Source organism: Oryctolagus cuniculus, chromosome 21, assembly GCF_051225735.1.
Source record: "Oryctolagus cuniculus isolate XC-2025 breed Fujian yellow rabbit chromosome 21, ASM5122573v1, whole genome shotgun sequence".
NCBI classification, from domain to species: Eukaryota; Metazoa; Chordata; class Mammalia; order Lagomorpha; family Leporidae; genus Oryctolagus; species Oryctolagus cuniculus.
Window position 1 is genome coordinate 28332286 of NC_142887.1, and position 122864 is coordinate 28455149.

At 55.2% G+C, this 122864-nt stretch overlaps 5 protein-coding genes and 3 long non-coding RNA genes across 42 annotated transcripts; 3 read left to right on the forward strand and 5 right to left on the reverse strand.

The window, feature by feature from the left end:
- Window positions 1-2267: 2267 nt before the first annotated feature.
- Window positions 2268-3453, reverse strand: LOC127484705 (uncharacterized). Its single transcript, XR_007911874.3, has 2 exons — window positions 3324-3453; window positions 2268-2486 (listed from the first exon to the last, which is right to left on the reverse strand). It is a non-coding gene; the product is annotated as an uncharacterized LOC127484705 (long non-coding RNA).
- SMTN (smoothelin) lies at window positions 3289-25496 on the forward strand. Of its 18 annotated transcripts, none has more exons than XM_051826533.3 (22): window positions 3607-3745; window positions 5421-5551; window positions 9557-9705; window positions 11226-11319; window positions 11418-11496; window positions 11598-11698; window positions 12588-12914; window positions 13011-13083; window positions 13648-13719; window positions 13801-14328; window positions 14509-14681; window positions 16592-16684; window positions 17731-17883; window positions 17958-18033; window positions 19080-19244; window positions 19348-19410; window positions 19606-19672; window positions 20497-20670; window positions 20837-20954; window positions 21339-21490; window positions 22419-22583; window positions 25196-25496. In XM_051826533.3, exons 2-21 carry the CDS (start codon window positions 5501-5503, stop codon window positions 22561-22563), a joined length of 2853 nt encoding a protein of 950 aa, XP_051682493.3. In that variant the 5' UTR covers window positions 3607-3745; window positions 5421-5500; the 3' UTR covers window positions 22564-22583; window positions 25196-25496. The 18 variants fall into 18 exon arrangements, with proteins under 18 accessions (XP_089179520.1, XP_089179519.1, XP_051682496.3 ...); XM_070065833.2 differs by having other exon boundaries at window positions 20840-20954; XM_051826536.3 differs by lacking the exon at window positions 16592-16684 and having other exon boundaries at window positions 3605-3745.
- Window positions 25497-25641: 145 nt separating this feature from the next.
- Window positions 25642-27936, reverse strand: SELENOM (selenoprotein M). The gene is made up of 5 exons (NM_001199842.2): window positions 27733-27936; window positions 26601-26636; window positions 26383-26417; window positions 26087-26165; window positions 25642-26001 (listed from the first exon to the last, which is right to left on the reverse strand). The coding sequence occupies exons 1-5, from the start codon at window positions 27874-27876 to the stop codon at window positions 25843-25845; spliced, it is 453 nt and encodes a 150-aa protein (NP_001186771.1). The 5' UTR covers window positions 27877-27936; the 3' UTR covers window positions 25642-25842.
- An 8077-nt stretch (window positions 27937-36013) lies between these two features.
- Window positions 36014-46114, forward strand: INPP5J (inositol polyphosphate-5-phosphatase J). Of its 5 annotated transcripts, XM_051826528.3 has the most exons (13): window positions 36014-36182; window positions 37622-38706; window positions 38994-39107; window positions 39237-39345; window positions 39481-39597; window positions 39822-39997; window positions 40527-40638; window positions 40786-40895; window positions 41022-41205; window positions 44607-44744; window positions 44916-44993; window positions 45129-45233; window positions 45322-46114. In XM_051826528.3, exons 1-13 carry the CDS (start codon window positions 36078-36080, stop codon window positions 45826-45828), a joined length of 2940 nt encoding a protein of 979 aa, XP_051682488.2. In that variant the 5' UTR covers window positions 36014-36077; the 3' UTR covers window positions 45829-46114. The 5 variants fall into 5 exon arrangements, with proteins under 5 accessions (XP_051682488.2, XP_089179525.1, XP_089179526.1 ...); XM_089323399.1 differs by lacking the exon at window positions 37622-38706 and having other exon boundaries at window positions 36051-36182; XM_089323400.1 differs by lacking the exons at window positions 36014-36182; window positions 37622-38706; window positions 38994-39107; ... (1 more) ...; window positions 39481-39597; window positions 39822-39997 and adding an exon at window positions 40122-40243.
- LOC149119875 (uncharacterized) lies at window positions 41457-42747 on the reverse strand. Its single transcript, XR_016227350.1, has 2 exons — window positions 41939-42747; window positions 41457-41663 (listed from the first exon to the last, which is right to left on the reverse strand). It is a non-coding gene; the product is annotated as an uncharacterized LOC149119875 (long non-coding RNA).
- Window positions 46115-46215: 101 nt separating the features above from the next.
- Window positions 46216-52476, reverse strand: PLA2G3 (phospholipase A2 group III). Its single transcript, XM_002719711.6, has 7 exons — window positions 51693-52476; window positions 50618-50750; window positions 50245-50379; window positions 49713-50020; window positions 48615-48744; window positions 47965-48081; window positions 46216-47298 (listed from the first exon to the last, which is right to left on the reverse strand). Exons 1-7 carry the CDS (start codon window positions 52198-52200, stop codon window positions 46998-47000), a joined length of 1632 nt encoding a protein of 543 aa, XP_002719757.4. The 5' UTR covers window positions 52201-52476; the 3' UTR covers window positions 46216-46997.
- A 3645-nt stretch (window positions 52477-56121) lies between these two features.
- LOC103351710 (uncharacterized) lies at window positions 56122-70954 on the reverse strand. 14 transcript variants are annotated; one of them, XR_016227347.1, is made up of 5 exons: window positions 70766-70952; window positions 68058-68206; window positions 62688-62834; window positions 56715-56833; window positions 56122-56348 (listed from the first exon to the last, which is right to left on the reverse strand). It is a non-coding gene; the product is annotated as an uncharacterized LOC103351710 (long non-coding RNA). The 14 variants fall into 14 exon arrangements; XR_016227344.1 differs by having other exon boundaries at window positions 56122-56389; XR_016227343.1 differs by having other exon boundaries at window positions 68054-68206.
- On the forward strand, window positions 70950-117337 carry RNF185 (ring finger protein 185). Its single transcript, XM_008272146.5, has 7 exons — window positions 70950-71104; window positions 97059-97281; window positions 103256-103274; window positions 105484-105596; window positions 106818-106872; window positions 113130-113247; window positions 115003-117337. Exons 2-7 carry the CDS (start codon window positions 97106-97108, stop codon window positions 115098-115100), a joined length of 579 nt encoding a protein of 192 aa, XP_008270368.1. The 5' UTR covers window positions 70950-71104; window positions 97059-97105; the 3' UTR covers window positions 115101-117337.
- Window positions 117338-122864: the final 5527 nt, after the last annotated feature.

Genomic DNA, 122864 nt, shown 5'->3' on the forward strand with positions numbered 1-122864 from the left:
GAGGTCCAGGCTGGCCTGTCCAGAGCCCTAGCCTTTGTCTACGAGGCTGAGCTCCTCCCAAGTGCTTTGCTGCCCAGTGCGCGTCTCAGGCCCCACGCTCCTCCTCCAAGGCCGGAAGTTTTTATGGCACTGCTGCCCAGAACTCACAGCAGCTGGGTGACATCATGGGGGTGATGGCCTTGCCAAACTGGTTTGCCAAACAGGTCCTCAGTCCCACTCCCAGGGCTGCTGGCTGTGACCTTGGGGGCCTCCGATTATGCCGTGAGGAGGAGTCTCACAGTCTCTGGATCCAGCCGAGCCGGCGGGAGCTGGTTCTTCTTGAGGGACCCCAAGCTCCAGCCTCCCCTGTCTGACTTCCCTTCCTCTGCTGGTGCTGTGCCTTCCCAGGCTGCCTTCCCCCATACCTGGGCTGTGCTCTGTCAAACAGCCCAGAGGCCACCTTTCCCTCCTCCCACCCTCCTCCAGCCCTCTCCAAGCCCCCCATCCTGCTATGGTCCAGCAGCCCCTGGGTCCCCCCATGGCCCCAAGACCCCGGCTTCACAGCCCAGGATGGAAGGGGGGCTCCTCCCTGAGACACCTTGGAAATTTGTTGTCCAGGCTGGGTAGAGGGGACTTAATAAGGAGCTCAAGGCAGAATTCCCACGCTGTACAGATAAGGAAACTGTGGCTCCCAGGGGGTAGTGGTCTCGCCTGGAGTGGGGGGGCAGGGAGCTGACCCATCACCCTTTTTGCTTCCTGATCCCGGTCTGGGCTTTCTCATTGGGATCCTGACTGTTGGGGGGAGTTGGGGCAGGAAAGCCAGGGTGACTTGGGAAGCAAAACTACCAGTTTGGTAAAATAGTCCTTCTGGACCTCAGGCTCCAGAGCAAACCTTGGACCCAGAACTGCTCTCGTCACTCCCCGCTCTGCCAGGCCAGAGATGGAGCTGGAAGAATCTGGAAGCTTCCTAGTACAGTCCTTTGCCCTAGGGGGGCCTGAAGGGGCCAGTCCAAGCATCTCCCTACCTGCCTGTCCCCCAGTGTCACCAGGTACATTCACACTGCTCATCTGACCTCAGGGTCACTGCAGATGGAACCACTCTCATTTCCTGCTCCACCCACAGCCGACCCGCCTCCTTGGCCCACTCACAAGTCGCCCGGCTTTTTCTCACACCGTGCTGCCACAACATGTCCATCCGTTCCTTTCCCCCGCTTCTCCGTGGGGTGAATCTCTGCACTCCTCTCCAAGGACACACCACCTGCCCTGAGAAGCCTCCCGGCCGCAGGGAGGAGGGAAGCAGCTCCCACTGAGACTGGGATGCCTTATGTACCTTGCACACCTGTCAGACTGCAATAGTGAGAGTCCCAGGTCTGAAAGGCAACAGGTGCTCACGGGATGTTTACTCTTCCCCTGGGCTGTGCTGTAAGCGTCCCCAGCAAGTCTGTGGGCCGCCCTTTGATCCCCAGCACTCACCTCCCCCACCCCCACCATCCCTCCCTTGTAAGATGGGCAGGTGGGTCTGGGGGCGGAGTCCAGCCTTCTGGTCCCTACTGTAGAGTTGAGAGAGCCTGCACCAGAAATCTAGTCCATTCGCGCGGGCACTCACCTGCGCTGCGCCTCCCTGCCGGGGAGGGCAGAGCTGGCACGCAGCAGGCCACTCATTGGCACCCACGGCTGCCACTCGGGCAGGCCCTGCGAATCTGAGGAGGTCTAGGTATGGCGCGCTCACAGGGGCACTGCCCAAAAGCGCGGGAAACTGGAAGGCGGGCAGAAAGGACCCACGTTCTGGGGAATCAGGTTGCGTCTAGACCAGGTAAAGTGAACCCAGGGCCTCCAACCGCAGTCTTCAAACTCGATTTCTTCTTGCTACTCCTCCCTTGGCAAGTCGCTGGGTTTCCCAAGGTGTAAGATGGCACCACCTCTGAGGGAGGTGGGAATGAAAGGGGCTAATAAGGCCAAGACTCCCAGAGCGGGCTACCAGGTCTCTCCCTAGATTGGGGGAAGGGGTGGAAGGTACACAGAGGATCTGGACCTCCGGGGTGGGGTGGGGGGGTCTCTGGGGCAACAAGCTGACAGCGCCTGCCCATGGCCACAAACCCCAGCCCCACTCACTACCTATCACCTGCTGTCTTCACTTGTAAAATGGACCCCTGACCCAACCTGTTAACAGGCATGCTACGGGGACAATGAGGGGACTTCAAAAAGTTCGTGGAAAATGGAATTTTAGAAACAAGCTTGAGTGTACACATTTTTGAAATCCATGCAGTTTTTTTTAAATAATATACATGTTTCATGATTTAAAAAAATATTTATTTACTTGAAAGAGCTACAGAGAGAGCAAGCGAGGTCTTCCATCTGCTGGTTCATTCCCCAGATTGGCTGTAACAGCGGGGGCTGGGCCAAGCTGAGGCCGGGAGCCAGGATCTTCTTCTGGGTGTTCCACGCGGGTGGCAAGGGTCCAAGGACTTGGGCCATCTTCCACTCCTTCCCCAGGCCATAGCAGAGAGCTGGATGGGAAATGGAGCGGCCTGGACTTGAACCGGTGCCCATCCAGGATGCCAGAAATGCAGGCAGCTGCTTTAAACCGCTGGGCCACAATGCTTCAGGCCACGTCCCTTGTCTCCCAGAGTCCGCATTAGCCAAGAATCAGGCACCGAACCCCGAACCCGGGCACACGGGTGTGTGACTTGGGCCCTTAACCACTAGGCTAAACGTCCACCCTTTCACAAGCTTTTTTGAATATCTCTCATGTGCATGGCTTTCAGGTTTTTTTTTTTTTTTTGCACCAAAATAAACTTCTGCTTCCGTCTTCCACAAACATGTTGAAGTGTCCTCACACAAATCACAGGAACTGACATTGCATTTGACAGATGCCACGCCAGAGCGCATTCTCCCAGCCCCGTGCCCTCTGGTCCCCATAGAGATCCCCCCGGGTGGGGGTGGGGGGGTTCCAGGGCGTCCTGCTCGGGGTGGACCGGGTGGGCTCTTGTCCCCTAGCTCACTCTTCATTTAGTCTCGGGCACATCGGTTCCCTCTGGGCCTGCGTGTGGGCTCCAGCGCTTCCAAGGGGCAGACCCGGAAGGGCTTGGGAAGGGGCGCGCGCAGGACAAGGTGTGTGGTGGACCCGGGAGGAAAGGCGTGCTGTGTGCTGGCCGCTCGGTCCCCGCTCCGAGGTGGCCCAGGCCGGGTGTCCCGAGAAAGCGGCCTGGGGGCGGCGACCGACTTGGAGCCCTGACGCTGGGAGGAGGTGGAGCAAAGGGAGGGGACGTGGTCTTCCGAACAAAGAGGAGGCGGGGAGGGGCTGTCCCAAGGCTCAGGGACTCGCGCGGTCCCGGGCCACTTACCTCGGCTCGGGGGGACCCTCCTGGACTTGGGCACGGAGCCCGCGTGCCCCTGCCGGCGTCCTCCCGACCCTCGGAAGACCGCGGCGGCAGCCCCCAGACTTCAATCCCCAACCTCGCGGGACCCTCGAGGGGCGGGGGCCGCCTCCGGGGGGGGCGTGACCACTAAATTGAATTCCCCCAATGGGGCGGGAGAGTGGGCGGGACCCCAGCGCGGGTTGGCTGCTTTGCCGGCGCGGGGCGGGGCCCGCGGGGCTGCTGGCGCGGCTGGACGGGCAGCTCTCGCAGAGTCCAGGGGACGGTTGCTGAGCGGGCCTGGGCTCCCAGGTCGCGGCGCCTCCCGCCTGACCGTCTCTAATCTGCAACTGTCGCGCCCGGAGCGAACTGACCCGAGCCCGCGCCGGACGGGCGGGCTGGACTGAGAGGTGAGTGTGCGGACCTCGGGACGGCGCCAGGACCCCCGACGGGTCCAGAGGGTGGAACCCGGATATCTCTTACCCGGGTTCTGGAACTCTGAGAACTGAGAGCTGCTTCCCTCCTCGGGTGGGGATACTTAAGGTTCTGAGGCCTTGGAGAGGGATGCCCACCGGCCTCCAACAGGGGGCTTCCCCACCTCCGGGGCACTATTCTGTGGGTACAGACTTCGAGAGGGAAGCCCCCAGAGACCCCCGAGGCTAGACTCTGTGACAGGGGGCTATGGGACTGGACTGGAGGGGGGTGCCGGAGAATTTCTGAGGACGAAGAGACTTCTCACAGCCTCCTGGGTGTCCGAGCCTGGGCACGAGGGACCCCCACCCTTCAGAAGAAGCCTAGGTGGGAACACAGTGTTCAGAGAACCAGGGCTGGTGCCCACTGAGCGACACTTCCTGGGGAAGACGGTTACTCCAGATAGGTAGGTAAGGGACAAGGACCCTAACACACAGGGAGGCCGGCAGTGGGGTGGGGGACACAGGTCTGAACCCACCAGGAAGCAAGCAGTGACTTGAACAGACAAGGTCAGACAAACCCCAACTGTGTGGTTAGGAGCCCCCCCCCAAGATCCATTCCCTGGTTGGGGTGACTCGCCAGGTGACTCTGACGGGTAAAAGGATGCTTGAGAAATGAATCAGTGGAAGGGGGGAGCCTGGAGCCACCGCACATGAATGGAGCACCTCCGGTGTGCCCTTGGCTTCCAGAGAGATACCTGGGCTGCGGAGGAAGGGGAGCTGCACGGGGAGGCTGGGCTGGGAGTCCGGGATCCGTTTTGATGAGCAGTGCCGGGGGCAATGTGGAGTGTCCCGGGCGCCTGGGACTTCAGAAGGCTGCTTGAGAAACTGGAGGTGACTAAGACTTTTATTCAGTTCCTCCCTGCCCTCTGAGCCTTTGGGGTCCTTTCCGCGCCCGTGACAAATCCCTGGTCCTCTCCCACCCTCTCCGTTTGCATCAAGTCCAGGCGTTGGCCGGGGTCAGCGTCCAGTGGGCATTCCGGGAACGGAGGCATTGAATTGTGTGTGAACTGTTAGGAGGAGTTGGGTGCCCAGACACCTGGCTTCCTGAGGTCCGGGGAGTTGGCAGGGAGAAGGCAGGGACGGGAAGCGTGGTGGGGGGGTGTGCGTGGAGGGCTGGCTGCGTGGACTGGAAGACGCTGTCCATGTACCTGCAGTGCCTGGGCAGCGAGAGTGGCGGCAGCAGCAAGGACTTGCACAGGGCTCAGCCCACAGCCAGAGCCTGGGTTTGCCGAGTGGGTGGGGGGCTGGGCAGGCCTGGGGATGGATGGGTGGGTGGGGCAGGAAACTCCAGAGACTGGTGTGCACCCCCTGGTGGTGAGCACAGTGGGTGGCCCTTGCTGGGCGCGGTGGCTTTTCCATCCAGGTCTCTGCTGTCCTGTTTTGAGACTTGAACAGGATGAGGGCCCGAGGCCTCACAGCAGCAGAGTAACAGTGAAGCTGGCAAGTTGAAACCAGGGACCCTGGTTCCAGCAAACCACCCGAAGGTAGAGTTCAACTCCCAGCCAGGATAGGAGAGCAAAGATGGGGCAGTAACAGGTTGCAGAAGGAAATGAGGCGGGTGCCGCCCCGTTGCCCAACCCTGGTAGGCCTAACTCATGTCTGTCCCCTGCAGGGCCCCCTGAGCTGGTGTCAGGTGCCGTGGGCACTGAGGATCTTACCGGGAGGAGGCGGACGGAGCTAGGGGCCAGTGAAATGGCGGACGAAGCCTTAGCTGGGCTGGACGAGGGAGCCCTTCGGAAGCTGGTAAGCACCCCAGTGGGCCCACCGCAGTTAAGGACAAGCCGGGCCAGAGAGGCAGGGCCAGCCCCGGCTACCTCCCAGCTGGCAGAAAGCGGGTGATGGAGGAGGGGCCAGGCCTGTTCCGTGTGACTGATGCCAAGGCCCCTGTGGCATGTGCCGTCCACACCAGGTGCCCAAGCCTGGTGGCTCCCAGCTCCCCCCCACCCCACCCCACCCCACTGCCACCACCTGTTTAAACAGTAACTGCTGAGGACTCGCCCATGTGCAGCCACAGGTGTGGGGAGGCTGGATCCGCCTCTCCCAAGCAACAGCTCCTGGAAGCTGGCCCACGTGATAATGGTGGCAGCAATGATTAATAACGCAGGGGATGGCACAGGGCGGGCTGGGCGCACCATTGCATGCTCACAGCAGCTCCCAGAGCCAGGACACTGCAGCTCACACAGCTGGATCACCTGCCCAGTCAGGAAGGGCACCCAGCTGGGGAGCTGTGCCAAGGTCCAAGCCCCAGGGAGAGCTGTGGGGGACACCAAGAGTCGTGGCAAGGTCGAGGCCGGCAGAGAAGGACTTTATGGGACCTTCTGGGTTCCGTGACTTCTAGTCTGTCATCTTCCCATTCTGGGTCTTGGTTGCCTTGCCTGTGAAATGGCGATGGGGAGGTTCGTGTAAACACAGCCCAAGTCCTGGGGTTGGCGTATGGATGAATGAGGCACACTCGCTCCCAGACCTTGGGTCCCTTTCCCTCGGCTTCTTCCTGAGGGTCCTTTCCCCACCCCCACCCACCCCCCATGCACAGACAGGCTGTGAGGCAACCCAGCAAGGCCAGGCAGCAGCTGACCTGGGGGAGGGGCTACAGGCCCACCTTCCCAGCCCCTGACCCTTGTCCTGGAGGGGAAATTAAAGATTTACCTCCCTGCGCAGAGGACAAGTGATCTCCCCCACCCCCACCCCCTCCTACCCTGTGCCATTTCCACAGAGGCAAAGACTAACGCCAGCCCCGGACGGCCCAGATACTGGACAGTGCCCGGCTGCTGTGTCCCCAAAGCCCTGTGTCCGCCCCCGCCACTGTCTGCGGGGTGGGGTTTCCGCGGGTGCACGGCCAGCGGTCAGGAAGAGACCCAGGGCAGGCGGGAGCCGCAGAGTCGCGCACACACCGCACGCCGGGACTGCTCGCTCTCCGCGCACGCCCAACGTCCGGGGGTCCGGGGGTCCACTCTGAAGCTCGGGGGTCTACAGCCGCCACCTTCCTGGGTCTCAACGCAGGATCTGGGCCAGGGTTTCAAAGAGGCCGGAGCGGCGGCTGCAGTCGGCCCAACCCTGTCCCACGCCCCACTCCCTGGGAAAGGACGCAGAGACCCCGCCCCACGCCCCTCCCACCCTGCAGCCCCCCGGCCCGCCAGGACTGCGCCTCAGCGCCCGCCGGGGGTCCCGCCCGCCGGCCTCGTGGCAGGAACGGGGGACGTCGCCAGCCGGGCTCCTCCCCGCGGGGCCGGGCCTTATAAGGGAAAGCCGGCCCCGTGGCACCCGCCCCGCGCCCCAGCGTCGGGCCAATTCGGGGACCCCGGCCGCTGCTTCCGGCCTCGGCTCCGGCACATTCCTGCGGGCGGGCCGGGGGCGTCCGGGGACACGCACGCCGCAGGCTTCTGCGCCCCATGCCGGGAGGCCCTCCGCCTCGGTCCCGGGTTCAAGGTCGGGCTCCGACACTTCACAACTGTGCAGCCGGAGGCGGGAAGAAGGCTCAGATCTGTGAACCGCCGTTTCCTTTCGGCAGATGGGGGACATTAAAGCGGGCGGAGGCGAGGGGGGAGCTTCCTGTCCTCGGCGCCCAGAGCCGGCGGGCGGGCCGTGGGCGGGGCCCGGCGGGCGCGGACGATTCCGGAGCCGGCGGGCCTTGAGCGCCCCCTAGCGATGCCTCGCTCCACTGCTGGCGGCTCCTCCTTGGGCCACCTGGGTCAGTTTGTCCTTAGCCACCGCCTCCAGAGAGCCCCCTCTTGCGCAAAGGGGCTGACAGAGGCCCAGAGGGACGCAGCAAGGGCAGCGAGCACTGTCGGCCCGGCCCCCTCGGGAAGGAGGAAGCACCCTCTTTCCTCCCGGGAGAATTTCACTGGGCAGTTCGGAAACAGCTCCGGCCCCTTCCACTTCCTCCCGCGGGTGGACAATGGCCCTTTGTACTTTCCTCCCTCCCTCCTCGGGCCCCCTCCTCACACACTGGCAGCGCCTGAGAGGGCGGGGACCGCAGGACACAGCGGGGACTCTGTGGGCCGACCTTTGTGGAATGACTGTGGGCCACCGCCCCACCCTGGGGCCCAGCCCTGCCACTCTGGTGGGGGGATCAGAGGGAGCCGCCCGTTTTCCAAGTGGGGGCCGCTGAGGCTCCCAGAATTTGCAGAGGTGGCCAAGTTCCCACATCAGCCCTTTTTCAGGGAAAAAGACCTGCCTCGAGCCCAGCGCATTGGGAATTAGGGCGCCTGAGGGACCCCTTTACCCTCTAGATGGGCTGGACCAGCTGTCCCCAGCCCCCTGGGCCCCAGATGTACCACAGGGGCTCTGGGCTCTGGGAGGTGGGGAGCTGAGCCTCATTCTCCCACTGCCAGACTAATGCCCCCATCCCACACCCCCGAAAGGCCTCAGGGCACCTCCAGTCCAGACTGGGGGGGTCCCCACCTGCAAAGGGCAGGCAGGCGAGTCAGAGAGACCTGGGTTCAAATCCTGACTCCTGGGCTAGACCCCAGCAGAAAGCGTGGCTCCTTGCTGCAGGACCCCTGAGTCACTGCCCTGGGGGGGGGGGGGGGCGCGGGCATGGTCCCACCTGGCAAATGAGAAAACTGAGACCCAAACAGGTTCCGGTTCAGGTTAAGCTGCCAGCTGGGGGTTCTGGCCTGAGCTGCAGGGGGCCCTCCCAGGCCTCCTCAGGAATGTGGAGCCTGGTGGGGGGGCTCTATTCCCCACAGTCGTCCCCCCCCCCACCAGCTCACACTGGGACTGGGTTGGCCGGTGCCCCTGGTGGAGTGGAGCCAGCCCCAGCTCCCTGTGAAATCTCTATCTGCACCCCACCCCCTCACCCCTGCCACCCGGCTCCCCTGCTGAGCAGGAAGGAATGTTGGGGGAGGGGAGGCCAGCAAGGCAGGGGTCCTGGGCTCCTTGGCCCTCCCACTTCACTGCTTTGGGGGGTGGCGACCGGGGAAGTCACCCAGCCTTTGCTTGCTCTTCCAGCCCACCTGGAAGGTTTATTTCTGCCCTAGCTTCCCAGGGCCCCTTGAGGACAGAGGATCCAGGAGGGGCGGGGGTGGGGAGCTCATCCAGCTGCAGCTGTGGAGAGCACCAGGCTCAGCTGACTCAGCCCCGGGCAGTGCCCTGTCCTGGACCTGGTTGGACCAGCCACCCTCCAATCTCCCGAGAAGCTGGTGGGAACCTCTCCCCCAGGGACACCCTCTCTAGGGCTCTGGGTAGCTCCTGGTGCCAGCTGCCTTATCCCTCTAGGGGACTGGCCTCCCATTCTGGGCCCTGGCTCCTTCTGGAAGGGACAAGAAATAGCCCCAGCCAAGCAGGGAGCTAGGGTTCCAGTGCACCTGACTCAGTTTCCCCGTGTGTCCTACGTGGATGCAGCTGCAGCACTTCAGGACTGGATCAAGAGACTCCCTTGCTCCCAGGGTGGAGTCCAGCTGCCCCCCCCCCAATCCTCCTCAGCTGTCAGTGCCCCTTGGTGGTTCCCTGACTCTTAGGGGTTTGGTGAAAGGCTCTGAGGGGAGGAGTCAAGTTGCTGGCCGCCTGCTGACAGTAGGTATTCTGTGGACCCCCCACCACCACCACCACCAGGAGCCCTGCTGCATTGAGCTGGGTCTCCCCTCCTGAGACCCTGAGTGGGCAAGCAGGCACGTCAAAGGCTTCGGGCACAGGCAGTGGAGACAGGCCCCTCATTGTGCCCCAGGCAGAGCCGTGGGCAGCTGGTGCCAGCCCTCCGCCCCCCAGCAGCCAAAAATGACCTGCCCCTCGCCCCCGCCTGCCCTTCAGCTGGAGGTCACGGCAGATCTGGCGGAGCGGCGCCGCATCCGTTCGGCCATCCGAGAGCTGCAGCGGCAGGAGCTGGAGCGCGAGGAGGAGGCCCTGGCATCCAAGCGCTTCCGTGCCGAGCGGCAGGACAACAAGGAGAACTGGCTGCAGTGAGTGGCGGGGCGGTGGGCGTGCAGGGGGGAGAGGGCGCGTGTGCCAGGGCTCAGCTCCTGTGTGCAGGCAGGGGCGTCTGCCTACCGTCTGTGTGTGCAGTTGGCAGAATGAGGGTCCGTCCAGTGGTTAAACCACCACTTGGGACACTGCATCCCGGGAGAGTGCCTGCCTGGAGTCCTGGCTCCTCCACTTCCTATCCAGCTTCCTGCTAATGCGCACCGGGAGGCAGCAGGGGGTGGCTCAGCTTGAACACCTGCCACCCACATGGGACACCCAGGTTGAGTTCCTAGCTCCTCGCCTCAGCCTGGCCCGGCCCTGGCTGTCATGGGCACTTGGGAGTGAACCAGCAGAAGGATTTCTGTCTCTCTGTCTCTGTGTCCTTCACATTGAATGAAAAGATTTTTTTAAAAGTTCATGGGAAAGGGCGGCGCCGTGGCTCACTTGGCTAATCCTCCGCCTGTGGCACCGGAATCCCATATAGGCGCCGGGTTCTGGTCCCGGTTGCTCCTCTTCCAGGCCAGCTCTCTGCTGTGGCCCGGGAGGGCAGTGGAGGATGGCCCAGGGGCTTGGACCCTGCACCCGCATGGGAGACCAGGAGAAGCACCTGGCTCCTGGCTTCGGATTGGCGTAGCTCCGGCCGTGGCAGCCATTTAGGGGGTGAACCAACAGAAGGAAGACCTTTCTCTCTGTCTCTCCCTTTCACTGTCTAACTCTACCTGTCAAATAAATAAATCTTAAAAAAAAAAGTTCATGGGAAAAATGGACTGAAAGATAAGTTTACTTTGCTAAAAAAAAAATGAAATCCATGCATTTTTTTTATCATAGGTGTTTTTTGTGAACTTGTTTGAAAACCCCTAAATGCATGGGTTTCAAATATTTCTGCATACAAACTTGTCTTTTGTTTTGTTTTGTTTTGTTTTTTGACAGGCAGAGTTAGACAGTGAGAGAGAGACAGAGAGAAAGGTCTTCCTTTTCTGTTGGTTCACCCCACAATGGCCACTGTGGCCAGCGCTGATCCGAAGCCGGGAGCCAGGTGCTTCTCCTGGTCTCCCATGGGGTGCAGGGCCAAAGCACTTGGGCCGTCTTCCACTGCCCTCCCAGGCCACAGCAGAGAGCTGGACTGGAAGAGAAGCAACTGGGACAGAATCCGGCGCCCTGACCGGGATTAGAACCCGAAGTGCTGGTGCCGCAGGCGGAGGATTAGCCTAGTGAGCCATGGCGCCGGCCACAAACTTGTCTTTCAATTCCATTTTCCACAAACTTTAAAATACACTCTGATGTGTGCACATAGGCTTGCTTGTGGGCACGGACTGTAAACCGGGCACGGTGGCCTGGCCACACCAGTGCACGTGGCACGTGGCATCGGTGCTCATGGCCACATACGTGCGTGCACTAGAGTGCACAGCTCTAGGGACCTCTGCCAGGGTTCCGGGTGCCGGGTCCTGGCCCCGACGCTTGTCCTACCTCCTCCACCACCCGCCCATGACGTGGTGTTACAGCCATGATGTCTCTGCAGCTCCGAGCAGCGGGAAGCTGAGCAGCGGGCCGCCCTGGCACGGCTGGCGGGACAGCTGGAGTCCATGAATGACGTGGAGGAACTGACCACGCTGGTGAGGCCCAGGCCGGGGGCAGGGGCTGGGGGCAGCCTGGGGGGGAGGCCTGAGTGCCGAAACCCAGCAGCACCCATGGCCTGCGTCTCCGCTTCCAGCTGCGAGGTGCTGCGGAATACGAGGAACGCAAGTTGATCCGAGCTGCCATCCGCCGCGTCCGGGCTCAGGAGATCGAGGGTGCGTGTGGCCTGCCTTCTCCTGGCCTCACCCCTGCCCTGCGCTCAGCAGCCCACGGCACCTCCCAGCCACTCACCTGCTGCTTGCCGCTTCCCTTCCAGCTGCCACCGTGGCCGGGAGGTTGTGCAGCGGGCGTCCCAACAGCGGCTCGCGAGACGACGGCCAGGGACGGGCGGCGGCACACAGGCTCGAACGGCGTGAGGTAGGGAACACGGCAGCGTGGGAGGCTGGCCCGGGCTCCTTGGCCCACGGATGCCACCAGTGCAGAGCCCTTGAGAGTCCTTGCTTAACTATGGTTGACTGCGAGAGGATCCCTAAGCCTGTAGACACCGGGGCTCCATCTCAAGGCTCCGCCCACACTCCCAGGCAATCTCTGGCGACCTGTCCCCCACCGCAAACCCTGTCCCTACCCAGGACTTCCCTTCTACACTGCCTCCCACTTCCGCCCTTTCCCATGGCCACCTGTGTTGGTACACAGGCACTCCTCGCACCTGCCCTCCTCCCCCCACCCCCAGCAGTCAGAGGGATTTCCCAGAAATGCAAATCTCACCCCGGAAGTCCCCCTGCCTAACCCCCGTTCCTTATCCTCCAGGCACACTCCCCCCCTTCCTTACCTCCTCTTACCAGGGCCTGTGTGTCAGGCCCAAGCACTTTCACAGAGTCCCCTCTGTTCTCCAGGGAGCGTGGGTGAGCTGTCAGGCTGTGCAGGTTCCCTAAGTGACCAGCAGAGGCCGCTGCATCCCTAGTCCTGGCAGGCCCCCATCTCCGGACTCTGATTAATCAGGCTGAGGCCAAGGGATCTAGGGTCTGCCCAAGGGATCTGTTAAGCCTAGGTCTCCTGCCACCCCCAACCACTGACATTAGGACCTGGCCCTCAGTGAGCTACCTTTGGCTGGGCTGTGCCTAGAGATTGAGGGTCAGGGGCTGCCCCTAGCGTGCCAGTGCCCATGCAGGTGTGCCCACAGGAAGTCATGCCCAGCTCCTCTGCTTTGCATGCCCTGCCCTGGGCACCTGCCAGCCTGGTTCTCAGAGAGTAGGTGTGGCACCCGTGGTCTGGAGAGACTTGGGCATATCCTATGGGTCCCCCGCAGGTGCCGGAGCGAAAGGAACAGGAGCAGCAAGCAGAGGTCCTAGAGCCAACCCCAACCCCCCCTGAGGTCATCAGCCAGGATGTGACCTCAGTGACACTCCTGCTGAGGGCCCCTGCCGGAGGCACACCCAGCTCAGCTGCCTCACCGGACAGCTCCCCCCCGACCGCCTCTCCCGAGCCTCCCCTGGAGCCTGCTGGGCCGCAGTGCCCCGCTGCTGAAGCTCCAGGCAGCCCTGAGCCACCCGCCAGCCCCCCCAGGGCCACCGCCAGCCCTGAGCCCCAGGAGCCACCAGCCTCTTCCGGCACCGAGAGGCAGGTGACCAACAAGGTGAGTCTGGACGAAGGGCAGGGACGCCCCCCAGAGGCGCTCCTCCAAGTGTGTGCGTCGGGGTCAGGCCCTGCCTGTGCTGTGTCTCCCCTGCAGCTCCTGCCTGGTCCCACAGAGCCCCCTGCTGCCCAGGGCCCTGCCAGAGGCCCCTCCGACACAAAGAGATCAGGTGAGGGTCCCAGCAGGGGCAGCCTAGCCTCCTCCTAGCCCCGCCTCTTTTTCCCTGCCTGCAGAATGGGCTCTTTTGCCATCACAGTTCCAGCTTCCAGGTCCGGGCAGTCCCTAAAACACACACACACCCCGCACTGCTCCTGGGGTGTCCCCGCCCCTGAGCAGGCCCACCCCCGCCACCGTGGCCAGAGGCCTCCCTGCAGCCTTGAAAGGCAACGGGCCGCAGACACATTCTTCTCCCCAATAAGGGAGTGCGCCCATCTCCCAGCTGGAGCCATGGGCAGCACTGGCCTGGGGGGGGGGGGGGGGAGGCTGGCCCCATCCCCATCAGCAGGGAGGATCCGGGCACCCCTCCTGTAGCCCGAGCCTTGCTCTGGCCCCCAGGAGCGTCCAAGTCATCTTGGGGTCAGTGCGGGAGGGGTAGGAGGGGCCAGGAAGAAAGAGGCAGTTGAATGGGAGAATACCCCAGAGCCTTGAGGTATGCAGGAGGGGTGGGAAGGCCCCCCCCACCTACTCTCCATCTTCCCCCGACATGGCTGCCGTCCCCTCCCCAACCTGCCAGACCCAGCCGGACCCCGACCCTGCCAACGCTCCCTGTCCGTGCTCAGCCCCCGCCAGCCAGCCCAGAACCGAGGTACCACCCCGCCCCCACTCCCCCAGGCTCTGGGCAGCCCCTGTCCCACCCGGCCACTGACAGCCCTCCTGTCCCTTGCAGAGCCCACCCCCCTTGCCACCGGACCTTCCCCGTTCCAGCGGGCTGGCTCTGTGCGGGACCGCGTCCGCAAGTTCACATCCGATTCTCCCGTGACTGCCAGGCTCCAGGACGGCCCACCCCAGGCTGCCCTTGGTCCCCAGACCCCTGCGAAGCTCCTGGGCCCCTCCCTCATCAGCACCACCCCTGCCTCCTCCTCCAGCGGCTCCTCCTCTCGGAGCCCCGGTGGCAACACCTCCTCCCGGTTCAGCAAGGAGCCACGAGGCATAGCTCGGCCCCTGGCCCAGCTTCAAAGCTGCCCCCGAGAGGAGGGCCCTCAGGGGCGGGGCTTGGCTGCCAGGTCCCTTGAAAACAGAGCAGGGGGGCCCGGGGCCTGCTCAGAGGAGCCCAGTGCCCCGCAGCCCGTGGCTGTCGGCACTGCTGCCGAGCCCGGGGGCAGTATGAAGACCACATTCACCATCGAGATCAAGGATGGCCGTGGCCAGGCCTCCACGGGCCGGGTCCTGCTGCCCACGGGCAACCAGAGGGCAGGTAGGCCTCCCCCCGCCTCCCACTGCTGCAGCCGCTTAGCTCGGCACCGAGGACAGGTGCTGCAGCCAGGGGCTCAGGGTGTCTCCCAGGGGTGTGCTGGGAGCAAGGGGGTGCCATTGACCTTGGCTGGCACCACTCTCACCCTACCCGATCCTGACCCCAGCCCTTCTCCCCGCCCAGAACTGACGCTGGGGCTGCGGGCGCCCCCCACGCTCCTCAGCACCAGCAGTGGGGGCAAGAGCACCATCACCCACGTCAGCAGCCCCGGGACCCTGACCCGGCTGGGCAGTGTCACTCATGTCACCAGCCTCAGCCATGCCTCCCCCGGTAACCGAGGAGGCTACAGCTTCAAGGTGAGCCCTGCTCTGACCCCCCAGCCAGTCTCACCATCTGTCAACCCCCAGAAACCGCTTCACAGCGGCTAAGGCTAGGAGGTCCCTCTGCTCCGCTCACCTCCTGCTACACACACAGAGAAACTGAGGCCCAGAGATGGGAGGTGGCTGCCCACGGTCCACGGCCAGTTGGTGGGTGCCAACGGGTCAGCCAGCAGGCACGTCAGAACCTCACTCTGTACTGACCTTGAACTTCCCCCCTGCTGATCTGTGCTCCTCACTCCAAAGTTGGTCGGCTCATTCCGAATGAACAGATGGGAATACTGAGGCTCACAGGGGGTGGTGGGAGTTTGCCCCTGTCTTCTGGTGGTAGCCCCAGGACCCCCGCTCCTGCCCCCCACTGGACACCAGCCCCAAGGTATTAGAGGCGCTCATCTCCACCATCCCAGATCAGCCCAGCCCATTAGAGGATTGGAGATTAGCGATTAGCATCTGCGTCAACCTCCGTGTGGGGGCTGGGCCGAAGTGCTGATGGGGGGGACAGGCAGGCTGGGGAGGGGGGTGCCGATCAGGTGAGGCAGCAGGCCAGCAGGTACCAAGGGAACTGAACACCTCGCACCCTTCCATTATTCATTCCTGAGCCCAGGATCAACTGGCTGGGAGCCCAGCTGGGGAGGGAACCCCCTGTGGGCTGCCCGGCTACCCAGGTAACCTCCCCAGGGAGACCTGATGGGGCTTTGGCTGAAGTGAGAGGGCTGGAGCTGGCTTTGGGCCTTCCCGGGGGTGACACAGGGAGAGTGTGAGGGTAAGACAGCTCCCAGTCCTCCAGCAGAGACGCGCCCTGCTCCTCTCTGCCAAGGGGTTCGGTGGGGTGGGGAGAGCAGCTGAGACCCTGGGAGTGGATGGGAGGTGCCGCAGTGAGAGACTGGGGTCTGACGCTGCAAACTTGCCTCAGTTTCCCCATCTAGAACCAAGGGGAAGCAGATGTGATATTCCTGTAATGCACTCGCTCAGAGTCTGTGCTTGAATCTGAGCCCCTGGGACGGGCTAGAGGACTTTTCTCTCGGTGCGAGACGCTGGCTGCAGCCGATCGCCCCGAGTGCCTGCGCCTCCGGGTCCTCCGTCTGTTGACAGCTTTCAAAAACAACAAGGCGTGAGGGCAAGGGAGCCCTGCAGCTAATAGACTTGGTGGCTTGGACAGGCCCCATTCCCCCGCTCCCTGCCTCAGTTCCCCCACCTGCGAGGCATGGGGCTGTGGTCCCGGTAATCCTGCCAAGAATCCAAGTGGCTTTGCCACGCTGCAGGTCTGTGGTCTCTGCAGGGCCAGGGCCGGGCCTGGCGGTCCGCCTGCTTGGACAGGCCACCCCTCCCCCACTGTCCCCTCCTCGGATGAGCCCAGAATAGGTTTCTATTTGGGCCGCAGTTCCAGCTGGCTGGTGGTGGGCTGGGAGGCCGGCAGGGGCGGGGCAGGCCCGCTGCCCTTGCCTTCGCCCTCGGACCAGCTACAAAGACTCCAACACTGCCAGCCAGAGGCAGCAGCCCCTGCCACTATCCCACCGTTACGGACCCCCCTCGTAGAATCCCCCACCAGCGCTATGCCGGGGGTCCCAGGGCCTGGGCCTGAGCTGGCCGCAGCCCTGGAGGAGCGGTTGGGCCGGGCCTTGGAGGAGCTGCGGGCGGTGGCTGAGGCTGGGCGAGCAGCAGTGACCCAGGCAGCCCAGGCAGCAGCGGCCACCGTGGAGCCAGTGGCCCGGGCAGCCGAGGAGCTGCGGGTGGAGACAGCGGCCCTGAGCCGGCGGCTGGACGCACTGAGCAGGCAGGTGGAGGTGCTGAGCCTACGGATGGGGGTCCCTCTCGTGCCCGACCTGGAGCCTGAACTGGAGCCCAGCGAGCTGCTCCTGGCTGCTGCCGACCCCGAGGCCCTCTTCCAGGCCGCTGAGGATGCCGGGACCCCCGTGGCCCACCCGCCTGCCTTCAGCACCCGCCGCCGCTCCTCCAGCGGCCCCGCCCGCAGCAGCAGTCTCGTAAGTCAGCCACGCTGAGCGGGTGGGAGGGAGTGGTTTTGAGCCAGGCTCTGCCTCTGCTGGGTGCCCTTAGACGTCCCATCACCTTCTCTGAGCCTGTACAGAGGACTGGGGTGCTCGTACTCCAAGGCTAGGGAGAGAGGATGCCAGGTTCCGGCCCCGAGGCACGCGTGGCAGCTGCCCTGGCAGCCCCTTCGCCTGACCCAACCCCCAGCCCCACCTCCTCGCCCCCACCCCAGCCAGGACGAGCCTCCCCGGGACAGCTGCCACCTCGGCTCTGCTTACCCCGACAGCAGATGGAGAGGCCCTGCCAGGAGGGGAGGGGCTGTGGGAGTTGGGTTGGACCCTTGTCTGCAGAGATGCCCCCTGGAGGGGGTAGGGGGCTGGGCTAGAGGCCCCCTGGAAGAAGGTTCCAGCAGGACAGGACTGGGGGTGGGGACGGAGGGGGCACAGAGGAGAGTTTCAGAGAAGTCTTGGCTCGGGGTTGCCCTAGTCAGACACCTGGTCAGGAGCCTAGGGCCCGGGTCCAGGCTGCTTGGCAAGAGGGGGTGGGGTGTGCGCTGCCCGGGCACTGGCCCAGGAGGACCCAGGCCTTGGGAACTGGCAGGACAGAGCAGAACCTGCCTGGGAGGGGGCTGGGGCTGGAGCAGCAGCAGGAACTCAGGTTTAGGAGCCGGGCCCCCTTCAGCTCGGCCCCCGGGCTGCTTCACACTTTGTGGAGGGACCCTGGGCACGGTGTCCAGTGGCTCTGAGCCTCAGTTTTTCCTTCTGTTAAATAGGGACACGTGAGCATAATCCCTAGTGTGTACATAACGCTTACCCCTGAACCGAAGCCATCCTTGTCGCTGTCCATTGCATGAATCTGATTCTGGGTACAGGAGAAACCCTATGGCCAGGCTGTCAGTGTTCACCATCCCTGGGCAGGTGGGAGGGCCACTGGTTGTTTCCAAGGCTGTGCCAGCAGCCTTGGTATCCATGGTAGGCGTGGTGGGGTTCACCTGGACCCCTGCTTTAAAGTGCAGGCCCTCCCCCACCCCGCCCCACAGATGGAGCCAGAGCCAGCGGAGCCCCCCTCCGTGGCCGTGGAAGCAGCCAATGGCACAGAGCAGACCCGGATGGACAAAGCACCAGAGGGGCGGACCCCACTGAGCACCAAGGAACTGATGGCTATCGAGGATGAAGCAGTCCTGGACAAGATGGTATATGGCCGGGGCTGGGGGGCAGGAACCAGCAGGCCCTGGGTGGGCGGTGACAATGGCTCTGCCGTCTGCAGCTGGATCAGACCACGGACTTTGAGGAGCGGAAGCTCATCCGAGCCGCGCTACGTGAGCTCCGACAAAGGAAAAGAGGTAGAGAGCCGAGTGCCCTGCCCTAGAGCCAGCTACTCCATTCCCTCCAGCTGCTCCCTCCTCTGGGGCCCATTTGTGGACACTTCAGCTCAGTGGCTGCCCCATCCAGCTTCTCCTCTACTCCCAGCTGCTCCCCTGCCTTTTTTCCCTTGGATCCAGCTGCTCCCTTCCCTTAACCGCTTCTCTCCCCGTGCCCACCCCAGTTACTGTCCCCAACCAGCTTCTCCTTCCTAGACTCAGTTACTCCTTCCCTCAGCTACTCTCTCCTTAGATCCAACCATTTCCCCAAGTACTGTGAACTACTCCTTCCCTGGATCCAGATACTCCTTCTCCCAGCTGCTCCTCTCTCCCTGAGGGCCATCGACGGCCCCCTTAGCCTCTGCTCTCACCAGCTTCCCCTGTCCTGGGCACAGCTGTTCTTATTCTCAAAAATTCTAGATGCATTTGCTTCTCCCAACATGCTCAGTTACTCCCTCTCTGAATCCGGCTGCCGCCTCCAGAGCCCAGCGGTGGCCACACCAGTTCCTGTCCCTACCCACCCACTTCTTCTTGGGGCCAGTGAACATCCCTCCCCCGCTTCTCTCCCAGCTACTCTCCCTGGATGAAATGGCTCCTCAGTGCCACCAACGCCTCCCTCCCTGGACCTCCCTCCACCAATGCCTCCCTCCCTGGACCTGGGTTTCCCTTTCTCTCGCTGCACGCAGCCCAGCTTCTTCCCTAGACTCAGCTACTCCTTCCCTAGCCCTGGATACTCCTTCATGACAGTTACTCATTCCCCCTTGGGTCCCAGCACCCTTGTGGTGTCAGCCATTCTTATGCCCTGCTCTTCTGCCCAAGTCCCTAATGCCCTCCCAGCCCCCTTCCCTGCCAAATTATGGGGATCCCCTGAGCCCTAGCTGCTCCCAGAGAGGCCGTGTCGCCTGTGTCGTTGGCGGTTCTAACAAGCTGCCCCACCCCATCCTGTGTGCCCCGTGCGCCTGTGCGTATGTGCTGTGTGGGCGCTGGGCCGGTCCTCTTGGGCATGCACGGGGGTGTCCGCCACCCAGACCAGCGGGACAAGGAGCGGGAGCAGCGGCTGCAGGAGGCACGGGCCCGGCCAGGGGAGGGCCGAGGCAACACAGCCACTGAGACCACCACACGGCACAGCCAGCGGGCAGCCGATGGCTCGGCCGTCAGCACCGTCACCAAGACTGAGCGGCTCGTCCACTCCAGTAAGGGGCCAGGCGGGGCTTCGGGCCCGGGGTGGGGGGACGTGTCCTCCCCACGGACCCCCTGTGCCTCTCACACCCGCCCTCGTGTCCCCTGCCCCTCCAGATGACGGCACTCGGACGGCCCGCACCACCACGGTGGAGTCGAGTTTCATGAGGCGCTCGGAGAGTAAGGCCGCCGCCTGGCACGCCCTGCGCCTGTCTGCCTGCCTCTCGGCCTTCTCGGGTCTTTCTCAAGCTTGTCCTCTGTGCCTGCAGCTGTGCCATCACTTCCTCCTCTCGACCCGCGGCCAGCATCATCCCGCAGATCCCAGCTCCCTGTGCCTCACCCCTGCTCCCTGCCCCATTTTTTTTTTTTTTTCAGATGGCGGTGGCAGCACCATGGTGCAAACCAAGACCTTCTCTTCGTCCTCCTCCAAGAAGATGGGCAGGTGAGCCCGGCCACCCACACCTCAGGGGGACCACACTGCATACCCATTCTGCAGAGGGCCTGGTTGAGGGCCAGGGAGGGCTGAAACAGGAGTCAGCCCACTCCTGCCTGCTTGCTTTGTGACCTCACTTAATCCTCAACCACACTGGCGGGGGGAGGGGGAGGGAGGCAGACGCCCAGGGAGGCCCGAGACTTGTTCAGGGTCTCATGGCTCCGAGTGACAGCAGCGGCATTGAACCGGTGGCACTGTCACCTCCCGGGTCACAGAGCCTCTGCACAACGTAGCCCCTTGAGGGACGGGGACACCCCCATGTCGCAAAGGGTGTCGGGAGTGGCAGAGAGCGGGGATGAAATCAGGATCCAGAATGAGAAGCAGAGAGTCCAGGGACTGTGAGCCAGAGACCGGCACTCTTCCCCCTCCCCCAGGACCCCTGAGCTCTTGGACAATTCGTGCCCAGGCCTCAATTCCATCACCTTTGGTAGAAAAGTCTCGCCCTCCTCTTGTGAACTTTAAAATGTCACCCAGGAGAGGCTCAAGAGACAGGAGCTGCTATTATTACTGCCCTTAGTAGTAGTATGCTGGTTGTCAGTTTCACGCTGATAACGCACAGAATCCGAACTTGGCAACACGGAGAACTTGCAGGGGCCAGCCTGGTGAAGAGAGCCTGGCTCGCATTTTCCCTACCGCCTGAGCCTCAGTGTGTACCCTTTCTGTAAAATGGGTGTGATGCAGAGGCTGCCCCCTCCCTGGCCCTGGCTGTCCGGAGACTCTGCAGGGCGGGAGGGGGTCTGGCTGGAGAGTGACAGTGGCCGCCCCACCCCCAGCATCTTCGACCGCGAGGACCAGAGCAGCCCGCGGCCCGGCAGCCTGGCGGCGCTCGAGAAACGCCAGGCGGAGAAGAAAAAAGAGCTGATGAAGGCGCAGAGCCTGCCCAAGACCTCGGCGTCCCAGGCGCGCAAAGCCATGATAGAGAAGCTGGAGAAAGAGGGCGCCGCGAGGTGAGCGGCTGGGGCCGGGACCGTGGGGCGGGGCCTGGGGGCTTGGGGGCGGGGCCAGAGGCGGGACAAAGCGGTCGAAGGCCACGGACGGCAGGGTGGGCCCCAGAGAGGGGGGCATGCTGCAGTCTTGTGACCGGGTCCTGCCCCCACCCCGCCCCCTCCGCAGCAGCCCGGGCGCGCCCCGCGCAGCCGTGCAGCGCTCCACCAGCTTCGGGGTCCCCAACGCCAACAGCATCAAGCAAATGTTGCTGGATTGGTGTCGCGCCAAGACACGTGGCTACGAGGTGAGCCCTGGGGGGCTCCTGGGGGCCCAGCAACCTGTCTCTTGGCCATGCGCCTCACTCCGGGATGGGAGTGTGGGGTGAAGAAACTGAGGCACGGAACAAGTGACCTGAGTGGCAGGGCCCACTGAGGACCCCTTGAGGGAATGCGTGAAGTTCAAGGCCAGCTGCTGCCTAGGGGGAGGGGGTGCTGCGTGAATGTCTACACCTTGGGCACAGGTGGTGCTGGGTCTCTGGTTCCCACCGCCAACATCCCAGCCCGGGGGCGCTAACAGACTGAGTTGGAGGAGGCCCATAGGCCGGAGCCCGCTGCGCAGCCCGCAGGACCTCTCTGAGCCCAGCTGGCTCCCCAGGGTCCCCACCAGCCCCTCCTTCCACCGCCCACAGCACGTGGACATCCAGAACTTCTCCTCGAGCTGGAGCGACGGCATGGCCTTCTGTGCCCTGGTGCACAACTTCTTCCCAGAGGCCTTCGACTACGCGCAGCTCAGCCCCCAGAACCGGCGCCAGAACTTCGAGGTGGCCTTCTCGTCCGCTGAGTAAGTGCCTGCCCCAGCCCGGCTGGCGTCGGCTGGCCAGCCGCACTGTCAGTCAGCAGCTGAGATCCCCGTCCCCAGCGAGGCCCCGTGTCCGTGTCCTCCTCCGCCCCCGCCCACCCGCTGCCGAGTGCGCCAGGTGCCCGCCGGAACCAAGGAGCCGCGGGCCCGCCTACCAGCCGAGGCCAAGGCCCACCAGGTGGCCCTGTCCATATCCCCTCCGTCCTCCCTCCGCCCCCCCATCTCCCTCTCTCCCTCTCTCTGTCCTGTTCTCCTCCCACTCCCACTAGAGCTTCCTGCTCCCACGGGACCCCGGCTGGAGATTCCAAAAGGAGGCTCCTGGCCCGGGCACCGTGCCCGCCCAGCCTATATAGATGCCACCAGTGGCTTATATAGGACATCCGCAAGCCCTCCACTTTGGAATCGTTGCCCCGTCTGCTCACCTCACCCTCAGCACCCTCCTCCATCTGTCTTTCTTTTCCCCCTCTTCTCTTTCTGGTTCCCCCCAGACCTCCTCCTCTTCCCCCACCTCCTCTCACGCCTCCCTCACCCCCCCTCCCCGGGGCACAGCCCTCCTCTCCAACCTTGGTGCCAACGCCCTCGCCCCCACCCCACCCCCCCGTTCCCGCTTGCCCCGAGAGTTCTCTGCACCTGCGACTGGTTTGGCCCCACCCCTGTCTGCATCGCACACCGTTAGTGATGGGTAGTGAGCGGCACGTCCACTGTCGGAGGGGAGGGGGCATGCGGGGGGGTGGCTGGCAGACTGCGGCACTGAGAACGGAACTGAACTCATGTCTCTGTGTGTGTGTGTGTGTGCGTGTCTCTCTCTCTCCTCCTCCTCCTCCTCCTCCTCCTCCCCGCTCTCTTCTCTGCCTCTCTTCCCCGACCGGGCCCTGCCCCCTGCCCCTTCCCGGTCCCCTACCCTCCCCAGGACCCATGCGGACTGCCCGCAGCTCCTGGATACAGAGGACATGGTGCGGCTTCGAGAGCCCGACTGGAAGTGCGTGTACACGTACATCCAGGAGTTCTACCGCTGTCTGGTCCAGAAGGGACTGGTAAAAACCAAAAAGTCCTAACCCCCGCTCGGGGCCCCACGGTGAGAAACGCCGCCTCTCCCACCTGCCCCCACTGCACCGGCATCTGCTCAGCGGGGCACAGCCAGGGCCCTGGGAGTGGGGTGGGGCGGGGGGGCGGGGAGAATGGGGAGCCTTAGGAAAGCCAGCGGAGCCAGACGTGGCCCTGTCCTGTAGCGGTTCAGGGCCTAGCAGGTGAGACTGTTCTGAACGTGCAGGATGAGCCCAATAAGCAGGACTGAGGGAACCCTGGAAAGCCCTGGGAGCCCAGCGGGCACCTGACCCAGGCCATCTGGAAAAAAAAGTACAGACCAAGCCAGGATCTGAACAAGCTCAAGCCAAAGGAGGGAGAGGGAGTTCCAGGCAGAGATCAGCCTGTGCACAGGGCCAGGGGCCAGAGATGGAGAATATGGCCAAGCAGGCAGAGAAGGGCTGGAGTCTGGGCGTGGGGGTGGAGGCAGGGGCCACCGTCAGGAATTTAAATTTCCTTCTGAAGACAACAGGGTCATAAAAGGTTTCCAAACAGGAGCGATGGGTGTAGTCAAGTCAACGTTCTAGAACATTCCTTGGATGAGACCTGGGATGAACTAGATGGCCAGAGCAGTGTAAAAAGTAGGAAGACAAGCATCCTGACAGATCTGGTTTGGACAGGACGAGGAGGGGATCAGGAAGCCTCCCAGGCTTCCTGGTTGGGCACTGCGAGTTGGTGGTGCCATGGTCCAAACCGGGGAGCTCAGGGGTGGAGCCACTTCGGTCAACAGGAAGACGTTTCTCCTGGCTGGAGGGGCCTGGATCCCCAAGCTGCCCGTGGTGTTTCCTCTCCGGTCACCTCCTCTCTGGGCCAGGATAGAGAGTTCAGCCCCTGAACTACTTGTGCATTACCGACACACAGCTCAGAGGGGGAGCGAGGTGGGGAGGGGGGTGAGGGCAGAGACGGACCCCCAAACTGGGACTCTAGACTCCCCACTCGGTAGCTCCTTCCCTTGCCCCACCCCTCTTTCCCCCAACCCATACTGTGAAAAGTATTAAAAACCAAAGTCCAGAGGGAGCAAGGGGATTGCACCAAGTACTAGAGTCCGGGACAGCATAGCTAGAGGTGCAACGGAGATGCCCCTCAGGGCCTGGAGCCATTGCACAGAGCAGCCCCCGCATACACCGGATACTCACAAGAGCGGTGCAGGTGAGGGGAGGATGGGCTTGGTGTTCTGTCCGGGTCATATATGGACTTAGGAGCTGCTGCCCAGCAGGCTGGCCGGCGGGGAGAGGGGCCCAGCCTAGCTTTGATCCCTTTGGAAAGTGTGACTCAACCGCGATGTTGCCGGGTGTTTGGCCTGTCACTGGGGCAGCCTGAGCCCTAAGCCGTGCGCCCCGGTGTAAACAATGGCTTTATAAGGTCTCCGGGGAAGGCACCAGGGTAGGAGGGAGTTCCAGGCTGGGGGAGGGAGGCCGGGGTTCCCGGGAAGACAGCCACAGCTGGAAGAAGCTTCAGAGAGACAGAGGCTGCCTCGGTGTTGTGGTCAGCTGGGGCAACAAGCCCGTTCCAGGGCAGGGATGACCCCAAGGGTACCCAGCACATGAGCAGCACAGCCAGGAACCTCAAGTGTCTCCATGGTCTTAAATGAAGCCGAGGATGACGCCACTGTTACAAACAAGCAGACTGAGTCACTGGACAGGCCAAGGCCTTATCTACCATCTACAGCTGTTCAGGGCTACCGCAGAGGTTTCCTTGAGGGAGCCCCTGGGATCTGGCCGTGGGCCCCGCCCTACCCCAGTGCCAGGTTTGATCACGCAGGTAGCGGATGGGAAGTGGTCCTGGGCTGTTGCCTGCCCTGTGCCTTCCCCGCCAAAGGAAACTCATTCAGCAATCCTGAGAGCTGGGAGAGGCCAGCAGGGAGCCAGGGCGGAAGAGAGGTCTTGCAGCTGGTGGGCAGGCTCCAGCTTCGCAGCACCGAGGCTGCTCGTGTTTGGTGGCCACATCCCTCTCACCCCACAGTGGGGAGGGGGGCTCCAGGCAGGGGTCGCCAGGCCCAGCCCTGCAACCTGCTGAGTCCAATGACTGCAGCCTAGCTAAAGCACAGCGGGTGGTCCACTGAGGCTGGTGTAAATGACTGGGCCCCTCCCTCCTCTGCCTCCCCCTGCGCCCCCCTCCCACAGCCCTCTGGGACCAGCGCTGGGGTTCCTGAGCCTCATGATAGTAGACACCAGGTCAGGCAGTTGGCAGCTAGTATCAGTGGCCCAGAAGGTCAGTGCGGGGGGGGGGGGGAGGCCTGGCCCTGGAGAAAGATTTGGCAATGGGGAAGCCTCTCTGGGGGCGGCGGCCCCTAGCGACGGCAGTGTGAGGGTGCCGCTAAGCAGGAGGCAGCCCTCCAGGGAAATCGTTGGGCTGGGAAGAGCCGGACTTGGCACCTGTTCCGACATCCGTGGGGCAGGGCTTTTTCTGAAAGCTCCACCTGCCTAGCTAGGCTCTCCCCTCCTGGGGTTGGGGCCTTGGGCTTTTCCCCCAATGGATGATGAGAGACCAACAGTAACCACCACCATCACCAAAAAAAAAAAAAAGACCTGGGGTCGAGGGGCGCCGCCAGGGGCGGGGCCGGCGCTGACAAAGCCCGCCCCGCCCCGTGCCCCCTCCCCGCAGGATGCTGGTGGACTGCGTGCCCCTGGTCGAGGTCGAGGACATGATGATCATGGGCAAGAAGCCCGACCCCAAGTGCGTCTTCACCTACGTGCAGTCGCTCTACAACCACCTGCGGCGCCACGAGCTGCGCCTGCGCGGCAAGAACGTCTAACGCGCCCCGCCCGCGGCCGGCCACCGCCCCCCACCCTCCCGGCACCGTCCCCTCCCCACCCAGGGAGCCTGCCCACTGCCGCCCCGTCTGTCGCAACACCCTCCCCCGCCTACACACGCAGCGTTTTGATAAATTATTGGTTTCCAGTGATCCGGATTCCTCTCTACCTCTCTTGGGGAGGGGGCAGGGTTTGGATGAAGGCCCCGCCCCCAACAGCCGCTCTCACGAGGGGTGGGGGGCTCCCGCTCCGACCTCCTACCCCACCTGCCCGCGGCAAGGAAGGGAGTCCAGCCTCAGTCAGGGCGAAAGAGATTTAGTGGAGCTGGGGGAGGAAGCAAGGGGGGTTGGGAGGAACCCCCCCACTCCATTCCTGCTGGCCCGGGGGACGGGGCGTCGGCCCTCAGCAAGGGAGGGGGCTCCCGGGATGCTGAGCGCTTCATCGTGTCTCCCGGGGTTCAGGTCGAGTGGCCCCGCTCGCTCCGCTGCGCCCCGAGATCTACAGGTCGGCGCGGTCCGGGCTCTCTTCTGGGGGCTTAGCGGGCGCCCACAAGTACTGGGCCGGCACCTGCGCGTCGGGCGCCGTCTTGCGGTAGAAGCCGAGCTCCTGCATCAGCGCGTTGATCTCTTCGCGGGTCATTTCACTAAGCGGGATGCGCTGGGGCGGGGAAGGGGGCGTGGTCAGCGCGCTGGGTCCCGCCCCCTGCCCGCCTCCCCCCACCCCCTCCGCCCCGAAGCCTCACCTCCAGTTCTTTGTAGCGGTGGTCCAACAGCACGAGCTCGGGGTCGGCGCCTGGGAGGTGTTTCATCACCAGGTTGTGGCTGCAGGAGGTGTTAAGGATGGGGGGGGGACAGGGACGAGGGGGCTCCGGCCTGGATGTCCACTCCGGCTAAGTGGGGATTAGGGTCAAAGCGGCGTGGGTCTGCCTCTCCCGTTCTGTGGCAGTCATCACTAACCAATCTCTCCTGCCTACCCAGTCTGCAGACCCCTCCGAATTCCCTGTCTCCCGGCGCCCTCCCCAGAAGGCGACAAGGATACTAGTATGGGATGTCCTGGGTGACGAAGGCCTTCACCTAGGGAGGAGCCAGAGAATCAGGCCACAGGGCGCCCACCCTCACCCCCCAGGGACAGATGGGAACCCGAGTAAGGGTCAGGCTCCTGACCGCACCCCATCCCCAAGTCCTTGCAACCATGGTGCCCACTCCCCAAGAGGCTGGGCAGGGCAGCGCTGGGGGGCCCCCTTCCTTCAAACTCACCTCCTTTAGGCGGTTCAGCTGTCATCCGCCGCAGCTCTGCAAGGGGAGCAAATGAGAAAGGCCAGGTGCCCCTCCCCGCGACCCTCCGAAAGCCACTGTATCCTCAAACCCAGGGAGGGTCCAGTTATGAATTTATCTCTGGAACAGCTCTCCCCACAGTGTGAGGGGGCTGGCAGGGGTCCCTTCTGCGCCGATGGATGACCAGCCCAGTTGAGGGAATTCAGGCTTGGTGACACGGGGGGTGGGGGGTGGGGCCGCAGGGAAGTGGGTGGGCCTTGCCCCCAAACTGCTGACTCTCTGCCAATACATCTGGGCCTGGCCTTTGGCCCCTAGAGCCTCAGGGTGGAGGCGGATCAAGAAGAAATGGCTCTGAATGGCCCCTACCCCCCCCCCCAGAGACTCCAGCCATCTGGTCCCTGCCCCACCCCACGCAGAGCTGGCCCTGCCTGCCACCTGCGGCCTAGACCCACAGACCATATGGCTGCTTGTTGACCCGGGCGTGTGGAAGGCCCCTCCCTGCACTCCCACAGAGGAGGCCAGGACCCCAGGACTAGCCAGTCCAAGCCTCCCCAGCCCACCCGCATTTGTCAGACCAAAACAGGCCCACAAGGAAGGCGCAAAGTCACAGGGGCCATGGAAGCAGAGACTTTGCAGGCGGGTGAGGAGCTGCTGCCCAGGGGTGTCAGTTCCCTGGATCCTGAGAGGGTGCTGCTAGGAGGCGCCCAGAAATTCTGGCCCCCAGGGGGTAAGAGAGACTCCCAGGACTCCTCAAGCCCTAGGGTTGGCATGGGGGGGTGGAATTCCCGGGAAAAGCAGGAGTGATGCGAAGCTGCGCTCCAAGAAGCAGGCTCGGGAGAGTCCCAGGCCCCTTTAGAGGGCCAACGTGTCTGGGAGCTCGCTGACCTGCCAGATGGGGAGCTGGAGGAGGCTTCGGAGTTTCAGGCCTTAGGGTCGGGTGTGCAAGATTTTCACCAGGGGGTACTAGGCATGCGGGGGGAGGGGTGGGGGGGGGCGGAGGGGACGGTCCCGGCGCCGGAGGGAACGGTGGGAGGGGAAGCGGGATGATCCCAGGGCCATGTGGCCGCAGGACAGGGAGGCCCTGATGCTCCGGGCTGGGGGTCGGCGCACTCACCTCTACCCGGGCCCGGGCCAGGCCGCGCAGGCGGCCCCAGTCCGGCCAGTAGGTCCTGGCGGCGGTGGCTGGAGCCACAAGCGCCGCGAGGAGCAGCAGCAGCAGCGGCGGCGGCGGCGCTGGCGGAGACAGCAAGAGACGCATCGGTTCCCGGCGGAAGCTCCTCCGTAGGCTGGAAGCGAACCACCCGGCCGCTGCGCCACGTCTGGCCCCGCGGGCTGGCCCCGCCCCAGCCCCCGCCCCCGCCCCCGCCGAGACCCCGCCCGGCAGGAGGCCACGCCCCCCGCCCCGGGCGCTCGGTCTCGGCCCCGGGGATTCGCGCGGTCGCCTCCTTGGTGGGGGTCCTGGCTCCAGTCTGGCGCTCGGGCCTTCGCCCTCCCGGTGCCGAGACTGTCCTCGCTGCGGCTGCCCAGTGCGGGAGGACACGCTTGCTGCAGCGGGCAGCCGGACGGCGCCACCTCTCGCCGCCAGGGGGTGCAGGCGGGACGCGCACCAACCCGGGAGTTTGTGGGCCAGACCCGCTACTTGAAGATGAGTTAAAGGGGTGCCTGGGGGGAGCCCTGGTTTGTGCTTTTTTCAGTTCCTGGGAGGAAATTCCGACCGAGGTTTGCGATTCAGGGCTTACATGGTGGAGATGGAAGTGTCACCTGCGCCGTGGGCACGGGGAAGCTGAGGGGCCAACAGCACACACACAGCCCACTGGAAGGGTGCCTGGCATAGCGTCAGCCTTCGTTGTTGGTCACTTCCTTAGCTCCTTGAGACCCCGTGAGCTCCGTTCTGCAGGCTCAGGCCGGTGAGGGGATCTGAACCCGGGACGTCTCTGGGCTGATTTCTCCAGACCGAGGGTGGCTAAGTCAGGCTGCCCGTTCTTTTCCTGCTTCCCATCTGTAGAACGCACCAACCTGGGATCCAAAATATTCAGAAAGGGGCCAGCCTCATGGTGCATAGGGTTAAGCCACCACCTGCCACTCCAGTATCCCATATCCTGGTCCCGATGTTCTACTTCGTACCCAGCTCCCTGCCAGTGACCTGGAGAGGCAGCAGATGTTGGCAGGCAGGTGCTTGGGTCCCTGCCACCCACGTGGGAGACCCGGCTGGAGTTCCTGGCTCCTGGCTTCAGCCTGGCCCAACCCCAGCTGTTATGGCCATTTGGGGAGTGAACCAGCAGACGTAAGATCTCTGTCGGGTCTCTCTGTCACTCTTCCTTTCAAATAAATAAATATATCTTAAAATATATATATTCAGAAGAAAATTGCATCGGTACGGAACGCGTACAGACTTGCTTCTTGTCATTATTCTCTGCACAATGCCGTGTGACGTCAATATACATTGCATTTATATTAAGGGACTTGTGCATCCTCTGGTTTGGGGGGAGGATGTCCTGGGATCCATCCCCAACCTGTACACGGAAACACTGTCAATCAGTGAGCTCTTCCTCGCTGAATCTGGAGTTTTCCTCCACACTGAGCCAAGGCTGTGCTATGATGTTAGTGGATCCTATGCATTTTTGTCTTCCTGGGCCTCCTCCTTGACTTAAAAAAAAAAAAAAGATGTTAAAAATTGGGTGTTACAACTGCTTTGGTAAAAAGATTACTATAGGGGGCTGGTGCTGTGACATAGTGGGTAAAGCTGCCACCTGGAGTGCCAACATCATATATGGGCGCTGGTTCAAGTCCCGGCTGCTCCACTTCTGATCCAGCTCTCTGCTATGGCTTGGGAAAGTAGTGGAAGATGGCCCAGGTCCTTAGTCCCCTGCACCTGCGTGGGGAACCCGGAAGAAGCTTTTGGCTCCTGATCGGCACAGCTCCAGCCATTGTGACCTTTTGGGGAGTGAACCAGCGGATGGAAGACCTCTCTCTCTCTCTCTCTGCTTCTGCCTCTCTGTAATCCTGCCTTTCAAATAACTAAATTTTTTAAAAGTAATCTATTGGCTCAAATAATGATAGAGAAGTCTGGTGGCAGCGAGAGTTTCAGGTGGAGTTAGAGCCAACTGAAGGAGCCACCAAGACCTGGCCTCCGTCCACTCTGCTTTCCATGATGTCAGCTTATGGGGGCCCATTACCTACGTGGTGGCCGGAAGAGCAGAAGCAGGATTCGCAGCCCCTTCACCCACACCGGCAGGAGCTATGCTCATCTTTTTGGTAACCCCCCCTCAATAGAGAAAACAAGTTTTCCTTCCCAAAGTCCTCAGCAAGTGTCTCCGACGGTTTGTCCATGATCCAATCACGTGCCTTCAGGGGTGGGCATTACTCAATGGCTTGACCAATTGGGTTCGGCTGTGGGTGGGTGCCATTGTATTCCTGTTCCTGTTCAGTTCCAATGCATAGATGGCAACACAGTAGCCAACCAATTTTATAAAATATGCACTTAGACCAAAAATAATTTTAAAAAAATAATAATAACCGAGTAAGAGACAATCCAAAGGTCAAAATGCTCACCTTTTGGTCAATTATTAATTATAAGTGACTTTTTTTCTCCTTGACACTTTTTTCTGTATTTTCTATAATAAGCATGTTTTGCTTAAATATAAATAGTGAAGTTTGTTTACAAACATCACAGGACCCGTCCCATTGGTTCCCTGTGCCCCCATCCCGCCCAAGCAAGGACCCCAGCGCGACTGAAGCCAGATGCCCCACAAAGCTTGTGGTTTTCCTGCTGAAAGAGCCAAGCCCCAGCGCCCCGTGGGCCCATATTGTTGGCTGGATGGATGCCACCAAACCACTCTCAATGCATTAACCTGGACACTGCGGCCTTTGGGCCCACAGCTGGGGCTGCTCAGGGTTGACCAACCAGCCAGAGGAACCAGCCGTGGAGACAGTGGCCACAATAGTGCCAGGAACATTCTGGCATTGTCCACATGGGAGGCTCAAGCTCTCCCAGGACAGATGTGTGCTCGTAACGCCGGCCCCTACTGTGGCAGCAGGTAATCTAGGCCAGCAGCCGTCCTCAGACTGCAAGCAGGACAGGCTCAGACAAGGTCAGGGTCAATCCTCAGCTGAAGCGCTGATCTGCAACTGAAATTAGAGCTCAGCTGATGACTGGGCTTAGTCTTCAGTCTGCGACCAGGATCAAGGCTCAGTATGCAACAAAGGCAGAGACTCAGTCAGTTACCAAGTTTAGGATTCAGCCTTTGACCAGATTCAGGGCACAATATGAGATCAGGGCTCAGTGTGTGACCATAGTTTACAAGAGCCAGGGTCAGAATTCGATCTGAGGGGGGCCAGCATTGTGGCCTAGCTGATTAAGCCACTGCCTGCAACACCAGCATCCCATATGGGTGCTTCTTCAAGTCCTGGTTGCTCCATTTCTGATCCAGCTCCCTGCTAATGTGCCTGGGAAAGCAGGGGAGGGTGGCCGAAGTTCTTGGACCCTTGCACCCAAGTGTGAGACCAGGAAGAGGCTCCTGGCTCTTGATATCAGTCCAGCCCAGCCCTAGCTGTTGTGACCATTTTGGGGGTAAACCAGTGAATGGAAGATGTCTCTCTGTTTCTCCTCTCTCTGTAACTGTGCTTTTCAAATAAGTAAAGAAGGCTCAGTCCGTGACCAAGATCAGGGGTCAGTCTAAAACAAGAATGAGTCTGGACTGAGGTCAGGGTCCAGTGTGTGACTGGGGCTCAGTCTTAGGCTAGGATCGGGGCTCAGTCAAGATCCAGAATGCAGGTCTCCAGTTGAGATCAGACCTACTCGGGCTAGGATCACAGCTCATCTGTAGACAGTGGTTGGAACTCACTCTAGAGCTGGCATGAGATTAGGGGTCAGTCAACACCGAGAGTATGGCTCAGGTTGGGTCTGGGATCAGGGACATGACCAGGGCTATGCTGAAAAAAACCTGGCATAAGAGAATTGGCAGCTGGCGCTGCGGCTCACTAGGCTAATCCTCCGCCTAGCAGCGCCAGCACACCGGGTTCTAGTCCCGGTCGGGGCACCAGATTCTGTCCCGGTTGCCCTTCTTCCAGGCCAGCTCTCTGCTGTGGCCAGGGAATGCAGTGGAGGATGGCCCAAGTACTTGGGCCCTGCACCCCAGGGGAGACCAGGATAAGCACCTGGCTCCTGCCATTGGATTAGCGCGGTGTGCCTGCCACGGCGGCCATTGGAGGGTGAACCAATGGCAAAGGAAGACCTTTCTCTCTGTCTCTCTCTCTCACTGTCTAACTCTGCCTGTCAAAAAGAGAGGGAGAGAGAGAGAGAGAGAGAGAGAGAGAGAGAATTGGCTACCAAAGCCTAGAGACTGAAGAAGCAGGATCAATCCAAGGTTACACAGAATGTGATTTATTAGGGGAGGGGCTTATAGACAGAAACAAGACAATGGATCCCCATGCCACAAGGCAGGAGGAAAAAGTGCTTTGTATGTAGATAAGGGCTATTCGGGCTCCCCTAAGCGAACCAGGACTTTCTCTAAGGGACACTCCAGAGTCCCAGCTGGCACAAAACACCTGCCAGGTTACCTTAACCACTTCCTTTAGCCCATCACGTTTGGGATGACCACCACAGCTACCTAAGGGACAAGATGGTGGTTACGACCAAGGTGCCTGTGGTCACGTGGAGGAGCTGAGTCCCTGTGAGGGCTCCATGCTCAAGTCTGAGCTCCACAAATGAAGTTTCTGGTAACATGGCCCCCCAGGACAGGTCAAGTTGCAGGAAATGAGACTCCCCTTCCTCCACCCCCAACCCGTCCCTGGTGGAGGGGGGATCTCAGCTCAGCGGGGTCTGGTCCCTGCAGTAAGCGTCCCCTTGTCTGCTAAGGACCTGTGTCCTGCAGCCTTCTAACCTACCTGCTTCTGCTGCCTGGATCCCCTCACGCCAGCATAAAAATAGCCACTCACTCCACAGCAGCTGACAGCGAGTGCCGGCTGCCTGGGAGGAGGGGAGCCGAGGAGAGAGACTGGATGCCAGAGCTCAACCCCAACTGTATGACCTTGGCAAAGTCTCTCCCCCCTCCAGTCCACTGCCCGAGAGGCAGAATTGGGACCCAGGACGACACCTGCCCCAGAGGGTGGGGACGAGGGCCCAGTGCATCCCATGGACCCCGATCGATCGGGATGCTTGAAGCCAAATCTGGGGAGAAGCGGTGGTCTTTGGCGTCTTCCTCAAGGAAGCCCTGGCTGGGGGCTGATCCCTTCCACCTTCCCACAGCATATCTCGTGGGGTCCTCTACAGCTTTCCAGATGATTCCCGGGAAGTGGATCAGGGGGCCCAGGGAGGGAGAGGGGAGCCCAGACCCTCCTGTGCTACTGCCAGCCTCGGCTGCTCCTGGAAGGAGGGAGGAAGAGGAGGGGGAAGACGGGAGAAAGAAGGACTCCACTGCCTTCCCCGTTCAGGATGCGTTTGCTCGGAGCCGAGTGCAGAGGGCGCACGTCCAGATGCTGCATCTTTTCACAGCCGGGACCTGCACACCCCAGACCTCTGTCCCTGCTCTTCCTTCTGCTTCTCAGAGAGCTGCTTGTTTTGGGATTGGCAACAGGGACCTGCTTTCCAAGCAGGGGCTCAACGCTCCCCTCTTCTGCAGGGGACATTGATCTGCGACCTCGCCAGGAACCCAGTGCTCGGTTTTCTACTGCCCGTGTCTTCTATGGGCCTCAGTTTCTTCCTCTGTGCAATGGGGGCCTGCATTACCAACCTCACAGCATTGCTAGCTAGCGAGAGAGACTAGAATAAGAAGCTGTGAACTATGCGCCCCCCCCCGCCCCGCCCCACTCCCTAGCTTAAAGGGTAGCACTGAGAGATTCCACAAGGGGCGGATGAGCTGAGGGAACGGAGGGAGCCAGGAGGGGCCTCCGGAGACAGCCGTCTGCAGGGGGCGGTTCTCTCTGGCAGCTGCCCCCGGCCTGCCTGCCGCCCTGAGCCCCAGAGCCTGTTATCAGCCTCCTTAGTCATCACATCAGGAGCTCAAATATAGCTCCCACTGTTCCCCTCCGAGCCGGGGGTCCGCCCCCCGCCGCCCCCTTTCCCTTTCCTCCCAGGAATACAACCGCTCCAGGCCTCAGTTTCAGCATCTGCCAAATGGGCAGGCTGGAGACAACGATGATGATGGTGATGATGATGATGGTGATGAAGATGATGGTGATGGTGATGACGACGACAATGAAAGAGCAGCTAAGACCTTGCTCTTGCTGGGCTCTTTCTTGCTAATCTTCTTCACAGCAGCCACGTAGGACGTAGCTACGGTTTTCGTCTCCCTGATCCAAAGCAGGAGCCTAAAGTGGCCTCCTCCCCAAGTAAATCAAGTGACAGGGCCAGAAGCAAAGGCCCCTGTGGGATCTGAGCTCAGGGACTGGGGCATGATGGGAAGTCCCGGGAAGCTCCCCTGGGGCCCGAGGCATTCTCTGCTCACTCATTTTCTTATTTGCCTGGCTTCCAAAGACCATGGATGGCCCTGTCCCAGCCCCTGGGGGCTGAGCGCTAGGACTGGTCCCCAGGGCCTGGGTCCATTTCCTATCCCTTCCAGGGTTGCATCAGAAGCTGGGTGCTTTGTGGGGGTGGGCTCCGTTTTCTCACTTGTGAAATAGGAGTCAGCGGGCGGGGCAGGGTGAGTTGGACTCATCCTTCTCTCTTCTGGTGACCAGAAAGTCAGCATCAGGACCTCTCACGTCCTCCCTCCCTGTCACCTCCACCTCCTCCATCAACACAACATCCCCACCATCTCATGGGCCTCCATCCCCTCCCCGCCACCCATCCTCTGCACTGCCATCACCCCACCCTCTACCATCACCATGACTTCCACCAGCACTGTCAGGATGCCCCTTCCATTGTCGTAATTCAGGACACCATCACGTCCACCATTGTAATCACCACCCCACAGCCACCGCCACCATCGCCACCACCGCTGCCCAGGAACCTTTTTACCCCAGCACCCTCATACGACCTGGATCTCAGCCCCTACAGACTCCAGCCTCACACCGGTACTGGCCTAGAAATACAGGCGAGACCCAGAGACAGTGGAGCAGGATGGGGGCTCACCCAGGAGAGAACAAAGCACCTGTCTATGTGACCTTGACCCAGGGAACCGTAGCATCCCATGAAGATGTGGGGCTGACTGGGGACCAGTAGGGAATTCTGGGCTCAGAACCCTGAACACTTCCTGCCTACACTGGCAGGGATCACCAAGCAGCCCAGCCATTCTGGAAGAATGAATTTCAAGAGAGAGGAGTGGGGTTAAAAAGAGGCAGAAATAGAGAGCTCACAGCCAATCCTGGCCAATTCATCATTCGATTCTTCCAATTCTTTCATCTCCTGGTTCATTCTCCAAATGGCCACTGCAGCCAGGGCTGGGCCAGGCTGAAGCCAGGAGCCAGGAACTCCATCCAGGTCTCCCACGTGGGTGGCAGGGACCCAAGTATATGGGGCCAGCATCTGCTGCTCTCCCAAGCACTTTTTTCCCAAGCTGTTAATGCAGGGAGCTCCATCAGCAGCCAGAGGTGCCAGGATTCAAACTGGTGCGCTGATACGGGATGCAGGTGTCCCGGGCTCAACCTGCTGTGTCCCAGCACCTGTGCCCAGCCTGTTTTCTACTACCCTGCCGATCTCTTCCCCACTGCCGGCTGCTTCTCCACCCTGGTTCCCTTCACCCAGCTATCGCAATTTGCTCACGCTGGTCTAGGGTCATCGAAACTCCCGAGACCCTGCCAGTTCCCTGGGTGACCTTGAACAAGTCCCCTCCTCCCACACCACACCCGCTGAGTAGAGGCGCTGAGCCTGGCTGTGGGGGCATCTGGGGGCACGGAGGTATCTGCAGAGGAGGAAGGCATTGCTGAGGTGGGGCTGGAGCCCGAGTGCCTGGCTCTGGGATGGGGGAGATATAGGGTCAGGGGTCATGGGTCTGGGAAATGGGGGTGGGGAGGGGCAGGTGGCACCAAAGCCTGAAAAATGGGGCAAGGGTGGGAGCCAAGGCACGCCCTGAGCTGGGAGGGAGTCAGTCAGCCAGGCCACGGGATCAGATCAGGAGTCAGGTGTCTCTGAGGCCCCACAGAGGGTGACAGTTTCTGCAGCACCTGTCCCTGCCTTACCTGCAGGAAAGGCCATGCCCCTCCCTGGAGCCAGGCCTGGCCAGCCTACCAGCAGGAAGGTGGGGGCAGAGAGCTTCCCTTCTGCTTCCAGTCGGAACCTGCTCCAAGCCGACGGGCACCCTCTCCCTGTCTCCCACCTCCCATGCCCATCGCAGCCTCAGCGGCCAGTTTAAGGGCTCCCAGGGGGTAGCCACCTTGCCCTGGCCACCTCCAGGCTAGGAAGCGGGTGCCTGTGCCTTTAAATTCTCAGCAGGTTGAAACGGCTGATGACATCACTGGTTCCCGGGAGCTGAGGAGCTGGGGCCAGAGCCCGAGGGAGCCGGGCTGCCGGGGGCTGCAGACATGGAGGGCCAGGGCGTTGGTAGCAGCAGGAGGCCGGGGGCCCGGGCTGCCCTGGGCTCCCTGTCTGTGCCCCACGGGGTTTCCCAAACTGGGGCACCCTCCAAGGTAAGACTGCTAAAACCCAGCTCCCCCATTCCTGATCCCTGGTCCCACACCCCCACACACAAACACTGCAGGCACCCTGGTGCCCCCAACTGAGGGGCTGGCTCCCTCTTCCGCCCACCAGGCAGAGGCTGGTACAGAGGGCACCCTGGGAGCTGAGGGGTAGTAATAGGATGCGCAGGAGAGATGGAGTGCACCATCTCCAGGAGCCTCCAGGACAGCCCTGGACTGGGGCATCGGGGGATCCAGCTGTGCTCCAGCCCATGCTGTGTGACCTTGGGCAAGTCCCTCATCCTCTCTGAGCCCTTGCAAAATGAGAGGGCTTGTCTCTGAAGACGAGGACTGTGACATCTGGGATGTCTAAGTTGTTGGTGCTGGGGGCGGTGCAGTGGGGTGGGGGGGGAGGGGGCACACAGCGGGACTCTTGGAGACAAGAATGCAGCCTCCCTGAGCTGAGTTTGGGGAGCTGAGTTGGAGGTGGAAGCAGAGTTTCGGGTTTCCTGAAGCGAGAAGGACACGGGACAGAGACACAGCTGCGTCTCTGGAGGCAGGGATGGGGCCACCCTGGGGCGAGGATAGACCTTCCTCTGGGCCACGGCAAAGGACGCTTTCTTCTGCGGGCAGCGGGCATCCGAAATCTGGGAAGAATGGAGAAAGAGGTGCTAGCAGGGGGCTCCACCTGCTCCCAGGGGAGATGGCAGAGGGCAGGGAGGTGGGACAGCAGGATCAACTTGGAATCCCGAACTTGATCTTGGTGTTAGAACTGTACCTGGGGAGGATGGCTGGTTCCATGGAGCTGGGTGGAATTCTCGTAACGGGGTAGAGAATAGGAGACAGAGAAACACCCCTCCCCTCGAATGTGGTGTGGCCAGGGACCCTTCACCCAGCCCCTTTGTCTTACAGACAGGGAAACTGAGGCCCTTGGGGGAGGGTCATCCGCCTGGCAATGAGTCTGGGGATGTTCAGAGGGTCTGTGGGCCCCGTGGATGAGGAAGAAGTGTTTCCGCGGCTGGATCCAGTGCGCCAGTGTGGGCAGACCTGGGGCAGGGGGCCTGGTGGGGGTCAGTGGCCCCTGGGCATGGAGGAGCTGCAGAGACTGGAGTGGGAGAGTTGCCTGGGAAAGCTAGACAGGGAGAACCTCAAGTTCAGACCCACACTCTGCCTCATCCCAGTCGGGGTCTCAGTTTGCCCATCTGAGAAAGGGGTTTTCGACTTGAAGGAGGTGGGGTTAGGGCTTTGTGTCCTGTCTGCTCCAGGACGGAAGCTGACCCGCAGCAGCATGGGCTGGGGTGAGATAATAGGAAGAACTTTCCTTGGAAAAATGTGTCTTTCTTAGCTGGATGGGTCTGCCGGGGTCTCTGTAGAAACCTGGGCCCAACTCCCTGCTTAGGGTCACCCTGAGCCTTTAACGTGTCCTCTACAAGGTGGCCTGTGGTTTTCAGCTCTCAGCCAAGGATACAGCAGTCTTGGAACCAAGGGTGGCCCTGGCACCTGTGGGACCGCGAGCAGTTCTGTCACCTTCCCCTGAGGCACCAAGGCTGGCTCTGGAGTCTGCCCGCCCTCCCCTTACCCCAGGAGGACAGAAAACCGCACCCGCCCACCGCAGCCCCAGCCTAGCCCCAGCATCTGTAGGCCAGCTGCAGATGTCTGCCTCCACTGGACCAAGCCTTCCCCCGGTGCCCGCGGGCTCAGTCCCTGCTCCAGCGTCTCTAGGGCAGCTGGTCGTCTCTGCCTCGGCTGGCCCGAAGCCTCCGCCAGCCACCCTGGGGCCCAGTCCGGCTCCAGCTTCCAGGGACCAGAAACAGGTGTCACCCACCTCCATGAGACCAAAGCCAGCGCTGGCAGCCTCAGGCCTGAGCCTGGCTGTGGCTGCTCACGAGCAGCCCCGACAGGTCCCTCCCAAACCCTCTCCAGTGTCCAGTCCCGTTCTGTCACCTCCCCAGGAGCAGGCCCTGGCTCCGGCACCAGGGTGGACCCCAGCCAGACCCAGAGATGCCTCAGCCCCTAGGCTGACCCCGCCTTCTGAGGGGCGTCTTCAGTCCCCAGCTCAGGCCACCAGTCCTGTGCCCTCCCCAGACCCCCGGCTCTCGCCCTCCTTCCGAGCCCGGCCCGAGGCCTCCCGCAGCAGCCCCGAAGGTCCCGTCCTGCCACGGCCGCCACAGACCTTGCCCTTGGATGCGGTCCAGGGCTCTGCAGAACCTGGGACCCGCTCTCCCGGACTTCTGTCCCCCACCTTCCGGCCGGGGACACTCTCAGGCCAGTCTGTGCCCCCACCTCTGCCCAAGCCACCCCGGTCTCCCAGCCGCTCCCCTAGCCGCTCCCCCAACCGTGCCTCCTATGTGCCCCCAGCCCCTGACACAGCCCTCCCTAGGCCTGGCACCCAGAGTGTGGCACCTAGCAGGTGCCCAAACCCCGTCCTCCAGACCCAAGAAGCACCGGCTCCAGTCTCCACCTCCCCTTCCACAGCCATCTCGCCATCTGCCTCTTGGTCAGCTCAGCCAACCTGCAAGAGCGACCCCGGGTTCCGGTGAGGGCCTTCTTCCTGAGCAAGGTTGCTGGGGCTTGAGCTCTGAGCCGAGCCCCACTTCTGGGGTGGCTGGCCGGTTCTGACTCAGCTTGCCTCCCCAAGGAAGAGTCCTTGGTTGGGAGGAGGGGAGTGCTGGGTTTGCTTTGGGACCCTCAAAAGCCTGGGTCCCCATCTAAGGGGACCTGTCCCCTCCTTGGTTGGTCTCCCCCGTGGACTGCTCGGTAGAGGGAAATTGAGGGAGTAGGAGTGGAGCCCAGGAGTAAGCTCTCCCATGGCCCTGTCTCCAGGATCACTGTGGTCACTTGGAACGTGGGCACGGCCATGCCCCCGGATGACGTCACGTCCCTCCTCCACCTGGGCGGCGGCGATGACAGTGATGGTGCGGACATGATCGCCATAGGGTGAGGGGCCAGGGTGCGTGGACACCCCCCCCCCCGAGCCCCTGGAGCCTCCCCCAGTCTCTCGCCCATAGCAGGGGCTTCTAGGAAACCCCTTCCAATCCGATGGCAGCCCCACCTCGCCTCCCCCAGATTGCAGGAGGTGAACTCCATGATCAACAAGCGGCTCAAGGACGCTCTCTTCACGGACCAGTGGAGCGAGCTCTTCATGGACGCGCTGGGGCCATTCAACTTCGTGCTGGTAAGGCGGCCCTCACCCTCCGGACAGACCCCCCCACGCTGGGTTCCCCACCCAGACCTAAAGGACAGGGTGCGGCGGCGGCGGGGAGAGCGGGGTGGAGCCGGCGCCCCCAGCCCCCGCCTCCCGCCGCCGCAGGTGAGTACCGTGAGGATGCAGGGCGTCATCTTGCTGCTGTTCGCCAAGTACTACCACCTGCCCTTCCTGCGGGACGTGCAGACCGACTGCACGCGCACTGGCCTCGGAGGCTACTGGGTGAGAGTGCGAACGGGCCCAGGAGTGCTTCGCCAGTCCCCCTGCACCTGCACTCGCACCCTGCAAGGTCCCCGCCCTGCACACTCCAGGCACCACCTTGCGACCTGCCCCGTCCAAGCCCCGCCCAAGTCTCCAGACCCTTCCCTCTTTCCCACTCCGCCCTCCTCCCGGCCTAAGCCCAGCCCCCTGACCCGCCCCCTACTCATTCACCCCCGCCTCCCCAGGGTAACAAGGGAGGCGTGAGCGTGCGCCTGGCGGCCTTCGGGCACATGCTCTGCTTCCTGAACTGCCACCTGCCCGCGCACATGGACAAGGCGGAGCAGCGCAAGGACAACTTCCAGACCATCCTCAGCCTGCAGCAGTTCCAGGGCCCCGGCGCCCACGGCATCCTGGACCACGAGTACGGGCTGGGCGGGGCTTGGGAGAGCGGCTCCGCGCCCGTCTCGGAGGAGAGGGGCGGGGCCCGTGAGGGTGAGCGACAGCAGCCCCAGCCTACAGGTGGGGGCACGACTGCAGGTTGATGCAGAGGGGCGGGGCCGATGAGGGTGAGTGACAGCAGCCCTAGACCACAGGTGGGGGCACGACTGCAGGTTGATGAAAAGGGGCGGGGCCTGTGGGAGTGCGCGACACCCGCCCCAGACTACAGGTGGGTGAGGGCGCGCGTGCTGGTAGACGAAGAGGGGCGGAGCCTGCGGGGTGGAGCTTTGCCGACGGGCCGGGGCCTCGCTGGAGGTTGAACCCAATTTCTTGGAGACCCAGCCCCTTCACTGCCCTCTGCTTCTCTGGCTGGCTGAGGACTCAGGCGTCAGCACCCTGCCCACCCGCAAGCATTTCTAGGGGTGCCAGTGCTGTCGGGGTGGATGGGCGCCAGGGAGGATCCTTCCTCCCACCTCCACCGGGACCCACTTAACCCTCTCACTCCCGAACAGCCTCGTGTTCTGGTTTGGGGACCTGAACTTCCGCATTGAGAGCTATGACCTGCACTTTGTCAAGTTCGCCATCGACAGCGACCAGCTCCATCAGCTCTGGGAGAAGGACCAGGTGGAGGATCCCAGCCCTTCCCCATCCCCCAAGCACCCCAAGCATGCCCAGGACTCCCCTACCCTCACCTGCCCTGACCCCTCCCTGGGAACCCAAGGGCCCAGGCTTCTGTACAACTTGGTCTTTCTGGACTCGCTCTTCCCCCAGCTCAACATGGCCAAGAACACCTGGCCTATCCTGAAAGGCTTCCAGGAGGGACCCCTCAACTTCGCTCCCACCTTCAAGTTCGATGTGGGTACCAATAAATATGATACCAGGTGAGCTCAGCAGGGATGGCGTGGAGGTGGTAAAGTCTTGAGAGATCGAGACCAGACAGAAGGCAAGGCTGGGGGTTGGGCCTTAACCCTCGACCCCTGAAACTCGGGCTGCCCCGCCCACTGCAGTGCCAAGAAGCGGAAGCCGGCCTGGACCGACCGGATCTTGTGGAAGGTGAAGGCTCCAGGCGGGGGGCCCAGCCCGTCGGGACGGGAGAGCCACCGGCTGCAGGTGACCCAGCACAGTTACCGCAGCCACATGGAATACACAGTCAGCGACCACAAGCCCGTGGCTGCCCAGTTCATCCTGCATGTGAGTGTTGGCATTGGCTTTTTATGACACTCCGAGCCCAGTACAGCACCCCACTGCCCACCAGGAACCCCTGCACCTGCTCTGAGCGGCAGCTGTTTGCCATAACCAAGTGAGACCCAGGGACTTGGCTCAGAGACACAGCAACATTTGCCCAGAGTCACACAGCTACCGAGAGGAAGAGTTGGGGTTTGAACCTGAGCCAGTCCGATCTCAGAACTCATGCCTTTTTTTTTTAAGCATTGAACTTTAAAAAAAAAATACTTATTTTATTAGAAAGTCCGAGTTTCAGAGAGAGAGAGAGAGAGAGAGAGAGAGAATCAATCTTCCATCCACTGGTTCACTCCCCAAATGGCCACAACAGCCAGAGCTGAGCCAATCTGAAGCCAGGAGCCAGGAGCTTCTTCCAGGTCTCCCACGTGGGTGCAGGGGCCCAAGCACCTGGGCCATCTTCTGCTTTCCTAGGCCACAGCAGAGAGCTGGATCGGAAGTGGAGCAGCCGGGACTCGAACCAGTGCCCATATGGGATGCTGGCACAGCAGGTGGTGGCTTAACCTGCTACGCCACAGTACCCATAGCTCATGCCTTGTTTTCATTCACCTCTATTACCCTTATTTCAAGAAAAGGTTAGGGCGCATGATGTTGCAATTCAGCAAACATAATGAGACTAGCAAAACTGTAACACTTCCTCAAACCCCATATAACCTCGCTTCAAGTTCATTCATTGTTTATATACCTACTATTTCCTGTGTTCCCGTGTGCCAGGCATTCTGAGGATGATGATTAGCGATGAGAAGGGGGAAAGCAGAGATCTAGCCATTACAAAGCTAACCTCTAAGCAGCTACTATAACTTAGCACTGTATTAGGACTGAGTTCCCCGGTTGCCAGAGTTACAAAGGAGAAATCCTGGAATTGAAATCTGAGGCTCCTGCTGGGGTAGGCGCTTGCTCCAAGTCCCACGCAGGCTCAGCAGTGGCGGAGTGGTGGCGATCCCATCTTGCAATAGCCCCAAAACCCAACTCTGGGCTCTCCGGATTTCTTGGGTGGATAAGAAGGAACCCTTCCAGGGGGAGGATGTTTTTCCCGGTCACTTGGTCACATGGTCAAGTCGGTGGGGCCATCGGCCAATGTTTTCAGCTGGGAGAGGAGGTCTGTCTGTGCCTGGCCAGCCGTGACCTTTGATGAAGGGCTCGTGCTTGTTTTAACCCTCAGGCAGGGGTGCTGCCTGGAGAATCGCCCCTTTCTCGCCCAGAACCCTGTCCCTCCACACATTACCTGCTGAGTACCTCCGGCACGGCAGGCCCTGTGGAGAGCATTTTGCCTGTTGTCATCCCTTTGAACGGCTCCATGGGCCTGAAGTGTCCTAAATTCCCCCTCTGTGTGTTACTGGAGAGAGAAACTGAGACTCAGGGAACGCAGGTTGCTCACCCAAGACAATGCAGTCAGAACAGGACTCCCTGCTAAGACCTTGGAGGCCATCTCCAAGGCTCTGCCCTTGGCCGGATGTTGCTGTTAGGGATCCAGGGGCCGAGAGAGCATGTCCCAGTTTCTTCTGGAGCAGCTTGCCTCAGAAGCTGTGGGAGAGAAACCTGAAACCTGATAAACAATTGAGCAAGGGCCCCAGGCTGCAGGCAACACCTGAGCCGCCTGCCTGCCCGGGGAACACAGGTGGAGCCAGTACCCTGGCCACCTGCCACTCCTGTAGGTAACGCCCTGTTCAATCCACCTGGGTTGGTCCTCGATACTTGTGGCTATCATTAGTTTGTTTTTTTTTTTTTTTTAAATTTTTGACAGGCAGAGTGGACAGTGAGAGGGAGAGACAGAGAGAAAGGTCTTCCTTTGCCATTGGTTCACCCTCCAATGGCCGCCGCGGCCCGCGCGCTGCGACCGGTGCACCGCGCTGATCCGATGGCAGGAGCCAGGTGCTTCTCCTGGTCTCCCATGGGGTGCAGGGCCCAAGCACTTGGGCCATCCTCCACTGCACTCCCGGGTCACAGCAGAGAGCTGGCCTGGAAGAGGGGCAACCGGGACAGAATCCGGCGTCCCAACCAGGACTAGAACCCGGTGTGCCAGCGCCGCAAGGCGGAGGATTAGCCTAGTGAGCCACGGCGCCGGCCTATCATTAGGTTTTATGCGCTGCCGACCCAGCAATCGTTACGGCCCCTTATTCAGATGGGGACACTGAGGCTTGAGATGGCCAGGGCCTTGTCTGGGGTCACAGAGCAGCCTAATGGCAGGGCCTAGAAATGAACTGAGGCCTCTGATCTCTCATTCAGGCACGCTCAGTGGTGCACAGCTTAGCCCAGGATGCCCAGGACATGTTAGGCCTCTACCTGTCTCCCTTACCAGCATTTAAGGGAGATCACGTCTTGAGCACATGCTGCTATGCTGGGAAGTTTATGGGATGCTTTATTATTTATTTATTTTTTGACAGGCAGAGTGGACAGTGAGAGAGAGAGAGACAGACAGAAAGGTCCTCCTTTGCCGTTGGTTCACCCTCCAATGGCCTCTGCGACCGGCACACTGCGGCCGGGGCACCGCACTGATCCGAAGCCAGGAGCCAGGTGCTTCTCCTGGTCTCCCATGCGGGTGCAGGGCCCAAGCACTTGGGCCATCCTCCACTGCACTCCCTGGCCACAGCAGAGAGCTGGCCTGGAAGAGGGGCAACCGGGATAGAATCCGGCACCCCGACTGGGACTAGAACCCAGTGTGCCGGCGCCGCAAGGCGGAGGATTAGCCTAGTGAGCCACGGCGCCAGCCTATTATTTTTTTTTAAGATTTGATTTATTTATTTGAGAGGTAGAATTACAGACTGGGAGAGGGAGAGACAGAGAGAGATACAGAGTCCATCCACTGGTTCACTCCCCAAATGGCTGCAACAACCAAAGCTGGGCCGATCCAAAGCCAGGAGCCAGGAGCTTCTTCCGGGTCTCCCACGCAGGTGCAGGGGCCCAAGCACTTCTACTGCTTTCCCAGGCCATAGCAGAGAGCTGGATCAGAAGAGGAGCAGCCGGGACACGAACCGGCACCCGTATAGGATGCTGGCGCTGCAAGTTGCAGCCTTACTTACTACGCCGCAGTGCCGGCCCCTGGGACGCTTTACAAATGGCACCTCCCTGAATCTGCAGAGCAACCCCGAGAGTTAGGGAGCCCATGAGTTTGCAGGCAAGGGCCCTGGCTGGCATTCAGAAGCCTTGGTACTCATCCAGGGTTGTATAACCTGTCAAAGGCAGAGCCAGGGCCAAATCCGAGGTACGCTGGCTACAGGGCTGCGTTCCACTCACTTCCTAGGGGCAGAAGGAGCCCTGGGCTGGTCTGTAAAGACTCAGTCCCCAGAGTCCCTAGGTGCATGGCGTGCTAGAGGGAGACCCCTGATGCGGGCCCCCTTGCCTCGCCCGGGCAGTTTGCCTTCAGGGACGACATGCCACTGGTGCGGCTGGAGGTGGCAGATGAGTGGGTGCGGCCGGAGCAGGCTGTGGTGCGGTACCGCGTGGAGACCGTGTTCGCCCGCAGCTCCTGGGACTGGATCGGCTTGTACCGGGTGAGTAGGGCGAGCGGGATCTGGGCGTCGGGGAAGCCACGGGCCGGGAGGAGCACATGACTTGACCCGGGTTTTATGATGCCGCACCTGGAAGCTGTTGGGATCAGGCACTGCCCGGGGAGGGGCGGGGCAGGGCGGGAGGGTGTCACGCCCTGATTCCTCACGCTCCAGGTGGGTTTTCGCCACTGCAAGGACTACGTGGCTTATGTCTGGGCCAAACATGAGGACGTGGATGGCAGTGTCTACCAGGTACTTGAAGGAGCAGCAGAGTTGGGGTCGGGTGGGAGAGTCCCTTTGGTCTGGGGAACCTCAGGACTCAGCTCAGCCGTGTCCTGAGGCTGCCCACCTAACCCCCCCTTGGGTCTGCACCCCTGGGCCCACCAGGTGACGTTCAGTGAGGAATCATTGCCGAAGGGCCATGGAGATTTCATCCTGGGTTATTATAGCCATCACCACAGCATCCTCATCGGTGTCACGGAACCCTTCCAGGTAACAAAAAAAAAAAAAAAAAAAAAAAAGCCAACCTGCAGGGTCCCGGGTTGGGCTGGGCACCCCGATGACCGGCACTTGCCCCCAGATCTCGCTGCCTACCTCGGAGCTGGCCAGCAGCAGCACCGACAGCTCGGGCACCAGCTCAGAGGGTGAGGACGACAGCACCCTGGAGCTGCTTGCACCCAAGTCCCGCAGCCCCAGCCCTGGCAAGTCCAAGCGACATCGCAGCCGCAGCCCAGGCCTGGCCCGTTTCCCCGGCCTCGCTCTCCGACCCTCGTCCCGCGAGCGCCGTGCTGCCAGCCGGAGCCCCTCGCCCCAGAGCCGCCGGCTGTCTCGGGGTACCCCCGACAGGGGCAACAGTGGCAGCAGCCAGGGCAGCTGCGAGGAGGGGCCTTCTGGGCTGCCTGGCTCCTGGGCCTTCCCACCAGCTGTGCCTCGAAGCCTGGGCCTGCTACCCGCCTTGCGGCTGGAGACCGTAGACCCGGGTGGCGGCGGCCCTTGGGGACCTGAGCGGGAGGCCTCGGCCCCTGCCAGCCTGTCTCCCAGCCCCCAGGGCCAGCAGGGGCTGGAGGAAGGAGGCCTGGGGCCCTGAGGGCGGACTGGATGGATGGGCCCAGGCGGCCCCCACTCTGCCACAATCCTTTGCAATCCCACTCGTCTCTCTCCTGCTGTTGCACCAGCTGCATCTGTACCTGTCACACTGTCCTGGCCCAGGGAAGCTCACTGGGGTCCCCCAGATCTCAGTCCTGGCCCCTCAAACTGTGACAATCAGCCAAGCCCTGCCTGGGCCCCCATCTGGGGTGGTGGTGGGGAGCTTGGGCAGACGTCTGGGTCCTGGAGGTCACTCATTAGGAATTAAATTCTCCAGTTCTCTCCCACCTGCTGCCTGCCTTGTTAGCAGTCTGGGCACCGGGGTCGTCAGAGGCAGGACTGCAGAGGCAGGGCAGGACAGAATTCACACTCAGTAGGCACCAGCCGCCTGGGGGCATTTGTATCATTTTTTTTTTTTCCATCTGCACCGTAGCCTTGCAGGTTCAGTGCCATTCTTAGACCCATTTTCCAGGCGAGCAAACTGAGGCCTCCAAAAGTTAAGATCAGACAGCAACGCACAGACTGGCTGTGTGCTGAAGGGGAGGAACGGTTACTAGGTGTTAAACGCTGCTTGCCAATTGAATCTTCAACAACCTTATGAGGTAGCTCCTGTCTAAGACTCCCTTTCTCAGAGGAGTGGCGGGGAGGTCCCTGGTGCAAAGGCGAGGGGGAGGTTTGAATGTAGGCTGAGGGCAGAGAGAACCGGCCAGGGGAGCTGAGCGAGGGAGTGTTGAAAACAGGGGGCCTCCCTGGGAAGAGGGGAGTTGGGAAGGCCTCTCCAGCGCCCCCTAGAGTCAGGCGTGCGTTCCTGGATTCAGATGTAAGCCATTCTGAGACAACCCTAATATCCTCACTTGCTGCCTTGGGCCTCAGCTGCCGTGTGCTGGGGCTCCCCTAGGCAGATCCTTGAGATGTATTAATTGTGCTACAAGAGTCGCCCTCCTGGGGCGACTGCAATAAGGTATCCCCTCCCCAACGGGATGTGAAATCCCCTGGCGGGGTCTAAGCCCAGGGAATCAGAGGGAGCCTCCTGAACACGACGTGCAGGCACAGAGGGGTTATGTGACTAGCTCGGTGTCACCCAGCGCAGTGGGAGACACGGTCCAGCATTTGGGCCTTGGGTTCCGCCACAGCCAGCCTCCAGGCTGTCGGCATGTCCTCTGCCATGCTTCATTCTAACTCATGGGGAGGAGGCCGGGACTCCCAAGGCCTGGCAAAGCCAGGGGCGATGCCCAGTCTGGTGCCCGGGAGAGCTGGAGCTGGGGTCATTGGCTCGGGACCTCGTGCTGCCCGTTGGGTCTCCCAGGCCGCCTGGGTTAGCTGCAAGCACTGCTCATAGAATGAAACGGGAGCCCCTGGGGGCTCTGACGGCCATGGCTGCCCTGCCGCTGGGTCTTCATCCTGGAGCTTAAGCCGAAGCCGCCGAAGATGCCGAGCTGACACCTTGATGGCCCTGGGGTCCCTGGCACAGCTGTGGGGACAGAGGGGAGGGGAGCAGGTGGTCAGGGCGCTGGCCAGGATGTCGCCCTGCTCTGCAGACAGGCAAGGGAGCCGGCCCAGAGAGCAGCAGGACTGGCGCCAGAATCACCTGCAAGGCATGGTGGGAGGAGGGGGAGGCTGGGTTATGCCTAGAAGGGGGCGTAATAAACCTGGGCCGGTACCCAGAGGCCCAAGTCCTGCCACGAGCCGGCTGTGGAAACCAGAGCCAATCTGGGCCTCAGTTTCTCCCCCTGTGAAATAGGCCACGAGATGCTGGCTTTGAAAACCAGAATCCAATTGAGGTTGTAGATTAGGAACAAGCCGTGGCCATTTTCCTGAGCGTGAGTCAGGCCTTGAGCAGTGTTATGTCCCCGGGGGCCATGGCCTCGGCCACTTCCTGTACCCATTTTACAGACAAGGGAATAAAGGCTCTGAAAAGTCAATCAACTTATCGACGGCAACCGGGAACTACATGACAGGGCCAAGGTGCGACCCCCATAGGCCAACGGCAGAGCTGGACCTGGGGCAGCAGGAGACAGGAGGATGATGATGGTGCTCAGAGAACCCCACCCCCTTGGCCCCAGACACTCAAAGAGGATGTAGCCCTCTGGGGAAAACTCCCCCCCCCCCCGTCCCTCCTGGCTCTGCCACCACTTACTCTTCACTCTCAGCACAGTCTAGTGGCGGGGCCAGCGTGAAACAGGTGGTGCCCAGCAGTTCCCAAAGCACGCTGGTGCCCGGGGGTGGGCTGTGGAGCCTCAGGAAGCGCGCCAGACTGAGGGCAGAGGCAGGCTCAGGCTGGGGCTCTGCCCTGCCAGCCGGGTGCCCCTTCCCAGAGCCTGGAAGCAGGCAGCACAGCCCCAGGGGTCCTGGTCAGCCCCAGCCCCAGGGGTCCTGGTCAGCCCCACCCCCAGGGGTGCTGGTCAGCCCCACCCCCAGGGGTCCTGATAAGCCTCACCCCCAGGGGTGCTGGTCAGCCCCACCCCCAGTGGTCCTGGGCAGCCCCACCCCCAGGGGTCCTGGTCAGCCCCACCCCCAGGGGTCCTGATAAGCCTCACCCCCAGGGGTGCTGGTCAGCCCCACCCCCAGTGGTCCTGGGCAGCCCCACCCCCAGGGGTCCTGGTCAGCCCCACCCCCAGGGGTCCTGATAAGCCCCACCCCCAGGGGTGCTGGTCAGCCCCACCCCCAGTGGTCCTGGGCAGCCCCACCCCCAGGGGTCCTGGTCAGCCCCACCCCCAGGGGTCCTGATAAGCCCCACCCCCAGGGGTGCTGGTCAGCCCCACCCCCAGGGGTCCTGGTCAGCCTCACCGGCGCGTGCAGTTGCAGTGGAAGAGGGGCCCAGGGGCCCCATTGAGCAGCTGGAACTTGGTTTCCTGGGAGCCAATCCGGAGCTGACACTGATCCAAGCGGCGGAAGCTGCGGCAGGCCTGGTGGGCACCTGGGGTGCGCAGGTGGTGGTCATGGGAGCCCTGTCCTCCAGGGCCGCCCCACCAATGCCCACCACCATCCAGGAGAAACCCTGGTCTCCCTGTGTGTCACAAGCCCTCTGTGTTTGGGTGCTGCACATTCGGGAGTGCACCCCGCCCCCCCTCACACACATGCACACACGCTCACACACGCATGCACACACACACAGCCACACCACTGTAGAGGAAGCCCAGGGTGCTGAGAGGAGGTCAGGAAAGGCTTCCTGGAGGCAGCGGCTGCTCAGATGAGGCTGGGAGAAGAAGAGGAGAAGAGACTGGGCAAAGGCCCAGAGGTGGAAGAGGGCCTGCCGCTCTGTGGGACCACGTGAAGTGTGTGAAGCTGCAGCTGTGGAGTGGGGTCTGCCAGGACAGGGCCTGGAGGCCCGGATGTTGGGGCACCAGGGGACGGCTCAGCGGCAAGTGAGGATCAGGAGCATCTTTCACAGCGGTGCGATTTGATGGGAAAGGCTGGGAGACCCCGGGAGGCGTTGGCTTTTGTTTTTAATTCTATTTATTTCTATTTGGCAGAGAGAGAGAGAGAGAAGAGGAGAGGAGAGAGAGAGATCTTCTATCCACTAGTTCACTCCTCAAATGTCTGCAACTGTCAGGGTTTGGCCAGGCCAACGTTAGGAGACAGGAACTCAGTCTCCCACGTGGGCGGCAGCGGATCCAAGGATTCGAGCCGTCACCTGCTGCCTCCCAGGATGCGCGGGGAGCTAGCATGGGAGGCAGAGCTGGGACTGGAACCTGGCGCTCTGATAGGGGATGCAGGATTGCTAAGGGGTGTCTTAATGGCTTCACCAAATGCCCACCCCCTGGAATGCATTTGGAACAGGAAAAGAAGCAATGCAGGCCCTCCTGCCCCTCTCCCCCCACATAGGCAGAGGTCAGAACAGTGCCCCCCCCATCAGGACACCCCAAGGTTAGGCTCTGAGCTCACCCTGGCCTTTGAGTTCACCCCGTGGGTTCTGGAGGCCTGGCTGAGGGGTCCCAGGCTGGGCTGTGCGGCCCACACCAGGCCTGGGGGAGGCCCCAGGGGACTGGGGGGCTGTGGCATTGGCCGTGCTGAGACGCCGGGACCCCTTCTGCCGTGGCCACCACTTCCGCAGGTGAGGCTTCTCTGCAGGTCTGGTAGGGGCTGGGCTCAGGGGGCTGGGAGGCAGGGAGGAGGCTGGGGAGCTCCAGGAGGCATTGTAGCGAGTCCTGGGCTGCAGACGTGCCAGGGGCACCAGGCCATACGTCCTACACCTGGAGGGTGGCGTTTGGTGGTCATGAGTGACCCGCAATCCCCACCCCCAGGAGCACCCCCCAACCCCGCAAGGAGACCAAGGCTGTGCCAGTCCCATCTCCCACCCTGGGGCGGGGCGGGGCAGGGGGGACACCCAGGAAGGGTGTGCAGGCTGCGCTCCTCACCAGGAGGGCAGCCCAGGCTCCCGCTCTGGCTGGGGAAGGACTCGGGGGCGGCCACCTACCCGCCCCACCAGTACCACGCCACACACGCCTCCTGCTCCTCCAGCACAAAGCAGGGGATCTCCAGCACGTTGAAGAAGGCCACGCCCACGAGGTCGGCGATGGAGTCGCCCTGGCTCCTCAGGCATTGCTGGAATCTGCCCCAGAGCAAGCATTCAGGTCACTGGGCCACACAGGGCCACCCGGCTCCTCCCAAGGCCCACGCTGGCACCGTGCACCTGCCGGTTGGCTTGGAGCCCCAAGTCCTTTCCGTGGGGCCTCCGCTTTCCCACCCGTACCATGGGGTCCAAGCTGGCTGATCTTCTTCCGTGCTGTCCGGTTCCACATCTAGGACCTGGCAAGCAGAGTCCCTGCCCCCCCCTGCAGGCCACTAACCTGGTGTCACAGTCGCAGTGGGAGATGGTGTGGAACCGGAAGTTGCGGAGGCCATAGTTGTACTGCAGGGGCGAGATGGTCTGCGGACAGCGGTCATGTTCCCGGCAGCAGAGATCGGGGCCCTGGAAGATCCCTGCAGGGAGGGCCCCGGCGCCGGCTCAGCAGCTCTACCCACTTTGGCCTCCAGAGGGCAGAGTTGCTGGTTCTCGTTCCAGTCCTCCCACAGGTGCCCTGCCTGGGGGCCAGAGCACACCCCTCTCCCTCTGGGGGGATCCACAACAGTTTCAAAGCTTGCAGAGAGCACCCAGGCTGCAGCCCCTCCCCTGTTAGGGCAATTCCCAGCCCCCCAGCCGCGAGCACTTTCCCTCTGGGGAACTGGGGAGTCTCTCTCTCTCTCTGCAGAGTCCCCAAGCTCATGCCCCCAAGGAGAGGAGTCCCGGGTTAGGACTCATGGCATGGCAAACAGGCACATCCTTTCTCACCAGCACGAGGAGGCGTTTCCAGCCCCTCAACCTGCCCTGCTCGTGTGCAGAGTCCTCCCCTAGCCCCAACGTATGCGCACGGAAGAGCTGTACTGAGTGTGTAGAAAGGTTATCCGAGTTGATCACCGTACAAGCAGTACTGAGCATTTCTTGTGGGCCCAGCCCTTTCCGCACCCGAGTTCATGGCAGCCCGGCGAGGGAGGTGCCGCCTTATTTTTACAGGTGAGGAACCTTATCTCTACAGGTGTGGAAACTGGGGTTGTGGGGGGGGCTCCTGGCTCAGCTTCAGGGCGCTGGGCTGGGGTTCCTGGCACGTGCCCCAGTAAAAACCTATTCTTGGGTAGTAGTTTTATTGGCTCAGCCGACTCTGGATCCAACCCAGTGTACCCCCTCGCTTGGAGGGGGATTAAAGCGTCTCCACCCACCACCTCGTTTAAGCACCCCATAACGAGACTCACAGGAACCCTCATTTTGCAGGCAAGGAAATGGAGGTTCAGAGTGGCCAAGTCACTCCCCCGAGGACACACAGCCAAGGGGAGTGAAGCCGGCACTTGGCCCCTGTCAGACCCTCAGCCCACGCCCCCGTGACTCACCCAGCTCCGAGGAGTTCCCAGCAGAGTCCCCGACTCCACACCACAGCGTGCCCGGCACGGTCCAGCCCCTCTTCACCCGCAAGCGCCCTCCGCCAGGCGCTCCGCTCTGCCTGGCCGATCGCTTCTCCCTGGCCCCTGCCCCTGGGCAGGCCTCCCATGGAAGCGTGGCCAGCACTCTCTGCAGCTCGGGTCCAGGGGTGTGGATGAAGGAGCCCCGGGTGGTCTCATGAGTGCAGAGGGCGCCATACGCTGCTGTGAGCTTCGGTTCATCCTGCCGGCTGCAGGCCTGCAGCCTCCCGTGCGCATCCCAGCGGGCGTGGAACAGTGCCAGGCCCTGGGCATCCTTGCCCAGGAAGCTCAGAGAGCTCAGGGGGCTGCCAGGGCTGGACCTGACCAAGTGGCAGGAGGTGGTGTCCCCGTGGAGAGCAGGGGAGCTCCCCGGAGCCAACGCCAGGAAGCTTAGTGCCTCCAGCAGTACCGCCAGAACCCCCAGCCCAGCCCGGCCCATCCTGGCCAGACAAAGCCCCTGGGATGCCTGCCCCACGAGGCAGCAGCTGAGCGGAAGCAGTGCCCAGCAGGCTCCATGCAGCGGGGCCAATGAATGGAGCTGCCGGAGGAGGAGGAAAGAGGCCGGAGTATGGGGTGATCTTGGCCTTGTAACCGAATCCACCGGCCGGGCAAGCCTCTGATTGGCTGAGGAGTGCACTTGCAGGGCCCACGCCCCCACTCACCCAGCCCTTCTCAGCGCCATCCAGTCACCTGCTGCCAGCCCTGCCTGGATGGGGACTGTGGGGGCCAAGGCTTTCGGCTGTGGGGGTAAGGCCAGGTGCCGGGTGGGGTTCTGGGTCACCTTGGGCAGGGAAGAGGGTTCCAGAGCTTGGAGGAGGCTCCCAGAACCGGTCCTGGGCCTCCGTCTCCAGCGCTGGCTGCCACACCCACCTTCAGGCTGGCAGAAAGCCAGGGACAATGCTTCAAGGTTGGGTGTAGGAAGTAAAGGCAGGGCTGGGGAGTGACCACCCTGGGAAGTGCCTCCCCCATTCCACCCCCAGCCCCAGTCCTGCCCCTTAGAAAGGCTCCTGGTAGGGGCAGGGGGTTGGCCCAAGGACACTTGGGTTGCCTGCCGCCCATATCAAAGTGCCAGGGTTCGAGTCTCAATTCCACTCCTGATTCCACCTACCCTCTAATGAGCACCCTGGGAGGCAGCAGGTGGTGGCTCAAGCACTTGGGGCCCTGCCCAGAGACCTAGATTAAGTTTCTGGCTATTGCAGCCATTTGGGGGAATGAACCAGCAAATGGGAGCCCCTCCTCCCCATCTCTCTCTCTCTCTGCCTCTTAAATAAATAAAATACATAAATATTTAAAAAGAAATCCCCTTGACCTGCCGAGGGGACAATGTCCCAGCGATCGCCACTTCCTGGGACTTTAAGCTCAGGCCTGGCCCAGCAGCAGCCCTCGTGGGCTGACAGATGGGAGAGAGAGCAGGCCTGGAGAACAACGCAGGGCAGGCCCGATGCTCTGGAGCAGGGAGTGGGCCCCCGGGGTGGGGGGTGGTTCTGCGGGACCCCGCGGGCATCATGTGTCCTTGAGAAACAGGGCTGTCTCCACCAGGAACCGGCCACGCTCAGCAGTTGCGGCCACCGACTCAGCTTGCCGCTGCCCTGGGAGGCTGGTGTGCTTGCTCCCACTGTGCAGACAAAGAGACTGAGGCACAGCGACAACCTTGGGTGACAGGCAGAGGGGCTGGAGGCTGGGAATGCCGCTCCTGAGAGACTTGCCTGGGAAGCGGGGCTGGCTGGGATAGGGACCTGTCTGTCTGTCCAGCTGCCCATTAGCCCAGGGCTTCCCCACCCCCACCGTCTCTGTCAGAGTCTCTTGCGGTGGGGGCGGGGGGCAGAGTCAGGGCAGAGCTGGGGAGGGGACGCTGAAGTGTGCAGCAGAACCAGAACGGGACGGGAGCCGCAGGGTGGGCAGGCCCCTCTCTGGCTCCGGGATCAGCCACCATTGTGGTCACTCTGTCCTGTTATAGATTGTTGCCTACCCTTGCTGAATCGCTGCCCTGCCCATCACTGGAGAGGCTGGGAGGTATCGGAGCAGGAACTCAGCTTCCAAGACCCAGCTAGGTTTAGCCGTCGTGACTTCTCCGAGCCTTAGTTTTCTCATCTGTATAATGGGCACAATCGCAGCAGTCACTTAACAGGACATTGGGTGAGACTCTCTGCCACTGGGCAGGAAGCAGCTTCCCTAGGGCAGAGCAAGTCCCAGGGTTTTCACCCCACAGCACCCGTGCGTGGTGCATGGGTGGGGACGATGGGACTGGCAGCCAGGGGCTGTACTCCTCTCTGTGGTAACAAACAGAGTGCAGCTGACCTCTGGGGTCTCTTCCTGTCCAGGGCCCAAAGGGAGGCAGGCCAGACTCCCCCCAGGCAGCCACGTCACTCAGCCCACAGGACACTGTGCCTGGCTTGCCACCGGGGTTCCCCTCGGAGGCCCCTGAGCAGAGAAGAGAGAGGCCTGAACCAGCAGGATGGGCCCTGCCCTGCACACGGAGGGCGGCCTCAGGGTTCCTCTGAGTCCCCACCCACCTGGGGTGAGGTGGGTGCCCAGGGGGGTCGGGGGCTGACCATCTGTCACCGTCTGTCTCCCTCGGGCCCCACCTCTCCGCCTCCTTTGGCTTTGGGCACTGTCTCTGTCTCTGTCTCTCTTTTTCTCATTCTCTCTCTGGTGCTAATTCTTCCCTTCTTTCTATCTCCTCCATCTCTCCCATGTGTTCTCTCTCTCTCTCTCTCTCTCTCTCTCTCCCCCTCCCTCCCTCCCTATTTCTCTTTCTCATTTTTCTGCTCGATTCTCCGTACCCCAAACTCTCTTTTCTTCTTGCTCCCAATTCTTCTATTTCTCTGCCTCCCTCTCTTAACCCCCGAACCTGCACCTGTTTGTCTTTGTTTCTCTTTTGGTTTTCTCCTCCCTTTCCTCCTCCTCCCCTCCTCCCCTTCTTTTCTACCTCCCATTTAGAACTTTGCTTCTGTGTGCACCTGCGTGTGTGTGTGCGTGTGTGTGTGTGTCTCCCTCTCTTCTGTGTTACCGCTCCTCCCCCTCTCCTGATTCTCCTCTTCCCCTTTCTCTGTCTGTCCCCCCGCCCACCTCCATACCGTGACTCCCGCTTCCACGTCAGGACCCCAGGCCCAGGCCCACAGAAGTCCCTGGGTGTGTCTCGCTCTTTCCCATTCATTCACCTTTTCCCAGCCATGACCAGCCCCTGCCCCTCCCTGGAGAGACAGGCAGGGTGGGGCTCCTCACTCACAGCGTGGGGTGGGGGGTGGGGGGAGGCCCAAGAAGGGGAGTGACTTGTGGGTGTCACCCAGCAGGTCAGGAGAGAAACCAGCCAGGGAGCGACAGCCTCCCCAGGACCTGGGAGACGCTTTTGTGGGTCCCCCCAAAGCTCCCCTCTTGGGGGCCTTCCTCCCCACTCTGCCCCTTGGAGCTGGCACTCCCAGGCTTACGCGAGGGCTGCTTGTGGCTCTCTGTGCCAGGAGAACAGGGTGGGCGGTGCCTCGCTCCAGAACTCTCTGTGTTCATTCGAAAACAAATCATTGCCGCGTCTACTGGGTGCCAGGCACAGATCAAGACCCTGGACAGAGCTCGCTTCCGAGAGAGGTGGGGCGGGGGAAGGAAGGACAGGGAAACCCAGCCCCTGCCCCGGTATAGTGGGGAACGGAGCCAGTGTCACTTGGATCCTCCAGGAGGCCACTGCCAAGAGTTAGAAGTGCAAGAGATTTATTGGAGGAAATGCCTGGGACCAACAAAGGGGAGGAAGCAGGATGAGGTAGGGAAAGTGTTCAGACTGAGTTTCAGCTCCCACATCAATGAGGAGAGAGACGGTGGGGAGACGGGGGTGGGAGGGGGGCTCAGCCATGACCCACAGTTGAGTGCCAGCCGGGCAGCCACGCCCCCAGCTGCGCCCACTCATTGGCCAGGGGCTCCCTGGGAAGACAGAGGCCCCTGCTTCACCGCTGCTCAGACAGGTGTGACTGGACACACAGCTTCTCCCTGGGGCAGGCTCTCTGCAGACCAGGAGACAGCAGGGTTCCTGCATCTAGGGAGCAAGCCCAAGAGGCAAACCCAGGCCGTGGGCTAGGGATCGGTGGGCACAGGGCCGTGCCCGGAAGATTTCTAGGTGCTCACTCACTGCCCTCCAGGAGGAGGAGCTAGATTAAGTGACTCGCTTCTAGCAGATAAAATGTGCTGGGAGCGATGTAACTTCTGAGGCCTGAGCCATGAACAGCCCTGTGCTTTCTCTCTTGTGACACGCGCTCCGAGGGAGCTGGTCCCCAGGTCACAAGGATGGAGCCCTTGTGGGAGGGAGGAGTTGAGCCACGAGGAAGGAGACCCTTAACCCCCAATCAAGTCTTCAGGTGAATTCAGCCACATCTGATATTTTTAAAAAGATTTATTTAAAAGGAAGAGCAACCGGGGCTGGGCGGGGGGCGGGGGAAAAGCTAACTTCCATTCACTGGCTCACTCCCCAAATGATTATAACACCGCAGGCTGGGCCAGGCTGAAGCAGAGAGCCGGGCACTCCATCCTGGTCTCCCACATGGGTCCAGGGGCCCAAGGACTTGGGCCGTCCTCTGCTGCTTTCCCAGGCGCGTTAGCAGGGAGCTGGATGGGAAGCAGAGCAGCCGGGACTCCAACCTGGCACTCTGATATGGAATACCAGAGTCTCAAGCTGTCATTTAAACCAATGTGCCCCAATGCTGGCCCCTGTTTTTTTTTTTTTCTTTTGTAACAGCTTTTTTGAGATATAATCCACATGCCATGCAATTCACCCATTTAAAGTGCAATATTCAGTGGTTTTTAGGATGTTCGTGGGTGAGCAACATCACCATCATCAAATTCCAGGTCATCTCCCTGCAAAAAAAAAAAAAAAAAAAAACCTGTACCCAAGTAACAGCCATCCTTGCCTTCCTCCCTCTTCCTGTCCCCTCCCTAGTAACCACTAATCTATGCTGTGTTCCTTAGAGTTACCTGCTGTTTATTTTTCATACAGACTCATACAGCAGGTGGTCTTTTGTCATTGGCTTCTTCCATTTAGTGTAAGGTTCCCAAGGTTTATCAGCACTATTCTGTGTGTCACTCCTCCAGGCCTTAAAAAAAAAAAAAGATTTAATTATTTATTTGAAAGTCAGAGTTACACAGAGAAAGGAGAGAGAGAGAGAGAGAGAGAGAGAGAGAGAGGTCTTCCATCTGCTGGTTCACTCCCCAGATGGCCACCATGGCCAGAGCTGTGCCGCTCTGAAGCCAGGAGCCAGGAGCGTCTTCCTCATCTCCCACGTGGGTGCAGGGGCCCAAGGACTTGGGTCATCTTCTACTGCTTTACCAGGCCATAGCCGAGAGCTGGATCAGAAGTGGAGCAGCCAGGACTTGAAGCAGCGCCCATATGGGATGCCGGCATTGCAGGTAGAGGCTTTCCCTGCTGAGCCAAAGTGCCGGCCCCTCCATGACTTGTTATGATTGGACAATATTCCACTGTGTGAAAGACTGTGGGTTTCCCCACTCGGCAGCTAATAAACACTTGAGTAATTGCCACTTTTTGGCTCTTATGAACAACTCTCCTATTTAAGGACAAATCTGTTTGTGCACATGGGATTTTATTTCTCTGGGGTCTACACCAAGAAATGAAATTGCAGGATCGTATGGGAACTCTATAGTTAGCATCCTGAAGAACTGCCAGTCTGATTTTGAAAGCAGCCCTGGCATTTCGCAGTGTGCGACAGGTTCGGATTTGTGCACATCTGCACCAACATCAGTGATCGTCTGTCTTTGTGGCTGTCCTGTTGGGAAGCTTCTCACCGGCTTCCATGTGCATCACTCTCATGGGTCATGATGTTGAGCAACTTTTCACAGTTGCTGCTTGTCCATCTTCTTGGGAGCAACATGCTTGACTTCATGATGGTAACTTTATGAATCATAATCAGAACCATGCAGCCAAGCTACCCTTGAATTCCTAACCTTCAGAAATGGTGTGAGATTTATTATATGTGTGTGTGTGTGTGTGTGTGGGTGTGTGTGTGTAAATTTACTTATTTATTTGAAAGGCAGAGTTACAGAGAGAAAAGAAGAAAGAGAGAGAGAGAATCTTCCATCTGCTGGTTCACTCCCCAAATAACCGCAATGGCCAGGCTGAAGCCAGGAGCCAGGAACTCCATCCGGGTCTCTCACATGGGTAGCAGGGGCCCAAGGACTTGGGCCATCTTCCCCTTCCTCCCCAGGCACATTAGCAGGGTGCTGGACAAGAAGTGGAACAGCTGGGATTCAAACTGACGCTCCTAGGGGATGCTGGCTTTGCAGGTGGCGGCTTAACCTGCTGTTCCACAACTCTGGCCCCTGTAGATTGATTTTCTACCTAGGATCACAGGAGTAGCCAAGAGCTAGAGTGTAGGGGAAGCAGTATGGTAAAATAAAACAAGCCCAGGGCAGGCCTGAATTGGAGTGCTGGGTTTTGTCTTTATTTTCTGTGCGAAAGGACCTTTTGGCCCTTTGGGGCTTATTGATGAAGCAGAGATGATAAGAGTGCACATGTCATGCGGCTGGCTCTGTGGCGTAGAGGGTAAAGTCGCCTGCAGTGCCGGCATCCCATATGGGTGCTGGTTCGAGTCCCAGATGTTCCACTTCCGATCTAGCTCTCTGCTACGGCCTGGGAAAGCAGCGGAAGATGGCGCAAGTCCTTGGGCCCCTGCACCCATGTGGGAGACCTGAAAGAAGCTCCTGGCTCCTGCATTCAGATCTGCATAGCTCCAGCCATTGCAGCTGTCTAGGGAGTGAACCAGCAGATGGAAGACACCTCTCTCTCTCTCTCTCTCTCTCTCTCTCTGCCTCTCCCCCTCTCACGCTCGCTGTAACTCTGCCTTTCAAATAGAAAGAAGGAGACTTCAGGGCCAGAGCCAGCTGAGATGACCGTGTAACTGATTTGATATCTGGCTTCCAGGCTGCAGAGTGTGGGGCTCCTTCCACGTCCCAGGAGACCCCAGCCTGTGAGCAGGGCTCCAACAAAGCACGGCAGGCGATCCTTTACCCATACCATGGGTTCAGCCTGTGGCTCCACCTCCCCTGACGGGGCACGATTGGGCAAGCCACTTCCTTTGGCTGAATCGCCGTACTGGCTGGGGTGATGGGATGATCGTGCCTTTACTTTTTACTTCCCAGGGGTATGACGAAGACCAGAGAAGGGACAAGGATCTTACTGAGGGGTAGAAACCTCAGAGTCAGCAAGGAATCATGGGGAGACCCCATGGGAGCAAGGGTTAGAATATGGGCCCTCAGAACTCCATCTAGCTGGACAGTGGGGCCTTGGGAACCTTGGGGTATGGGACAGCACAAATACTCCTCTTGTTCCAATGCCATTTGCCATGTCCAGTGGCAGGGTTGCCATATCAGATAGAAGTACCTAGAGGCGGTGTTTGGCTCGGCGGTGAAGTCAACACTTGGGACGCCCACATCCCACGTCAGAGTGCCACCTCATGGGCTTCCTGTTCATGTGCACTCTGGGAGCCAGCAGGCGATGGCTCAAAAGTACTTGGATCCCTGCCACCCCACTTGGGAAATCCAGATGGAGTTCCTGGCTCCTGACTTGGGCCTGACTCAGCCCCGGCTTTTGTGCGTATTTGGAGAGTGAACCAGCAGATGGAAGATCTCTCCCTGCCTGTCAAATAAAAGGAGAATAAATAGAGATGCCTCGTTAAATGTGGATTCTGGAAAACCACGGGTCACCTAAGTGTATGCTCCAAATGTTGTAATTCGTCTTTGGTTATTTGAAATTCTTTTTTTTTTTTTCCTTTTTTGACAGGCAGAGTGGACAGTGAGAGAGAGAGAGAGAGAGAAAGGTCTTCCTTTGCCATTGGTTCACCCTCCAATGGCTACCACAGCTGGCGCGCTGCGGCCGGTGCACCGCGCTGATCCGATGGCAGGAGCCAGGAGCCAGGTGCTTTTCCTGGTCTCCCATGGGGTGCAGGGCCCAAGCACTTGGGCCATCTTCCAGTGCACACCCTGGCCACAGCAGAGAGCTGGCCTGGAAGAGGGGCAACCAGGACAGAATCTGGCGCCCCGACTGGGACTAGAACCCGGTGTGCCGGCGCCACAGGCGAAGGATTAGCCTAGTGAGCCGCGGCGCCGGCTGGTTATTTGAAATTCTAAGCGAACTGGGAGCTGCCCCTTGTGTGTTCTCATGGGCTGCATCTGACAACTCCACTCGACAGGGGCGAATGAGGAGGGAACGCAGAGTGGAGGCCCAGGAAGGAGATGGGGTTGTCCAGAGCTCTGCTATTTGTCCACCTTTCATTCTACTGAGGGCTCGGGGGCTGAGGCTTGAACCTGGGCGAGATCTTAGCCCGTATGCCCTACGGGTGAGGAGCCAGCAGTTCAGAGACCTGGCTTCAGAGACCTCCCACTGCCAAAGCCAAAGACTCAAGTTCGCAAGCAGTTTTCTCTGTGAACTTGAACTTGCCCAAGGTCAACAGCAGCAGGGAGTCGGGGCTCAGGGCCAGTCTCTGAGCCTCCTGACACCCAGGGCTCTTCTTGCTGCTCCGAGGTCGGAATGAGGAGGCCAGGCTTGCAGTCCTGTCACGCCCACACCAGGGAGACGGGAACCAGAAGCCAGTGAGAAAGAGGGGGCAGGTGGGGTGGGGTCGGGGGCGCTGCCCCAGGCCCATGGACTTTGCTGCCACCTAGAGGAAGGCTAACACCAGTACCTCCCTGGGAAACTGCACCTGTCTGATCCCTCCTGCCTTCTTAGTCCTCCCTGTCCTGGGCTCCACCACCCTCGTATGACCCTGAACAAGCCCCCTCCTCTGCCTCTCAGTTTTCTCTCTAACAATAAGGCTTCTCCAATTGGCAGCAGGCCCAATCTTTCTAAAACACAGACCTGGCCAGGTTCCTCCCCTGTCTAAATCCAGCCCCTGCTCCCCACTCCCTGTTGGGAGCCTGGTAGGCCCTGCAGGATCTGAACCCAGCTGACCTCACCCACTCCCCACTTCTCTGGGCCAAGAACATCCTCAATCACCAGGCTGTCCCAGGGCCTTTGCACACACTCTTCCCCCTCCCTCCCCTGACTTCTTCCTACTCATGCTGCAGATGTTGGTTAGCTGTCCCTTCCAGGGAGCCCCCACCCCGTGCCCCCCACCACCACCAGGATGGACAAGCGTACTTTAGGTTTCTACTGAGGACTGGGTGATGTCTCAGGGAAGGGTATGACTTGGAAGAGGTCAAATGTCAAGCCAGGAGACTCAGGGTCTGGGGGCCACATCATTGTGCACTGGATTAAGCTGCCATGTTCAATGCCTGTGTCCCATATTGGAGTTCTGGTTCGAGTTCCTGCTACTCTGCCTCTGATCCAGCTCCCTGCTACTGCACCTGGAAAACAACAGAGGATGTACTGTCACCCACAAAGAAGACCCAGATGGAGTTCCTGGCTCCTGGTTTCAGCCTGGCCCCACCCTGGCTGTCGCAGCTATTTGGATAATGAACCAGCAGATAGAATCAATCTCTCTCTCTCCCTCCCCCTCTCTCTCAACTTTGCTTTTCAAATAAAATAAATATTTAAAAAAGAAAAAAAGACTTTGTCCTTTTTAGTATGCAGACTCTACGTAGTCTTGGGGGGCAACGTGTGATTTTCAAGTTTCTGGTGTGGCCACTTCCTGGGATGTGGAGGCTGAGGGAGGACAGGTGGGGCGCAGGTTTGGGGATGGCTGACGTCTTCTGTACCCCAGGCCCTGGGCAAGTGTCGGGTTATCCACATGAGCGCTATGCAGACCTTGGCTGCCCCCTGGTGGCCTGGTGCTGGTGCCTCAGCCTGCTCTTGGCTTGAGCCATGGGTTACGTCACCCTCCTGGGCAGCACAGTCCTAGGCTCTGTCCCTTCATGACACCGAGACATTCTACCGCCACAATTACAAACAAACCAAAGCAGTATTTTTTTTTTTTTTTTGACAGGCAGAGTTAGACAGTGAGAGAGAGAGACAGAGAGAAAGGTCTTCCTTCCGTTGATTTACCCCCTAAATGTCCGCTACGGCCGGCGCTGCACCAATCCAAAGCCAGGAGCCAGGAGATTCCTCCTGGTCTCCCATGCGAGTGCAGAGCCCAAGGACTTGGGCCATCCTCCACTGCCTTCCCGGGCCACAGCAGAGAGCTGGACTGAAAGAGGAGCAACCAGGACAGAATCCGGCGCCCCAACTGGGACTAGAATCCGGGGTGCCAGCGCCACAGGCAAAGGATTAGCCTAGTGAGCTGCAGCGCCGGCCCAAAGCAGTATTTTTAATCTAAGATGAAGAATGAATAATTTAAAAAATGTATTTATTTAAGAGACAGAGGGTTCATTCCCATCAGCTGGTTCACTCCCCAAATACCTGCGGCAGCCAGGGCTTGGCCAGACCGAAGCCAGCAGCTGACAATTCAATCTGGGTTTCCCACGAGAGCGGCAAGGAGCTGAGGACTAGAGCCATCACCTGCACAATCACAGGAAGCTGGAGTTGGAAGCCCGAGCCAGGATTCGAACCTACGCACCCTGATATAGGATGCAAGCATCCTAAGAGGCATCTTTGTTTTTTAAGAGATTTTATTTGAGATGTAGAGTTACAGACAGAGAGAGGGAGAGGGAGAGGGAGAGGGAGAGGGAGAGGGAGAGGGAGAGAGAGAGAGAGAGAGAGAGAGAGAGAGAGAGAGGTCTTCCATCCACTGGTTCACTCCCCAGATGGCCGCAACAGCTGGAGCTGGGACGATCCAAAGCCAGGAGTCATGAGCTTCTTCCGGGTCTCCCATGCAGGTGCAAACCTGTTTTCTTGGCATCCCAACACTGAACTCAGCCTCCTAGTGAGAGGCAGAAGACATGGACTCTGAGCTTTCCTGGGGGCAGGGAGCTTAGGGCAGGGGTGCAGTGGGCTTCAGTCTGACCCCAGAACCCCACAGAGAGAATGAGAGGCACCTGACAGCCAGGGTCCCGGCGACATACCTGAAGGCACACGGAGAGGACCCGCCTACTTGCTCCAGAATCAGCAACAAACGAGGCCACACTGCCATCTGTCCACCTCCTCCGTGGAAAGGTTGGGGCCGGGGTTTCACTGGTTTATTCTCACTGCTGTCCACACACAGGATCTTCCTTTAGGATGACAGGGTAACCTGGAGTGAGGCTTGGCCCAAGCAACCTTCTGGCTCCTGCCAGGCAAAGGCTCAGGATGAGACATCGGTTTCCCAGAGTGGAGTGGTTCCAGAATCCTTTCTCCCTGAACCGAACGGATAAGAAAAACGAGGCCCAGGGAAAGGCAGGGACCTGGGAGGCCTGAACGACCAAATAGGCCCCAGGGCCCTCTCGGACCCCACCCTGCTCACACGGCAGGTGAACACCTGAGGCCTCCGGGTCTGGCACCCCCAGAGGCTCTATGAGGGCTCTTCAAAACATTCATGGAGGGCCCATTGTGGCCCAGAGGGTAAGCCACCACTCGCAACCCTGGTGGTCCATAGCAGAGCGCTGGTTCAAGTTCCAGCTGCTCTGCTCCCTACCCAGCATTCCTGGGAAGGCAGTGGCTAATGGCCCAAGTTTTGGGGTCAATGCTTCTCATGTGGGAGACACAGATGGAAGTCGTGGGGCCTGCCTTCAGTCTGCCCAGCTGATGCGGTCATTTGGGGAGTGACCAACAGATGGATGAAGTCTCTCTCTCTCTCTCTCTGTTATTCTGACTTTCAAATTCATTTTAAATGAGAAAGAGGGAGGGGGAGAGAGAGAGAATCTTTTATATGCTGGTTCACTCCCCAAGTGTATACAACAGCTGGATCTGAGCCAAGATGAAGCCCGGAGCCAGGAGCTCCAGTCAGGTCCCCTACATGGGTGGTAGAGATCCAAGCACTTGGGCTTTATTTCTCACCACAATCTCCATCACATTTGAGATACTTTTGTAAGCAATGAAACAAATCATTTCGTCTGAGTCCTGGGGAAGGTAGCCATGTCCAATATAGTCTTTTTCACATTACCAACTGAAGAAAAATAAGTGCTCTCCAAAGATTTTTTTTCCCCAAAGGTTAGGAAATAAAGGACTGGTATTGTGGCACAATGGGTTAAGCTGCCACCTGCAATCCTGGCATCTCACAGGAGCACCAGCTCGTGACTCCTGGTTGCTGTACTTCTGATCCAGCACCCTGCTAATGCACCTGAGAAAGCAGCAGAGGATGACCCAAGTCCTTGGGCTCCTGCCACGCATGTGGGAGATCTGGAAGAAGCTCCTGGCTCCTGTCTGGTCCAGCCCCAGATGTTGCAACCATTTGGGGAGTAAACCAGTGGATGAAAGATCTCTTCTTCTCTCTGTGGAACTCTGCCTTTAAAATAAACAAATAAACCTTATTTTAAAAATATTAGAAAACAAAAACAAGTCAGATGGAGACAAATCAGGACTGTAAAGTGGAAGCCTAGTGATTTCCCACCAAAACTCGCACACAGTTGTCCTTGTTTGACACACGGAATGAGCAGGAGCGATGTTACGATGTTATGGTGGAGAAGGACTCTGAAGATTTCCCCAGGTGTTTTTCCGCTGAAGGTGTTTTTCCAACTTTCTCAAAACACTCCTAATCGCAGACGTTATTGTTCTTCAGCCTTCCAGAAGGTCAATTAACATAATGCCTTGAGCATTCTAAAAGAACTGTTGCCTTGACCTTTGCTTCCGGCAGGTCTGCTTCTGCTTTGACTGGGCCACTCCCATCTCTTGACAGCCATTGCTTTGATTGTACTTTGTCTTCAGGGTCCTATTGAAAAAGCATCCCCCCGCCCCCATTTTTTTCTCTTACAATTTTTTGAAAAAATGCTTCAAGATCTTGGTTCCACGTGTTTAGAATTTCTATTGAAAACTCCACGCTTGTCTGCAGCAGTTTTGGTACCTGTAAAGTAGTAAGTTCCCTCTGCTTCAGCTTTCCTGTAATAACTGGGCAAGCTGAACCAACTGAAGTGTCTGGGTGTTGGTTATTGTTTCTGCTGTTCGTTGCTGGCCCTCTTCGGTGAGGGCACAGGCAAGATGAACTTTTCCTTGCAAATTCATGCGGATGGTCTGCTGCTGTGGGCTTCATCACCGATGTCCCAATCTGAAATGGCTGGAGCTGGGCCAATCTGAAGCCAGGAGCCAGGAGCTTCTTTCGGGTCTCCCATGCAGGTGCAGGGGCCCAAGGACTTGGGCCATCTTCCACTGCTTTCTCAGGTCATAGCAGAGAGCCGGATCAGAAGTGGAGCAACTGGGACTTGAACCGGCGCCCATATGGGATGCCAGCACTGCAAGCAGCAGCTTTACTAACAGTGTCAGCCCCCAAGCAGGTGTCTTGCCTTGACTTCTCTTTTGTTTTCTTTTTTTTTTTTTTTAACTATGTTGAGGCACAGGTGGTTGGTTCAGCAGTTAAGATGCCACTTGGATACCCACATTCCATGTTGGAGTACCTGGGTCTCGAATTCCAGCTCCAGTTCTGATTCCAGATTCCTGCTAATGCACACCTTGAGGGCAGCAGGTACTGGCTTAAGTAGTTGGGTCCATACCTCTCACATGAGAGGCCTAGACAGAGTTCCTGGCTTAAACCTGGCTCAGCGCCAGCTGCTGTCATTTGGAGAATGAACCAGCAAGTAGTAGATCTCTCTCTCTCTCTCTTCTCTCTCAAATAATGACTATATAAAAAATTTAAAAGAAAATTTAAAAAGTATGTTGAAAGCTCACTCTATCCTTAGCCTATTCTAAGTATCCTCACAACCTTCTGAGGTAGAAATAAATCAGAACACATCTGTGGTTAGACAAGTTGGGATTATCATTTGATCTGGGAAGGCAGGGAGGTGGCAAGATATGAACCATGAGAAACAATTCAGTATCTCAGCAGCACTGTAAGAAAGGCTGGGTAGAATTCCGGCTGTGTCAGGAGATTTTGAGGAGGGTTTAAGGAAGTGGGGCTTTGATCTGGATTGGGTACAGCCAGTGGAAAGCTTAATACATCTTATTTAGAAGGAGAGAAGGGTAGACTAAGGCTAAAGCTGTCGTCTTTAGTTGTGGATAGGCAGATGTTTCGTCTGGGTTCAAACATTCATTTTTTTTTAAAAGGCATTATTTATTATTTCTTTGAAAGGCAGAGTTAGAGAAAGAGCGAGAGAGAGAGCGAGAGCTCTTCTATCTGCTGTTTCACTCCCTGAATGGCCACAAGTGAAGTCAGGAGCCTGAAATTCCATCCAGTCTTCTGGTACTTTAGCAGGGAGCTATAGCAGAAGTGGAGCAGCCGAGACTCCATCTAGCAGACATACGGGATTCTGGCATTGCAGGTGGTGGCTTAATCCACTGAACCACAACACCACTCCCAGTTCAGACATTCTTACAGAGGGATCTTGCTATCATCTTGACCCATCATGGTCACAGGTTGATGTTTTATGAGATTTTTATGTTCAACAAGAGAACACCGAAGTTAAGCAGTGAGTGCCAGACCTCCAGGATGTCAGGGGCTGCTTTTCTGTTTCTCAAAACATAGACTCAAATCCAGATTTGTGTGATGACAAAAGTCCTTCATGTTACTGCGTATTCAGAACAAACTCAGAAGGTTGTTGGCAGATTTCACTACGAATTTATTTCACCTACTACATTCATCTCCTACTCAGGTCCAGTTTCTATCAGTCCCTGGATTAACTGTTGGCACTTAATAAATGTTTGTTCAGTGGGGCTAGTGTCATGGCTTAGAGCGTGAAGCCACTGTGTATGATCCCAGCAGACCACACTGGAGTGCCAGTTGAGTCCCAGCTGCTCTGTTTCCCATCCAGCTACTGATAATACACCTGGGAAGGCAGCAGAAGATGGCCTAAGTGCTTGGATCCCTGCCACCCACGTGGGAGAAGCTCCTGGCTCCTGGCTTCAAACTGACCCAGCCTTTGCTATTACAGCCATTTGGAGGGTAAACCAGAGATAGAAGATCTCTTCTCTCTGTCTCTCCCTCTCTGTCATTATGCTTTTCACATAAAAAAATCTTTAATAAATAGACAAATAAATGTTTATAGAGTAAACGGAATGGTGAAGATAATGGCCAAGAACTCCATGGTGCTGGCTCTGTGGCATAGTGGGTAAAGCCGCTGCTTGCAGTGCTGGCATCCCATATGGGTACCAGTTCACGTCCTGGCCGCTCCACTTCTGATCCAGCTCTCTGCTGTGGCCTGGGAAAGCAGTAAAAGATGGCCCAAGTATTTAGGCCCCTATACCTGCGTGGGAAGACCCAGCGGTAGCTCCTGGCTCCTGGCTTCAAATTGGCACAGCTCTGGCTGCTGCAGCCAACTGGGAAGTGAACCAGCAGATGGAAGACATCTCTACGTCTCTCTCTCTCTCTCTCTCTGCCTCTCCTCTCTGTGTAATTCTTTCAAATAAATAAATAAATCTTAAAAAAAAAAAAAAAAGAACCCCAGAGAACCACTCTTTGGGTGTGTTGCTGTGGACTCGTTCTGAGAGGAGGAGCATGGTGGGGACAAGAGGCACAGAGTCACCACACAGACTCCGGGAGCAGGAGCGTTGGAATCCAGGGCCTGAATTCTGCATCCGTTCCTACATTAATGGCAAACACGCAGGTGGGATGGGGTTTAGCAGCTGCCCTGAGAGCCTGGGGTCTGCCACAAACATGGAGATCCTCACTGGGTGTGGATGGGATGACCTCGCATGGGTTATTGCCTCGAGGTCATCTAAGTTCATCCCACGGATATTTGAGGGGTGGCTGACTAGGCATTGCTGCATTGTCTGCTGTCATGTCATTTTCACTGTCAGAGTTCTCTCTCCCTAAGTCATCAATTGTTGTCTGTGAGGCAGAGGCCTGGAGTAACAGGCTCTTATCACTCACAGATTCATTATGTTTGGTAATCTGTGTGGGTTTCTGAGAGGGGGGTATCTTCCCCATGTTTGAGTACTTAAGAGCAGCACGCCACGCCAACTCTAGCCAAAGGAAAGACACCTCAGCGGCTGATGGCATTCTGCAAGGGTTTCCCTATGTTAGATGAACAGACAGTGGTGCATCAGATCATAAGTATGTCCTGTACTTAGTGGGGGACTTCCTTGATTCATTAGGTCAAGGCAGTATGCTCACACGGTGTCTCCAGAGCGTCACCTCTTTCGAGCAAGGGAAAATGACTTGGTTCCAAATTCTGGAATGATCAGTCCCTTACGTTAATTCGAATCGAAAGTAAAAGGAGGAGCCAAGAAGTGGGGATATGCTTCTGGGCAGTGTGTGCCTAACCTGGGGTCACTTCGATCGAGGACAAGGACAAGGAAAGGGGCATAGGAGGGGGTTCTGTGTTCACGCTCAAGAACCGAACAGCACACAAAACACCGAGGGGCTTACTTGCCAAAATCAAGGGGGGTTCTCGCCAAGTCTGACACTTTCTCCTTCAGTCACGTTGGGCGCCAGATGTTGAGGTTGATTTGTTCTGAGAGGAGGAGGAGAACTAGCACGGTGGGGGCAAGAGGCGCAGAGTCACCACACAGACCCCGGGAGCTGGGTGAAAGCCGGCCAGAGGTGAGCAGCATGCAGACTCGTTTATTTCAGTTGGTACAGCAACTTATATAGCCAAGGCATCCAATCCAGTCAAGGGGCGGTCTATGCCCTAACCAATCATAGCCTGTTGCCAGGCAGGCTCTGTTGTCAGCAGCCATCTTGGCATGGCCTTATTCCACGTCTCTCTCTCTCTGCCTCTCCTCTCTGTGTAACTCTTTCAAATAAATAAATAAATCTAAAATAAATAAATAAATAAATAAATAAATAAAAGAACTCCAGAGAACTACTCTATGGGTGCAAATCGCAGCTCCATCAACTATCAAGGTATGATTTGATAGAATACACATTAACAACTAACCCATGAACATAGTACAGTTTGGTTAGTTGTCTCAATATTATCCATTATAGTTATTCCAGTTTAGAATAACACCTCACACTTTCCTGTCATGATTCTTAATTCTCCTTTAAACTGGGGCAGTCCCTCAGTTTTCCATTTCACTGACAGTTATTTTGTAGTGTCCCTCGATTTGGATGTATTTGATGCCTCCTCATGCGATTTGGACTATGCACGTTTCACAGAGATACCACAGAACATACGTTGTGTCCTTCTAAGTATGCTAAAGTAGCAAGGTAGACATAAGCGTATGTGTGCAAGAGGGGCCAAAGAAAATGGAATTTTTAAAGAAAATGAATTTATGGCCGGCGCCGTGGCTCAATAGGCTAATCCTCCACCTTGCGGCGCCGGCACACCGGGTTCTAGTCCCGGTTGGGGCGCCGGATTCTGTCCCGGTTGCCCCTCTTCCAGGCCAGCTCTCTGCTATGGCCAGGGAGTGCAGTGGAGGATGGCCCAGGTGCTTGGGCCCTGCACCCCATGGGAGACCAGGAAAAGCACCTGGCTCCTGGCTCCTGCCAGGATCAGCGCGGTGCGCCGGCTGCAGCGGCGGCCATTGGAGGGTGAACCAACGGCAAAGGAAGACCTTTCTCTCTCTGTCTCTCTCTCTCTCACTGTCCACTCTGCCTGTCAAAAAAAAAAAAAAATGAATTTATGTGCAATGGAATGAGGAGATAAGCTCTGAAAGCAGACCAACAATCACACCTAAAGTAATCACTCTTGTTCAATAACTCCGTTAGATGGGTTCCAGGGCCAGCACCGCGGCTCAATAGGCTAATCCTCCACCTAGCGGTGCCGGCACACTGGGTTCTAGTCCCGGTCAGGGCGCTGGATTCTTTCCCGGTTGCCCCTCTTCCAGGCCAGCTCTCTGCTATGGCCCGGGAATGCAGTGGAGGATGGCCCAAGTGCTTGGGCCCTGCACCCCAGGGGAGACCAGGAGAAGCACCTGGCTCCTGCCACCGGATCAGCGCGGTGCGCCAGCCGCAGCACGGTGCGCCAGCCGCAGCACGCCAGCCATGGCGGCCATTAGAGGGTGAACCAACGGCAAAAAGGAAGACCTTCCTCTCTGTCTCTCTCTCTCACTATCCACTCTGCCTGTCAAAAATAAAAAATAAATAAATAAAAATAAAAAAAGAGTATGTAGAGATAAAAAAAAAAAAAAAAAGATGGGTTTCAGCCCTGTCCCTGGGTGCCGCTTAGGGGAATCTCCCCTGCCCTGCACCAACAGGGCTATTAGGTCCAATAACACTGTGCTGGGAGGCTTTTTGGAAACTCCATATCCAGCCAACTCCCCTACCCAGTAATTTCTCATCAGAGGGAGGAGAGGAAGAGAAATAGGTGGATCCACACTTATATCCATAAAAAAAAATCCAGTTCAAAATGGACTAGACACTCAATTCTTTTCTGAGTCACCTGCCTGGTCTGAGTCTCCCATCTGTGTAGCAGGGACCCAACCACCTCCAGCCATGACCTGCTGCCTCCCAGTCAACATTAGTAGGAAGCCGGAGTCGGGAGTAGAGCCGGGATTCAAACCCACTCTGAAGTGCCTGCAGGTGTTCCAAGAGATATCTCATCCACAAGGCTGACACTATTACTGTGTAAATATCCTGCTTCCCTTACTTCGCCATTCATTATTGCTATTCTAAATCCAACATGTTTAGTAATTGGTATTCTGCTGAAAGGAAGAGTTTCTTTCTCTCCAATTATTTGTTCACATATTTACTTTAGTAAAGACTCATAGAGTATTATTCACTTAGTTATACTCTACTACTTTTTTTTTAATAAGTTGTGTCTTTTTAAAAGATTTATTTATTTAATATTTAAAAGGCAGAGTTACACAAAGAGAGAGGAGAGGCAGAGACAGAGGGGTCTTCCATCTTCTGGTTCACTCCCCAATTGGCCACAATGGCTGGAGCTGCGCCAATCCTCAGCCAGGAGCCAGGAGCTTTCTCTGGGTCCCACGCGCAGATGCAGGGGTCCAAGGAGTTGGGCCATCTTCCACTGCTTTCCCAGGCAATAACAGAGAGCTGGACTGGAAGTAGAGCAATCGGGTCTCGAACCGGCACCCATATGGGATGCCAGCGCTTCCGGCCAGGGCTTTGACCCGCGGCGCCACAGCGTCGCCATCGCCCCCCACCCCCCATCATTCTTATTAGCATCATCCTTACATGCTGGTACAACAAGATGTTCCAGGTTTATTCGATACTTTCCGAAACAACTTTTCCTTCAAGCAGCCCCAACCCCCAGCTCCCCTGAAAAACCGCCTCCTGCCGGTTAGCGGAACCTTAAAGCCCCTCTCCTGGGCCGGAGAACAACGCGGCGGACAAGCCTTTTCCGGTTAGGGCCGGAAGTCCTTCGGAAAGGGGCGGTTCCGTGTCAGGTGATCAGAGTTCGCGTAGGAGGGGTCAGAGGTCCGATCCTAAAGACTGACGGGGCGGTAGGACCGGCCAGTCGCGGACAGACCGACAGCCTGGCACGGCCTGGGAGGCGATAGCTCCGCGGAGGAGGTACGAGAGGGGCTGGGGAAGCTGCAGGGGCCGTCGAGAATGGGGGACGGGGACGGGAGCCCCAATTCTGAGGCTCGCGGGCTGCGACACCCGAACCCGGGGGCCCGGGGACAGCAGCCCAAGCCCGGGGCTCTCCGCCCCAGAAGGAAAGTCGGCTGGCGTTGTAGTCTTCCGTCTCCTGATCATAGGGTGGGGAAACTGAGGCCTTGAGAACGGGAATTGCTCCCATGAGTTCTTTCCGGCCCGGACCGGGAGCGGGGGGCGCACCCTGACCCCTTTCTGCCTCACGGGGGCCGCCTCTGTCTCTTGTCGGGGTGCATGGAGCGAGCTGGAGCCGAGGCGGGAAGGCCGAGACCGCGGAGCGTGAGGAACCGCACTGGGCCGAAAGAGACTCGGGTTCGAGTTCTGGGCCAGATGTCTTCGCTGGACTGCGCCTCAGTCTTCTCATTTGTAAAATGGGGGCAGTGTGCCCCCAGATATGGTCCTTAGCACCTTGTGTTTTGAAACCGCCTGGGATGCCGGCTTGACAGTTCCGGACTCGAATCGGACATCTGGCCTGGAGTCTGGGCGGGAACCTGGGGAGCCTAGGGCTTGCGAGTCCTGTCCACACGGCTGTTTGGCGCCGGTTCATTCTCTGCGCCTGGCTGCGCGGAGTGCTGGGTCCTTGTTCCTGGCTTGACAGAAACTGAAGGCAGTTCGGGAACTTTGAACGGACTGGGCGGTTTAACGTGGACAAGAGAGCACTCGCTAGAACAGAGCTGTCTTTAAAAACTGGAGGGGGAAAAAAAAAAGTTAGGGTGAAGTGGGCTTCTGCTTTGTCTTTAAGGCAGAATTAGGAGCGGGCAGTAGGTGGATTCTACAGAAAGATTTTTACTTGGGAGAGTGGTCAGAGATGACCAGCGGTAGAATGGATTGGCTGCAAGGGTTGCAGGGAACATACAGGTGTTGGGCAGAAGTCCCTTCCAAGATCTCTGATTCTGAGTAGTTATTTTGCAGCTTTCTGGTGCTGACTCAGCCCCCAAAGTGTGACTTTTTTATTTTATTATTATTATTTGCTCTGCTCTTGACATCTCCCCCTGCAGTAAGTGAGGCCGGCACACCTGCCCTTATGTAATCCCTTCCTGGTTGGCCTGTGCACCATCCTCCTTTTCGAGGACTTTGGAATGACCCAGTATCTGATGGATGTTTGTTATGAATAACTAAACAGGGTCCCACCCCATCCAGTTAGTAGCTTATTTTTTAAGAACAACTTGGAAACGGCACTGAAGACCTTGTATTTGACCAGGAGAAGGCAGTGAGTTTTTGGGTCACAGAGCCGAGGGGCCGAGAGTGGAAAGGTCTCTTCAGGTTGTTTAGGCCAGCCTTCTCCCTGGAATATTCTCCCTCTTTAATTCTCTCTTCAGCATTGTCTATATAGACGTGGATTTTTGCATGGAGGGTAGCTTTAAAATTTTTTTTTTTTTAGATTTATTTGTTTATTTGAACTGCAGAATGACAGAGTATGCACGAGCAAGGTCAAGATGTATTTTCCACCCACTGATTTCACTCCCCAAATGGCCACAAGAGTCAGGACTGAGCCAGGCGGAAGCCGCGAGCCAGGAGCTCCATGTAGGTGGCAGGGGCCCAGGCACTTGGGCCACCATCTGTTGCCTTCCCAGGTGCATTAGCAGGGAGCTGGATTGGAAGTGGAGCAGCCAGGACCCAGTGTGAGATGCTGGTGTCTCAAGCAGCGGCTTAGCCCACTGCAGCGCCACGCTGGCCCTACAGGCTGGCTTTCTGTCCAGTAGGTAGAACCATCCTCTTATTGCCCTGACTTGCCATCCCACCGCCCTGTAATCTGCACGTGATGCTTCTCGCTTATTTTTAGTTTTCTAATCAAACATCAGATTTCCTCACCTTGTGGCTTTACCCAACTCCAAGTAGATCACTTTTCCAATGCCTGTTTCGAAACGCTTATGTTGTCTTATGGAGCACAGATTCCATATTATGACCAAATTCTGCTGTTGCTCCCCTCAACCCCCAAACAAAAAGGGTTGAAGTTGAGCCAAAACCTGCTCTTGTTTATCCTTATGTTTGTGTTTCTCAAGATTTAAAAAAAAAAAAAAAGTTGTGAAATGCTGTCTCAGATGTTATCCAGGTGATAGGTAAAATACTCTTTTTTTTTTTTTTTAAAGATTTGTTTACTTATTTGAAAGGCAGAGCTACAGAGAGAGAAAGAGAGACAGAGATTGTCCTAGCTGGTTCACTCCCTAAATGGCTGCAATGGCCAGGGCTGGACCAGGCCAAAGCCAGGAGCTTCATCTGGGTCTTCCACATGGGTGCAGGGGTCCAAGTACTTGGGCTGTCTTCTGCTGCTTTCCCAGGTGTGTTAGCAGGGAGCTGGATTGGAAGTAGAGCAACCGGGACTTGAACTGGTGCCCATATGGGATGCCAGCACTGCAGGCAGCAGCTAACCCACTTTGCCACAATGCCAGCTCCAAAATACTCCTTTTTTTTTTTAAGATTTATTTATTATTTAAAAGTCAGAGTTACACAGAGGAGAAGCATGGGGAGGGAGGGGTCTTTCATCTGCTGGTTCACTCCCTAATTGGCTGCAACAGCCAGAGCTGGGCTGATCCGAAGCCAGGAGCCAGGAGCTTCTTCCAGATCTCCCACGTGGGTAGCAGGGGCCCAAGGACTTGGGTTATCCTCTACTGCTTTCCAGGCCATACCAGAGAGCTGGATTAGAAGTGGAGCAGCTGGGACTCGAACTGGTGCCCATATGATATGCCAGCACTATAGGCGGCGGGCCTTACCTGCTACTCCACAGCACCAGCCCCCTGAAATACTCTTGATTTGTTGGAGTTTTTAGAACATCTCATTTCCTTTTAGAGAAGTACGTGAATTAGTGTTTTTGTAAGTGTGTTCTTCAGGCTACTGGTCTGAAGGAGTGTTTCTGAATAAAGGGTTCGAAGGCGAAAATAAGTTTGGGGAAAATGACATGACATTCGTATCAGTCGGCTTTAAGTGACTACAGTAAAAACCTGGAGAGAAAACGACTTAGGAAGGAGAGTTCACTTTGGCTCCTGGTTCTGGAAGTTCACAGTCCAAGACTGAGGCTCTCTTGATTTGGCCTGTGATCAGGCCACTTGGCAGCAGCAGAGCCTTGTGGAGGAAGGATCATGGCAAGCCAGAGAGCAGACAGGCTGTGTCCCACTAGGCTTTACAACCAACCCTCTCTCCAGAGTTACCTTCTCGGGGCTGGCATTGTGGTGCAGTGGGTTAAGCTGCCACCTGTGATGCCAGAACCCCATACTTGAGCCTGTTCAAGTTCTGTCTGTTCCTCTTCTGATCCAGCTTCCTGCTAATGTGCATGGGAAGGCAGCAGACAATGGTCGAGTGCTTGGGCCCCTGCCACCCACATGCGAGATCGGATAGAGCTCCAGGCTCCTGACCTTGGCCAGTTGCAATCATTTGGGGATTGATCCAGTGCATGGGAGATCTCTTTCTCTTTAAAGATTTATTTTTTATTTATTTGAAACACAGTTAACATAGAGAAGGAGAAGCAGAGAGAGAGAGAGGTCTTCCATCCTCTGGTTCACTCCCCAGATGGCCGCAGCGGCCGAAGCTGCGCCGATCCGAAGCCAGGAGCCAGGAGCTTCTTCCAGGTCTCCCACAGGGTGCAGGGACCCAAGGACTTGGGCCATCTTTCACTGCTTTCCCAGGCACATTAGCAGGAAATTGGGTCAGAAGTGGAGCAGCCAGGGCTCTAAGGGGCACCCACATGGGATGCTGGCATTGCAGGTGGCTGCTTTCCTGGCTATACCATAACAACACCAGTCCCGAGCATTACCTTCTGAGGACATGCCTCCAAAGGACGTCTGACGACCTCTCGCTAGACCCCACCTCTAATCACCGTAATCAGATTCCGTCTTCTCCATACTATTATGACTTTGGGGTTTAAACAGCTGTGTGAGTTTGAGAGCCAAATTCTATTCAGACCATAGCATCATTATCATTTCTTGGAGTTTCTCAGAGTATAGAACCACATTATAGGCACTAAGAGATCATGAAGTAAAGAGATGGACTGTAAGCCAGGATAATAACTTATCTCACTTAATCTGGGGTTGCCAAATTTATGTAATGTGAAACCTTTTAAAAAATTGAAGCAGGGGCCAGCTCTGTGGTGGAGTAGGTTAAGCCTCTACCTGTGGTGCCGGCATACCATATGGGCTCCAGTTAGAGTCCTGGCTGCTCCACTTCCGATCCAGCTCTCTGCTAATGTCCTGGGAAACTGGTAGAAGATGGCCCAAATGCTTGGGCCCCCATGCCCATGTGGCAGACCCAGATGATGTTTCTGGCTCCTGGCTTTGGATCAGCAGGTCCCCGGCCATTGTGGCCATTTGGAGAGTGAACCAGTGGATAGAACATCTCTTTCTGTCTCTCCCTCTCTCTGTCTGTAACTCTGCCTTTCAAAAAATAAGTAAAAATAATTCTGTAAAAAAAAACCGAAGCATACATTAGCAAATTCTGACCTAGAATTGGGGTCTGCAGAACAGCCTATGAACCAAATCTGGACAAATCCCCCCCACCCCTTTATTTTTATGGACTGTGAGCTAACAGTGGTTTTTCCATTTTTTAAAAGTTTTGTTTTATTTGAAATGTAGAGTGAAAGAGATTTTCCATCTTCTGGTTTGCTCCCCAAATGCCTGCAACAGCCAGAGCTGGGACAGGCTGAAGCCATGAGCCCGAAACTCCATCTGGATCTTCTACATGAGTAGCAGGGACCCAAGTACTTGAGCCGTCGTCTGCTGCCTTCCCAGGTGCATCAGCAAGTAGCCAAGTAGCCAAGATGCAAACTGGCACTCTGACATGAGATGTGGCCATCCTAAGCAACAGTTTCACTCGCTGCACAACACCACCCACTCCTGGTTTTTCCATTTTTAAGTGGAAAATAAATTAAAAGAAGAATAATAACATATGTAAAAGTCATAGGCAATCAAACTTCAGCCACATCCATTTATTTACACATTGGTGTTGGCTGCTTTAATGCTACAACAGTGAAATTGATGTTACAACAAAACCATATGGTCTACCTAGTGTAAAGTATGTACTGTATGACCTTATGTATGTTTTCTTAATTTTTTTATCTAAAAAATAATTTAAACCTGAAAAAGCTTACAAAAGTAAACCACAAACTTCCTGTATACCCTTCATATAACTTCCCCTACTGTTAGCACTTTTCTTTTCTTTTTTTTCCAAAAGATTTGTTTATTTATTTGGAAGGCAGAAATAGCTCTTCTATTGCTGGTTCACTCCCCAAATGACCCCAGTGGCTGGGTCTGGGCCAAACCAAAGCCAGGAACCAGGAGCTTCTTCAGGTCTCCCACATGGGTGTAGGGGCTCAAGCACTTGAACCATCTTCCACTATTTCCCAGGTGTATTAGCAGGGCGCTGGATCAGAAATGAAGTAGCCAGGACTTGAACCGGCACTCAGATGAGATGCCAGCAATGCAGGCCGGAGACTTAACCTTCTATGCCACAGTACTTTTCATATTGTATTAAAATTATCTAAAGAAGAAATTTTTTTTTTTTTTTGACAGGCAGAGTGGACAGTGAGAGAGAGAGAGACAGAGAGAAAGGTCTTCCTTTGCCGTTCGTTCACCCTCCAATGGCCGCTGCGGCCGGCGCGCTGCGGCCGGCGCACCGCGCTGATCCGATGGCAGGAGCCAGGAGCCAGGTGCTTTTCCTGGTCTCCCATGGGGTGCAGGGCCCAAGCACCTGGGCCATCCTCCACTGCACTCCCTGGCCACAGCAGAGAGCTGGCCTGGAAGAGGGGCAACCGGGACAGAATCCGGCGCCCTGACCGGGACTAGAACCCGGTGTGCCGGCGCCACTAGGCGGAGGATTAGCCTAGTGAGCCGCGGCGCCGGCCTCTAAAGAAGAAATTTAACATTGGTGTAATACTAACAAATCTATAGGTCAGTTGTCCAATGTATGTCTTTTTTCTGTTCCAGGAGCCAGTCCAAGATCCCACGTCATATTTAATTGTCAAGCCTCTTAGTCTTTTTAAATCTGAGCCAGTTCCTCTGTCTTTTTTTCTTTCCTACTTGTAAACTTTTGAATAGGACTGGTTGTATTTTCAGAGATATTCACAATATCATCAGATTCACCATATAAACTGTATAATTTAGTGGGTTTTAGTATAGTCACAAGATTGTACAGCAATCACCACTAATTCCAGGATATTTTTACTATCTCAAAAGGAAACTCTGTACATGTTAGCAGTCACTCCCTATTCTACCCCCTTCCCATTTCCTGGCAACCACTAATCTTTTTGTTTCTGGATTTGTCTCTTCTGGACATTTAATGTAAATGGGCCCATACAATATGTGGCCTTTGGTGTCTGGCTTCTTTCATGAAGTGCAGTGTTTCCTAGGTTCATCAGTATTGCATTCCTTTTATTCATTCCTTTTATTACCAGTATTCATTCCTTTTATTACCAGTACTTCATTCCTTTTTGTTGTTCAGTAATATTCCATTGTAAGAATATACCACATTGTGTTTATCTGTTGTTTTATTCATCAGATGATAGTTAGGTTACCACTTTTTGGTAATTATGAATAATTCTGCTGTGAACATTTGAGTACAAGATTTTGCTAGAATATATATATTATTATTATTTTTTAAGATCTATTTATTTTGGGGCTGGCACTGTGGATTAGCAGGTAAAGCTGCCGCCTGTGGCACCAGCATCCCATATGGGCACTGGTTCGAGTCCCAACTGTTCTTCCAATCCAGCTCTTTGCTATATCCTGCGAAAGCAGTAGAGGATGGCCCAAGTGCTTGGGCCCCTGCACCCACAGGGGAGTCCTGGAAGAAGCTCTTGGCTTCTGACTAAAGATCAGCTCAGCTCCAGCTGTTGTGGCCATTTGGGGAGTGACACAGCAGATGGAAGCCCTCTCTCTCTTTCTCTCTCTCTCTCTCTCTCTGCTTCTGCCTTTCAAATTATCTGAAAAGCAGAGTTGGGGGGAGGGAGTGGGCGAGAAGAGACAGATACTCCATTTGCTGGTTCATTCCCCAAATGGCCATAATGGCCAGAGCTGGGCCAGTCTGAAGTCAGGAGCCAGGAGCTTCCTCCGGGTCTGTCATGTATTAGCAGGGGCCCAAGCACTTGGGCCATCATCCACTACCTTCCTAGGTGCATTAGCAGGAAACTGGATCAAAATGGAGCAGCCAGGTCTCGAACCGGCACCCATATGGATGCCAGCAGTGCAGGCGGAGGCCTCACCCGCAACGCCACAGCGCAGGTCCTGGAACATTTTTTCAGTTTTCTTGGATGTATATGCAGGGTTGGAATTGCCAGGTCATGTGACAACTCTATATTTAACTTTCTGAGGAACTGCCCGACTATTTTCCATAGTGGCTGCACCATTTGACATTTGTACTGGGAATATGTCAGGGTTCCAACTCCTCCACATCCTCATCAACACTTGTTATTGCCCGTTTTAAAAATTACATCTACCCTCTACCTGTGGTTTTGATTGGTGCTTCCCTAATGACTGACATTGTTCAGCATCTTTTCAGGTGCCTGTTGGCATCTGTCTTAGAGAAAGGTGTCTTCAGATCCTTTGCCCATTTCATAATTGGGATATATGTCATTGAGTGCAGTGTTAAATCAATAGTTGAGGTAACTAAGAGTGAGCGAAGTGCAGAACCTGGGGCGCTGCCAGTAAGTCCCCGCTCTGAACATAGTTGCTTTTGGGAATGCTGAGGCACAGAGCAGATTGGCCATTTGAGACTGCGAGCTTTGCAGCGTTGGGTGCTCATGATCGAGTGGGATGTGTACTACTTATGATCAGAAACAGCATCATCAAAGATAGGATAGGGTAGGGCCCCTGGAGGCTCCTGCCTCCTCTCTGGGGCTATGCTGGTGTGTAGGTGCCGGCAGGAGTAAAGGACGGAGTGGTGGTTTGGAATGCTCAGAACTGGTGGAAGTCAGGCAGCTCCGGCCCAGAACACCAGTGTCTGTCCGTCCCCACCGCGTTTGGCCAGAACTTAACCATCTTGAACACGTACTCTAAAACAGACAAGCCCAGTAATTCTGAAAGTAATGTCTGCACATGTAGACATTTCAGAGGATACAGAAAGTCCTCCCTCCCCCACTGTGGGGAGCAACTGGGAGCAAACCGGACTAGACTAAGTTACTGGAATTAAGACTTATTCTATGCATCTGCTCTCCCACAATATGGCGCTGGGAGAGGAGGAAACAGCTTCTACACAGCTGCCTCCAGTTCAACCAATAAACTGTAGGACCTGCTCCTGATTGGAGGAGAGCAGCGTACTCAGCGTGTGGGTAGCAGAGTTGGGATTGGCGGAAGAGGACTATAAGGGAGGAGAGAGACAGCATGCACCAGGAACATCTAAGGGGAACATCTACCTGAAGGAACACCTGTGCAGCCCGCGAGAGAGCCGGCCGGCGGTGTGCCGCTCCCCCGCGGAAGTGGGGAATGTGGCAGGGGGAACCACCCTTCCACGGAGGTGGAAGGGTCGGTAGCCAACCCGGGAAGAACCAGCAGCAAACCCGGGGAGGGCCGAGCAGACGAAAGAACAGCGCAGGGTCCTGTGTCGTTCCTCCACGAAGACGGGGAGCGACACCCCACCCCAGTTTCCCCAGCTCCAGTATGTGAAGAGAGTCTTTGTTACAGTTGCTTTCTTTCCTCGTTCCTCCACACCAGGTACATTTTTAGTGGTTGGAATCATTCACTGTACACAGTTCTCTAGCTTTTCCCTGCTGACGTTGTAATGCTGCTCTCTGCGTGCTTTGCCAGCCTCTTCCATAAGCATGCTTCACTGATTCAATAAGTCAGTAAGCCAGTAAGTCTGATTGTGTAGACACAATGTGTATAACAAGCACTTGCATGTTCTTAGTAGGGTGGAAATGTAGTTTGGATACATTTTTAAAGGAGCACAGATTTTTTTTAAGCCTTACTGTGTTAAATTTACATAACATAAAATTTATCATTTTTACCATTTTTAAGTGTACGATTCAGTGACATTAGGTAGCTTGACAGTGATGTGTAACCGTCACCATTATGTGTTTCTAAAACTTTTTCACCACTTCAAACAGAAACTCTGTTAGGTAGTAACTCCCCATTCTCCCCTCCCCATTTAGTAACCTCTAAGCCAGTTTCTTTCTCTTAATTTGCCAATTCCAGGTATTTTCTGTAAGGAAATCACAACGTATTATCCTTTGTGGAAATGTAGGGGCTTTTTTTCTGATTTTTTTTTTTTTATTGTGGTAAGATACAGATAACATTAAGCTTACCAACTTAACCATTTAAAGTTCAGTGATACTAAGTACATTCATATGTTGTGGAAACCTCACCATCGTGTGTCTCCAACTCTGTTCATTTTGCAAAACCAAAACTACACTTTTTTTTTTTTGTTTTTAAGATTTATTTATTTATTTGAAAGGCAGAGTTACAGAGAGGTCTTCCATCCTTTGGTCCACTCCCCAGATGGCTGCAATGGCTGGAGCTGTGCTGATCTGAAGCCAGGAGCTAGGCGCTTCTTCTGGGTTTCACACGTAGGCGCAGGGGCTCAAGGCCTTGGGCCATCTTCTTCTGCTTTCGCAGGCCATGGCAGAGAGCTGGATCGGAAGTACAGCAACCAGGACTCGAACTGGTACCCATATGGGATGCTGGCACTGCAGGCGATGACTTTAATTGCTATGCCACAGTGCCAACCCCAAAACTACACTCTTGAAACAAAAACTCCTTTTTCTAGCCACTGGCAGTCACAATCCTATTCTGCCTCTGTGACTTGGCTACTTTCAGTATCTCAGATAAATGGAATCCTACAGTGTTTGTCTCTTTGTAAACATTTTTTTTTTTTTTTAAATAGGAAACCACTATAGCTTCCTATTTTTTTTTTAAGATTTATTTATTTGAAAGTCAGAGGTACACAGAGAGAGAAGGAGAGGCAGAGAGAGAGAGAAGTCTTTCATCTGTTGGTTCACCCCCCAGTTGGCCATAATGACCAGAGCTGCACTGATCTAAATCCAGGAGCTTCTTCTGGGTCTCCCACACAGGTGCAGGGACCCAAGGACTTGGGCCATCTTCTACTGCTTTCCCAGGCCATAGCAGAGAGCTGGATTGGAAGTGGAACAGCCGGGACTCAAACTGGTGCCCATATGGGATGCTGGCACTGCAGGTGGTGGCTTTACCCGCTATGCCACAGTGCTGGCACCATGTTTGTCTTTTTGTGAGTTGCTTATCTCTCTTAGCCAAATGTTTCAAGGTCCCTCCAGGTTGTAGCATATGTCAGCTTTACTCCCTTGTTAAGGCTGAATAAACTGTTTTTGCTTGTCCATTCATCTGTCAGTGGACACTTGCATTGCGTTCATGCTTTAGCAATTGTGAAAAATGCTGTTAGGGACATGTATACATAAGTATCTCTCTGAGACCCTGTTTTCAATTCTTTGTTATATACCCAGAAGCAGAATGTCAGGTCATATGGCAATTCTACATTTAACTTTTTTTTTTTTTTTTTTTTTTTTTTTTTTTTTTTTTTCACCGGCAGAGTTAGTGAGAGAGAGAGAGACAGAGAGAAAAAGGTCTTCCTTTTCCATTGGTTCAACCCCCAAATGGCCACTACGGCTGGCGCACCACGCCGAACCGAAGCCAGGAGCCAGGTGCTTCCTCCTGGTCTTCCATGTGGGTGCACTTGGTCATTCTCCACTGCCTTCCTGGGCCACAGCAGAGAGCTGGACTGGAAGAGGAGCAACCGGGACTAGAACCCGGGGCGCCGGCGCCGCAGGCGGAGGATTAGCCTAGTGAGCCGCGGCGCCGGCCTACATTTAACTTTTTTAGAAACTTCCGTACAGTTTTCTGTGGCAGCCACACCATTTCCATTCGCACCAGCAAAGCCCAAGCATCCCATTTCTCCAGATCCTCACCTTCGCTGCTCTTCCGTTTTTATCATAGTAGCCATGTTAAATGGGGTGAGGTGATATTTCGTTATAATTTTGATTTGCATTTCCCTAATGATTAGCTATTTGAATATTTTCTTTGGAGAAATGTTCATCAAGTCCTTTGCCCATTTTTGAATTAGATTGTTTTTGTTGGGATTTAGGAGTTCTCATTATATTTTGGATATTAAGCCTGTATCAGATATATGATTTACAAATATTTTTCCCTTTCTGTTTATTGCCATTTTACTCTGTTAATAGTGTCTTGTGATGCACAGAACCTAAAAGATTTCATGAAATCCAATTTGTCAGGTTTTTTTGTTGTTGCTATTACCTCTCCCTTTGGTGTCATATCCAAGAATTCATTGCTGGAAATAATAGGGTGGTTTTTTTTAAGGATTTATTTATTTATTTGAAAAAGCGGTAGGGAGAGACAGAGAGAGAAATCTTCCATCTGCTGATTGACTTCTCAAATGGCCACAACAGCCAGATCTGGGCCAAGCTAAAGCCAGGCGCCAGGAACTACAACCTTGTCTCCCACATGGATGGCATCTTAGGCCATCTTTTGTTGCCTTCTCAGGCATATTAACTGGATTGGAAGTAAGTAGCTGAGACACCAACTGACACTCCAGTGTGATATGCCCAGCTTAACCACAACAACCACCCCCAGAAATGTAGTTTTTAAAGTACGAACCAAGTGGCTTCTGGTTTAAGATTCTCAGCGGTTGCCCTATTTGTGGCCTGGCTGCCATGACCCTACCTCTTTCCTCTTCACATCTGCTAGAGCTGACACAGATCCATTTTCATTTCACTGGTCAGTGGGAGCCCCTCAGTGGTGGGTCCTTGTCCTTCAGCTGGGGACAGGGACACAGATCAGAGGCAGCAGTGTTGTGGTCATTGAGTCAGGCCACGCCTGCTTCTGTGGAAATGACCTAGGGGACTGGCTGGCCATTCCATCCTGGGGCCAGTCAGCAGATTGACTCCCATGGTAGTCACCGTAGCACCTGTCCATGTAATACCCATTGTCCCAGTAACTCCCTAGAAATGCCATGTGCTAAGGGTTTGTAAAGATGAACACTCTCGGAAGGTGGGAATGGAGCCTGGGCAAACCCACAGACGTTTCTTGTTTTTTCTTTTCTTAATAAAATAAAATTTTATTTTATTTGAGTGGCAGAGAAGGGGGAACGCAAAGAGAGAGAGCGCGCACTCCCATCTTCTGGTTTACTTCCCAAATGCCCGTGGTGACCGAGCCAGGCAGGAGCTGAAAGCTGGGAACTCAGTCCAGGTCTGCTTGTACAGGTGGCAGGGCCCCAACTGCTGGAGACATCGCATGCTGCCTCCAGGGTACACATTAGCAGGAAGCTGGAATTGGAAGTACAGTCAGGACTGGAGCCCAGGCACTCCCATGCAGGATGTGGGCATTCCCGAGTGGTGTCTTCCTGCTACACCAAACGCCCACCCCTGTTTTGTTATTTTCAACCATAGCTAGTCCTCCTTGGGATCTCCTATTGAAAGTGAGATCTGAGTTTTGTCAAATAAAGGCTGAGTGTTGCTTTTGGAAAGTTTTCTTCTTAAATGGTTGAATCTTGTCAACTTGACTCACTTTCTTTTTATACTCTTCCTTCAGATTATTTTAGAAGCCTTTAGGTCAACCTCAGGTACAATCTGAATTAGTGAGATTGTGTAGAATTTGAATTAATGAGTTTCTGTGAACTGCATGAAAATGACAGCAAAACCCCATTAACAAAGGCAGGGACAGTTACCTCCACTTGCAAGTGAAGACACTGGCTCAGTGTGAGGCTGAGCTTCCTCTGAGGTGAGGTTCTCGGGCTCCACATTGTTCCTCCTTTCTACAGTGTTACCCGAGAAATCCAAATCCGTAGCCCCGGGCCCAGCTCTATGGCATAGTAGGTTAAGCCGCCACCGCCTGCTGTCCTGGCTGCTCTACTTCCAATCCAGCTCCCTGCTAATGACCTGTGACAGCAGTGGAGGATGGCCCGGCCCAAGTGATTGGGCCCCTGCACCCACATGGGAGACCCAGAGGAGGCTCCTGGCTCCAGATCAGCTCAGCTCTGGCAATTTCGACCATTTGAATGTGAACTAGCAGATGGAAGACCTCTCTTTGTCTCTTCCCTCTCTCTGTCTGTAACTCTGCCTCTCAAATAAATAAATAAATCTTAAAAAAAAAAAAAAAAAAGACATCCACAGCCTTTAGCTGGGATCTCTCCAGTCTGAAGAGCATCTCTTTGATACGGTATTTTCCCCAGCTATATTGGTTTGAATGGAAATTGGCAAATCCTCGTCATTTAGTCTCATACATTTATGGTCAAACATCTGCCTCCTGGCAGCCACTGTCCTGTTGGCCCTGGAAGATGTCTCCCTAGTGTGGATTATTCAGCGCATAATTAATCCTTTGGCTGAGTAGTAGCATCTCTAATGAAGTGAATGCCAATGTAAGAGAACTTGAACTATTTTCTGGCTGCTGATCCCTGGTATTTCCCACCCTCCACCCCCCAGTGAAGGGTTTGGGGCAGCGCTTCCTCTTTAAAAAGTAAGACAGCTATGACTATAGGACAGTCATTTGACATTTCTGGTTTTGATGAACATAATCACTGAAGACTGTTTTGTTCTTAAAAGATACTGATTTCCCATAACTTCAACTGACTAGCTTGATTTTTTTTTTTTTTTTTGGACAGGCAGAGTGGACAGTAAGAGAGACAGAGAGAAAGGTCTTCCTTTGCCGTTGGTTCACCCTCCAACGGCCGCCGCGGCCGGCAAGCTGTGGCCGGCGCACTGCGCTGATCCGAAGGCAGGAGCCAGGTACTTTTCCTGGTCTCCCATGGGGTGCAGGGCCCAAGGACTTGGGCCATTCTCCACTGCACTCCCTGGGCACAGCAGAGAGCTGGCCTGGAAGAGGGGGCAACTGGGACAGAATCCGGTGCCCCGACCGGGACTAGAACCCGGTGTGCCGGCGCCACAAGGCGGAGGATTAGCCTAGTGAGCCGCGGCGCCGGCCATGATTGGTTTTAAGTTCTAAGTGCTCCTGAGCATCAGATCTGCCCGGTACTCTGGCGGAGCTGGCCTGTGTTGAGTGAGGGACCTGGAAGTCGGGTCTGGATGCGAGGAGACACACACAAGGGCAGATCACCGAGGTACCATCTGTTTAGCACACTGGCTTGGGGTTGGGAGGCTTTGCCTCTGACTGGCTATGTGACCATGAGCAAATGACAGCACTACTCTGAGCCTTGATCAGCATCCCAGGGGATGCTAAGGATAGAGTATTTACCTCTAGGCAAGCAGTACAGATAAAACGGGATCATTTATTAGACAGGGATGGGCAGAGGGTGAGTCCGCTTAATAGTGACAAGAAATAGGCAAATGCCTTCTGATTTAAACACTCCTGAGAAGTATCTGGTTTTGTCTGGATCACTAAGCGTGTCACTCTAGATCTCTCAGCACATCAGCGTGCATAGTTCTGATTCACCTGCTTTTCCTTCAAAGAATGATGTTCATTCGGAAAGAGAAGTTATGACTCATTCAGCAAATTAACCAACTGCCTGCTGGTTATATAGCTCTGTGTGGAAGATAAGTAGTACACCTTCAGTGAAGTCTGAGGGAGCATGTATTAGGGAAAGAGATTAGCATTTCTGAGCGCCATGCTAGCTCCTTACTGTTTAATCACTTTAATTCTTTCAACTATCTTGAGAAGATAATAGCTCCATTTGCGCAGATGAGTAAAACAAATGCTCAGGGAAAAGTTACTGAATAAATGGTGGAGCTGAGATTTGAACTCAGAGCCTCTGCCATGCTAATTTCTTTCTTTCTTTTCTTTCTTTTCTTTTTTTTAAAGATTTATTTATTTATTTGAAAAGCAGAGTTAGAGAGAGAGGGAGTGTCAGAGAGAGAGAGATCCTCCATCTGCTGATTCACTCCCCAAATGGCTGTCAATGGCTAGAGCTGAGCCAATCTGAAGCCAGGAGGCAGGAGCTTCCTCCAGGTCTCCCACACAGGTGCAGGGGCCCAAGGGCTTGGGCCATCTTCTGCTGCTTTCCCAGGCACATTAGCAGGGAGCTGGATTAGAAGAGCAGCTGGGACTCTAACCAGTGCCCATATGGGATGCCAGCACTGCAGGCCAGGGCTTTAATCCACTGCACCACAGCGCCAGCCCCAGGATGCATTCTCTTTTGAAAGCACACATCATTGTCAAGGATATGGGAAATAAGAATACCTAGGTATTTTTCATGGGAATACAAATTGGTATATTGTTTTGGGAGGGTGTTTGGCATTGTCAAAGTTCTAAAGATGGATACTCTTTTTTTTTTTTTTTTTTTTTTTTTTGACAAGCAGAGTGGACAGTGAGTGAGAGAGAGAGAGACAGAGAGAAAGGTCTTCCTTTGCCGTTGGTTCACCCTCCAACGGCCGCCGCGGCTGGCGCGCTGAAGCCAGTGCACCGCGCTGATCCGATGGCAGGAGCCAGGTACTTATCCTGGTCTCCCATGGGGTGCAGGGCCCAAGGACTTGGGCCATTCTCCACTGCACTCCCTGGCCACAGCAGAGAGCTGGCCTGGAAGAGGGGCAACCAGGACAGAATCCGGCGCCCCGACCGGGACTAGAACCCGGTGTGCCGGCGCCGCAAGGTGGAAGATTAGCCTAGTGAGCTGTGGCTTTGGCTTTTTTTTTTTTTTTTTTTTAATTTCTTTATTTCTTTGAAAGTCAGAGTTACGAAGAGAGAGAGGGAGAGACAGATCTTCCATCCACTGATTTATTCCCTAGATGGCAGCGATGACTAGGCCTGGGCTAGGCTGAAGCTCAGAGCCCAGAACTTCAACTAGTCTCGTATGTGGGTTGCAGGGGTCCAAACGTTTGGGCCAATCTCTGCTGCTTTTGCCAGGCTTTAGCAGGGAGCTGGATCAGAAATGGAGTAGCCAGGACACAAACCAGTGCCCATATGGGATTTTGGCCTACAGGCAGTGGCTTTACCTGCTGTGCCACAGCACCAGCCCCTAGATACTTTTGACCTTGCACTTCGACTTCTTGGATTTATCCCAAATCAGTGTCTAGTACCATTGTTCTCCAAGGTGGGGGATAGGCCAGCTGGGTTCCAGGAATGGGAGAGACTACGGTCAGTATCCTTTTGTTCTGTTTGAATTTGAGCCTTGCAGATGCTTATTTATTTTAAAAATTAAATCTAGGGGCTGGCACTGCAGTGTAGCAGGTAAGGCCGCCGCCTGCAGCTCCAGTGTCTCATATGGGCATTGTTTCTAGTCCCAACTGCTCCACTTCTGATCCAGTTCCCTGCTGATGCTCCTGGAAAAGCAGAGGAAAATGGCCCAAGTGCTTGGATCCCTGAACCCGTGTGGGAGACCTGGAAGAAGCTCCTGGCTCTTGGCTTTGGATCGGCGCAGCTCCTGCCATTGTGGCCATCTGGGGAGTGAGCTAGTGGATGGAAGATCGATATGTCTGTCTCTTTCTCTCCTTCCCTCCCTCTCTGTTTAACTCTGCCTTTTTTTTTTTTTTTTAAAGATTTATTTATTTATTTGAAAGGCAGAGAGAGAGAGAGGTCTTCTGTCTGCTGGTTCACTCCCTAATTGGCCGCAACGGCTGGATCTGGGCCAGTCCGAAGCCAGGAGCCAGGAGCTTCTTCTGGGTCTACCCGCACGGGTGCGGGGGCCCAAGGACTTGGGCCATCTTCTGCCTTCTCAGGCCATAGCAGAGAGCTGGATCGGAAGTGGAGCAGCTGGGACTTGAACCAGTGCTCATATGGGATGCCGGCACCACAGGTGGAGGCTTTACCTGCTGTGCCACAATGCCAGCCCCATGTAACTCTGCCTTTCAAATAAATAAATAAATCTTTTTTAAAAATAAATTTTAAAAAATTTAAATGCTAAAATTTGAGAGAATTTATTCTAAGAATTATTCTTATTAAGGAGCTTCCTTAATAAAATTGCTTTCTTTTTGCCCTCTTCTGTAGAGATCTGAATGTCTAGAACCTTTAACATTTTTCCTGAGTATTAAAATAGTACTCACTGTGCGAAAAATAAGAAGGATGGATAAGTAAAAAGAAGAAAAAAACCAAGAAACTTCTCTATAATTCCACCATCTAGAGACCATTATCATTAATATTTTTGTCCTCTTTTTTCCTGTGTCTTTTTAACCTGTTGATATTATATAATATGTTCAATTTTTTGTTTATTTTTGTTTCAACCAATTTTTATTTATAGCATATAAATCTCTTCGAAAAGATAAATTTAAAAAATTTTAAATATTTCAGTTTTGTGTGCAATTTTGCATCCTGCTTTTTTCACTTACCATCTGTCAGAATTATAATTCCTTTGTAAGTAGAACATGTATGAAAGCTTAATGTAATCTGTGCTTACTAGCCCAAGAGAGTGTAACAGATAGTGAGGATTACCCAGTGTCGTCTGCCATGAGGAAGTACCCCGTTTACTTAGCCAGGGAATGGGAAGAAAAAGGGTCCTGAAAGTCGTGGGACCCCTTGGAAGGTTTGGCGGGTCTGGGTTATGTGCTCTCATAGAGAACGTGAGCCATGCAAGCCAGAGCTGAAGGCAGTGCGACTCCAAGGCCTTTCTTCTTGGCTTAGGCCTGCCCTTGCTTCCTTACCATCCCTACATGTGCTGTGGGCTCCAGCTCCTCTGCCCTTGGCACAGCGAACTGTGCGCTGTCCTGTGTGCTGTGTCCACATCCTCTCCCAGAATACCCTGCCCTCACACACACAGGTGCTTACACATCTCTGCCAGGGCCCGGTAACTGGGCAGCTTTCCTAGTTTACTTTTCTATTTCCTCCTTTAGACTGAAGCTTTTTTATGTCTGCATCCTTTTAAAATGTGCTTTATTTATTTGAGAGACAAAGAGCTCCTACCCGCTGGCTCACTCCCCAAATGCTGCAAAGGACGTGGACTGGGCCAGGCTGAAGCCAGAAGCTGAAAACTCAGTCCAGGTCTGTCACGTAGCTGGCAGGGATCCGAGTAGCTGAGCTTTCCCTGCTGCCTGCCAGGTCTGCGTTAGCAGGAAGCTGGATATCTCTGTGTCCTGAATGCCTGGATCTTTAATAAACCTTTCAAGGTAGGAGTAGCGTTGTTCGCGTAGATAGGGAGATACGAGAGTACCAGAGAAAAGGGCTGGTGCAGCCTGTGAAGAGCCCAGTCCTCGCGGATCCTCTGTCTTTTGGGGGCTGAAAGGCCGTTTGTTCCCTTGGTCCTGTATTTGAGGGTCAGGTCCATGTGGGCTGGCCTCGGGACCTCAACACCCAAGAACTGGTTTCTGTGTGTTCCGAGTTCCACTGAAGTTACTCAGATGTCTTCCCATTCCGACCGGTGAGTGTGATGTAGACATTCTTGGAATGCAGGTCTCATCCCTGCCTGCTCTGCCTCCACGTGGTTGGGAGCAGCCTCGTGAGCAGCATAGATGGGCTCAGGCATGCCAGGGCTCCTGGCACGAAGCTCCCATAGGAACGAGCATGTGCCCACGAGAACCAACACAGATCTGTAATGCTGATGACCAAGATGAACATTTCCAGGTGCCTCCGTGCACTCTGGTTCAGGATTCTCAGAGTTAAACAGATGGAGAAGGCAGACTATGAATTCCTACAGTTCTGCAGAAACGGAGACCCGAACCGGAGAATGCTGCGAAGAGAGTTGCTCGTGAGGTCAGCTTCCCTGGTGGCTCCCGCACTGCGCTCTCTGACTTGCTCCGTTCCTGTGAAGTGAGCCGGGGCCAGAGGAAGGGAGGCAGCTCTGGGGCGGTAACAGGAGTGAGAAGGCCGGCCAGTCACCCTCATCGGCCAGGCTCTGCGTCTCTGCAGGATCGCTAAGTATTGCAAATCGGCCTGAGTCCCACCACCACGTAGGGTTGCCCTTGACATCTCTTAACTGAGGAGTGTTTTTCAAAACTAGCTGTGAACTCCTTTCTTACATGATCAGCTATCTCCCAGGTAGGCCAAGTCTGGCAGGGCTGAGATCTCAACAGACTTGCCCTCCACTCCCAAGTTTATCTGACCTCTCTGTAGCCCCTCTGGATGGTAACCAGGGGTTGTGCATTCTGAAGGACATTCCCTGAGGTTCCTGTCCCTCTCAGACACAGTGTTGTGTTAGTATTGCTTTGTGTGTGTGTGTGCGTGCACATGCATGTGGTTTTTTTTTTTATTTGAAAGGCAGAGTTGGGGCTAGTGCTGTGGCACAGCGGGTTAATACCCTGGCCTGAAGTGCTGGCATCCCATTTGGGCGCCGGTTCTAGTCCCGTCTGCTCCACTTCTGATCCAGCTCTCTGCTATGGCCTGGGAAAGCAGTGGAGGATAGCCCAAGTCCTTGGGCCCCTGCACCCATGTGGGAGACCCAGAGGAAGCTCCTGGCTGCTGGTTTTGGATTGGCACAGCTCCGGCTGTTGCGGCCGTCTGGGGTGTGAACCAGTGGATGGAAGACTCTCTCTGCCTCTCCTCTCTCTGTGTAACTCTGATTTTCAAATAAATAAATAAATCTTAAAAAAAAAAAACACACACACACAACAAACAGGTGTTTGATGGAGCCCCTAGTTAGGAAATGTTATATAAATTATCCATGTGCCTTCTTCAGCTCCTGCGCTAGACTCCAGGTGTCGCTCTCCTGTGTGACTCCTCCACGGTTGGTAGCACCGGACTTTCCTTAAAGGTGCTTGGCACTGGAGAACTGTTGGTCGAATGAATAGAGAAGTGCAGAGTTTGGTTTGTACTCCAGAGAGCACAAAAGTTACAACGTTGTGTGATGAGTCCCCGGGAGAGCGGGGAGAACCATGTATTTTGTAAAGTAGCATGTGGATAGGGCAACAAAAAAGAATGGAAAGAATGCCAGTGTTGTGTTGGGAAGTTTGAGTTTGGCACTGCATGGTGACCTGGCCTTAGGCAAGTCCTCTAACCTCTCTAAGACTGATGCCCTCAAGGCCGGCGCCCTGGCTCACTTGGTTAATCCTCCACCTGCAGTGCCGGTATCCCATATGGGTGCCGGGTTCTAGTACTGGTTGCTCCTCTTCCAGTCCAGCTCTCTGCTGTGGCCTGGGAGTGCAGTGGAGGATGGCCCAAGTGCTTGGGCCCTGCACCCCATGGGAGACCAGGAGGAGGCACCTGGCTCCTGGCTTAGGATCGGCGCCACGCCGGCTGTAGTGGCCATTTGGGGAGTGAACCAATGGAAGGAAGACCTTTCTCTCTGTCTCTCTCTCTCACTGTCTATAACTCTACCTGTCAAATAAATAAAGAAAAGAAAAAAAAGAAAATTAAAAAAAAAAAAAAAAAAGACTGATGTCTAAAGCAGTGATTGATGTGAACCTGCTTTGAAAACTGGGAAGTGGATCCAGATCAGGAATGAAGAATGGTCAGGCTGGGGACAGGAGCCACAGGTTGCTATGGGGGAGGGCGTTTGGCACAACAGTTAAGATGTCATTTAGGAGGAGGTAGGGGAGGGTGGACAGTGCTGTGGCATAGTAGGCCCAGCCTCTGCCTGCTGTGCCGGCATCCCACGTGGGTGCCAGTTCGAGTCCCGGCTGCTCCATATCCAATCCAGCTCCCTGCTAATGCGCCTGGGAAAAGCAGTAGAAGATGGCCCAAGTGCTTAGGCCCCTGCACCCACATGGGAGACCTGGAAGAAGCTCCTGGCTCCTGGCTTCAGATCAACCCAGCTCCTGCCATTGTGGCCATTTGGGGGTGAAAACAGCGGATAGAAGACCTCTCTCTGTCTGTCTCTCTCCTGTAACTCCACCTCTCAAATAAATAAATAAATCTTTAAAAAAAATGCAGCTTGGCACACCCATCTCCCATATGCATGATCTGAGTCCTAGCTCTTCTGCTTACAATCCAGCTTCCTGCTAATGCACACCCTGGGAGGCAGCAGATGGTGGATCAAGTATTTAGGTCCCTGCCACCCACGTGGGAGACCCAAGTTGAGTTCCCAGCTCCTGTCTTCAGTCAAGCCCAGCCCTGGCCATTGCAGGGATTTGGAGAGGAAACCAGTGGATGAAAGCCTACCTCTATGTCTCTGTCTCTATTTCTCTATCTCTGTGTCTATCTTGCTATCTTTCAAATGAAATGAAAATAAATAAATAAAAATTTAAAACAGCCACAAAAAAACATGGTTAGGTTAAAGCTCATAGGCCCTCCAAGGACCAGGAGAGATTTAGGCATGACTTGAGCTCAGGCATGCTCAGGGCCTGCTTCCTTCTGTATGGTTCCTGAGCTGACCAGGGCCCTATGTCCTCTAGGTCACTGTCCCATTCCTGGTGGGTCCATGAGGCTGTGGCTGCATTCTTTTGTTTTGCAGACAGTCCCTGGGGAGGTTGCTCATCTCTGCCATGTCCCCTGATGTGGAGAGGGGTTCCTGTGCATAGGAGCAGGGAGGAGGTGAGGAGAGGAGAGAAGGTCCTGGGGATGGGTATGTAGCACCAGGACCCAGGATATGTTGCAAAGAGGAGTTTGTGAGCCGCTGGCTTTGGAGTTGACCACAAACAGTCACACATGCCTACAGCTACTCACTCAGCAAATATCTGAGTACCGGCTGGGATGTGACTGTAGGGCCTGGGTAGGGATCACGTGGTCAGCCTACTAGGAATTAGAATGAGAGTGTCGCCATCTGTGTCGAGTGAGGACGTGGGAGTCCGTCCCAGAGCTGGCCTGCTACAAGGCCACCACTCCCTACTAACTCCTGAGCTGATCTGTTCGTGTCTCCTGACCAGTTTCACCCTAACACCTACCTTGACCCTGGTTGTCTCCTTCATGTCTGGGTGTAGGAAGAGGGGCCGTGCAGAGCCTTGCCGGGTCTAGGGACCAGGGTAAGTGGTGTGTATGTGTACCTGCCCAGGAGCTAGAACTGCCTTGGTGGTCCCGTTAGGTCACTCTGCTGTCTCTTGGGGCCACCTCAGTAGCCCTGTAGAAGGCTGGTGCTCTCCCTTTTCAGGTGAGAAAAGGGATGCAGGCCACCAGGGGAAGAGCCAGAGCCACGCAGCCTGTCAGTGATGGAGCCAGGACTTAAACTCGGGACTTTCAGGCTTGGAGAAAACAGATATTAGTGAAAAACACCTTTTTTTTTAATGTACCATTGCTCTTCTGATTTCAAAAATAATATATGGAAAAATGTCAGTTTATAAACTCAGAGGACTTAAAAAGCATGAGTCATCCCCCATAAGCCCCTACCCATAGAGAGATAATCACCATTAACAGTTTGGTGTGTTCTTCCACATCATAAAATATATTTTCTAATATTTAGATTCATTACTATAGCATAAAATATTAATTTAAAATTGGTACTTGTTATAAAAAGTTAAAATAGGATAAGACTATAAAAATTCAGCATTTCCTGGCTCTAATTCCAGAAGTAACTATTGTTAGTTAAGGGTGTGCCTTCTACACATTTTCTTTCACACACATATGCATTTATAATGTTTGTTTTTACCCAAGTAAATTCATATACATTCTCTTATACAACTTGGACTTTTTAAGGAGGATACCACTTATTATGGGATTTTCCAAACATAAGAATAGACAATATAGTTGGCCCCCATTCATCATCCAGCCCCAACAATCAGTTGTTTTTTTTTTTAAGATTTATTTATTTGAGAGGCAAAGTTACAGAGAGAGAGAGAGAAAGGTTTTCCATCTGCTGGTTCACTCCCCAAATGGCCTCAATAGCTGGAGCTGAGCCAGTCTGAAGCCAGGAGCAGGAGCTTCTTCCAGGTCTCCAGTGTGCGTGCATGGGCCCAAGCTCTTGCGCCATCTTCCTCTGCTTTCCCAGACACATCAGCAGGGAGCTGGGTCGGAAGAGGAGCAGCCAGGACATGAACCAGTGCCCCATGGGATACCAGTACCACAGGTGGTTACCTAACCTACTACACCACAGTGCCACCCTAACAATCACTTCTTTATTCTTGTTTCATCTTTTCTCTCCACTGTATTTTTCCTCCTAGAGTATTTTTAATTTATTATTTTTTTTTGACAGGCAGAGTTAGACTGTGAGAGAGACAGAGAGAAAGGTCTTCCTTTTTCCGTTGGTTCACCCCTCAAGTGGCAACTACGGCCGGTGCTGCGCCGATCCAAAGCCAGGAGCCAGGTGCTTCCTCCTGGTCTTCCATGCGGGTGCAGGGCCCAAACACTTGGGCCATCCTCCACTGCCTTCCCGGGCCACAGCAGAGAGCTGGACTGGAAGAGGAGCCATCGGAACAGAATCTGGCGCCCCAACCGGGACTAGAACCTGGGGTGCCGGCGCCGCAGGCGGAGGATTAGCCTAGTGAGCCACAGCGCCGCCCCTCCTAGAGTATTCTAAAGCAGATCCCCAACATGTTATTATTCCTTCACAGATACTTAAGTGTGTATCTCTAGCAGATGAGAATTTTTTTAATAAAAATACTGTTATCATACTCAACAAAGTTAACGATCCTGTGAAATTGACTAATACCCAGGCTGACTGTCTTTCATAATTAATTTGTTTGAATCTGATTCCAGTGAGATCCACACACTGAAAATTGTTAGGATGTCTTATTTCTCAACCTCTATCTCTGAGCTTCACCCATGCTGTTTATTTTTGGAGAAATGTAATTTTTCCTGTAGAAACTTTCACATTCTGGATTTGGCTGATTATATCGTCATGGAGTATGCACACACACAGTGTGTGTGTGTGTGTTTGAGATTGATTTATTTGTTTGAAAGAATTACAGAGGAGTGGTCGCGGGGAAAAAGTGGGCTTCCATCCGCTGCTTCACCTGGTTCACTCCGCAAATGGCCATGATGGCCAGGCCTGGGCCAGGAAGAAGCCAGGAACCAGAAACTCTCATCTGTGTTTCCCACGTGGGTGGCAGGGGCCCGAGTGCTTGGGCCATCATCTGCTGCCTTCATAGGAGCATAGGCAGGGAGCTTGGTCAGAAGCAGAGCAGCCGGGACTCGAACCAGCACTCTGATGTGGGATGCTGGCTTCACAAGCAGCCAGTTAACCTGCTGAGCCACAGTGGCCTCCCCTGCAGTTAACACATGTGTGTACTTTCTATAAATAGGTCATTTACTTTAGATGCGTGATCGGGGTCTACATTGTGAGATACAAATGCTTCATTGGTGGTGCTGTGTACTTCTTATTGCATCATGTCAGAGGCGTTGTTAAGATTGATCAGTGAACCTGGATACATAGTTCTTAATTTTAAAAAATCTTTTTAAACAAGGACACTCAAATGGGTTGGTTCCTAGGCTCCTTGAGCAGGAATGATAAGGAAAGGCCACAGTGTGGCCCCCCCAAAACAGACTGCACCCCAAGGTGTGGAGAGCAGATGTGTTGGAGAGGGGAAGCGTAGGGTCGGGGAGGAGGTCTTGGAGCCAAGGCCTGCAAGGCACCGGTGCTGCCAGCAACCTGCTGCCCTTCTGGGACATCATGTAAAATGATGTAACTGCGTGAAAAAGTGGCGGCGAGCCGGCCTCCTCTCCCTGCTCCAGGCGGCGAGCTGCTGCTTTGCTGAGGCAGGTTCCTGAGTGCAGTGCTCTCGTCTACCGCGGGAAGGGAAGGCAGCTTCCAGGTCTGCAAGGGCTGCAGCTCGTTGGTCCCTACCCCCTGCACTCTGGGAGCTGACATCAAGGTGGCCTTCAGGTGCTCCAGTGGTGAGTCCTAGACCTGCGGAGGCGAGAAGATGTGGAGCAGCACAGTCAAGGGGCTGGCGGGGGCACCCCGGAGACCAGGGAGTCTAATGCCTCATTTTACAGATCAGGAAAAGGTGGCCGGGGGTGGGAAGGGGAGGTCCCCAAACCACCTGGCAAGCTGGAGGCTCCGCTGAGGCCAGCATTCAGGCCTCAGTTCTCTAACGATGGCAGCCAACATTGCTTTCTTAGAATTTCTGGGATGTTGAGGGGACCAGCTGAGGATCCTTCATGTGCACCCAGAATTTTGAGCATCCCTTGGTCTTGGTCAGCTCCTGGCTGGGTTCTTCAACTTGGAGGTGGTGGTCAACAGTGGTCTCTCTCTAGCAGCCTTTGGCGGTCAGCTGGTCTGTGGTGGTACAGTGGCTTGAATACAAATGTGGTTCAGCTCCGCATGAGTCAGCCAGCCAAGGTAGCTCAGGCTGCAGTTTCCAAAAGAGGCTGGGCCAGAGCAGGATTTCCCGAAGCAGATTATGAGCGTGCCAGATACTTCAGGTGGTGTGAGGATAAATAGCTTTTCCTTGTTACATTAATCCTTGTTTTCCACTTATGGTAGAGGTAGTACTGGTTTTCCATTTAATTTCTATCCATTACAATGATATAAGCCTCTTCTTTAAATGTATTGAAGCTTAAAACAAAATGTGGATAGATTTAGACGAAATAATGTAGGTGATATTCCAACGTGGCAGAAAAGACAGTGAAAAAGATCACAGTGTGAAAAACACTGGACCGGATGAGCCTTCTGGTCCTTCCTAGTAACCTCCTCGGTTTTCACCGCTACAGGCATGTCTTCATAGTCTGGCACGTGCCAGTCACAGCCCTCCTGCCTGAGCAGAGTTCATTGCTAGTATTGGAGGCTGTCCACAATTAGAGGACAGCCTGAACTTTCCGTGGAATTGAACATATATTTATCACCTGGGTTCTCAGAGGAGCATGTGAAGATAACTCAGACAGGGTCCTGGTTCCTGTGGAAGGCCATCTGCAGGGTTTTTGTACAGGGGTCTTCAAAAGGCTCCTGAAAGTGCATATATTAGTAAGCTGCACGTATTTCAGAAACTTTACTGCACTCAAATAAGCTTTTCGTATTTTTCCGTTAACTTGTTGACGTATATGTGCGGTTGATATATTTGTGTAGTGTATTCGGGGCCATGTTCATGGGAAGTTTCGGAGTCGTTGCCCTTTGGGTAGTGTCCCACAACTGTTGTCCTTTGCAGACCCTTGGAAGTCTACCCAGGGCCGCAGGCACAGCCGGAGACTGGAGTTGAGAGAAGACGTGTTGGACGGGGGTGGTTTGGCATGGAAGGCAGGGGGTGTGGGCTGCAGAAGTGGGTAACCAAGGGCTCTCTGCCTTTCAGGATTTCCCTGGCAGAATCTTCACCAAAAACTTTGCTGACAGCCAAGGATGGCGAGCAAGGGGCCGTCGGCCTCTGCATCCCCTGAGAACTCCAGCGCAGGGGGCCCCAGTGGGAGCAGCAACGGCGCTGGGGAAAGCGGAGGGCAGGACAGCACCTTCGAGTGCAACATCTGCCTGGACACAGCCAAGGATGCCGTCATCAGCCTGTGTGGCCACCTCTTCTGGTCAGTACCCGCTGCCCCAGAAAACATGGTGCTGCGTTTGGGGGGCTGGTAGCCCTGGAAGCCTTGGAGCAGAAGACCTCCCGCCCATTTTGGGTCCTGTTAGACTCGGACCCCACAGGGCCTGCTGCTGAGCTAGATGACCTTGGGCAGATCATGCTCCTTCTCCTTTCTAGAGTAATGACACTCACAACCTTCTTAAAAAAGATTGATTTAGGCCGGTGCTGTGGCTCACTTGGCTAATCCTCCGCCTGCGGCACTGGCACCCCGGGTTCTAGTCCTGGTTGGGGCGCTGGTTACTAGTCCCAGTTGCTCCTCTTCCAGTCCAGCTCTCTGCTGAGGCCCAGGAGGGCAGTGGAGGATGGCCCAAGTGCTTGGGTCCCTGCACCCATATGGGAGACGGGGAGGAAGTACCCAGCTCCTGGCTTCGGATCGGCACCGTGCCGGCCATGGCAGCCATTAGGGGAGTGAACCAACGGAAGGAAGACCTTTTTCTCTGTCTCTTTCTCACTGTCTATTACTCTCTCTCTGTCTCTCTCTCTCACTGTCTAACTCTGCCTGTCCAAAAAAAAAAAAAAAGATTGATTTATTTGAAAGGTAGAGTTAACAGAGTAAGAGGGAGAGACAGAGAGATCTAACATCCGCTGGTTCACTCCCCAGATGAACGCAACGGCCAGCACTGGGGCCAGGCTGAAGACACCTGAGTCACCCATGTGACAGGGGCCCAAGCACTTGGGCTATCTTCCACTGCTTTCCCCGGGCACGGTAACAGAGGGCTGGATCAGAAGTGGGGCAGTTGGGACACGCACCAGCACCCATATGGGTGGCGGCATCACAGGCAGCAGCTTAAGCTGCTACGCCACAACACTCACCATTTTGTGAGCACCTGCTACCTGTACTTTGCTTGCTTAGCCTATAGCAGTGTGGCATGGTAGTTATGAGCAAGGACTGTATGCCATAATTCAGAAGATGTCTCCTTCTGAATCGTGGCTCTGCCACTTTCCTGTGGATGAACTTGGGCAAGATGCTTACATGCACTCTCCCTAATTTTACTCAACTGTTTATGAGTATTAAAAGACTTGAAATATGTAAAAGGCTTAGAGGAACACATAGCATGGAGAAAATACTGTGTCAGCAATACCCATAGTAATTGTTACTGTAGCTGTTTTTTTTTTTTTTTTTTAATATTTATTTGAAAGGCAGTTACAGAGAGGCAGAGGCAGAGAGTCATCCATCTGCTGGTTCACTCCCCAAATGGCTGCAGCAGCCAGAGCTGGGCTGATCGATAGTCAGGAGCCAGGAGCTTCTTCTGGGTCTCCCATGCGGGTACAGGGGCCCAAGCACTTGGGCCATCTTCTACTGCTTTCCCAGGCTATAGCAGAGAGCTGGATTGGAAGTAGAGCAACCGGGTCTCGAACCGGCACCCATATGGGATGCCAGCACTGCAGGCAGCGGCTTTACATGCTATACAACAGCGCTGGCCCCTTACTGTATTTTATATATATATCAGTGTATCTCAAAATGAAGTAGTAGTGACAGTGTCCATTGCAACCCCAGTGGTTATAGAAGTGCCTCCTGGCTTGGAGACCCTGGGTGAATACTGAGTTCTGTTTTTTTCTGTTGACATTTTGAGCTGATCCTTGAAAGGGTAAATTTGGGTAAATAGGAAAATGCCTGTTGAGGCAAAGGATGTGTGCAACCCTAAGGCAAGCAATTTCTAAGGACAGGCTTGTGGGCTGTTGAATTCATATGAGATCCAGAGCCTACTATATACCTCTCACAGCACCCTGGATGGGAGGCGAGGAGTGTTGGGAAATAAGAATGGTTGTGTGAGAGTTGGGCCAGATTATCAAACCCAGATTTGACTGAGAGAACATAGAGTTAATGAGTATTTTTGATCAGGGAAGTGCTGTGAAGAAAGGGTCATTTAAGCAGTATTTAAGAGAGTTTAAATTGCCAACAGTGTAAAGATAAATTTATTGGTGAATGAATAAAATGGGACAGATTTCTTTTTTTCTCCAAACTCTTGCCCTAATCATGGTTTTTTGTAGAAACAGTTGTGATCACTCTTTTCTTAGAAATTGGAGATATAGGGCCAGTGCTGTGGTGTAGCAGGTAAAGCCATTGCCTGCAGTGCAGCACCGGTTTGAGACCCAGCTGCTCCACTTCTGATCCAAATCTGTGCTATGGCCTGGAAAAACAGTAGAAGATGGCCCAAGTGCCTGGGCCCCTGCACCTGCATAGGAGACCCGGAAGAGGCTCCTGGCTTCGGATGGGCACAGCTCTGGCTGTTGCGGCCATCTGGGGAGTGAACCAGCAGATGGAAGACCTCTCACTCTCTCTCTCTGCCTCTGCCTCTCTCTAACTCTGCATTTCAAATAAATAAATAAATCTAAAAAGAAAGGAAGGAAGGGAGGGAGGGAGGGAGGAAGGAATTGGAGCTGTCAGGGAATCATAAAACCAGGAGTTGGAAAGAGTGGCAGAGTTAAGTAAGAGGCAGACTACCATTGGAAAGAACACAGATTCTAAAAACAGGATGCTTCCAGCCTGGTGGTGGGCAAATCTGCTAGCTTCTCTTCAATTTCCTCATCTGTAAAGCGGAGATAATTGCACCCCCTGTAGGTTAATGACACCATCGAATGATGTTAATCAATGACGAGCTATTCAGCCACACAGTAATTTTTTTTTTAATATTTTATTTATTTGAGAGGCAGAGTTACAGACAGAGAGAGACAGAGAGAAAGGTCTTCCATCAGCTGGTTCACTCCCCAAACAGCCACAACAGCTGGGGCTAGGTGGATCCAAAGCCAGGAGCCAGGAGCTTCCTCCAGGTCTCCCACATGGGTGCAGGGGCCCAGGCACTTGGGCCATCTTCTACTGCTTTCTCAGGCTATAGGAGAGAGCTGGATCAGAAGAGGAGCAGCTGGGACTAGAATCAGTGCCCATATGGGATGCCGGCACCGTAGGCGGAGACTTAGCCCACTACGCCTCAGCGTCCGTCCCACACAGTAATTTCTTTTTTCTTCCTCCTCTTCTTCTTTTTTTTTTTTTTTTTTTTTAAGATTTATTTATTTATTTGAAAGTTTAGAGTTACACAGAGAGAGAAGGAGGGGCAGAGAGCAAGAAGTCTTCCATCCACTTGTTTACTCCCCAATTGGCTAAAATGGCCGGAGCTGTGCCGATATGAAGCTAGGAGCCAGGAACTTCTTCGAGGTCTCCTATGTGGGTGCAGGGGCCCAAGCATTTGGGTCATCTTCCGCTGCTTTCCCAGGCCATAACAGCTGGATCAGAAGCGGAGCAGCCGGGACCTGAACTGGTGCTCACATGGGATGCCGGCACTGCAATGCTGGCCCTAGTAATTTCTTTTTAGAAAACTTTTATTTAATAAATATAAATTTTGAGGCTGGCGCCGCGGTTCAGTAGGCTAATCCTCCACCTGTGGCGCCAGCACCCCGGGTTCTCGTCCCGGTTGGGGCGCCGGATTCTGTTCCGGTTGCTCCTCTTCCAGGCCAGCTCTCTGCTGTGGCCTGGGAAGGCAGTGGAGGATGGCCCAAGTGCTTGAGCCCTGCACCCGCTTGGGAGACCAGGAGGAAGCACCTGGCTCCTGGCTTCGGATCAGTGCGGTGTGCTGGCCGCAGCGCGCCAGCCGCAGTGGCCATTGGGGGATGAACCAACGGCAAAGGAAGACCTTTCTCCCTCTCTCTCTCTCACTGTCCACTCTGCCTGTCAAATAAATAAATAAATTTCGAAAGTACAACTTTTGGATTATAACAGTTTTTCCCCCCCATAACCACCCTCCCACCTGCAAACCATCCCATCTCCTACTCCCTCTCCCATCGCATTCTTCATTAAGATTCATTTTTAATTATCTTTTTATACAAAAGATCAACTTAGTATATACTAAGTAAAGATTTCAACAGTTTGCACCCGCACAGACACACAAAATATAAAGTACTGTTGGAAAACAAGTTTTACCGTTAATTCTCATAGTACAACACATTAAGGACAGAGGTCCTACGTGGGGAGCAAGTGCACAGTGACTCCTGTTGATTTAACAATCGACACTCTTATTTATGACGTCAGTAATCACCCGAGGCTCTTATCATGAGCTGCCAAGGCTATGGAAGCCTTTTGAGTCTACAAACTCCGACCTTATTTAGACCAGGCCATAAGCAAAGCAGAAGTTCTCTCCTCCCTTCAGAGAAAGGTACCTCCTTTGATGGCCCGTTCTTCCTGCTCAGTAATTCCTTAATAAATAGGAATCCCCATCGTTCTTAAAACCCCAGACTTTCTCCTAAGGGTCATTCAGTCACCTCCATTTCTCTCCCACAGCCTTTGCATTTATTTATTTAAAATTTATTTTATTTGGCCGGCGCCGCGGCTCAATAGGCTAATCCTCCGCCTAGCGGCGCCGGCACACCGGGTTCTAGTCCCGGTCGGGGCGCCGGATTCTGTCCCGGTTGCCCCTCTTCCAGGCCAGCTCTCTGCTGTGGCCAGGGAGTGCAGTGGAGGATGGCCCAGGTGCTTGGGCCCTGCACCCCATGGGAGACCAGGAAAAGCACCTGGCTCCTGGCTCCTGCCATCGGATCAGCGCGGTGCGCCGGCCGCAGCGCGCCGGCCGCGGCAGCCATTGGAGGGTGAACCAACGGCAAAGGAAGACCTTTCTCTCTGTCTCTCTCTCTCACTATCCACTCTGCCTGTCAAAAAATAAAAAATAAAAAAATAAAAAAAAAAATAATAAAAATAAAAAATTTATTTTATTTGCTTGTGGGGGCCCCAGGCGAGAGGCCAAAGCTGGGAACCAGGAACTCAGTCCTGTCTCCCATGTGAGTGGCCAGAACCCAGTTATTTGAGCCATCACCATTGCCTTCCAAGGTTTGCATTAGAGCCCAGTATTGACCCCAGGTAATCAGATATGGCATGTGGGCATCTTAACCACCAGCTAGATGCCCCCTCCCCCCACAGCCTTAGAGGGAAGCTGCCAGGGGAGATCTGTGACAGAGACCCTCCACTCAGTTCAGAATGGGGTCACATGATTAATGCTGGAGCTAGAGATGAGGCTTCTGTTATGTCCTGGGAGACTGTGGGACTGTTTTGTGAAGCTAACCTGGTTCTGAAATTGAAAAAGGAACTATCCTGAGTCCAGGGTGAACTCGGCTGTAGCAGACACATGATGTGTGAGGTGCAGAAGCCGTGTGTGCATCTTCCGTTGCTCGGGCACCTAGTGGGTTTGTAATAGATACCTCTTAAAGAAATGAATGAGAGAGAATGAATTCATGTCACTTTTTGCGTACAGTGCTGGGCAATAAAAAGCGCATTGAACTGGAAGTCCAGAGACGTAGTTGTTAGTCCTGGTGCAAGTTATTTCATGTTTCTTAGCCACATTTCCCTCTTTTGAAGGATGCGAGGTTGGGTAGCAACTCGCTAAGAAGGTGGCCTGTTCTGCCAGGTAGCATCTCCAACCTTTCCATTACTCACAGGTGTTTTCTGAGTAGAGCTGAACTTGGAGGCTGCTTCCAGCCAGCAGAGCTCTCAAGGTTTTGTTCAACCACCTGGGAGTCCACCCAGCTCCGGGAGCCTGAGAGCTGTGAGCCCACTGCAGGTGGCTGTCAGAGTGTCCGTGTGTGCGCACACGTGAGAATGTCCCTGAGTTCTTCTGCAGAGGGTCCTTAGCTTTTATTGGATTCCTTCAGAGGTTGTAACTTCTCCAAGGTTAACTTGTAGGGGAATTGGGTCTGGGTGGTCCAGGCCCTGAGCATCTTCACGTGTAGTAGAACCCCGGATGTGGAGACCAGATTGTAGCCCAGCCTTTCCTGTTCTCGGATACCTCCATGGGATGGCATAGCCCGGTTTTCTCCTGTTCTCCTTCCAGGTTCTGCTGCTCCCACCTGTCAAGTGTTTCTACTAATGAAAGCATTTTTCTTCCTTTCCCCTTCTCTCTTCTCCTTAATGACTGTTGCCCTCGGGACTCCTGCAGTTGGCCATGTTTACATCAGGTAAGATGCATTTCATTTTACTTTGTCTTTCATCAGCTGTGGTTGCACAAGGCGGCCCTGGTCTCTGGAGACTGCTGTCAGACGCTGCAATGTCCCCTGCTTGTGGGCTCATTTGCTTGCTCACCACCCCCCAGCCCTCTTTACACACCTGTCCCCCAACAGGGACTTGATGAAGTAAAGGGTTAGCGTAAACCCGAGATGGTCCCAGCTCTGCCACCAGTTTTCACTTGTTTGGATTTCAATCCTCATTTGTAAGTTGGGTTGGATTTTATATATGAGGTCCTTTTTCAGTTTTGAGATTCTGCCTCTAGAAGAGGCACCCCCTATCATATCAGCAGTATACCCCCATCCTTTTTTTCTTTCTAAAGATTTATTTACGCTGGCACCATGGCTCACTAGGCTAATCCTCTGCCTAGGGCGCCGGCACCCCAGATTCTAGTTCTGGTCGGGGTACCGGATTCTGTCCCGGTTGCCCCTCTTCCAGGCCAGCTCTCTGCTGTGGCCCGGGAGTGCAGTGGAAGATGGCCCAGGTCCTTGGGCCCTGCACCCGCATGGGAAACCATGAGAAGCACCTGGCTCCTGGCTTCGGATCAGTGCAGTGCACTGGCCACAGTGTGCCCGCTGCAGCGGCCATTGCGGGGTGAACCAATGGAAAAGGAAGACCTTTCTCTCTGTCTCTCTCTCTCTCACTGTCCACTCTGCCTGTCAACAAAAAATTTTATTTATTTATTTATTTATTTATTTATTTGAAAGGCGAGCTACAGAGAAGCAGAGGCAGAGAGAGAGAGAGGTCTTCATCCACTGGTTCACTCCCCAGATGGCCTCAATGGCCAGAGCTGGGCAGATCTGAAGCCAGGAGCCAGGAGTTTCTTCTGGGTCTCCCACACAGGTGCAGGGGCCACAAGGGCTTGTGCCTTCTTCTAATGCTTTCCCAGGCCATAGCAGAGAGCTGGATTGGAACCGGCACCCACATGGGATGCCAGCACTGCAGGCAGCGGCTTTACCCACTATGCTGCAGTGCTGCCCCTCCTCCCATCCTTAAAGGTCTTGAATATGTTAGGAAGGGGAAAACTTTTTAGTATCAACAGAGCTTTTGTGAAGAAGAGGAAAAGTCTGTTTTCCCAGCTTTAGACTGTTAGGAGAACCAGTTCACGTTCAGCAAGATTGCTTTGTGCGCTAGACTTGGGCCTGGCATTCACGAATGGCTGTGAAGAACCACTGCCAATGACCACCTCCAAGGTTGTCAGCAGCAGAGCGCCATGTGTGTGTGGCGTAGGAATGTGGAGGAGGTCAAGTTCTAGCCTGGGTGGGAGGAAGGAGGGAGGGACAGGGCTGTACACTCTGGCCCCAGCAGCCCCTGGTAGCATGCTAGCTAGGAGTTCCGGAAGAATAACTGGCGACAACAAGTTCAATAAAGTGGGCTATAAAATCACTAAATGCTGTAGTGTCCACAGCTCTGTAGTCCTAGAGTTCCCTTTATCATTGGATCTCAAGGCATAATCTATTTGTATTCTACGTTGTAAAATAAATGTTGACAAAAATCTACATACAGAATTATTTAACAAAGACACAGCAGGTAACATGTCTTTATCAAACTAGTGAAAAGGCCTAAAAAATACTTAGAATTCTGAGGTTTTTTTAAAATCTTAATTAAATGCAAAAATTGATGAGAGTGCATTTTGAAAAATCAAATTTAGAGAATGATGAGAATCTATCCTTTAGCATCTGGTAAATCACCAGAAAATGATCAGCTAACGCCCCGATGTTGATGTTTAGGATACACAGTTGTTGAGAAGTGCTACAAAAATGAGAAATCACAGAACGAAAAATGAGTGCCAAGGTAATGCAGTTGAGGCTCTGGGGAAGCTAGAGATTTAAGGTTTGTTCCTTCCACTCTGGCAGCCTCAACTGAGGCTGGATGCGTCGGCCCCTTGACAGCCCCAGGCTTGCGGTTCCTGCCGCCGAATTGCTAGGAGCCCCTAGAGAGCAGCAAAGCATGAAGAAGCCTGTTCAATTATGATGGCATTTAAAGGCAATTTTTATTTCACCACTAGTAAATATTTATTGAGTGCTAGGAGCAGGAAATCGCGGGTTCCTCGAGGTGTTCTTTGCACCAAGTCTGTGATCCTTGTGGTTTTCCCACTGGCTCTGACTGGCCATTCTGTGATGGGCTCTGAGCCATTAATGCCTCTTTCTCTCCTGCTTGCAGTGGTTGGAGACCAGACCTAATCGACAGGTGTGTCCAGTTTGCAAAGCTGGCATCAGCCGAGACAAAGTCATCCCGCTCTACGGCAGGGGCAGCACTGGACAGCAGGACCCCAGGTGAGGATTTGGGGTTCCTCTTGCACCCGCTTCTCCCCACCCTTGCCTGGTGCTTGGTGATCCTTCGGTTCCGAGGCATTCTGGTCTAGAAGGGAGCCAAGTTGCCACTTGCCAAGCCACAGTACGGATACCTACTGAGTGCCGTCTGCCAGCAGCGCATGAGACATCACAGCTGCTAGGGTGCAGAGAGAGCACCTCGTGCCACCTGGGGCTGACGTGCAGCCATAGAGCCTGCAGGGAGTCGGGTTCCTGCAGCAGCCATGTGTTAGCATGGAGGGGACCAAACAGGGCGTCCAGGTGGCTTTTTTTCCAGAAATGGAGGTGTGGGTGGGTCCTGCATTCTGCAGGCCCAAGCCCTCCATGGTCTGGTACCCACGCCTCTCCAGAAGAGTCTCTTACCTTCTGCCACCCCACCCCACCCCGCATGTACACCAGACCTCTTGGTCCACTCTAAGGGGCTTGCCCTTTCCCATTCGTAAGGCTTTGCACTTGCTCTCTCATCTGCCTCCCCCAGGCCTGCCTGGGCCCCCTCACCTCCTCCTAGAAGTTGTGTTTCTTCCCACCATCCATGAGTTGCTCGCACCCATTCTCCCACCTCAGTGGATTAGGGAAGTCCCTGTCCACAGCGTTTTGTGAATGGTATTGCTCCCCCTTGAAACAATGAATACCTCGAGAGTCGCATATGTCATCAGTCTCAGCATTGGTAGCACCTGCCTTCGGGGGGGGGGGTGATCAGAGAAGCCGAAACCCCTGAGGCAAAAAGAATAGCTTAAGGGGACTCGTTCAGGAGTAGCGAGAGGCATAGCGAAGCTAACGGGCAGACTAGAGAGGCCGGAAGCTCAGCCCGCTCTGCTGCCAAGCACTCTTGGCCTCGGTGTGAATTAGGGGTTCCTAACATCCATGAGCCCAGTATCATACGGTCCCAGGAAAGGTGTCTGGGCGCTCTTCAGAGCAGTCTGCGTCAGATGCTCTGGGTGTAGGCTGTCGTGCGTCTGCCAGCTGTCTTGTAACAGACTGACTTTCTCACGGGTTTTCTGAATAGTTGGGGAAAAACAATTGCAGGTGGACGGGAGAGTTAGTGTTTGGTTGAATTCAGTGTAAGTTCATGTGCTGGGCAGAGAATAAGGTTCATGGTCCTTACCTTGTTTGAGCTCCCAGTTCCAATGAGCAGAAATGCAGAGTATTTTGTAGTAAACTTACCTTACAACGTTTCTGTTTCAGAGAGAAGACCCCTCCCCGTCCTCAGGGACAGAGACCAGAGCCAGAGAACAGAGGGGTAAGAAACATTCTAGGAGAAATTTCTAGAAATGAGCCCATGACTTTAGAGGTTTCCCCTCTTCGCCTTATCATTTTTTCTCCTTGTTCATGAAAGGAAAGGAAAGTGTGTAAATACTGAAAGGAGAAGTGGGATCCCGCCGTCCAGGGATAACCACCAGGGACATTTGCTCTATTTTCTCTTACATTCTTTTATGATTAAATATATAAGCATACAGATTTTTATAGATCTGTTTACATTTGTGATTTTAGGGATGTAAATACACTTTTTTTTAATCTTTAAAAATGTTACTTGTTTTCATTAACTTGAAAAGCAGGACAGCAGAGACAGAGATCTTTTCTCTGCCGGTTTATTTCCTACATGCTACAACAGCCAGAGCTGGGTCAGGATGAAGCAGAAGCCCGGAATTCCATCTGGGTCTCCAGTGTAGTTTGCAAGGGCCCAGGCACTGGAGCCATCATCTGCCGCCTTCCCAGGGAGCTGATTCGAAGCAGAGTAGCCAGTATGGGATGTGAGTGTCCCAAGTGACAGCTTCACTTTAGTGAGCCACAACACCTCCCATTTTTTATTTTCAATTTTTTTGTAGCACATGGCTCCTGTTTTGTAACCCTTTTTAAAAAGTTCACTCATTCTACAGATATTGAGTGCCTTCTGCGTGCTGAGGGCTATTCTAGCAGTGGTCATGTTTCCAGGAACATGACAAGCACCCCTACCCCTAATGGCATTTACATTCTGAGTGGGAGACGCTCAGCAGTACTCACGCAACTTGAGACTTACATGCCAGCAATATTTTACTGAGTGGGTCTTTAGTGTTCAGTCGTGTGGACTTAATTTACGTAACTAGTCTTTTGTTAGCTGTTTAACTATTTCCTTCATTTTTTCTGTATTAAAAATATTGTAGATGAACTTAACACTTTTTTTTAGCAGATTCGCATTTTGATAGAACTAGAATGCATTGCTCAAAAATATGTACCTTTAAATTAGATATTAATCCTTAAAAACACCAATTTCATGTTAAAATGTTAAATTTTAAAAGCAGAGTATTTACTCAGACTGCCAGAATCCCAGAGCAGGTATATGCTCATTCCCCATGGCCTTCTCATCTGCTTACTTGTGTCTGTACCAGGGGATCTTCAGAAAGTTCACGGAAAATGTGTATTATGAGAAAACTTTGCATGGATTTCAAAAGGTTTTTACCAAAATGACCTTATCTTTTCATTCCATTTCCCCTCAACTTTTAAAAGTACCTGTGTATATTTATGCAGCCACAATTCTGTCTGCTGCTTAAAATTTAACTTTGGCAGTGTTTTCCATGATGTTCTGAAATGTTCTCTTTATTTTTTTTTTTAAAGATTTATTTACTTATTTATTTGAGAGGCAGAGTTACAGACAGTAAGAGGGACAGAGAGAGAGGGCTTCCATCCGCTGGTTCACTCCCCAAATGGTTGCAACTGCCAGAGCTGTGCCAATCCGACGCCAGGAGCCAGGAGCTTCTTCCAGGTCTCCCATGCAGGTGCAGGGGCCCAAGCACTTGGGCCATCTTCTACTGCTTTCCCAGGGCATAGCAGAGAGCTCGATTGGAAGAGAAGCAGCTGGGCTCGAACCAGTACCTATATGAGATGCTGGCACTGCAGACAGAGGATTAACTTTAGGTGCCACCCAGGGGCATAGCAGGAAGCTGGATTGGAAGCACAGAGTAGCCAGGACTTGAACCAGGCACTGCATTGTGGAATGAAGTGTCCTAAGGATTGGTTTAACCCACGGCACTGCAACACCCACCCACTCTATTATTTTTCAAAGGCTGCCTTTTATCCCATTGAATTTTTGTGCATTATAATTTAGATATTTTTCCTTTTTGAAGGATCTTTTAGTTGCTTCTGGATTTTATTTTTTGAATAATACTACAGAGAAGGGCCAGTATTGGCACAGTGTGTTAAACCACTTTCTGCGATGCTGGCATTCCTTATGAGCACCAATCCTGGCTTCTCCACCTCTGAGCCAGTTCCCTGCTAATAATGCACCTGGGAAACAGTGGAAGGTGGCATGGCCCAAGTTCCTGGGCCCCTGCCACCCTGGTGGGAAACCTGGATGGGTTTCCTGGCTCCTGGCTTTGACCTGGCCTAGCCCAGCCATTGCAGCCATTTGAGAAGTGAATCAGCAGATAAAAGATCTCTCTCTCTGCCTCTCTCTCTCTCTCTGTAATTATGTCTTTCAAGGAAATAAATTTAAGAAACTAATGTTAGAGATAATCTTTGCATACATTTCTTTTTTCTTATTTGAATTAGTGCATTCATTTAAGGTTCCCAGGAATAGGAGTCAAAGGTCTTTTTTTTGTTGTTTTTTAAGATTTATTTATTGGCTGGCGCTAATCCTCTGCCTGCGGCACCGGCACACCGGGTTCTAGTCCCAGTCAGGGCGCCGGATTCTGTCCCGGTTGCCCCTCTTCCAGGCCAGCTCTCTGCTGTGGCCCGGGAAGGCAGTGGAGGATGGCCCAAGTGCTTGAGCCCTGCACCCGCTTGGGAGACCAGGAGGAAGCACCTGGCTCCTGGCTTCGGATCAGCGCAGCGTGCTGGTTGCAGTCTTCTGGCCGTAGTGGCCATTTAGGGGGTGAACCAATGGAAGGAAGACCTTTCTCTCTGTCTCTCTCTCTCTCTCTCAGTGTCTAACTCTGCCTGTCAAAAAAAAAAAAAATTATTTATTTATATGAAAGGCAGAGTTCACCGGCTCCGCGGCTCAGTAGGCTAATCCTCCGCCTTGCGGTGCCGGCACACCGGGTTCTAGTCCCGATCAGGGCGCCGGATTCTGTCCCGGTTGCCCCTCTTCCAGGCCAGCTCTCTGCTGTGGCCCGGGAGTGCAGTGGAGGATGGCCCAAGTGCTTGGGCCCTGCACCCCATGGGAGACCAGGAGAAGTACCTGGCTCCTGTCATCGGATCAGCGCGGTGCGCCGGCCGCAGCACGCCAGCCACAGCGGCCATTAGAAGGTGAACCAACGGCAAAGGAAGACCTTTCTCTCTGTCTCTCTCTCTCACTGTCCACTTTGCCTGTCAAAAAAAAAAAAAAAAAAAAAAAAAAAAAAAAAAGGCAGAGTTACAGAGAGGCAGAGGCAGAGAGAGAAAGAGAGAGGTCTTCCATCCGCTGATTCACTCCCTAGATGGCCTCAATGGCTGGAGCTGCACTGATCCAAAGCCAGGAACCAGGAGCTTCTTCCAGGTCTCCCATGCAAATGCAGGGGCCCAAGGACTTGGGCTGTCTCTACTGCTTTCCCAGGCCGTAGCAGGGAGCTGGATCAGATGAGGAGCAGCCGGGACTCGAACTGGTACCCATGTGAGATGCCAGCATTGCAGGCAGTGGCTTTACCTGCTATGCCACAGCACTGGCCCCAGGAGTCAAAGGTCTTGATGGGAACTGAAGGTCTTTTAGCTCACTTGTGAGCAGTGAACAGTTGTTGAATGGGTATATGCAGAACATTACATGGCAAGCGCTTGCTATGCATGGTCTCCTTTAAATCTCACCTCAACCCATGTAGCGGAAGAGGAAACTGAAGCCCAGATAGGTGAAGTGACGTTGAGGACCACAGAGACCTGAAATCCAGATGTGCCTGATTCTGCAGTGTCTGCCCTTGAACACCAGGCAGCACCCCTTCTGCCCCCTCGGGCTCTGGTTCCTGACAGCATTAGCAACTCAGAAAGGGATCGAGGGGCTGTGACCCCAGTGGCTGCAGTGCCCGCTGCTAGTGTTCACACACACCTGTAGCCTCTAGTGATGCCTGTTGCACACAGAAGCATGAACCCGGCAGAAGTGAGGACTTGGGGGATGGTGCAGACGGGAGTGGACAGTCAGTCCTCGGGATTCACTGCTAGCGCTGTGCTTCCTGATGAAACAGTTACACCTTCCCGGGTAAGGCAGGCCAGTCCCAGGAGCCCTGACTCAGCCATGCTGGGTCAGAGGAGGAGGCCTTTCTGTGCTGAAGAGGTGGAAACCGGTTGTTTCGTTCCCCGTAGGTTTGCCCTCTGATTCGATCAGCTTTCCGGCTTTATGGGTGGTGCTGCTTGGCACAGAGCTGGCAGCTGGATGCCAGGGACAGGGAACAGCCACTTTTGTGACCTCGAAAAAACTTACAAATGAAGGCCACACAACTCTGGGGAGGGCAGTTGCCTCAGGGCTTTTTTTCCTTTTATTTTTTTCTTTCATTTTATTTGAAAGGCAAAGAAAGAGGCAGGGAAGGAGAGATCTTACAGCTGCTAGTTTACTCCCCAAATGCCCACAACAGGGGAAGCCAGATCCCAGGGCGTGCATTAGCAGGAAGCTGAGCTTGGAAGCAGAGCTCGAGCCCAGGCACTCTCATATGGTCTTAACCGCTGTGACAAATGACTGCCCCATCCCCCTTAAAAAAAAAAAAAAAAAAAAGATTTATTTATTTGAAAGAGTAACAGAAAGGAAGAGACAGACAGAAAAAGATCTTCCATCTGCTGGTTCACTCCCCAAATGGCCACAATGACCAGGGCTGGACTAGGCCCAAGCCAGGAGCCTAGAACTCCATCTGCATTTCCTATGTGAGTGGCAGGGTCCCAAGCACTTGGCCATCTTCTGCTGCTTTGCCAGGCACGTTAGCAGAGAGCTGGATCAGAAGTAGAATAACCGGGACTTAAACCAGCGCTCTGGTATGGGATCATAGGTGGCAACTTAACCTGCTGTGCCACAACACAGGTCCCAACTGCCCCTTTATTTATTTTTAAATCATTTGCTCTAGAGATCTTGCCAGAGATGCAGGAGAAGAGAAAAAGGTTTTCTAAGATGTTCATAGTAATTAAGAAGCATGAGTTTTCAGATAAAATAGACAGTTTTAGCTTTAAACTCTGCACCATGATCAAGTTATTTTCTCCTCGGCCATCTGTAAAATGCAAATGTAATTTTTATATATAATTCAAATATATAATTATATGATTCTTTTATAGAAATGTAAGAATTAAATGATGCATGTGTCCCAGTGCTGAACGTAAATGGTGCGTGGCACAGTTTACACTTAGAAAAAGGGAGCTTCTTGTTCATAATATTATTTTCCTTACTGAATCTTTTCATATGAAAGATAAAGCATTGAAACCGGCACATGGAAAACAATGAGGGGGGCCGGCACTGTCCCTTAGCGGGTAAAGCTACCATCTGCAGTGCCCGCATCCCATATGGGCACTGTTTTGTGTCCTGGCTGCTCTACTTCTAATCCAGCTCTCTGCTATGGTCTGGGAAAGCAGTGGAAGATGGCCCAGGTTCTTGGGCCCCTGCACCTACATGGCTCCTGGCTTCAAACTGGCCCAGCTCTACCCGTTGCAGCCATTTGGGGAGTGAACTAGCAGATAGAAGGAACCCCCCCTCCCCCCACGCGCGCCTCTCTAACTCTGCCTTTTAATTAAATAAATAAATCTTAAAAAAAGAAAGAAAAGAAATAAGAAAAAATGAGGATGATAGCTTATCTGCTGATAGTGGGGGTTTTTTGGGGGGAGGTGGACTTGAGGGAAGTGACTGTGAGATGGGGGTCTAACTCAGAGACCTCTGTCTTTCTCAGCAATCCTATAATGCATGAATTTCTTATAACAAGCATATATCATTACTTTTGTGGTCAGAAAAAGTATTTTCAGCTGTAAAATTTTTTAAATTATTTTTAAGGAAAAACACTTAGCTGTGTCTTGCCTACTTACCTACAGATAGCATGCGCTCGTGACCATGGTGTTGACTCTTGTCTGATGATCACAAGAGTTCTGTGTTGCCGCATAAGTTAGCATCATGTTCTTTTGAAAGTATGTTAAGATCTAGATCATGACTTCCGTTGTTGGCTAATTGGGGTTCTAACTTTTGCTGTAACAGATAATGCATAGCTCGTTTTGCTGCTGCCCTGTAATTGGGCATGGGGATGATGGACAATTCTGCTGTTAGAAAGCGTGCAGAAATTTCTGGCTAAAGTGGGATGCTGGGAAAGAACCTCAGGCCCAAGAACTCTGGCTTGAGTCCGCGGAGTGTTTCACGCTGGGTCGGAGCCAGTGCTGTGGCCTTTCCCTGCTCCTTAGCTGGGGATGAAGGCCAGAGAAGCAGAGAGGCCACCAGGTTCCTCTGCTTTGGGGTCTAGCTGGGTGGAAACGCTGTCCACCTCTTGGAAACAGGCTGCAGAGGGACACACGACAGGTGACATGTAAGGTGTCCCCCATCTGGCAGGTGCAGAAGCAGCCTACGTTTTTCTCCTCCTCTTAATTGCATTTCTTCCGCAGGGATTTCAAGGATTTGGATTTGGAGATGGTGGCTTTCAGATGTCTTTTGGAATTGGGGCATTTCCCTTTGGGATTTTTGCCACAGCATTTAACATAAATGATGGGCGACCTCCTCCAGGTAAGACCCTGTTCCCTTGAGAAATCAGGAGAATATCCTAATGATCCCACTTGAAAGCTCCTTGCGGTCTGACAGACGTGAGTTCCAGATAGCTGTCCTTACGTGGGTAATCTCTTCATAGCCCGGGACGCGAGCGAGCAGTACTGACAGCACCCACATAGGCAGGCCGCTCGAGAGTGGCAGCTGCACTTGGCGCGGAGCCGGGTGCCTGGGCTGCAGTGCTGTCTGGCAGCTGAGCCAGGATCCTCACTGTGGGGCCAGCAGAGAAGCTACTCGCATTCCCCAGTGCCTCGTGTGCGTGGACACAGGACAGGATGCAGAAGTGACCAGAGGGAGGGTCTGGCCAGGAACCCGCTCCTGAGTCGGCCCACAGGTTGTCTGCCCCACTCTGCTCCTGGCCCATGGCAGAGGGTGGATACGCCCACCTGCACGAGCCCATCAGCGTCCCCAGCTGGGGAGTTGAGCATAGCACCGAGGCGGCTGCCACTGCCCTTCCTCACCTTATCTGCCTGCAAAGTTTCTCCTCTGTTCACACGTGGTATTCTCAGGAAGGAGACCCCAAAGGCCAGGCTCTGCTGTGCCCTGTGCAGGAGCAGGACCCGCCTTCTAACCTGGTCCGGGGCTCACCCTGCCCCCCCACCCCCGCCGCCCCATTAAACAGACTCCACAGCCAGGCTGGGCTCTGAACCTGTTTCTCTGCCACCCTCAGAGTTTGCCCTCAGCAGGGGTGCTACAGTTTGCCCATCCTGGATGTAGATCATCTTCCTCTCCTTGTCCCAGAGTCAGGACAGGGAGCTCAGAACGATGGCTTTTCTCAGAGCACAGAGGAATAGACCAAGGTTCTCAGCCCAACTGCCACGGCTGTGCCAGGCGGTGGGGGAGAGCAGTCGTTTTGCCTGCCTGGGCCCCAGTTCTCTTTTGGGAAAGGGAGGCACTGGCACTGCACAGGGGGGCTCTGGAGGCAACGTGCACACACACACACACACACACACACCCCGGCAAGCTCGGCTGCTGCCTCAGGAGCCTCCTGCTCTCAGGCAGGCCATGGCCTACCGTGTTTCCAAGGCTGCTGAAGAGAAATGGGAGTAATGGTATCCACCAAGCAGTACTGTGTACTCAACACTCAGCATGCAGCGGGTGCCTGATAAACAGTAGCTTTTCCTGTACTGTTTCCTTTAGAGTTTCCTGTTAGTCAACTCGTTTTCCCATGTGCAGGCCATGCCCTTTAAGGGTAAATTGGAGACCTTGTTCTTGTCATTACATTATCCCATGTATTTTTTTTTTTTAAGATTTTTTAAATTTGTTGTATTTGAGAGGGAGAGTTAGAGAGAGAGGGAGAGACATAGAGAAGGGTCTTCCATCTAAATGGTTCACTTCCCAGATGGCCGCAACGTCTGGATGATCCATAGATCCATAGCCAGGAGCCAGGGGCTCCTCCCGGGTCTCCCACACAGGTGCAGGGGCCCAAGGACTTTTTTACTGCTTTCCCAGGTCATAACAGAGGGCTGGATTAGAAGTGGAGCAGCTGGGACTCGAACTGGTGCCCATATGGGATGCTGGCGCTGCAGGCAGAGGCTTAGCCTACTAAACCACAGCGCCAGCCCCGTCCCTTTTATTTTTGCCTTGCCTGCTGTTACTTGGGGGTTTGGCAGTCTTTAGCATGCATGAAGATGGAGGCGCTCGGTTTCTGGCCCAGGTGGGCCGTGTGCACAGCTGTGGTGCTGACAGCCTCTCTCCTCCCTCCTCTCTCTCCAGCTGTCCCTGGGACGCCCCAGTATGTGGATGAGCAGTTCTTGTCACGCCTCTTCCTGTTTGTGGCCCTGGTGATCATGTTCTGGCTCCTGATAGCCTAATGCTGGACTCTGCCTGCATCCATCCGTCCAGAGCCACTGGACTGGTCACGTGCCACCCTCACTCCTGGTGTTTGGCTTCCTGGCTAATCCTGACCCCTGCAATCAGTGGGGGTTGTAACACATCAAGGAGTCTCGCTTCTCCCTCAGAACTTGGGAGCTCAAGACGAGTTGTCAAGGATCCCCGAGTGTCACCACTGCTGTAAACACCCTTCTGTAACCTCAGGCCTTGGCTCTGAGTCCTCTCTCACCAGTGACTCCGTGAGATCCTGTTCCAGCCAGTTTAGCAGGTCCTGACTGCACAGGGAGGAGGTGGGGTCGAGGCACTCGGAGTGCCATCTCACCGGAGCTTAGTCCTGCGAAACCAAGGGATGAGCCAAATGGTATTTCTGGAAACTTGCATCTCTTCGCCCTTTATAGAGGCCTCAGAAGCCAGAGGGGCTTCTCATACCGAGGGGGTTCTCCCTTCCTGTGCTGCTCTGTTCTCTTTCCTCATACTGCCCCACCCCCAACCCTGCACCCCTTCCTCAGCAGAGACTCAAGAAATTACTGTCCCAGGAAGACCCTAATTGTGGCAGCTGAAGCTGGTGTCATTTCATGAAGTCACCAGAGATGCAAAGATCTCTTAGCGGCCCTGGTGTCTTCAGCCCCAGAGAGCAGCTGGAGCAGCCTCCGGATCTCTCGTCAGCTTTCCTGCCGAACCTGTGTGCACCTGACTCCCCCTGGCAGAGGGCACATGGCCTAGACTGCCGCTGACGCCGGGACCGACTGCTGTGTGTTAGGAGAGACCTGGTGCCAGGGCTTTGGAGCTCTGCAGGAACAAGCAAGGAGCAGCCCTGCCCGACCTCGAGGCTGTGAGAGCTGGGCCCCACCCAGAGAAAACCGGCGCTCTGTCAGCTCAGCCCAGCCGCGTGTTCAAGACCACCATCCTCAGAGGCTGAGTTGTGCTTTGTGAAGACACGCGAAGAGGGAGAGCAGCATGTGAGCGGGTCTTGGTGTAGCTGCTTGGCTGAAGCCTGTGCAGCCTGGGCCTCCCGAGCAGCCGCCTTGTTGATTGGGCAAGCCAGGCAGCAGGGCCTGGGAGCCTCCACACAGCGGGATGATGTGGGCTTCCTTCCGTGGAATCCGGGGAAAGCATCCAACCCAAGCCCTTGATCTGTTTCTCAGTTCCAAATCTGACTGACGTAGTATGGGCCCTGGCAGGTAAGGGCCGTTCACCTGGTGGAGCTGTGCTGTTCCTCCTCTGCCAGCCACCTCCTGCAGAACCCCGAGGGTGACGAGAGATGGACTTCCTAACATCGCCAGCCACACTGCCCCTGGCTAACCCCAGCAAGAGCCACAAAATGCTAGAAAGCCACACTTAGTGCTCCTCCCCCGCCCCCAATATGACTCTGTTTCTAGTTTGTGGAAACCAAGCCCTTGAAGATGGTGAGGGAAGTCTCCTCCCCTCTCTGCAGCCCCCACGCCTTCCCCTTTGCACCTGTCAGTGCCAGAGTTCAGTGTTTAAAGAGACAAAACAAAGTGTTGAGCTGGTGGTTCAGCTGCCGAATCCACGTGAGTGGGAATAAACCGCAGCCCTGCGGCGCGCCTGATGGGCCTTCGGCAACCTTGGGCACTCACTCAGGTGCGCTGTTCTCCTCACCTTCCGGAAGTCCCCAGCAGAGGGCCCTTGGCGTTCCTCTGCCGTGGAGAGAGTTGGGCGTGCAACTGCCTGAATGCAGCGGCCCCCAGCTAGAGGAGGGAGAGAAGACTTGGGGTACATGGCCTCAGCAAAGCTGAGTTTCCAGAAGGAAGATTCAAGAAGACTTGTGGATAGGACGATGAATCGCTTGGACTCTAAAGAAACAGGGTGAGCCCAGGAGAGCTCTGCCAGCAGAGGCATCCTGGGAACCTGCCAGCAAGGCCAGGCCGACCACACCCTTTGCTTCTGAACCTCAGAGGTCCCCATTCACCCTCCGCCAGGAGCTGGGGCAGGAGAGCCGACAGGGAGCCCTTCCGCTACCCCTCCACAGGCTCACCAGCTCCCCCTCTGCCAAGGCAGCGCCCCTCTCTTTCATGTGTTTCCCGTGTTCTCAGCCTCTAGCCGCCTCCTGCTACCCTTGTGGACTAGGACCAGACCCGGTTCCTGACCACAGGCAGAAAATGGTGAAATATGTACAGTGGCACACCTCGACCAGTCACTAATTTTCACTGTGGTGAAAGTGATTTCGACTTAGAATTAAACAAATGGTTTTACATTATTGTGAGCTTGGCCTCCTTGTCTGTGTCTTGAGAAGCTTGTGGGTGGGGCGGCATCCCACCCGCCCGGCCTCTGCGGGCCACCTGTGTGTCTGTCACACTGAAGCTGAAAGTCCTCCGCCAGCCACTGATCCAGGTGAGAGGTGTGGGGCTTCACACAGCCCTGCCCTGGGTGTAGCCTGTCTGACAGGCAGCCCCGGTCCTGCCAAGTGCGCGGAGTTCCTGAGCTTGCCAGAGAGCTGCCACAGTGAGGCTGCACCTGGGGCCATCAGAGGCTTACGATGATCACAGGTCACTTAGTGTCAGCATCTCTCCCGGACGTTCAGCAACAGGACAGGTGGGCTCTCCCCAGGGTTCCTCAAAACACGGGGTGTGGTGTGAGAAGGAAGATGTTGGTGAACTTGCCAGCTCCCCCAGTGCACCAGAGCTGCGGGTCAGGCCCCTGCCAAGAGCGCCTTTCTTCCTGTTACACTTTGACCTCCCAGTCATCCAGCTGAACAGTGCCAAGACATGGTAGGGAGTGCAAAGATAAGAGACCATCAGGAACTCACATTCCCAGGAAGAAAAGAACAGGGCTTTTGTTTGCCATAAAGAACATAAAACAGACGCAGTAGTAGAAAAGAACAGTAAAACCTCTATGTAGCAGTCACCCGGCCCCAGTAGCCATCAACTCCGGTCCAGGCCTGTTGCATCTGCATGCAGCTCCTTCTCCCCCTGCCTGGATTATGTGAAGCCAATCCCAGTCCCTGCGTCATCTGTTAAGTGTTTCACTGAGCATCTCAAAGATGAGGAATTTTTAAATTCATGTGAAAGAGAAAGGAGATCGCTCTTGCTTGGGTCATTCCTCAAACACCCCCAGAGTCGGGCTGGGCTAGGCTGAAGTCAGGACCCGGTAACTCAGTCTAGGTCTCCCAAGTGAGCAGCAGGGACTACTTGAGCTATCTCACCTGCTGTCTCCTGGGGTGCACGTTAGCACTGGAATCAGAGCAGAGCCAGGACGCCTGCCTGGGTACACCGGCGAGGGCGATGGCCATCCCAAGCAGCATCTTAACCGCTGTGCCAGTGTCAGCCACCCATTGGAAATGAGGTATTTTTTAAATCCTTTATTGTCATCAAGTTACAGAATGATTGGCTTACCTATCTGTGCTGTTCTTTTTAAAAAATATTTGGAAAGCAGAGTGACAGCTCTGATGCACTGGTTCACTCCACAAATGGCTGCGACAGCTGGGGCTAGGCCAGTCTGAAGCCAGAAACCAGGAATTCCATCTGGGCCTTCCACATGGTTGGCAGGGGCCCAAGCACTTGGGTCATCATCTGCCTTCCTAGGTGCCTCAGCAGGAAGCTGGATTGGACTCTCAACCAGCACGCCAATAAAGGATAGGATGCCAACCTCATAAGCGGCATCCAAACCCACTGCACTGCAATGCCAGTCCCAGAGAGGGTTTTTTTTTTTTTATAAGAATTATTTATTTGAGGGCCAGCGCTGTGGCACAGCGGGTTAACCCCCTGGCCTGAGGCTCCGGCATCCCTTATGGGCGCTGGTTCGAAACCCAGCTGCTTCACTTCCCATCCAGCTCTCTGCCTTGGCCTGGGAAAGCAGTAGAGGATGACCCAAGTGCTTGGGCCCCTGCACCCACGTGGGAGACCTGGAGGAGGCTTCTGGCTCCTGCCTTCGGATCGGTGCAGCTCCGGCCATTGAGGCCAGTTGAGGAATGAACCATCGGATGGAAGACCTCTCCCTCCCTCTCTGCTTCTCCTCTCTCTGTGTAACTCTGACTTTCAAATAAATAAATCTTAAAAAAATATATATTTGAAAGTCAGAGTTACATAGAGAGGTCTTCCATCCACTGGTTCACTCCCCAATTGACCGCAGTGGCCGGAGCTGTGCCAATCTGAAGTCAAGAGCCAGGTGCTTCTTCTGGGTCTCCCACATGGTTGCAGGGGCCCAAGGACTTAAGCCATCTTCTACTGCTTTCCCAGGCCATAGCAGAGAGTTGGGTCGGAAGTGGAGCAGCTGGGACTTGAACCGGTGCCCATATGGGATGCTGGCACTGTAGGCCGTGGCTTTACCCACTGCAGCGCAGTGCTAGCCCCAGATGAGGATTTTTTTAAATGATGGAAATACCATTTATAGGGGCTGGCACTGTGGCATAGCCAGTAAAGCTGCTCTCTTAGGGCCAGCATCCCCTATGGACACTGGTTCTCTCCTCCTCCCTCTCTGTAACTGCCTTTCAGATAAATAAATAAATCTTTTTTAAAAATCCATTATAAGGGCCGGCGCCGCGGCTCACTAGGCTAATCCTCCGCCTAGCAGCGCCGGCACACCGGGTTCTAGTCCCGGTCGGGGCACCGGATTCTGTCCCAGTTGCCCCTCTTCCAGGCCAGCTCTCTGCTGTGGCCAGGGAGTGCAGTGGAGGATGGCCCAGGTGCTTGGGCCCTGCACCCCATGGGAGACCAGGAAAAGCACCTGGCTCCTGGCTCCTGCCATCGGATCAGCGCGGTGCGCCGGCCGCAGCGCGCCGGCCACGGCGGCCATTGGAGGGTGAACCAACGGCAAAGGAAGACCTTCCTCTCTGTCTCTCTCTCTCACTGTCCACTCTGCCTGTCAAAAAAAAAAAAAATCCATTATAAGTGATCGTATACACTTGTTACATCTCACCAGGAGACACGTGACGTTGGGTAGGCCCCACTGGTGTATCAGCAGCCACGAGAGCCTGTCCAGTAGAACTTTCCGCAGTGCTGGAGATGCTCTGTGTTGATCCTGGCCAGTCCAGCACAGCAGCCGCTCGCCATGTGTGGCTGTCAAGCACATGCGATATGATTGGCAGACTGAGGAAATGAACCTTAAATTCTGTGTTAAAGTTGCCACATGTGGTTATCATATAGGACAGTGCAGATTTAGATGAATTCACAGCAGTTGAAAAAATCATTAAAAAAAAGTTGAAAAACAAGCCTACACCTCTGGGCAAGGTTGGACAACAACATTGCCAGGAACATGGAAGGAGATGGTTGTAGGAATGGCAGGGATGGCGTGGGGCCGGCGTTGCAGTGCAGAAGGTTAAGCCGCCACCTGTGACAGCAGCATCCCATAAGAGTGCTGATTCAAGTCCTGGCTGCTCCGCTTCCAATCCAGCTCCCTGTGAGTGTGCCTGGGGAAGCAATGGGAAGATGGCCCCGGGGCACAGAAAAAAGCAGGATCCCTTTGGGAAGAGTAAACTTTGTGAGCTGGCTCACAAAGGCCTCATTGGGCCTTGATTTTTTTTTTTTTGCAGTGTTCTTTAGATGCACACTGAGACGACATCTCTTGGTTATAACATTTCTGCAGACTGCTTTTCAACTCGCATTTCTCGGAGTTACCTGAATTTCCCTGGGAGGAACTTGGGAGAGTCCCCCCATTCCCTGATGGTGAAGATCTTGAGGCCTGAGACAGGACGGAAGCAGAGAGAGAGAGGCAGGGGAAGAGACAGGCCTGGTGCTGACTGGGGAGTGGGGAGGGAGAGAGGTCTTGGTTCCAAGGCTGCCAATGCCTTCGCGTCTGGGAAAATGCAGTGTAATCTCTTTTCCTAGGCAGGATGAGTTAAATCCTTTGTCCTCTTTTTGCTGGCCATGGAGTCCCCTGGATTCCGGCCACTTGAATTCCATAATCTGTCTTGTGTTTACTATAATTCGAGATTTCTTCCAAAGTTATAAAAGTGACTGCCGAAGAGGGGTTCCCAGGAGGCCACGGGTGTCAGGTGCAGCCCCTCCTCCCAGCACCTTGTGTACCCCAAGAATACCAGGAGCCACCTGCCACCCCCAGAGGAGAAAAATCTGACCGGCATCCAGTTTGATCCGAACAGGCAGAAAGAGAATTGAGCTTGCCTCTGCTCGCTGGAGGGCCGGCACCAGAGGCCCAGGGAAGGCAGAATCCGATTCCTGGGCCCCGTCCCTGCCTCCTCCTAGTCATTTGGACACTCTGCCCACAGCCTAACTCTGATCCAGGGAGATGGCTGTCGCAAAAGATCCAGCATGAGACGATGGTGGCTGGCCCCTGCTCACACAGAGGACCCCTATCTGCTCCCAAACCCAGGGAGGGGAGTCGGCAAAGCCTCTTAGCCAACTAGCAGGTGCCGCAAGCCATTCTGTCGTCCTAGTTTATCTGGTGCCCTGTCGTCAACATAGAAGATTCTAAACCGGCACCCTGCAGGGCAGATCTAGTCCGCACCTGTTTTGCAGAGTGTGTGAAAGTTTTTTTGAATGCTACCAATATTTTAAAAGGAGACTTCACTCCAATGGTGTGTGTGTGTGTGTGTGTGTGTGCATGAATATGCTCCAGTGTGCTGGGTTTATTTACATAGGATGGGCCGGCCTTCAGTATCCCTGGATTCCACAACTGTGGATCAGAAATATTTGAGGGGCCGACACTGTGGCGTAGAGGGGAAAGCCGCCGCCTGCAGTGCCAGCATCCTGTATGGGCGCCAGTTCATATCCCGGCTGCTCCACTTCCCCTCCAGCTCTCTTTGACCTAGAGATTATCTACAGAGTGGTGCAGAGAAGTGGTTTCCCTGAGCTGGAAGCTTCTAAGAAGCTGTTGTGGGGTAGACCTGGCTTCTCCATATTTGCACTTTTTTTTTTTTTTTTAAGATTTATGTTATTTATTTGAGTTGCAGAGAGAGGTAGAGATAGAGGTCTTCCATCCGCTGGTTCATTCCCCAATTGGCCCCAATGGCCAGAGCTGCGCCGATCCGAAGCCAGGAACCAGGAGCTTCCTCCGGGTCTCTCATATGGGTGCAGGGGCCCAAGCACTTGGGTCATCATCTGCTGCTTTCCCAGGCCATAGCAGAGAGCTGGATCGGAAGAGGAGCAGCCGGGACTCAAACTGGTGCCCATATGGGATGCTGGTGCTTCAGGCCAGGACTTTAACCTGCTGCACCACAGCACCTGCCCCTGTACTTTTTTTTTCAATATTTCTCTTTTTAAAAAATATTTATTTATTTGAAAGGAAAAGTTATAGAGAAGAGACAGAGAGAGAGAGAGAGAGAGAGAGAGAGCGAGCGAGAGCGCTTCCTTCGCTGGTTCACTCCCCAAATGGCTGCAACGGCCAGAGCTGGGTCAATCAGGAGCCAGGAGCTTCTTCTGGGTCTCCTATGTGTGTGCAGGGGCCCAAGGGCTTGGGCCATCTTCCGCTGCTGTCCCAGGCGCATCAGCAGGGAGCTGCATTGGAAGTGCAGCAGCCAGGACTCGAATCGGCACCCATATGGGATGCTGGCACTACAGGTGGCAGCTTTACCTACTATGCCACATATTTCTAATGCCAAATATCACCAGAAAGAGCTTTCCACTGAGTCCCATCCCAACTCTGCTTCTAATGAGGGGAGCTGGCTTTTTTTTAATTTATTATTTTTTAAATTTTAAACTAGTTTTTAACAGATTGAATATGGTTTGTAGCTGCTAAGAACATAATGATATTCTCTCCCTCCCTCCCTCCCTTCCTCTCAGGGAGCCGTTTTAATGTAGTCGAACTTATCTTCATTTTTCCCCCAACTGTAA

Coding starts and splice junctions, on each gene's coding strand:
- RNF185 (XM_008272146.5), top strand. CDS start 97,106: ATGGCGAGCAAGGGGCCGTCGGCCTCTGCATCCCCTGAGAACTCCAGC. Junction 105,597..106,817: donor ACTGGACAGCAGGACCCCAG/GTGAGGATTTGG, acceptor TTTCTGTTTCAG/AGAGAAGACCCCTCCCCGTC. Junction 106,873..113,129: donor CAGAGCCAGAGAACAGAGGG/GTAAGAAACATT, acceptor TTTCTTCCGCAG/GGATTTCAAGGATTTGGATT.
- INPP5J (XM_051826528.3), top strand. CDS start 36,078: ATGGAGGGCCAGGGCGTTGGTAGCAGCAGGAGGCCGGGGGCCCGGGCT. Junction 44,994..45,128: donor TGGATGGCAGTGTCTACCAG/GTACTTGAAGGA, acceptor TGGGCCCACCAG/GTGACGTTCAGTGAGGAATC. Junction 45,234..45,321: donor GTGTCACGGAACCCTTCCAG/GTAACAAAAAAA, acceptor ACTTGCCCCCAG/ATCTCGCTGCCTACCTCGGA.
- PLA2G3 (XM_002719711.6), bottom strand. CDS start 52,200: ATGGGCCGGGCTGGGCTGGGGGTTCTGGCGGTACTGCTGGAGGCACTA. Junction 48,082..48,614: donor CACTGCAACTGCACGCGCCG/GTGAGGCTGACC, acceptor CTCTGCCCTCAG/TCTGGCGCGCTTCCTGAGGC. Junction 47,299..47,964: donor GACTGTGCTGAGAGTGAAGA/GTAAGTGGTGGC, acceptor CTGTCCCCACAG/CTGTGCCAGGGACCCCAGGG.
- SMTN (XM_051826531.3), top strand. CDS start 5,501: ATGGCGGACGAAGCCTTAGCTGGGCTGGACGAGGGAGCCCTTCGGAAG. Junction 11,320..11,417: donor TGGAGGAACTGACCACGCTG/GTGAGGCCCAGG, acceptor CTCCGCTTCCAG/CTGCGAGGTGCTGCGGAATA. Junction 14,682..16,591: donor GAGGAGGCTACAGCTTCAAG/GTGAGCCCTGCT, acceptor GCCCTCTTCCAG/GCCGCTGAGGATGCCGGGAC.